At 42.4% G+C, this 144179-nt stretch overlaps 1 protein-coding gene across 1 annotated transcript; it reads right to left on the reverse strand.

Annotated features, from left to right (window-relative positions):
* Nucleotides 1-4170: 4170 nt before the first annotated feature.
* On the reverse strand, nucleotides 4171-78392 carry ELOVL6 (ELOVL fatty acid elongase 6; the record flags this gene model as incomplete). Its single annotated transcript, XM_080344068.1, has 4 exons — nucleotides 78229-78392; nucleotides 27043-27174; nucleotides 6577-6728; nucleotides 4171-4595 (listed from the first exon to the last, which is right to left on the reverse strand). Exons 1-4 carry the CDS (start codon nucleotides 78315-78317, stop codon nucleotides 4171-4173), a joined length of 798 nt encoding a protein of 265 aa, XP_080200194.1. The 5' UTR covers nucleotides 78318-78392.
* Nucleotides 78393-144179: the final 65787 nt, after the last annotated feature.

Here is a 144179-nt window from a genome sequence, read left to right on the forward strand (position 1 = left end):
TCCTCCCCAGCTCGGCTCTGTCAAGTTGATTCCTTTGGCATGCTTTGGCCCTTATCTGGTAAGTAAAAGCTTGTATCCGTCTGCAGTGAGATTCTGGTGAGAGGTCTCTTTTGGAGCCAACTGCTCTTAGTTGGGTGTTATCAGTGAGCCCAGACATAAATCATTCGTGACTCTGAGTTACACAAGGTCTGGAAGCATGAGGGGTTTCCTTCTCATCACAGGCACAATCTAAAGAGTCTGCAGAATTACCCACATTTTTTTCTTGCACTAACTAGTTGAAAATATTTTCCTCAGAGCATTCAGTACACAACAGTAGTGTTCAGGAGGAACCAAATTCTGCTCACAGCTGCCTAAGCATAAATCTACACCAACATTTCTGGTTTTATTTCACTACATTGGATTAATGTATCAAAACACAAAACACAGACTTTGACCCTAGCAGACTGACCTTATCACCAGTGTAACTTTCCTGACTTTAATAGCGAGTCCCATAACAGCATTTCCAGCATCTGTGGTGGTTGTTACAGGTCCTATAGTGCTTGGTAAGTTACATGAAGTTTGAGTTCCCTATGACATGTGAGAATGCAACAAAATTACAGCTTTATTTAAAATAATTGGGGAAAAAAAGGGGGGTGGTAGTGGATAGAAAAATTTGAAAGTGTGACCACAAGGCTGAAACCAGGGAAAATACATAGAATCCAATTAGCTGTGTTTGTATCTTGTGGCTCATAGGTTGGAACAGCTGGAATATTGTGAGGTGTCATTATGTTAGGGTTAACCAGCTCAGTGTTTAAATACATGTGAGTGGGTTAAATGTGATGTCTATCATGCATTAGTTTTTTCATGGAAAAAAAAAGAACAGTGCATATGTTGGTTTTGGCCTTATCCTCTATTTCTTTAATGCCAGTTACCACATTTGACTCCTGTGGAAAACCTCAGAGGAAAAGTCCAGTGGTACAGCAGGAGAGGGCTATAGGACCTGTGTAAATGCATGTGTGATGTGTCATCTCCTGAAGCAAATGGCAGCGTGACAGCCAATTCCCAGGGTGATGGCAGATGTACCCTAATTTACCACCGTCCCTTATGTGTCTGATCTTGCTGCCCCTTCCCCACACATACACTTGCCTGCATCCTAGTCATCCGCCAGGATGCCCAATGAATTGGATGCTGGTTCCCCTGCATGCCCCGGGTATCCCTGCACTGCTCAGGCAGGTTCCTGCCCTGGAGCCACCTCCGGGTGGTCAGAACGGTGTCCCTTGCTGGTGAGGCGGTGGGCACGGTGGGGACTGGGCACTGGGAATGGGGAAGGGGCACCTGTGAGGGCTTTGGGAGGATTGGGTCAGAGTGGGTGAAATTCTTGCTCTGCTGAAGTCAGTGTCGGCATTGCCAGCGTTGCCATCCAGCACGCACAGCTGTGGGTTTTTTTCTCTTCTGTAACTGAGCAAAACAGTGTATGGAACACAGAAGGGTGTTTGCAACCCACCCTGTTTTCTGCCTGTGTTATAACCTAGGCTGCGAGTCCTTGTCCTGCTGTGGCGTCACTTCTTATCGATAAATTTTATGGAGCTTTTTTAGCGATAAGCCCCAAATTAGCAGGAGATGTGTGCGGCTCCTGCCCCTCTGCTCAGACAAAAGGCTGGCACACTGAGTCTGTCCTACGCACAGAAAAGCCTCCACTGACTTCACAGGGTCCAAGATTTCTGCTCCAGCTTCAGCTCCAGACACCAGACCATGTCCACCCCCTCTTGCTTTATTTGAACAGGACTGAGGGTCTAAATGGCACCATGGTGGCTTCTACCAAAGCTTTCATCTAATCACAGTCGACTCTAATTTTGCCTTTTCCATTCTTAACTGGTCTTCTGAACCTGCTTCTTAGCCAGGGCAAAATTATGCATGAGGAAAAAGGCTTATTCAGCATTATAATTATCTGCTCCCAAGCTGTATAACAAAATGGTTTACACATTTAATTGGTTTTGTCTAATATTTCCACGTATACAGTAGTCCTATTAATGAGTATCATAGCTTCATTACTGCATATCACATTTTGCTATTTGTTGTGTACCATAAAATGTCAGCACATCAATAACTTAAATAACACAAATGTAAACTCATTTTCTGCTTGTTATAATTATGATTTTAGCCTGCAAAGGCTTTTTGATTTGTAAGACCATTCACATAACATGGAATGTAACTTTATTTGTTTTTCTTTTGTATATAATGAGACACCAAAAGCCCTTGTCATCTCTTAACAGGATACTAAAGCAGCTCTGTTTCATGAATGACAGCACAATTAAAGCTAAAAATAATCATTAAAAAAAATCCTTTGTACTGTACAATCTCAAATTAAAGCAAGAAAGTTAATGACAATCTTTTGCATTAGCCAGGAAACGTGATTCTCTGCCACTGGGCTTTTTTTTTCTTGTTGACAATTCACAGAATGTGTATATGGGTGTAGTTATAGGTGTGTGTATATCCTATGCAGAACAGCAGTCCCTATTTTGTTGATCTAGTTCTTCTAATTGATTAGTTAAACTACCTAACTGATACAATTTAGAATACTACATTAACACATTTAACATCAAGTTTACATACTTGCGTCTTTGAAATACTAGGAACTCTTACACATTTTATTTGGCTTCGTAAGGACTGGAATAGCACAGATAATGCGATCTACTTGTCTTTGAAAGAATATGGCTGTTCTCAACTAACTCTCTAAGGTTCAGAGTGAAATACATTTCTCCTTATATCTGTAGCTGACTTCAGAGAAGAAAGAGTGTCTTCCTAAGTGGTCAGTCTGATGTTACAGTACAGATTCTGCAGAGAGAGAGAGAGAGATAGGTATTTAATGAAGGATAAATCTCTCTGGACTTTAGAGTTAAGCTGTTGCAGCAAAATTACTCCTTTTAGACTACTTTTTTTTTTCTACACAAATCCCAAGAAAAACCTATTCCAAGTATGTTTTGTAGTAGTATCTCCACATGACCAGAGGAGGGCACTTTGAACATCATTGCACTGCCCGGGGGCAGATGCAGAAGCACAGTGTTACCCAATGTGGTGCAGTCCTGCCACCTCTTCCCACCCAGGCGGGTAACCCTGGGTGCACAAAAATACAGAATACGTGTAGTATCATAGGGCTCTGTTCTGAAAACAGTGGGCAGATACATCACCCTCTTCTCACTAACTAGGATGTCTTCCGATTTCCCCTATTTAATTCAGTCTTGCTGTGGGTTAAATTAACAGATAATTTCCTAAAAATCACGTGAGGGGAGTTGTCTCCCTCTCCTTCATGAACATCCCTCTGCTATTAGCCCCTGGTAATTTAGCAAATATTGATTGATGACTTATCCTGCTGCAGAAATTCCTTGCCTTTAACTGAAAAATGCACTTGGAAAACGCACTCTCTGAGATATGTATTGCAACAGTGCATCTTTTCACATTAAGCTCTTGTAAAAGTCCTGCTCCTTCCTGCCTTCTGAGGGAGGTGACTGCGTCCCAGATCTGCTTCCCCGGCAGAGCACACAGCAGAGAAATCAGCTCTTCTCTTTTCCATTCATGACCACAGTGTGGAGTTCAGCTACTTTCCATGCAGGAAACATCCTTTTGGGTTTCATTTTGGCTAAAGGTATGAACCTTTTATGGAAAATAATTTAATTTTGCAATCTTATGGTTATCATAGATTGTTTTCTTTGTCACCTCTCTGCTTTGTTTTGTTCAAGTTTAACACTGAAAATTATTAGAAAGGATTTAAGAAACTTTGTTGTTGTTGTTGTTGTTTAAATAGAAGTCTTTCCTCCACCCTGGGGAAACACACTGCTTATTTAATGTACTTTGTATCCCCCTCAATATTATTCCTTTTATCTCCTCTTCTCCTTCTTCTCTTTTTCTTTCTTTTCTTTTTTCTCTTCTTTCTTTTCTCCTTTCTTTTCTAGAGCAGACAGGTACAAGAAGGAAGTTGTCTTTCATCAGCAGTCCTTTGAGATAGAGTAGAATTCAGTGAGTCCTCACCATGATAGGATCATAAACTTACTGGGTTAAACCAAGCTAACTTTCCCTAAGCTGCCAAGTTTTAGCTGCACCATACATATATGTTTTTCCTTGTGCCATTTTCTTTTCTTATAATTTTGTTTTTCTTGATGACCCTGAGCTATGGCTTCTGTCTCGTTTCTACCACTAGTCAACCTTCTTTTCTTTTCTGGTTTTGCCGATATAGGCCTCAAAGAAAAAATGGCAGAAGAGCACAAAGTAGCTGAGGTACATGAGAGAGGACCAGATGATGTTCTGCACGTGGGAATGGCACTGGCCCTGCTGCATCCAGGAGAAGACCAGGTAATTGATCACGCAACCGATCAACATCTGAGTGATCTGCGACAAGGTGATGAACATGGCAAACTTGCGTGAGACTCTGAAGCCAGCAGCCCGCAAGGCATAGTAAGAGTACATAACGGCGTGTACTCCGTAGTTCATGGTCATGAACCAGCCACCGCCAGCCACCATGTCCTTGTAGGAATACCACGAATAAAGTAACACAGTAATGTGGTGGTACCAGTGTAAGAAGATGAGCTTCTGTTTCCTAAGAATAATGAATATTGTATCACCTGTAACAAAACAAAACAAAAAGGAAAAAAAATGGAGGGAGGGGAATGAGAAACATATTGAACAATTCCATAATTATTGCGGCGCTCTCTTCCCTTTGCTGCTGCTGCAGTATACACTGGTTTGGAACATGAAAAACCACTCTACATTTGAGAGCCTGTCTGATCCGAGAGCCAGCTTGGCTTCTAATCTCTATGCAATCTTTGGAAAACCAATGTATCCACATTTTCCTGTGTGGATAACCTGAAAATTCCATGGGTTTACTTGGTAGCCCTTTGCTGTAAACATAATCCATTAAAGCCTGAGGTGAGGTAGGTGGATGTATGTGCATCATTTCTGACTGTGAGCCTGTCCATTATATTCTGGGACTAGAAGAGAAATGCAGCTCAATAGAGAGCAGAAAACCCAAAGAGGAAGAAACACGGTGTCATCCAATTCAAATGCCTACCTGGAAACTGAACCTAGTTAAACTCAGCAGAGCCTTTTAAACCACTATGCATAAAGCTTTTGCATATGCAGCCTGCAATACTGAAAGGTTTGTAATTGCCAGAAAAAAATGGTTTCTAGAAAGAAATTTTGTTTACATTGAAATGCACATCCATTCCTGCAAATTCATGTTGCTATTGTAGAGAAGTAAATTTAACTCGTCTTTCATATTTTTTTCTTCCTTCTGCTTCTCATGATTGCACTCAACATCTAAATGAGATATATGCATATATGTATGCTACTTGTTTTCTACTGTTATAGACACAGTGTTTCTGTTTCCAAAAAGCACCTCAATATTTGAATCTGGGGACTTATTTCCATGTATATGTACCCCAGGAAATCCAAATCATGAATATTAGTGATGAGCGGAACTAAAATTGCACTGTCTGCCCAAGGTTTGTAGTGAGCCATAACGCTAATGTTTACTTCATTAGCTGCAAGATGTTGACTCACATTTTCATAAGTAATCATATGTCCAATTTATTGCTGCTGTGCAGTTCTAGCTGATATTTTCCAGATTCAACAACTAAATTTCTGTGGTTTTGCAGTAATTTTAGCAGCAGGAAACCAAGGGATCCTGACAAAGCAAGGCAACTGGTGTCTGTCTCTTTCCAGTTTTTATGGTGATGAATTGCTGTCCTGTAATTTGCTGAATCAAATTCTTTGCTGAAAGGTAAAGACTTATTTTTGCTCTACACCCAAACACAGTCAGTGCTGCAGCCCTTTGAGGTTTAGTAAGAGCATTCTCTGAAATGAAAGCTGGAGGGCTGTTAAATCACTGCCTCCTCTTTCCCATTAAAACAACCCTTTCTTACACTAATAAACCACGGGATGAGAACACATGCAGACTGGCTATTAAGTTGGCTTTGGAACGTATATCCTAAGTACACTTACCAAAAAAATTGCTGGAGAGACAGGCATTTATAAGAATCAGGACTGGAAAAGCTAGGGATATTATGGGAAATTGGTTTCTATTTAGAGGAAGCAGACAGCCACAGCTTTCAATGTTTAGGGAGGAAGCACGTTACTGTTCGTAATCGTACGCCTACACGTGTATTTAAAGAGGAATGCTGCAGAATGCAGGCAGAACCTGCCTCAAAGCTTCTTGCTGACACAGCTGCTGTAGCCCACCCTTCACTTCTGTACCCGCGGGGTGAGCGACTGTCAATTACACTACTCGTATTTGCCTATGAGTAGCTAAGGAAGAGTTGTGGACCAGATTGCTCTTACCTCTTGACTGCCCTGCTATGTATAATCATTACTGTTTACTCCTGGGCTGGGAATGGTCTTATTCAACTGCACATGGCTCTAACTTCAGCCGAGCTGGACTTAATCTCTAGAGACTAAAACATGGAGAGTTTGTGGCTGGTTTTGTTTTCCCACTTTTTCTAAGGCTAAAATGAGGTTTCAACTGCACTGAGACTCTTCTTGTGCTTCCTACACAGACATTTTTACTGTAAATATGCATAGGGAGAGAAAGGGACAGAGGGTACTCACCTAGTTCAGGTGCTTTGCTTAGCACAAATGCATATGCCCAGAATTTGCTGACAGGTCCAATGTAAAAACTCTGGTCACACACTGACTGCTTCAGGCCTTTGGTCATCAAAATGTACAGCATATAAGCACCAGTTCGAACAGCACCGAATATACTTTAAAACAAAAAGAGAAAATGAAGAATGTTGAGTGGACACTTCAAATCTACATGCCATCACTTCAAATCATTGTGAGGAAAAAAAGCCATAAATCTGCCAAAATAATAACTTTGAGAGAGCCTTAGAGCTGGAACAACTCTGCTGGCTTCTAGGAAGTCATTCTGAACTCAGATTTGTAATGCGGACTTCAGCCATATCACCTGGTAAAAGCCTGGAATGGTAACATCAGTGTTTCTTATTTCATTACTACAGGAATGATCCTTCAGTTTTCAGGAGCAGTGGGAGACATCTACTTCAGCTGTAAACAACACGCAGACTTTCGATGGTGATGGCTAGAAGACTACAATAAATTAGTTGATAAAGAGCTGTCATCAACATAATCAGGACCAATTCCCTCTTCTGATTTCCTCAGAGTTTTCTCTTGTCTCTCCCTGTGCTTGTTACACCCACGGGAGCTCTGAGCAGAGAGAAACCCAGGTAGGGCACACAGATTTTGGTGGGGGGTCTCAGACAGGGCTGGTGTTTTGGTGCTCATGCTGACTTCATACTTCATCTCTTAACAGGTCATTGCTAACAGAGGAATCAACTAGTGGATTTGAGTCATATACAGCAAATTCACCCTCACCTCATAAAGGTGAGATGCAAGGTAACAGTGTTCTGTAAAGAACAAACATCAAGAGAGAGATTTGCAATGGTATTACGTAGTGTAGTTACAGAGGAGATAGGCTCAGATAACAAAAGACAAGCAGCTGATGTAAGGAGCAAAGGCTTCTCTCTCAGCAGTGAGGAGCTCTGCAGAAGGAATTGCCTCACTGTTCTACAGCAAGAAAATGCTTGCCCGTTGTCTACTGTTTGCAGCTTGTTGGCCCTTCAAAAGCTTTGATAAATACTGGGTGAAACAAGCAGCTTTCAGAAAAATGGACCAAAGGAAAACCCAGTCTCCTCTGGATCTGAGTGTATCTTACTTTATGCCTATATCTTATGTCCCTGTGCCTCTATGCAGCTACATCTTATCTCACCCCAGCTCCTCTGTGCTTTTCTTACTCATGAATCATCTGGGTCCTGCTCTGCCTTGGCGTCTTTCGTGACTATTGCATGGCAGCAAGCAAACCAAGCCACCTAAAACTGATGTGTAGACACCTGTGGGCAATGCAAGCACCTTTTAGGTAAAGTATGTGGAAGAAGGAACAGTTAATCTGAAATTGTAGATTCTCAGTTACTTGTCCTTGTCTTGTGAAGCCAGTATTCTTTAGAAACATTGTTTTAAAATCATCAAGGCAGACTGAAAAGTTGAGGTCTATGGTAGTTCTTACTGCACTTGGCCACACTGCATATTTCAAGTAAGCCTGTTAAGACAAAAATTGTTGATCAAAGTTCTTCATTTTTTGCACACAGTACTTAGATTGCCAGATTACCCAGTCAAACCTGGCTGCTGCTAAGAAGCAAGGCACTTGCTGTGCATTGTGTGCACCCTGCGGCTGAGGGGAGCACCACACTGCCTGCTGCTCTCAGGGCTCTGTCAGCAGGATCAGAGATGGGGCTCATGCCCGGAGAGAAGTGTTACATCCTGGCTCCTGTGTCCTTACATTTTGATGCAAGGTTTGACTCTCCCATCAGGAAATTCAGATGACAGTGAGCACTTAAGAAGCTATTGTTATAATCTGCTAGTTGTACGGTGGTATTTGCTCATGGGCTCTACTGCCAGATGAGTCTTCTTGTGTGCTATGTGCAAATAGAAAGCCATCCTTCTGTGGTGCAGGTTTGCTGAAGGAGTTTAGCTGACCCTGGGATTCCCATTAGCACTGCCCAAAGCAGTGCACATATTCCCGGGCTCAAGGCAGAGCTGCTGCAGTCTCCCACGTTCATCCACCCCTGCCTGCAAAGAGACAGTGCAATATCCTTAGCATCTACACAGCCCGTAGTGCATCCTCTCTGTGGAGGGTTGTTCCCTCCCAGACACGCTCTCTCAGTGTGCTTTTCTCATGGCTTTTGGGGATCAGTCTTTTTAATTCAGCAGAGAGTGCCAAAACCTGCAGGAGGAGTTTTGAAATGAGGTGCAACTCGTTCTGTGTATTCTCTGGCATTTATAATATCTTTTTTTTTTTTTCTCAGGAGTTGCATTTCTCATTCCCAAGAAGATAGAGATCCTTACTGAGATGCCATCTGATCACTTCCCAAGGCACTGAACTCCACAAGCCATCCAGGGCAGGCTGCTGCTTGCCCCTGTTTTGAGTGGTGGCAAAACTGGGTGGAGGAAGATCAGGTAGAATATCTAATGACATACTGCTTCTCCCATTAGCAAATACCTCAATGCTGACATTAAAATGGGGAAAAAATGAAACTTTAAATTAAGAAATCAAACAGCTGCAAGCAATATGCCCTTCCTTGTACAGAAGCTGTATTGCTTTTCTAAAATATCATTTATTATTAACGTTTTAAAACCAAAGAGAATTCTGTGTCATGAAAACAAGCTCAGATGAGAAGGGCACTTTTTCAAGCAACAGGCAAATGTTGACTTAACTGTAAGTGATGAGTACGGACACCTAGGGATTTAATCTGGACGAGTAACAGCCAAAGAGCAGTTGCCCTGTGGGGATGACAGTGTCACTTTGCTGTCCTTGAGATTATAACAATGTGATTTTTCCTGTTTTCCAGCTGCTCCAGAGCTCTCCTTGGAGTGCAGCGTGTGCACATGCACACACACACTCACACACTGTTCTATAATTTCACAGCACAGTGGCTTCCTCTAGTTCTGTTACTCCAGCTACTGCTCATGGTGTGAGTCAGACTAACCTGATTTCTTTTTTCCAGTAAAAAACGTTACATTTTTCACATAATTCACAAGGGAAGGCTTTATAAATAAGGAGGACAGCAAACTGGAAGTAACTGATTCAATTACCTAAACACATGCCATGAGCAGGTAGCTGTTTAGAAGATGTACCGCATGCCAAAATACTCTCTTGCCAACAAGCACACGCCACCAGAGACAGGAAAAGATCTAATGCACATCTGCAAATGTGCCTTGGACCCAGAGAGCTGGGACTGCTTTTTGTGTCTCTGCCACTTAATCTTGTTTGTTCTGTAAGATAAGACCAACCAACAAATTTCTATCTATCCTGCAAAGACATGATGTGCAGCAGAGTGATAACATTGCTTGCTCAGTAAATCACTTCTGCTTCATTTCGTCCTCGCCCTGCTCTCTGTTGTAGCTTTTGTGAGTTAGTGAAATGAACTGCTTACCAAAGCAGTCTGTCTGGTGGGAATCATCAGCAGGGATTTTAGAAATAAGGTACCAGTGAATTACTGTACGATTACAGCCTTTTGCAACTAGAGAGACTGATCAGAAACAAACTGTACCACCTAATGCAGCCTTCTCATCTATTCAGACTCAAAACATCCTACGTTCTACTCTCTTCAGGCAGTGACTTCTCTGGTAGATTAACAAATGCCCAATTGATATTTTACTGTCCATAATATGATCAAAATATATCCATGAGTAAAATAAAAACCTGATACTTTTTCCTCACAAACTTGTTTTCAAACAAGGGCCTCAAAACACATCCCATGCATGGGTTAGGCGCAGCATTAAGAAGCAGGGAAACTGAGGGCTGGGGAGGTAGAGGATGGGAAGAGAAAGCAGGTGTTAGTGGCCAAAGCCTACAACTGCTTTCTGTTCCCACCAGCCAGAAGGGAGTGAAGTATTTGTTTCTCAAAAGCCTGAAAGGGCTTACACATAAAGAAAAGTTATAAGTTGTACATAAAAAAAGTTAAAAGTTCAGCACAGAATATAGCAACATTTCCTAAAGGATTTAAGTGCTGTGATATTCACAGAGCAGAATTTCTCTGCCCTGGTTTGCGTCTTAAAAAAACCTGTAAACTAACCAAAGATAGCATGCAAACTGTATCTGCAGAATGAGGTAAAGATAGCATTAAGGGGAACAGTAATCTTGACTATGGCTAAGGTGAATGTAAAATACATCAGCTAAGCTACATGTCAAAAGCGGAGTATCTTATTTTCAAAAGCATGCCATCCTGTGTTCACAGCACCAGCAGAGAGCAGCAGGGAGCCTGAAGACAGCAAGATCCAGCTGTGCGGCACAAAATTAAGGTCTGGTAGAGCCTTCCTTACCCAGGCACACAGACAGTTCAACACAGCCCTAAACCACTGGTGCCCAGCTGGTTTAACCAGTCTTCGAGGTGTGGGGCTGCCTGCTGCTTCAGGTGTGCTGGGCAGGTCCAGCAGCGAGCCGGCTGGGCTCTCACAGGTCTGGCTCCAGTCTCCAGCCTGGGGCTCAGCTAGAGGAGAGAAGGACTCTTAAATTCTGCCCTGACCTGTTTACATGGAGACTCACAGACTCCAAGCAAGTGTCTGTGCGCCGGGAGCACAGGGAGGTGCAGAGCGTGTGGTCCTCCTCAGTGAAACCACATGGAACAACAGAGGGTGCTCCTGGGAGAACAGCTGAGATCACTTTATGTGCAGAGCCACAGCCCTCAGACTGCAGCCTGCTTGTACCATAGCAATGGGAAAACAGGGAAGCAGGTTGTTTTATTTTTATATATTTTTTTTTTCATTTCAGCATGCAAAATATTTGCAGAAGCACTCTGAGTTCAAAACAGATGTTTAAAGGTCAGCAGGTGAAGAATGCGGAGCTTCCTACACGTTCCTTCATGAGAAATCAAACCACGTTCACCTTTCTGTTCTCTTCAGGAGTATTTCAGCGGTCATATCAAGTTTCCCTTCTCCTGCTGAAGACCTGGTCTCTTAACACAGTGAAATGGCCTTTCTATGCCCTTCTGATTTAAAACCTGAGGTCCTCAGAGAAGAGGAAGGAGTTGTGGTTCTAATGATGGGGCACAGCAGCACGGGATGCACACCAAGCCCTTGGTCTGACAGGGCAGAGCAGCAGGGCAGTCCCAGAGCACACCTGGAGAAAGCAGGTACTGTGAAAGAGCAACCCAATATTTCTGTGCTTAGCCAAGTAACAGAAAAGGTAAAATATGAACTGATACTGGGAAAATGCATGGGGAAGGATCTGTAAGAGAAACAGCTCTCTGAACCAGGTTTCTTGAAAAGAAATGCAGCTGAAGCCACTTTCATCAGATAGCTCTGAGGTTCCCAACAGGGCAGTTACCCCCAAATCAGTAAAGAAACTGAAACTCCTGATTATCAAGCAGGTGGTGTCTCTTGATGTGAAGGAACGCCTCATATCTTTCAGCCATTTGCTTGCTGTGCCCTTTGATTAATTCCTAAAATAAGCTTGCAACAAAGCAATGTTGCAACATGACTGACAGGTTTGTTTTGTAGTTCTTTGAAAGTATGGAGCTTTTCTTCTCCACCTGGTAAGGGCGAGCTTCTTTACAATCACTCTTGCCTTCTGCAGTCTCATGAGACGTGGTCCCAGAGTACCAGCCCACCACTGATGTGCACCAAGCAGCTGGGGCAGCAGGGACAGGGCTGGGTGACAGCTTTCTTACAAAACTGATGGATTTTGGAGCTAGAAATGAAACTATTTGCAGGAGATTTCTATCTGTCCGCCTCAAAACTCTGCTTTGGCCATATGAGAAGGAACAGTAGTTTTTGCTAACTAAAAAGACAGAGACACATCTCTGGAGGATGCAAGCATTGAAGGGGCTGCTTGCCTTGCAAACCAGCCAAGTTGCCTTTTTCTAAGCTTGCCACAGGTTTTTCTAAGGTTTTTCTAAGCTTGCCACAGAATTTTTACTAGGTAGTTTCAGATAAAGTTGGCAGGTCAGTGTTGGGAAATGGCCCTTTCCAGGGAGGAAGCACATGAGGATAACTCCTACCTAGCAATCATGGCAGGAGTTCTGGGAACATCCATTTGTAGAGTGACCACACACACTGTATATACAGCTGTATTGTAAGAAGATACACCTAAACTGTTGTCTGTGCAGACAGGTGAGGTAGTCAGATCACAGGGTGCTTGCTGTTTTGCTGTTGCTGTGGTGATCATACTATCAGACCAGAGGGAAAGATGGAAGATTTAATGAACCGTTGGACTGCTCCCAACCTAAAATCTGTGTGTACGTTTTGTGGTGGCTTCAGGTCCCACAGGAGCAGACCGCTCTGGGAAACTGCTAAGCTTTGTGTCAAAAAGAAAAGACCATCAAACATTTTTTTCCGGTTCTCCAAGGATATTGCTGTAGTGAGGGTAGTTTCTTTTTACAGTTGAGCCAAAAAGAAAGGGAATGTCCAGGTTAAAGTGGTTATCCGGGTGGTTTCAAATGCAGAAAGGATATTAAGGTCTGGCTTGGACTGACCAGAATTAGAGACCAACAGACTTTTACTGGTGCCTGGGTGCTTATTTAAAGCCAATTGTTCCTAAATAATTGTGTGGGTAGATGTGCCAGACAGTTTTGAGGCTGGGAAAGGAATTAAAACCATAAGAGTGGCCTCTCCAAGAGCCTGCATTACAGAGCCGGCATTCACTCCACCGTAGGGAGGGGACCGGCGAGACTGACCGCCACACACTGACCTCCCAGCGTATGGATGCAAAGGGTGAGTGAAAAATATGCTTCCTGGCTAATTAAGTTTCCTCAAACTCAATTATGTGTCCACAGGCATGTGTTCACACGGTATCACAGAGAGTAAATGTGGGTCCTGCAGGCCCCCCTTCCTAGGGAGTGGATGTGTGCAGGAACGTAGCAAAGGAGCAGCACAACCCACCAGAATTTGCAATTGCTTTGCTCTGCTTTCTGACACCCAAGCTGCTCTTGGGTGTTTGTGGACTGGTGAGATTTCACTGCAGCTGTTCCTCCCTTCCTTCTATTTTAAATTGATCACCTCTTCACTTTTTTTTTTGGTCCAAATGATGTGCACATTCATCCATATCTGACTTGGGAAGCTTTGCAGACTAAAGGGAGGAGCAGTACTACCTTCCCTGGGCATTGTGCAACACGTGATGGTGAAATATTAAAAACAAAACAAAACAAAACAAAAGGTTGGATTTTACAGATGGAATAAAAGAAGAGCGTAGGAATTAATAAACCCTCTGACAATTTTAATATATAGTTTCACTAAAGGGTTGTCGGACTACCTAAATGTTATCTCAGATGTGACTCCCGTCTTAGTTTGCCTTGGTTGTATTCAAATGCAGTTCCATAAAATCCTGGATCTTCTCGTTTTTAAACACATGTAGAAACCACAAGGTTGCTTTAGGCATATCTTTGATTGCAAAATCATTATATTCTTACTGTACGTTGAGAAACCATGCGCTTGGAAACCAGCCATTAAGTACAAATGAAATGTGGGCAAACACTAAAAGATACTATTTGGCTGTTGTTCAGTGACCTACATGGAATTAATGGCTCTTATTTTGATCTCAAGGAGTTAATGAGAGCTGTGGCTAAGTCAGTGCAATATGACATGTCCTCTAATCTCACAGAAAAGCAGCCTAGAAAAGGATCTGGTACCCAACGTCCTAAATGGTCAATGTGACACAAGGACAGCCTATATGAAGTATTCATACATATAACTGACTAGAAAAACCAGCTTTGTAAGTCTGTACCTGGTTATTAAAAATATTTTGCTAGGTTTGTGGAACTAAGGGCTATATTTTCCAAATTAAATAAATCAGTCTCTTGGTCACTGAAGGATACACAGTGATATGGTATTCTAAGTCATAAACTTTAAAAAGAGTAGTACTGACTATGGATTTGGTCTCTCTTAACTCTAAATGTAACATTTATGAGGCATTTTATAAGCATTTAAAAGAGAAGACTTCTTAATAGTGAATTACTTTGAAATCCTAGGGAGACACTTGTTCAAATTACAGCTGATGAATTTAGCACAACTATTAATTTAAAAATAAATAGCAAAGAAAATCAATGTAATTAGGCTGTTGTTTCCTCACCCTTAGACATTTCTGAAGTGCTTTCAAGCAATGCCAAGGTTAGTGATGAAGAAAGGGAGACCTAATCCTGCAGAAGGACTGTTTTTATAAAACACTTGTAAAGCATTTCCCTGTTTTACCTCCTAGAACTGATTCAGGTACCTCCCTGGAAGACTCCATCTCCTCATCGAATCCATCTGTGATGGAAAGGACATCTCTATTCTCTCCACAGAGAATTTTGGATTTTGGATTTTGGTCTTGTCTGCTTTTTAACAGCCAAGAGACCTACCAGCTCCAGCTTGGGCTCATCCAAAATTACCAATGGCTCAACCATATTCAGGACAGCAAAGGCTTTAGCTCAGGCGTCCCTATATGAAGAACTGCCAAGTACAAAGCTGCTTGTAAGATGGGGCTTCTTCACATTCAGACCTCACCTCCTTCAGACTTCTGTATGTGTTGGCGTCTTTAAGGCCCTTAGCACTGTATTTGTGAGTATTTCACAGTTCTTAATGGCCTTTACTCTTGTGACAGCCTTGTCTAAGCATTAAGACCCATTTCAAAGACAGAGAGGTGAGGCAAACTGAAATTTAAGTGTCCTGTCAAAAATCTCTGTCTGAGCCAGGATAAGAAATTATGTGCAACATCACGAGTTGTGGTTCAGTGCCCTGCCCAAGAGGCCTGTTTGATGTAAGCAGGAAGAGCTTTGACCTCACTCTGCATCAGTGAAAACAGTATTATTGAATTAAGAGTAAACATGCTCCAGTAGGAGGAATTTTCTTCATAGAGTCCTTTGACCTACTATAGATTTTCTTCTCACTTTTTAAAGTTACTCTCTAAACCTTCAAGTCCCAAACCCTCCATCTTAATTACCCGAGGTACACCTATATCTTCAAAGATAAATAGTTTAAAGACATAAAAGCCGCCGTTACACCTCTTAATATCACATTTTCATTGTCTGCACGTCTGATATTTTGGCAGCATGCTTTCAGGACTTAAAAATACAGAGTGATGTGCAGAGAGATACAAAGTTGTGCTGTCCTAGAAGCACAAAGAGCTGAAAACTTCCTGAATTAGCTGGAAGATCAGATAAGAGTAACACATGTCTTCTACAGACTCGGTCAGACTCTTGCTTCCCCTCTGTTTTCTCTGGATTTATTAGGCAAATACCAGTGTGGATTTGGCCTGATAGAGATGAACACAAGCCACAGAGAATGTGAACCTACAGAGTGACTTTTAAGAGCATCCCTGCCTCTACCTCCCCATCACTGGAGATATAACCAGTGAGTCAGCCATAGACAAAGCCAGAAAACTAAACTCTTGTTGTAAAAAGGAAAAAAAATCTCATTATTTCAAAGTCAGCCTTGCACAGGACTGCAATGCTCACTTTTTATATGTCTGGGATTTAGGACTATCATGATGCTACTGTGCATCTAAGTTGAACTCCTTTCCGCTCTATATGGTTTGTGTTTCACTGGGGGAAAAAAAAAAATCAGTCACACACTGGGTATCATTTTCCTGTATTTTCCTTTAACAAAACTAACTTTGTGCACAGATATGAAAACGTTACCGAGTCTTCCCCGGTGCTGATGAGCTATGGCAACTATTTACGTGCTTATTCTGTCTATGGCAATTTTAGCGCAAAACTGTATTTTAGCGTAAAATTGTAATATTAGAGAAGGAGGTTAATGCTACCATATTTTACCCATTTGTAACTGTGTTTAGATAACCACATGCTCAGTTACCACAATTCAGTTGCTAGCAGACAACTGAAAGCACAGTAACTCCCTTGTGCACCTGTGTCCTCCAAGGCCTAGGCTATTGATAAAATTATTTGGGATCATTATTTATTCTCTTAAAATGGGCAGGAACAAAAAAAACCTATGGAAAAAGCACCTTGGTCCCAGGAAGTACCTTTTCCCTATGGTAACTGAACACATATAAAAGCACGTTTTCTAAAGTTAACAGAACAGTCTTTTAAGAGCACTTATGTTAATCTCATTCTTTAAAAAGAACACACAACTCATCCTTTTCAGCCCAATCGTCTGAAAGGCCATAAGGTAACTATATTCTTCACAATGACTAAACTATTGCAATTAAGAGCACAATTTTCAAAAAGGTTTTAGACTAAGAAATGTTTTTAGCTTCCCAGAAAGCTTGAAATGACTAACTTTTTTGTTCCCACTTGCAATTTTACCTCTCTAGCTGAGGCAACATGTTATTTGAAAAAACGCTCATTTTCTTCGAGGAGGCACATGTGACAACCAGCGATGGGCATCTCCTGTGGCTCCTCTGCTTTGAGCTCCGGTACCCATGTATTCCCCAGCAGTTTTGCAGCTTCTCTGGCGCTCCAGCCCTGGTTCCATGGGCAGGCTGTGCTGTTTAATCAGACTGGTGAATGCAGCTAAAATAGCCATCCCTCCACCTAAGAGAAGTTAATTGCTCTCGGTCCCCATGGGGAAATTGAAGACCAGGGAATGCAGGAGTCTTTCCAGCCAGGCTTGGCACTACACAGTTCAGAATGTGGCACCGTGCTCTGAGCAGATACTCACTCTGCTCTGCAAAACCATTCAAAAGGCGTTAAAGATGCTGGTTTGCAGCACTCGGCTGGATTTTGTTTCAAATAGGGTTCCTTTAGAGGGTGACAGAAAATCCCAAGACTGACTCAAAGCTTGGAAATATATTTAGGATATGGTTGAGAATGGAGCAGAAACAGTACCAATGCTGCATTAAGTACCATTCCCATTATATATGCTTGGTACATATTCTATATATATAATCCACTGCCCTGAATAACAGAATTGGAGGCCTCCAACACATACTTACTCTAACAGTTACCATCTCTGCAAGAGCACAAGAACACCAAGAATTTAACAAGCCCCAACAGCAAAATCTTCCTTCTACCGTCTTGCTACCCAAATGCTCCTCAACTTCTCCCCCTGCCCATCTCCTGACCAGGAAGCAGAAGAGCTGGGTCTGGTAGCTCAGTCCTCCCTCGCCCTCCTTGAAGGTGAGGGAGTCCCATTCAGGGTGAAGTCTAAGCCACAGTATTGTTAAGGGAAAGGAAAGGGGAAGATGAGGAATAACATATGCTTTTCTCAGTGTGGTGCTCACCTAAAACCTGCTGGTCAGCAGTAGTGAAGTATTTTATAATGGGGCGCTCTATGTCTCAATACCACGTGTGTGAGCAAAACTTGTGCTGATCTCTGCAGTTTTCATCATTCTTTTTGGCAAAAGGCTTCTCTTTGCATAGATTTATGCATACTTTGAGGTTTGGGTTCAGTCCTATCAAAATCCCAAAGCAAAATTTGAGATAATTCCCCTTCCATCTCTCAAAGAACCCTCCCATCACTGAACCAAGCACACAAGCCCTGCTTTTCAGACCTTTCTACAGTATCTGATCCAGATGTCTCTTTAGCAAGCTTTTCAATGCAAATCATTTGAGTTTTCAGTTGGGACCAGAACCTGAAGCCAGGCCAGCTCTGAGCAATTTAAAAACTGTGCAAATATTTTACATGGCCCTAAGAAATAATATATCATTTGTGCAGGTTTGTATACCCATAAGCATATGAATACATGTCTGGGTGGTTATTACTTTCCCATGTGATAAATTTTGGGGAGGGAAATGAGGTATATTAAAGTGACAGCTCACTCTGTGGTTTTCAAGTGAGGGCAGATCCTGTGCTCCTTGCATCAGTCTTTTTTGTCCTCCTTGGCAATAAATCGCTCCACATGGGGCCACTCCCTCCAGTCCTTCCCTCTCGTCAGCAGATTTCCTGGTCACAACTCACCTGGCTCCCGAAACTATTTCTTTGTTCCTTTTATTGACAAAACTGAGAAGAAAACCAGGCTTAACTATTTCCTTCCCTCTGCTGGGACCTCATTAAGCATACCCAAACAGCGACATCTCTGCAGGGCTCCGGATCAATGGACACTGTCATCTGGAGATTTTAATCACATTAACACCACAGCAGAGCAAAGTCCATCTGATTCTCCCGTGCTAAAGTGGCAGGCTCAACACTTCTGCCAATTGCTGCATCAACTACTTGGAAGGCTTATTTATACGTGTGGACAAAAATCAATCTGCCACAGCTACTGCCTTCCAGTCTCTCCTCACAGAGCTGAATTCCCTCTCCAGGAAATGCAATTTGATTCCCCGGACCTGCCTTCTTTATGATGGGGATTAGCTATATTCAGACAATCCTGAGGAGCAGAGTACAAAAATAATCAATAAAACAACGCTTTGTGAGCTGGTGGAATAACCTGCACCACTTACAAAGCACAGCAGAAAAACAAATGCCAGGGCTAGATTGCTGCCAGCAGTCTTTGCAGCAGAGGAGATGGTAATTGGTGGTGGTAAAAAGGATTATACTTGCATGGAGAGTCGTGCACAAAGCACTCAGTGGCTATACAAGGCCCACTGGGTTTTGGTGGAGATAAACAAGGAGGAACGGTCAGGCTGAAGGGCAGTTGCACTCAATCATTACCCCAGGAACATGAGAGAATAGCAGAGGTTGCTTACAGGGACACCCATGTAACCACACACTGCTGAAAAATGGAACTGTTTTTCTTTTGGCGAATGAAAAATAATTTTTCAGCTGTACCCACGCATCCCTGAGTCTCATCCGACTTCCCAAGAGTCAGTTACAAGCTAATCAATAGTAATTACCTATCATCCGGTCTTGCTGCTGTCCTCAATGTGCTGTTACCTGATGCTGCTCCCTGATTATCCAGCACATGGAAGGCAGGAACAATATTTCTTGATGAAAGCTATTGTTTCTTGAGCAGTAACTCACTCTTCCATCACTAAATAATAATTGGACTTTCGTTGCAGTTAAAGATCCCTGGCACCCTGTGAAGGCTGTATACTTGAGATATTTTTCTGTCCGGAAACATTTCCTAGTTTTTAGATATTTATCTCAGCAAGTTTGGAATGTGGCTGAATTACTAAAAAGACAAAAAAACCCCAACCAAACACAATTTTCAATTTAAGCCCTGTGTTTGGTGCGAAATCTCATAAGAATTAAAGAATCCATCTAAGGATTTCTAAAGTAGCCCATAAGGATTCATAAGCACAGTGTAACTCTTAAGCAATCCTCAAAGAATGCTTCAGGGGCATTTGCACTTATTCCTGTGTCGTTACTGAAATTATTCTCAGCATCCAACATTATCTCAAGAAAATTTTAGAATAACTGTAATATTGCAGTGATTTAAAAGATAATCCAAAAAAAGTGGCTTAGCTATTTCTGCAGGATAAGTTAAAGATACTTAAAGGATCAAACGTATCACGTTCATGGAGTAACTGTCATGTATAGCATTGAAATATATGTATGTATCAGGAATTTGAAATTATCCTCGGCAAATAAAGCTAAAAAGTAATAAAGCAAAAGATTTAGCAGAGAATCCAGCTAGCCAATGGAGCTAGCCACCACTAAAGCTGTAAAACAGGCAGATAACAAAGCAAGCAAAATCTAAGTTACAGGGAACGCCTAGCATTTGACAGAACAAAGAAGGCTTAAAGAAGCTAAAAGTTATAATACAGCTGTAATGAGCTGCTCAGATCCATAAATTTAATGGCATTTACAGGCCCAGAACACTGACCTTCCTTTTTCACTCTGTCCTCCCTGGGCAGCACTCCTGCAAGTGTCTGGAGAAGTTCAGATCTCAGGGACTCGCCAACAGTTGATAAATAATAAGTATATTTTATTTATTCAGCAACCTAGGTAAGATGCCGAATGGTACAGGCACGAGGATGCTCATTCGTTTGGAAGTTGTTAAACTCCTCACGTACTTTGCTAAACCCCGGCTCGACACCCGTGTGTGACCCTGTGTGTGCGCAGCGCTCGGTTCCGCAGTGTTTATCTGCTCGTCCGCAGATGCAATGTTGGATTTGACAGGTCCTGCAAGTTAACACCTCTCAGTGTTCTATTTCCCGCTGTCTCCAACAAGCACAAGCTGTTGAGGACTTACTCAGGAGAAAATACACAGAGATTCCTGTTCCCCAGGGATTTCTGCACAGGGAAGGATCTTTTACCAGGCACACAAACCAAGTACTGAGGATGAGTAAATTGCAGAAGTGCCACCACATGGGGACAGATGGGAGGCTTGATTTCTTCCGAATGCATTATCTACTTTCTCTCTAGTACAGTTCCCTTCTTAAGCCAGCAGACAGATGTTGTTTATTCCTAAAATACACTTTTCAGTCTGTTCCCTGTTTAAAATGGAGAGGAAAAGTCTCACTCCTGGGGGGCTCTGCTTTGAGCCTGCGAGGGCTCCCGTGGGCTGGGGCAGGGTGATCTCGGGAGGAAGATGTAATTCCAGGTGACAAACTGACTGTCGACACTCAATGATTACCAGAGTGGGGAGGGAATAGGGGCAAAATGAGCACAACAGCTGCTTCCTAAAAAATTCACTGAATTCACTTTGCTAAGATGTTCGGTTTTCCAGTAATAAAGACAAACAAGCAAACAAACAGCCAGAGGAAAAAAACACAAAGTTTCTAAAGAATGGAGGCCCGTTTTAGCACTGAAACAAGATTTTCACAGGAATTTATAGCCAGTCCTATCCACTTCTTCTGCAAAGTAGCATTGGCCAGGTCACATAGTGAATCCTTGTTTACTTTTGATTAGGCCTTATTAGGTAAAAACAGTAAAACCAGTTTACATTCAAAATTATATTGATGGACACAACAGAATCCACAGCAGTACCAGCAAAGTGAGGTGAGATTTCAGAAGGTGGGCACAGCATTTTGTCATGTGGCATCAATTACAATTCTTGGAATAAAGATATTTTTCATGGCACGTTCTTACTTGGAATAAATAAGGTATATATTGAGATACCTCTTCTTAATGGTATTTTATTCCTCTTAGTCTACATGTTTTTATCACCTCTACGCTGTTTTTTTAATGGCAACTAGCATTTGTTTTGCTATGTATAAATTCACTCTACATGGCACTGTTTGTATTTCCCTATTGGGATTACAGTTCAGCTTACAGAAAAGAATTTTTTCTTCTTAAACTGTTAAATCTCATCCAAGGGATTTTTTTTGTCTTCTCTCTAATCAGTTTGAATTCCCACTGTTCACTCAACTTTCAGCTTTTGCTCGAAAATGGTAACTAAAAACATGTTTCTGATATCTGTTACAATCAGGTAAGTACATAAAGATGAACATGGTCCTACAGACATAAATTACTGAGTATGTATACATTAAGCATTTCACTAATTAGGGTTCTGAGAAATGTCCTACTGAGAATATGCACTAATGCTATACAAATATAGGGAATGTTTCACATGGAATTCACTTGCTTTTAAGTTTATAAACCAGAAGATTATTAGTTCACCTTAACGTCTGCTTATTAATTTTAATGTTAATTGGCAAATATTGCTCTTTTCAGTAATTAATTTTCTCTTTGAATGGCTTGTCAGGTTCTTGATAAATTTTTGGAGTATTTTAAGATTTTGATGGGTTGCTCAGCAACATATGAAATTAAGTTGTGTTTTAATCTCCCTGGCAAATATCAGTGAATGGCAGATCTTTAGGTAGGACGTAAATTTGAATCATTTTTCATCAATTTTCCTACTCATAAGCATGGTAACTAGAATACATTTCACAGTCACAAATCCAAGCAATTGAAATCCTTTCTTTAAACTTACGTTCAGTCTTTTCTGCTCAGTTCAGCTCAGGACTGAGCTCCTCACCTAAAGCCGTGTTTCAGGCTGCCTTGTCAGGAGCTCTCTGCAGAACAAGTCCAAACCCTCCTACAAAATGCTGCTGTGCTTGCAGGAACAAACCCATTACACCAGTTTCATTAAAGCAAAGTGAGTCAACTTCTTCCAGTGAGCCTTTTTGTTTTGTCTTTCATATATAAGATCTGTTGCTGTTGGGATACTTCACTTTTGATGCTTTGGTTAGCTTTGTGGTGAGCAGCTAGTGACCTTTCAGCTACCTTCGATACTATTGCCACTACTTCGAGAGAAAGCATTTCGCAGGAAGAAAAACATTTGGAAAACGTGTATTGACATCAACTGATTTCCACCACTGCTACAAAGCACAGCTGATTTGGATTCGAATCCAAGCGATCTCAGGTGATGATAATTGCGTTATGGTTGCATGGTTTGGTTGGACAAAGAGCAGTCCCCCCTCACACTGCACCAGTCACGATCAGGCTCAGCCTCTGCCCACAATGACCGCATCACGTTGGATGTTTTAGCTTCTTCATCTGCTGTATTGACGTGACGGTATTTCCTAGGGAAGACAACCTTTTACTATTATTAGTTAGTGCCTTGACCCTGAGACTTCTGTTGGCAGCCCCCTAAGGATGGAGAGCAAGTGGAAACGGTGTCACGCTGCTGTCTTGTGTGAGGATGAGGCGATCAAATACATGTTTAAGCTCCTTGGTAGCGATGCTACCCATACACAGACTCCGCAGCCCATAAAAGGAACCAAAAAATCCAGCTGAGATGTAATGAAAAAATGAATTAATGACTTCAAATCCTTCTGTATGAGTCCTGATCTCAGCTTTGCTGATTCCTAGAGATGCCAGCACGACACTTTTTAATATACTCCAAGTAAAAATTTCAACGGATGACTCTAACTTCGTGTTCTAAGGGGCATGAATATAAAACTGGCAACACAGGTTTTATGTCGTTTTGCAGATTTTTAACCCCAGGAAATATTCAGAAATGCAGGGCTGACTGTCACTTGCACATATAGGTGAACCAGCAACAGTTTCCTTGGGGTCTTATGAGACTGAAAAATGAACTTTTGTGTCAGCTTCCTAAGAGCAGGTTCCCATTGATGAGGAACAGCGCAGAGCTGCTCCCCCAGGACTCCAGTACATAACCAGGCTGGGTGAGAACACTTAATTGAAGTGTAGAAAACACAACACAACAAAAGACTGAAAAAAATTTCAGACAACAATAATTCTTCAGTGCTTGAAACAAGTCAACAGACCTCCTAGGGAGAAAAAACAAAACAAAACAAAAACCCAATAACAATGAAAAAAACCCAACCCAACAACCTAAGAAAAATATCCCAAACTAATTTCTCAGCAGAAGATTTCGGAAGATCATGTTTTCACAGTGGTTTCCAAATGAAAAGCAAGATTTACTGTCATTGCTCCTACAGAAGTTTTCACTGAGAAGTGGTAACCTTATCCCAGAGATGCTTTGAAAGGAAAATAAAGCTGCTTTTCTGCCTCAGAAAACCTGCTGGCTGCCAGTGTTGACATAAAACTCACTCTTGACCAAGCTACTAAATGCTCAGCAAGCCCAGTAGGGTGGTGTAGTTGTTTTGTTTATTTATAAGCGTGGCAAGTTTCCTGCTGTAGCCGCTACCACATTTAAATTATCTTGGCAAAAGCGAGGCATACGGGATACTTTCTGAAGAAAGACCATGTCAGTGCCTGATAGGCAATTTCCTTTTCTATTTTTTTTAGGCCCAAACCACATCTTTACAGCCTCTGCTAAATGTTACTATTCCTGAGGATACCTGAAGCAGATAAAATAGTAGGAGTGCTAGAAGGGAGAAAAACAAGGACTCCAAAAAAAGCCTGACACTGACCTTGAGGCAGAACACTGAGGGCTCTCTAAGCAGGTTTTTCTTCCTCACTACAACACTCACAGCAGACAAATACATTACTTCAAATTTCTATGAGGTATCTTAAAAGTCACAGCATTTTAGCATCCCAGAAAGCCAAAGAGGAAGTCTGTTTAAAGTTTAAGAACATTTTTCGTCAATCCATACTAAGTCTACAGGTAGAACACTGGCATCTAAATCTACTTGAATTGACATTCAGAGGAAGCAGAAATATCTTTCAGGACAAGCATATGTAAATGAAACACCTACTCATCCAAGAAGCCACAAAAAGAATAAAAAATGATCCAAGTTACTTGGAAAGTTTACAGCATTCAAGGTCTAGTGCAGCTTGCTAATAGAGTCAATAAGGCTGGGAGTGACCAACACCCCTAGAAAGGACAGTGGTGGTGAAACATCACAAAATGTATGTTCCAATTAACATTTTTTATAAGAAGTCTTCATCTCAGGTTTTAATGAATATTCTGCATTTCCTCTGTTTTCCAGGCAAGAAATGTGTTTGAGTTAGTTTTGTATGGGATTGCATGTTACTATGGAAGTGCAGAGGTTTCACGCTGTCTTACCACAAACATTTTGGGTCGTTTTTCCCCTTCTCTACTTGACCCTTCTGCATATAACTCAGCCCCTCAGAATAGCAAATCTTTCTAAGCACAGTCGCATAATTTTCGTAAGGAACTGGTCTCCATTGGCAAATCCAGCAGCTTAAATACTCAAGAGCCTCTGTGTAGTCCAAACCCCTCACGCTCCTGTTCATCCCCCCCTCCACCCTGCTGTCTCATTTCCTGATGTGCAGAGGAAAGCGTGAGTTCTGCAGTGCCGGGGGAACACTTGTCCCTGTACGCTGCTATCTGAACTGATGGAGGAAGCAAACCTCGCCATGGTGAACCCCTCTCAACTCGCACCCTTCTGGCCACTACTTCCCATCTGCACAACTAGAGCTCACCCAAGTGGGGCACAGCAAGAGGTGGCCGCTGTGGCAGGTTCATCCTGGCAACGTGAATCTTCAAAAAAACCAAGTCCATGTTTTAAATTTCACCCAGCAGCTCATTCTGGCCATGCGTTAGCTATTTCATATGATTATGATGGGAAACTCCAACCAGCAAGTAATGAAGGCGTTGATTTTAAAGTCCATCTAGACAGCACTTTCACAGTGCAGTGCATATTCTTGCTATTTGTCGATCAGTGTATCGCTTATGATTTTGGGAGGAAATTAATTAGTGAAATTGCTTAAAAACCCCACACTGTGAATGTCGGCCACAGACCCATCTCAAAAGAATATGATTTTTAAATACATCCTAGACACCTGTAAAGGACAGTTCTGAAATTATGCTTCTCCCCCTCAAATTGGGAATTAAACTACAAATGCTTTGCGTACGTCAGCTAGTTGCTAGTGACTACATTCAATAAGAAAGTGTAATTGGAATATGCATTTTGGGATCCTGCTGGCTACAAATCACTTTACAAACTGATCCACAAATGACATGCCATTTAGGAACCAATTCAACAGCTGCCGAAATTCAGCTGTTTCTGGAACAAATGAAGGCAATTGCTTACAGGGCCCTAACAGCAAAACTTTATTAGACACACAGCCATAAGTATAGCATCACATGCAACCAGATGGAAATAATACATTTTCACAGTGTTACAACTGGCTCTTTTAGTTATCCAGACTGCTCAGAGTTTTGTCTGCACTAGGATATCTATTTTAAAGTACTGATGGACTATTAAAATCAAGTCAACATAAAGTTCTTCTGTTAGCATGTCCTAGTTGGATGAGACAATACAGAAACACAATTTATTTTTCCCTGCTAGAGTTTTAGAAAGTGTCAATATGATAGAATGATTTTGGAGGAAAAAATCAAAAGCCACAAAAACAAGCAAACTTCTCCATTCGTGCTTTATTTTACTCTGTAGAAACTCAGCTCAAACTATTCCCATCCTGTGAAAAATCATGAACCCTTCACAGCTGCTCAGTAAGCAAACCTGTTCTATGTACTTGTGAACTAATATAATCAGTAATTATTATATTGATATTAGAAAAAGTTTCAGTTATCAGTGTTTGATAATGGCTTGCAAATGGTTTCTATGCTATGAACTATAACTCCCAATAGGCACTAAAATGAAGGATAATCTTCAGGTCTTCTGTGTACTGTTATTAGTAAATTGTATGAAATGTTCAATTGTAAGGGCTATTTTTATAAGCAGTTTTTCATTTATCTTCAGCCCCATTAAAAATTAGTATATCAAGCAGATAAAGTAGAATTTAGGTTGCTCAGTTCTACTGACTTCAGCAACTATTAAGAATCTGACTTCGGCTTTCCCCACACTTGATGATACAGTGTCAAAACACAGCTAGAGAGATGTGCATCACTAAAATATAGCCTTCCCTTTTGCTACATTCACAAGCTCTTTGTGATGGAATAACCAGAAGTGAGATCCTGATTTCCATTACAGTGACCTAATTTACCTGTCATTAAAGCAGTGACTTGTTTACCTCACTGTAATGGAAATCAGTGTCTTGACTAAATATTCCATATAGGCACCCATATAAATGTAGTACTAACTAGTAAGGGAGAACAAGACTATCATCTTAATGTACTTTTTCTCATCCCCCCTCTTTATTTTCACCTTTGCTCTTCAAGAAGGTTATTTATTTCCCTCCTTCTCAACCAACGCATGATCTGTCAAGTCAAAGGGAATAATTTTGATGGTGAGAAGTGGATCAGGACATAACCCCGAATAGAAGAGCTAAAGAAATGCCATTTCTGGGTGAGCTTATTGTCACATTAGCAGTGCTGTTATATGTAAAGAACCCCAAACCCTCTTCATAGACTACAGTCAAAGGCAGTTGGTGTGAAGAAACGCCTACCTGAAGACGGCAAGGCTCAGGGACCAGAGCACTAGTGGTTTCCTCAGTTCAAATTTTGCTCGTTTGTTCATTAGGTGCCGACCACCAAATATAAAGGCAGCATACAGAGCTGAAAATAGGAATGATTTTTTCCTGCAAAACAAAACCAGAAAACACTTGTCAAGGGTTTAATTAGTATTAGATACACAGCAGAGTCACATAACTGCCAAGGGCTTGTGTGTTTCCTTGAAGGGAAACTCTTTTGAAGACACTCCTGCAGCCCATCTGAGATTATTGATAGTATACGAACATATATGTGGGCACACAGGGCCAGGTGCAGGCAAAACTTACCTGGGGCATTTCTGGAAAAGGACAGCCAAATTTGGCTCCCTTTCTTCCCCAATGTCCAAAGACTGAACTTAGAGGAAGAGAATAGATATTGCAGAGCCCAGACACACTTCTTGAAGCGCAACACAGTTGATTCGTAAACGAGCTGATCACGTTTTGTAGTTCATTTATATTTTTCACATCAATTTTTGTTTCCTGCAGGCTCCTTGCTACCTGGCAATTTAGTTTCCCATTGTTTTGTCCAAGAAGACACTTAAAGATCTTGAGCACTGCAACACATCATGAAGAGCCTCTTGAAAAGCGGAGAACCAGCAAGGAGAGGTCAATAGTACCATTAAGCAGCGACCATACCTGGGTGGCATTGCCCTGTTGCACAAACCCTGCCTGCAAGAGCCAGTTCAGGAAAACCAGGGACTTTGCTGAAAGGTCAAGCAGGGCCTTGTTAAGGAGCTTCAATGATACTCTTACAATTGCAAGTTTTATTTTTAAAACTGCTGGATAGTAGTCCAGCTCAGCAATAATCGGCAAATATTTGAACTCTTCAATTATAACTAATTGTAAATCAGCCATCCGAGGTCAAAAATAGATTCAGCCTGGAATTCCTTTCCAAACAGCACAATATTACACTGACTAAAACTTAATGATGTACAGCATTAACGATGGTGTAACTGATGGGCATATACTTAGAAACTGTTTTTTCTCTAAAAAATCTATAATTACTTCCACAAACATCAGTGGGACTATGACTTTGTAGCAAGAGATGCTGGTTCTTTTTTGACCCCAGGAAGAACAACAAACACTCTCAAGAAAGGTAACTGCTTCATTAACATCCCAGAAAAGGCAGCAGCAAGTTACAAGATCTTACATTCCTTCTGACGCTGGAATCCCCAGACAACGCAGCGCCACACAGACCTGTGACCAGGACACGGCACCCTGCCTGGGCTTCCCATCAGGTGAGGTTCACCCGCATTGTGATCTTTAGAGCTTTTATAGAATTTTCAATTGGATGTTTATATCAAAGTATGTTGCTTCACCTCAATATAAAGACAACAATGTGCTTATGGTGTCACTATTGATGCCAAGTAGGTGCCACCTCCAGGCTCTTCCACTGCAATTAGATGGCTGAGAGTACCCCATGGCAAGGAATATGTGCACCACAGCACAGCACATCTGTGCCTGCTGAAGGCAACCAGTACATGGATCACAAGCTCCTCAATGGACAAGGGTCTTCTCACGAGGTCCACGAAAACTAAAAAGAGCTGTAGCAGCACATCTGATCGGAAGTAAAAAGAAAGCACACATAGCCTTCACTGGTGATGAGTTTTATGTGCATTTGAAAGCTAAGTAAAAGGGAAGTCCAGAGAGACAGAGGCGTATCAGTCTGCATGCAGCAGCACGCCATTTTCTGCCCACTTAGAAACTCCTCTGTTTCTATTGACATGTTTATAGCTGTGTTGCAAAACACAGGTAACTGCATGAAATTCTGACTGGTGCTCTGCGCTGAGAAGGGTGGACCTGGTGCCCATGGTCCCCTGGGTGAGCTTTAGCATCAGCACTGGCACCCAGCCCTAGGAAGATGAAGATGACCACAGAACTAGCGCCCTCTCACCTTGTGCATTGAGATTCTCTAATTGCCATGGTAATGTTTATCACAACTCGGTTTTGAAAACCACAAAGCTTCAGCCCTTATTCATCTCATAATAAAGAAAAAAGCATTCATTTTCATTTCTGTGGTCTTAAATTTTACAGTCAGGGAAGGGAATATCATGATTGCAGTTTAGCTTGGCTGGGGGCCAGTAAATATTTGTTAACCAGTTTGGGTAGTGATGAACCAACCCATGCTTGCTCATACTGAACCACCTAACATTTAAGCCAAGATTTATGGGTTATGGGACAGAAGCAGACTCTCAGTGTGAGGTTGGAGCATGTTCCCATTTCATTCCCTCTTCAGTAGCGATGTGCAGAGCAGCCCACGGCCAACCTGGGTGAGGGAAGGCAGAGGGAGCGTGATGGGCTGTACCACAGTCAGTGGTGCTCTTCCATCTGCCCCAGAGCATGGGGAGAGATATCTGCTCTGAGTGCTTCGGCCCCTTCAATGTCAAACATCTGGGCTACACTCAGTGCAGACAGACAGCAATGCACACAACAGGGCATGGAGATATGCACACAACAAGGTGTGGAGACCAGCACACATGTGGCTGCTCAAGCCAGGTGATGTGCAGGGGCCCCAGAGGAGGCAGCCCCGTGCCAACCCCCAACCTCTGTGGGGGGTGCAAACCCCCACGCTCCTGTGAACAGCCCTCATACCACAGGCAGGAAAGGTCTGTCTTGCACTGGTCCATGCGTGGAGCTCCAAAGCAATGGAGGGCAGCACAGGACGACATCTCAAGCAGCGCAGGACAACAGACATCTCAGAGCAGGGGAAGAGACAGCAACACAGCGTTGCCATGCGGCTGCCAACAGGACGTGGGCTACGCAGGCTGGCATGGGAGAAGGTCAGGATTTTAGAGCAATAGGTAGAGATATTGTGTGGGAGGGCAGGCAGGCAGGTAGCAGTTCAGCTCTGGATCAACTACAGCCAAGATGTCAAAGTAATGGTTTGACTCCAGGTCCCAACCAAGAAAACAAGACCAGTCAAAATGAACTGCTAGTTCAGGTCTGTGCTCTGCTGGACTCCCTGGGCAAGATGCTCTACATATGTATACAAAGTAACATTTCATCTTGCTTCTTACTACAGAAACTATCTTTTGTGCGTGCAGTCAGTCTAATTAGGTCAATAGTTACGTTGTATTCATTAGAGCAGATACATTTTAGGTCATTTTCAACAGCTTTGTAATGAAGTCATCATTATTTGCAATGATGGTAACTGGTATTCCCACAGTACACAGCTTTGTATTGGCAGACATGAGAAGATTTGACTATATGAACGATGTGAACTGCAGTGAGAAGCTGCAAGTGGTTTCAGACAAGGAGGAATGCAGTTGCATTATCTCCTATCAGAGGTAAGCACAATACTGAATAACTAAGGCTGATTTTGAAATCATCACTCTGTTTCAACACCTTCTGACAACTTTTGATAACTTTTACTTTTTGCATCTAAAGGACTTCGGATTTTCCCCTCTTTGAAGCATAATAATGGCTAAAAGAACTGGGTAGTCTAGGTGATATAGTTATAAACGGGTTGCAGAGGTATGTACTCTTAAGATAATCTGTTTAACTGTATTAGACTGCTATTAACCAGTTTCCTACCAGTGTTTTTATGATGGATTTTCCTGAACGGTTAATGACTACAATCTGGTTCCTGGGCTGGTAACACAAAGCAATGGCAATCTGATAGCATTCAATTATATCTGATAAAGGTTTTAGCCAAAGGAGGCAAATATCAAACGAGCACTTTTAAAGACATAGTTTTGCAGTTGTTCTGGAGTGCTGTAACTTTTCATTACTCTTATCTGAAAAGAAACTAAATAGAGCAGAATGATGACAAAAAAATCAACCTTGAAACTAAAAAAATCCCCCAAAGTAATTCAGTAGCAGACTTGTATCCAATAACTTCAATGTTAGCACATTCATATGTTTGTCTTCAATTCTGTTCTGCAGAGTAACACAGTAGACATAAAGACAGGGCTGCCAAATCCTCCACATTTTTCTGCCATTTCTGTTTCTCACAGTTGTCTCCCACCTTCCTACATTTTCAGAATTCAGGGACTAAGTACTGTTTCTACTGAATACAACTCCATGTTTCCCTGTCAGAAGTTGCCAGCTCTTTCCCTCAAAAGGGAGGGAGAGGAATTTTCTGGAGAAGGTATAAAATGCTCTGCTCAGGCTGGAGGTTACTACAAGAAACTAAGGCAAGAGTTTGGGGCTACAGGCTGAAGATGTGAGGCAGATCTTCCAGGACGTGAGCACAGAGGTGGCTGCATCACGAGCCAAGGGGACAGGTGGAAGCAGCTGACACGATGGGAGAAACAGAAGCGAAAGGATGAAAGGTGAGTGTGGCAGCAAATTAGGGGAGCTGGTTGTCAAGAGATGGACGTGAAGCTGGGAAAGCGTGGAAGGGGAAGAGGCTTGAAATCCTTTCCCTGCTTAAGCTTCTGGAGAGATGCTTCTTGCACCCATGGGCACAGAGCTTTGGTCACTCTCCTGTAAAAATCCTATACTAGGACTGTCATTATTATCATCCCCTGGACCACAGCCCATGTGTTCTGCTTGTCCATCTGCACTGGGTAAACCAAAGAGAGGTGATGGGTTTTATCGAGGATGGATGAAGGTTTGTGCACTGATGTGCTTTTTAGAAGCTGAAATCCTTTATTAGGTCTGGCATAGGGCAGAGGAATGGCCATAGGAAAGAAGAAAAGGAGTATAACTGAGAAGAGGGAGGCAGAAACTGGGGCTGACGAAGGAAGGCAGAAGAAATTCATCCCACCAGAAGCAAAGCTCCTCCTGGTTCACAGCCAGGGAGTCCCACCCAGGAAAGCCCACTGGGGCAGCAGGGAGAGATCAGCCATCCAGCCCCACATGGGGAAACACAGCAGGGAAAGGGGCAGCAAACAAACCGAAGAGCAAAGCAATGGCAAACAGACAGCTAAGGAGTAATAAATCCTGACTCCCACAGAAGTACATTGTTTATAAAATACTGTAAGTGTAGAAATAACCACAGCAATCTAAAATAAGGGGCCAAAGCCTGAGGGTAAGCCTCACGCACAGCAGCGTGAGACATCCCAGTGTCTGTGATGCAAAGTGAAATAGCCCTGAACGTTGCAGAGCTGCTCAAGGAAGTGGGTTCAGCCCAGATCCACTGTTGCCATTTTTTCCCCTGAAAATAGCAGCCTGAGTCATTATTGTAGCGCTCTCTGATGTTAATGAGTAAACTGAAACAGACACAGATATAGGCTGTGAAATCTAATATTTCCATAGCATTTTCTTTAAAGAAAATCCTTACAGGAATGCACAGAGGACAACCTTGCCATAGATCTTTTAACTATTGTCTAACAGGTAACAGAGGATTATCCCCATAACAGCACTCACTAGGGGAATAGTGAAGTGAAGCAATGTTATCACCCTCTATGTACATTCTGTAGAGTTTTAGAAACTTCTTTTATCAAGATCTATTTACTTTGCATAATCAGAGTCTTAAACTCATTAACACTTCTGCATATGCTGTCAAGGGAGTACAACAGGTTAAAAAAACCCCCAAAAAACAACCACACCAAAACACTGCAGTTGCCAGAGCAGAATGCTTCTGGCAAGTAAACAGGCAATTTCAGGCTTCCAATGTTTTTCTTTTGGCCTTCTTCCTCACCATTTTATTGACTATAAAAGATTTTACTGAAGAAAAATATAAAACAAAGCCAAGGATGAGAGATAGGGTACTTCTCTTACCAGTTTCTCCCAGCTTTCAAGAGAAAACAACAACCAATTGTGTTCATATTTTTAACTCCTAACTTGAGAGTTTAATTAAAGTGCTTTAACCCGATGCAGTGTAAATCACACAGCACACTCATGTCCACGGTTCATAAGCAGTGGCTGGTAGCCTTGGCAAAGTTACTTTCTTTCTGGTGCTTATTTAAAAATCACACATTCTGCATGTATAAAAAAAGGTGTGAAAACTCTTCTCAGTCTCTCAGTGTTTCTACATCAGAAATACTGTCAAAGCAAACCTTTCTCTCTGTCTTCCCAGACGCAAATTTGACAGAACCAGCAAGAAAAGATCCAAAGTGTGGATATGCCAGATCTGCATATGAAAATATAACCTGTAGTCCTGGCTTTGTGTTGGATTTCTGCAGCTGTTTCGCGTTCACCATACCAGCCTTAGTAACAGTGAGAGAAGGACATGTAGAAGGGGAAGAGCTGTCCGATACAGACAGGCCAACACAGTCTGATTTATTCCTACAGCTCAATATGCTTTGACATTTATATTTAGAGCAGCAATGACGACAGTCACACACACATGGGTAGGTGACTCACTGATGATGGTCTTTGATGTAACAAGCTATCAGAGAGTAAACAGGGATGTATCTCACACAGATCATCCGATCCCTTGATTTCTAAAGCCTGCCTCTCAAAAGACCATTTCAGCCTCCTCATGACAGGTCCTGTGGGACACTCAGGTGTGCGCTCCTCCCCGGGGCCAGGGCGGCTCCCCATGCACCCCTCTCCCTGCTGCGGGAAGATGAGAGCAGCCAGCGTCCCGGGAACAACACCCAGCCCGGCACTGCTATACCCCACATCTGCCTTTTCTCTGAGGTCCTGTTCCAATCACCCAATTTATGTCCCTACTGTATCATTAACCCAGCTCCTTGATCCCTGGAACGGAAGAAAACGCGGCGCTGGGAGGTTGCCAGAGGGACTGCTGCAGGAACTGTCCCAAGCTCAACTTAGCCAAAAAGGATGGAGAAGGACTTGTGTGCGCACTCCTTGCTCCATTAGTGCTAACAACCGAGCCGAGGCACAGCCTGAAGCCCAGGGGTTCCCCTATTGCCCAGATCGGAGCAGGAAGGGTCAAAGCTGCTGGCCCAGCTACCTCTGAAGAGTAGAGCAACTATTTTTTTGTGGTGAATCACAAAGTCACAGCCCACTATGGTCCAGCTGGAGGTCTGGCTGGACATGGCCCCAGTTGCCCATCAGCCACTATGCCTGGGCATCCTCCCTGGGGAGCAAGGGGAGCAAGGGGCTGTGCCCACTCGAGCCTCCCCTCACATTGCATTCAATCCAACCCAGGAGCAGGAAAGTGCTCCCAGCAGATCGTGCCATTGGCAGGGCAGGCAACAGCCCTAACATTACACAAAGAGACGAGGGCACAGCAATGTGGAGGCAGCAGGGGAGGTGGCTCATGTCCTGCATCTCCCTGATGGTTGCATTAGTTTTGTTAAAATGTGTTTGCCAGCACTTTGTCAGACTCATGCTTGTAGAATAAACGTGTTACAAGGTATTAGCCATAAAGTGTGTGCAGCTAGGGACAAAAACAGCAGCAGCAAATTTTTCTTGCTTTCCTTTTGTAGTGGGAAAATGTAAGAGAAGTGTAAAGGTGAGAAAATGAAGTTAAAATTCAGGGACTTTTTTTTTTTCAGATAGAAGAGGCAAACTCAGCTCCCAAGTATATGAAGTCCCTTCTTCTTTATAAACCTCATATAGGCTTAGTGGAACAAATCATAAACCCTTAAAAACCCATAAGCTACAATGTCAAACATAAGCAACATAACAAGATAAAATTACCCTTCAAATGGGAAGTGCTTCAGAAAATAACAAACAAACAAAAAAACCCAACAACCAACTAACCAATAAAAGCTCCAAAATTTTGGGTTTTGAAACCAGCTTGCTGAATTTTGTTATCAGTGAAGGCAAATCAGCTTCGTCTCTGGCTCTGTCCTAGGTTTCCTCTGCTTTTAAATCATGCTTTGAATGGGGACCCATCCAGTGGAGATGGCAGGTGGGACTGAGCTTGCAGTGACAACAGTCATCCCGCAGTCTCCACCCTGCACAGGCAGCAGTGGAAGTTGCAGCCAATGGGCAGGATGGCCAGGGTGAGCCCCATCGCACCCTCCTACCCAGCTGGCACCCCGGTGACACTGCCCAGCCTGTGCAGAAGCCTTTGACACCCCATCTCCAGTGCTACCACTCCACCCCAGGGATGGGCCACCATCTGTTTTCACTGTTCCTGACACTGATCATAACTAAACAACTATTTTTGCACAAACCCCCCCAGATCTATGTCAACAGAACCACAAGAACTCAATCTAGCCCCTAAAGACTCATAGCAGCCTACTGGCAAAATGATGACCATCTCTGTCCCTGTTAATAGTCTTCACAGCAGATCAAGCATAGTAGGAGAAACTCCTTCTCTGCAGGAAGCCTCTGCTAATTCCATCTGTATCGCTCTGACAACGTACCTAGTTCTTGATCAAAGATTTGGGGTTGTAACAGGTGACAAAGTGGGGTGTCGCAGTGTCCCCTGGGATCCACCATGGGTTTCTCCAGGCTTTGCTGGGGCTTTCAGGCAGTCGGTGGAGAGATGGCAGAGAGCACAGAAACTAATGTAGGTCACGGGCACTGTAGTTCTGATGAAAAGCTACAGTACTTTCACTTTTCATTTCATCAATGTAAATTTAAACCTCTGGCCTCCACAGTAAAAACCCGGAGCAAGTAAACACAACAGCAACTGAACTTAGGGACTACTAACCCGCATCTTACTCAGTTGAAGTTATTTTGTTTGTACCCACATCTCACCTGGAAAAGGTTGATGAAGTGGAGGTATGACATCTAGACATAACATAACATAACTAGATCTCCATACTGCCTTACTCATTTGATCTGCTTTATCTGATCAAACCAATCAACAGATATGGCATTTAATAAGCTTATACTTAAAGGAGTACATCAATGTTACATTGAGCCTTCAGATCCAGCAAGATCCCTGAAGCAACTCACAAATGTTATTTATATAGACAAGTGCTGCTTTTTTTCACTGCTTTGGGGGTAGATATTTATTTAATACGACACAAGACAATGCTACAAGTAACACATCAATAAGAACATTTTACTTAAGCTACCTTTGCCCCTGCGTCCACAGGAAAGCCTGTGCACCACAGTGGCATGGTCAGGTCTCTGTACCATTGCAAATGCAACTCGTAAACAGACTTGGAAATAATGTCTGTTTGATCTCAAAAAATGTTTAACTAGTAAAAAAGCAGTCATTCAAAATGAAATACGGAAAATGCAGGGATTGCAAGCAGTGTGTTGTTTTTCTATCTATCCACCCCAGAAGACATTACAGCAGACGTTGCTCCCTTCCAGCCTTCTGCAATACAACCTCAGAAAATGATGTTGCTACAACTGCCAGTGGATTGCAAAACACAAACAAACAAAAACCGTTCCGATTTTCTGAGAGCGTTCCCAGCCAAAAAAGACATGCCAGATTCTCCCGTGGAGCAGAGCGCAACCTTAGAAACAAGGCAGCCAAAAGTCATGTACAAGTGAGCACTTACAGCCAGGGCTTGGTGACCAGCTTGTGGAAAGGATCATATCTTCATAACCCTTTCAGTGCCGGAAAACATTAAATCATCCCGGAGGAAATCAAACTGAGAGGATGCCTGAAAAGCACAATAAATTATAATATACACTTACCACCCTTCTCCTCCCTATCTAAAGGCCTAAAACCACACAGACAGATCAGAGCAAGCCAGCAAAGCCATTTTGTGGCCTACGACTAATTAAATACTGGATACTGGTACCAGTGACATTGTGGTAATGGAACTGTGGAATAAAATGTCTTGCTTTCAAACCCCATAAATGTTCACATGCCCTTTGGAAGAGAAGGGAGAGAATAGAGCTCAAAAAAAAGGACATTTTGGTAGAGAAGCAAATGGAAGAATATTTTCCGGCACCTCTCAGTGAAGAAAAATCAGGTCATCTGGAGAACAGCTGCCTGCTCTGACTGGTCCCACAGTACTTTCTGATACATGATGTCAAGGACTGCTTGATGTATCTAATAAAATCTTCAAGGACATCTGACCTTTGTCTGGTACTGAGATATCAAGTGAGAAAGGATGCTGATAGAAACACTGCGGCAAACCTGCACCTAACTCTTGACTGATAGGAAAGTAGCGAAACCCAGAAAAAAAAATAATATGGGGCAATCTTGCCATAATCTTTCCAACCACCTCTCTAAAACAAAGAGCCCTGCCAAACAGCCACTTTCCTCCCTAATCAACTGAGAAGCAGGTCAGGACAAATACAAAGGTGTTTCAGAACAGCTTGAAACTTGCACCAGGGAGCAGCTGGGGACAGGTGTGCATACAACACGGTGCTCTGCAGCTCGCCCACCGCAGCCACCAGCAGGGAAGGTGTGACAGCTCTGTGCATTAGCTGGCTGTGTTATCATTATCAAATGGCATTTTCATGAACCAAACCTCACCACTACTTATGTGAGAATTTTACGCTTTTTATTCCCAGTGGCAGCTTCAGTCCCCAGACTAATCTGGTAATGAATTTCCCAGTACTTTCAATTCCTCATGATTCCCATGTCACTGACTGTGACCTATAGCTTCTTTGTTAAATCCAGAATCACTCTACTCAAAATCAGTCAAGGCAGTAACTTTAAAGCAGAACCTTTCAAAGATAAACGATGAGGCAAACTGGTTTGAATCCAGCTAAAATTATCTGAGGAGAGAACATAAAACACTGTGAGAAATACTGTGAGCAATAAAACAGTAGAAATAATTTTCTAATTACTGTCAGAGTTTTCAGGATCCAATGCAGATAAAATTTAAGAGGCAGGATGACACTCCTAAACCTGTAGTGGAAATGAAGATGGTTCAGAGGAATGCAGCAAACAATCACCAGCATCCGTTCCTCAACTAAATATCATAGCCTGGCCGTTTTTTGAGCATTCCTACAGACATCCCACTTGCAATCCTGAACAAGCCCAAAACAATAGGAATAAAGCAGCGGGCGTGGCAGAAGGCAGTGCAAAGTACATGGCAGTAATGTAGCTTATCTCTGTCCCGCCAGCAATATGTTTGTGACAGCTTGTTCTGGCTTTCCACCTTTGCTGACAGCTCCGTGCTTGGCACAGGCCCCTTCGCCTCTCTTGAGAGGAGGCAGGACTCACCAGGTCTCCCAAATGAAAGAATCTGGGTCTTTCTTTTTGCTTCCAGCTGCAAGGGCTCGGCTGACTGCATCCTGCCCTTAGCCACCCCCTCACCTAATTAGATGGGATACTAAACTGCTTAGCAGTATTTCACTTTCCACTGCAGTATAAAGAGTCCAGGTTACTAAAGGATTAGCAAGTACAACATTAAAGCGTTATACATACACAGAGAGTTGCCTGTCCTAGTCTCTGCTAAACCTTGGTCACAGGGGACTGTTACAAGATAGGAGACACCAAAAGGAAAGAAGCCACAGACAAACGAGGTGATGACTCCAGAATGGACTGGAAGTGGCTGCACACGTGATACCACAAGAAGGAAAAGGAGCACTACCATGAGTAATTGCCATTCAGCTCTTCTGGACAGGCAAAGGGAGCAATAGAAGGAAATAAATATGTTTTTAAACAATTCAAATACAGCAACAGTCAGTATTTAATGGCCATGGTCATTAAGGTGTGAAAGGGAGAACCAGATTACTGCAAATGAACAGGAAAGCCTGTTAGCATATCAGTGATACCATTTCAGATTTTTTTTAAACAGAAAGTAGCCTCCCATGAAGGCAAAGAAATTAAATAAATGATGTGACCTTTGGTCTTCTCCCAAAGGTCACATAACCAAAGTTTGTTTTCCACCTCCAAACGTATTCCTTTTGCTATTCTTTTTCTTAATTAGATTATCTACCATTGATACTTTTGTAACTTGTAGATTTTGCTCAAACTTCTCTCGGTGGCAGGATTGCTAATTTGTGGCTGGCCTATTCAGAGGTGAAAAAAAAACCAAAAACGTTCTAGTAAACAGAATACTACTTTTATCTCATGTGGCTGTTGTAAGAGCACCAATAAATCTGCCTCTTGCATCTACCCACTGTTTGTATCATGTTATGACCAGATGTCGCAACTACACACAAACCCATTGACATCAGTACCTCATTCAAGGATGCCCCATTGCTCTGTTGCCTCCTTCATTTGCAAAGGGAATATAAAAGTCACTTGGCACCTGTGTGTAGGATCTAGCAGGCAACAGAGAGGTGGAAGAAAGTGATCTTCCCAAAGATACTATTTTCACAGAGGGTGCTCTGAAGGCTGCAGCTCTTTGCAGCACTCCCACCACAGCCCAGACTCCAGTTTCAGTGCATTATGTTCACATTAACAACAACTTGCTTTTACAGGCTTCTCTCCTTGGGGAAAGTAAGTGCTGTTTCTTTGAGGCTGGTAATAATCAATGCAACTGCATATTTACCACCCAACTAAATTAAGCGCCCAGAGAAAAAGTTGTAGCACTGTATTGAATAAGTTCTCCCACTTTCAAGACACCCTAGAGCAAATGGTAGCTTGTTGGTGTTTATTGCTTTCAGAGTTTTGTTTTGGTTTTGTTGGTTTTGCTTTTTGTTGTTGTTTGTTTGGGTTCTTTTTGTTCGTTTGTTTGGTGTTTTTTGGTTGGTTGTTTTGGTTTGGTTGGTTTGTTTTGGTTTTGTTTGTTTCTTTTGGTGGTTTTGTTGTTGTTGTTTTGGTTTTGGATTTTGTTTGGTTATTTTTGTTGTTGTTGTTTTTCCTTTAGCTGCAGCTCTGAGATTCAGGAGTGCAAGTGCACTATAAATGCATATCAGAGAGTTTCACAATTATTCTACAACTGGACTGAGATTTCATTCCAGCATGTTTTCCAAAAGGCAGCCAGTCTCGGAATTCAAAACGCCAAGGGGAAAGAGTCTACTCACATTTTAGGGACCTATGCCAGTGATTCCCCTCCCATGCCATTATAAGGTTTCTTTAATTTCTCTGGCTCACTGGGACTCCGGCCCACTGAAAACAAAAATATTTTAGAGACAGACAGGTGTCCCTGTGTCCACCTGCACCCCAGCCACAGCAGTGCTGCCCTGGGGCCAGTCCATTCCTGTGCTGAGAGCAGCGGCAATGGCCTTGGGCAAGACCTCTGCTTTGCTGTTCTCCACACAATCAGCACAGGGCAGGAGTGACCAGCTCACATGCAAATGTCCAATGCAGCCCTTCCTTCTGCTCCTTCTTGCTGGCCCAAATCACCGAGGTGACTGCATGGGCAGAGGGGGCAGTGGCAGAGAAAGGTCGCTGATGAAAAATATTCCTCTGTGCAACACCGGCACAGCTCCTGTGTCCTCGCCCCAGCAGAGGCCAGCAAGCACGGCAAGTTGGGCCAAGCAAAAACACATTCAGTTTTGCAACACATTGCAAATAATTTGTTTTCAGCCCATGGTTTATGTTTTAGTCCCTCTAGCTACCTGGCATATCAGCAAAAAGAATCAGCAGCTCCCTGCCTTAGATGTTTAGCAATCTCACAAGACATTGGTGACTTGTTCAAAGGCGCATCAAACCTGTTGTTGCAGAAGTTTGATCTTTTGGGGATTGAATTCTTATAATACAGCTTTGAGCTTCTCATCCACATTTCTGAAAAACGCTGAATCTCTGCTATAGCCACCACTCCACCCATCCTGCCCCACCCCACCCCAGCAGCTTTTGTCCTAAATAAAACAAGGGTGTTACATGGCTACAAAACAGATGATGGACATAACTAGACTTCAGTCACAACAGTACCAGCTCTTATGACTTAAATCAGCTTGTGGTGCTTCTTTCTTCTTCTGTCTGTATATTTAAATATTGTACTGATATACACCAAACTCCCTATAGCACTGTAACGTTTTATTCATGTCTCCATTTTATTCATGCCTTGTTTCTTTGGATGATGAGAAGAATAAATCTCACTTCTAATTCCCACTCCATCCTGTTAAATAATACCAATAGTACTGAAAAAAAAAAACCAAATAATACTGATAATACTACTGCTGGTAACATGCTAAATGATCCCATTAAATAATAATTAAAGAAAATGGGTTCACTCACAAAACAGGTGAGTACAGAAGAATGAGGCCCCACATAAGCCCCAAGAGCACTGCTACATTTGCATTCACAGAAAGACTGTAAATTTCAAATAAAACTATATTCAAATGATTTGGCTAAACTGGCTGCTCACAGCCTTTGCCAGGCTGCCACCTTCCTGAGAAGGCTCAAGAAAATGAATTGGTTCCATCAGACCTCCTAAAACCTACAGGTGACAGGAGCTGTTCATAAGTAAGAGTTTGGGAGCTCCTTGGGATCAAGAAAAAGTTGCTAATGATTGGCCTGAGTTTAGTGGCTGAAGTTATCCAGCAGAGCAGTGGAGAAATGTTCTCATGTAGCTGCTTCTCTTTCTCAATGTGGTATCCTGAAGCATTTTAAACCATGGAGTGGTTTAAACCATAAGGGTGGCATATTAGGCAGCCTTCTGGAGTACATCCTGCAGCCAAAATGAAAATGTGAAAGTCCTGTTATGAAACTTCATAATCTTGCAGCTAATATAACTGAAAAGTGCCAGAATATACGCTTGATGTCCTGAGAGAAGCTGGCATGGTTTATTTTTGTATGCTAGTCCATTTTGGATAGAGTGAACAGTCCTGGAAAACCCTCCACATCCAGGGCTCCTCGAAACCAACAGGACCAAGGCTCCTTCACACAAGGAAGGCTCCTTCCCTCTTTAGCTGGTTCCCCAACAAAACTCAGGAGCTCTTCAAATGGCCTCTCTGGGGCACAATTTTGGACCAAGAGCTATAGTCAAAGCTCCGTGTGAGATGTTTCAGTGGCTTCATGAGGTCAGCCTCCTGCAAGGGCAGCTCATCCAGCACTGCTCAAATGCTGCAGCCCACACTGACTCTTAGCGTGTCTGGAAAGCAAAAAAATCTCCGTTTCCCCCAAATTAAACACTTTACAAAGAGGTAAACCGGGCTGGAGAAATATTTTGTTCTGACAGGTCTGACGAAGAGGATGACAGACAGGCAGCGAGAAGGTTGGGACATGAAAGTCCCCTCAGCTGTCTGCCAGTGAGGGCACCCACTGGGCACCCATCGCTGCTCCTGGGGCTCCCTGAGCTACAAGTGTGTGTCATGTGAAATAACCACATACCTGATGTTTAAGTTACTAAATTGTTTTCACAGAGTGCCCAAGGGCAAAACACAGGGTTCTGCTAGAGATGTCAGGACTGGACTGAAAAATGGAGGAAAAACAGGGAACCAAAAATCTGAAGGAAACTAAATTCATGGCTGGGAGTCAGCTATAGACTGAAGGTAGGTTCTTTTCTTCTTCTTCTTCTTTCTCTTTTCTTCCTTTCTCTTTCTTTCTCTCTTCCTCTCTTTCTTTCTTTTTTTCTCTTTCCTTCTTTCTTTCCTCCTTTCCTTCTTTTTCTCTCTCTCTCTCCTTCCTTCCTTGACTTGCTTAATGAGACTCTCCTTGGTGAATCTTCTTTTATAATTAACAAATGAAATGGAAACACACTTCTGTGCATTAAAAAATTAAAAAAATACCGCAGCTGCCTTACGCAGGCCATTTCCATTTTTAAGACCAGGAAAAGGTTTTGCTGCCTCTGCTTAAATACAGTCGTACTTTTCAGCCTTGTTTAATTTGAGAAGGAGAAAGGGAATAAGCAGGTGTCTTAAATGACCAAGAATTTCTGCATTCATATTAAATGATAAACAATAACAAAATAACAGTGAGAAATAGTCTCTAGTACGCAGGCTGGGGCAAATCTATCACAACAAACACAGCAGGTGGCAAATATCGCAAGGTCTGAAAGACTATCTTGATCCTCAGTGTGTGCTAACCACGTATGTTTTAAATTAAAAAAAAAACAAATAAAAAAACAAAACCAAACAAAAAAAATCTCTACATGCCTTATATAGGTTCACACAACTCTTCCCTGCTACATGCCTATTAAAAAAAACCTGGAAGTCTGGCTGAGTTTGCTGTCATGCAAGGGGGAAGGTGAGGAAGGTAGATAACCTCTCCACTTTTCTTGGCACCAGAACAAACCCACAGAGACCAGCCATGACTACACGTTGGCAGGAAAATGACTCTGAGCCATGAGGACATCCGAACTCTGAGACACTCTGCTTTCCAAGCGCAAAAAGGTTTGCCTGCTTCAAACATGGGTCTTGGAAAGTTTGGGGAAAAAAAATTAAAGACCAAGTGAGGGGCTGCATGACTCTGCAGGTCCTTTACAAAATAAAACTGGGCTTGGGCACTCCTGCCTGCACCCCATCCCTTCCAGGGTGACACTGAAAGTGGTCACTAGGAGCACAGACCCTGGAGGAGAAAGGCTCGATGGTGTTTGATACGGCTGGATGTGATGCACAGAGATGGCAGAGAAGTCTCACCTCTACCCTACCACAGAGCAGAGCAAGTGTGCAAACCTGGCACCTTTAATTTGCAAAAGCTTCTCCCTTGCTTTCTGGCACTTGCCCTGCCAACACAAACCCCCCCAGGCTGCAAGGCTGGGATTTGTTGAGCAAGACGTATACAGTGAAATTCTGATTGAGGCTCCTATGCAGCATTACAGCATAGAAACAACAATACAGAGCCAATCCTCTGCACAGGGACCTTCCTGCACACTGTGTCCTGAGAAGACCTGCAGAGTTATCAGCAAGGAAGAGAAATTCAGAGAAGGAATGGGGACAGGAAAAGTAAGTTTGCAAGCATATCTATATCTATCTATCTATCTATATCTATATCATCTATCTATATATAACAGACATATAGTGACTGTCCACCCAGCCCAGCTGCTATATCCTCTTCTGCAGCCCTGCAGCCCCAGCAGCAAGGCTGGTCTCTGTCCTCAGGACTCCTGAAGACCAGAGCTGTCTAAACCAGCCTGACATGGTGCCGAGGAGCTGGGAGAAGCAGGCCTGGGACACGCACCATTGCTCTGCACCCTGAGACAGGCTGCAGGAGGGATCCCAAAGCAGTCCCTGGCAAGATACTGAACCTGCCTCTGGCACAGTGCTCTGCAGCCCCAGAGGATTTGGCTGCGCCAGTAAATGCTGGTAGCTCAACCTGAAACAAATAAATTAAAATTAACATTCCTTTGGGGTTGACTCATAGCAGAAGTGTAATCAGTTTGCTGGACTGCACTTCCTGTCCCACACGTGCTCCTCGCCCCACCAGCAGAAGGACCAAGCACTGCAGTTTACCTAAGACCAGGCTACTACATCACCCCCAGCCAAGCCTGGCTTTGCTCAGCACACTGCATCCCTGAAGCTACACAAATGGTTTAAAGGGCTTTGTTTCAGAAGGCAACTCAGAGGAAAACGTTGAAACCCATCACTTGGAAAAACTCACCAAGCTGTGCCTGTGTGCAGATTCCTCTTTCTTTTCATTTATTTTGCTGAAATGATTTGCTGCTTCAGTGCATTGATTTGGCTGACAACAGTGTATTTCTGGATATTAAACAGTAAACTATTTGCTAGCCCATTTCTGGTAAATATGTCACTTGTAATAAGAGCACATTTTTGTTTGGCTTGGTTTGGATCAGTGGCATTTGTTATGCATCACCACAGTAGAAAGTAAACATTTCAGGGTTTGGTCCTACACCGCCTGTGCAGAAAAGAGAGAGAAAGAGAGCCTGGTTCTTAGAGATAACAGTATTTATCCGAGCTGGAGGTCTTGGCAACTAGAAGTTTTTACCAGCTGATGCTGACAAGTCTTCGGTAATCTCAACCCCTGTCCCAAGGGACCTACTAAAAGGACAGCACTGCACTGATGGCACTTGGCAACCTCAGCCATCGCTGCAGCGGCTGCCAAAAGGGCTGAAGAGGAATTAACTGAGTCACTCTCTCACTCCAGGTCAGGTCAGCTTAGGTCACGGCTGAGGTGGTGCGGAGAGACCTGCACCGATCAGGTGGAAGAAGCACAGTCTGCTTTTCCACATGATTGTCTACCTGTGACTGTACATGTATCAAGAAAAAATAGCAGTAGTATAGGTTACTGCAACTTATTGGGCAGGGAGGGGAGAGAACAACCCTTGCTTAGGGCATAACTGGGCAGAAAGCATCTATTTCCACAGCTGGGAAATATAGCTCAGCAACTGCAAGCCAAACATAAATGCTGCAGGCAAAGCTGCTCTACTGCCTGTCAAATAACAAACATATTTGTATCCTGTCCTCTTTATCTGCACAGGCCCAGTGGGAAATAACAGAGCGAGGCGGCCAAACACTGCCAAGTAAGTGGTGAAACTGCACAGAAGCCGGAAGGGACTGCACCTCTCTCTTGCTGCCAGAGAAGCGCTAAGGTCTGGTCCGGAGCTCAGGGGCATTAATGGAAAATCCCCTGCAATTTCAGAGCACTTTGGAAAAGTTGCTTGTTAGTTGGTAGATACTGTTGTTGTCATTTGCCATCCCTAACTTAGCAAAACTTGACAGCTTTAACAATCTTATTTTATTTCTTACTCTCTCAAGTCCCTCTGCCAATATTTTCTCCTGATTAAGAAACCTTTCTTACAGGACAGATCAGTTTTCAGTGATTTCTCCTCCTGTGTGACCTCCTGATGGGCAGAGGAGGGTTGAACAAGTCTGTTCTGCACCCCTGGGGCTCCTTGTGGTATCTCTGAAGTGCTCAACACTGTTCTTTGCTCACTTGGTTGGTAAGACTGCCAGTCCTCATGTGGTATGTTGACTATATATTGCTTACTAAGTGAAAAAGAAACATTTGAAAAAGCTGTTCCTCATCTAAAAAATTCACATGGCCCAGTTTCCAAGAGTGAGTTAAACAAAGGCATCTGAAGAGAGGAACTACACACCTGACCAAGTTCCTGCTCGGGTCAACTGCAGGAGTAAAGTCAAGCCAGTTACAAACTCTGCATGCTTACAAGAGTCATTAGCAGGGAACAGGACAGAGGTCACTGCAGGAAAGGGACAGAGATCACTGCGGGCTTCCCTTCCTGCAGATCATGCTTGTGTGACTCCCACTCGCTGAACGTGGGTGGTGTCACCCCTGGTCCCACTATGACTTAGGTTCCTCTTGAGACAAGCTGAGGAGAGCCCAGCCTGCTGGGGAACGTTCCACAGGAGGTAAAAGCAAGGCACCCTCTACTAAAGAAAAAACCCAGTTTGTCTTTTTCTATTAATTTTTGGCCTGCCCAACACATCTGAGCCTATTATAGTTCATTTCATTGGCATTCTTGACTACTACAAGACCATAATTGCACTGGTGCCAGGTTGTCTGCGTTGTGAATCTGCATTGTGTAACTCCTTCATTATAGTTACTCCAGTGCAGGTTTCTCTTGCAACAAGACTCTAGAGTAAGTCTGAAGAACACAGGTGAAACCAGGACTTACTAGGAGCAAAAGTAAACAAGCTGGATCTTTGTTTTACAATGGCTTGTTGGATACAGTATGTAAATACCACCTCATTAACTTCATTGTAGGCCACTTGAAGCATCTCACTTTTCCTGCCCAGATGTAAAACAAACATACAATGTTTTTTTCAAGATCTGCTTTGTCTTCTTAAACTTTAGAAACAGCATTTCCTGAAATGTGTCTGCAACACAACTGTCTTTGCTAGAGCCTGTTAACAACACAAATATAATTGCAAAGCCAAGAGGGAAAACTATCTTTTTCCCTAACTTCTCATACCAGTGTGGAATGCCATAGCATCATGAGACACATAAAGACATCTTAATATGGATAGATTCACAGTCATAACTAGCAGTTACTTTTACTATATGCTTATATACAGTACTTTTCCTGTTTGTAAATGCAGCTGACTTCAGCCCATAATTACTATACAAACTGGTTCATCTACCTTAAATACCTGTATAACCTTGTTACTGCTCACACTCTTTAATGTTTCCACTTCTCTCCAGAAAAGAACAGTCCCGTTTTACAGACAGGAGACTGTGGTACAAAAATAGAGCTGGCCGCATTCCCATCTTTGCTTTTGAGTCCCTTCTGTAGGGGAATGCTGCCCAATGGCAAGAATTAGCAGAAGCTGATTGATGGCTTTTCACCTTTCTTCCTCCACTCACTCACAGATAAATATGTCTTACACTATATAGCAATTTCTCATTGGGTCTAGGATTATAAATACGGTGCTCATGGATGATTCTTTGAACTAAGAACTCTCTCTTTGGGGTCAATCCAGCCAACTCTCAACCTGTGGCTAGAGGGGAACAGCTTAGTGGTTTGGAAATCCTTGAGACTTGTCTACAAACCACCTTTAGCCCACATCTGTTCCTGGGTCTCACATGGAGCTGCTCACCCATCTACACGCACACAAGCAGAGGAAAAGGCTGTTTCACCAGCCCTACTAAACACCTCTTGGACCATAAATGATCATATGACAAGAACAACTTTGTTTTCCGTTCTTAAAGGTAGTAGGCACCTTGAAGTGTGTGCCTCCACGGTGTCCTGTGGAGCACATGCAGGTTCAGGAAGACATGGGAAAGGAGGGATGACAGCAACATTAACAGTTCTTACCGCAGCAGTGGGACCAGACCTGACCCGACATGCCCATACTGGGCACGGGAGTGATGTGGTGGACGAACTGACAGACTCTCAGGAAACGAGTCATTGCAGTGTTGGGCTGACAGATAACTGCTCAGGAAACTAGAGCTGCTGCATCACAAGCTCTTCTGTGATCTCAAGCAAAGAAAACTTGACCACGTCCCTAGTCATAATCAGCTTCCAAATGCTTACAAAAATCACTTGAACAGATACCTTGTGGGCTCTGGTCAGGTCTCCTCAGTATACTCATGTCTATTTTCTACATAGCCACACTAATCTTGACACTGGGTAGAATTTGATTCTATGAAAGTCAATGACAACTCTCCTGTCCCCCTACCTTTCTTATCCTGCAGACATTTCAGTGATTGAGGAAGGAAATAAGGTACAAAATATTGCCCAAGACCCCTCCTCTACTCAAACACACTTCTGATTATTCATTTAATTAATTGATTGCATTAGGGAATGGCATCATCAAGCACATCACATTTAGGACACATCTGCATTCTCCTTTTTAATACCTCTTCATGATTTGCAATGTATTTCTCTCATTGAGAGGCAGAATAACATTTCCTAATACAGAGTGAATTTATTCAGAAGCACAGAAGTCAGTTGCCTTTACTACTGACAGATGCATTTCAATGTAATTAGTTTCATGACTATTAATGAAATAACTCATTTGAACTTTTGCCACTAAAATGTTAATGAGTAAGACCGGATAGTGGTTTAGTAATGGGATATAGATCCTTTTACAGTTTGTTAGCTCAGATCTGGCCCATGTGCACCATGACCAAAGGTCATTACTACCTGAAGACGATTTGATAATCTGTGTGAGACGAGTTGGTAGCATTAAGCCCATGCTTAGCAAGGAACAGCCTTACAATTTGCTCTCAGCAGAAAAGCAAAGCGGAGAAAGGTCACTGCAGTGTGCTACTTCCACATAGCTGTGGTCAGAAAATATCAGTCGTTAGGACTGTTCACCCAGCACCTCTCACCAGCAACGAATTCAGTGAAAGCAGAAGAGAAATAATTAGAGTTGAAAAAGCTTGTGGATCTTTTGTGCGAGATACAATTAGCCTCTCTGACTCACTGCTGCAGATTGTTTGCTTTTAACACACTTCTAAAGAGAACCGGAAAAATAAATAAATACCAGACCCCGCAAAAGGTCGTACTTGGTGTTTCTAAGTTTTAGCCAGTCACTCATTAGGTTCAGAAAAGCATTTCAGAGGTGAGCCATATTATTCCTGGTATATTTTTCACTACCGCCACTCCAGCAAACCAAAAGGTTACACATGACCTTCAACAGTGGCCAACACATACTGCATCCACTCTTCTAAAAAATGATGCTCTTCTGTTAAGGTAGTGTTATAATTCAGCCCATAAATAAGCACATCCCAAACGTAATAAATTCACCCTGACAGCCCACCAGTGCAAGCCTTAAAAATTAATGCTACCTCTTCCCAGACAGTAAAATGGAACATGCAACAAAATTATTTGCTCAAGGACTTAGAAGAACTGGGACCAATTAAGTTTTCATGGGGAACTTTAGGAAAGGTAGGCACAACATAATTACTCAAACAGAAATTCAAACACTGCACTCAAGCTGGCAACCCTTCTCTTATGACTGCACATGGGCTTGACCGAGGTTACATGTCTCACTAACAGGATGATACCTTCAGCACCATACTCCTTCACATTGTCATCTAACTCCTGCCTTTACATTGATTGAGTCATAACACAGCCATGTAAATGAATGCTGAGCAAGCCCCCTCCTGAAGCACTGATATTGAAACAATAGGCAATATATGCAATAAATGCAATGAATATAGGCAATATATGCAATAAATGCAATTCCCTAGCTAACCTTAGCTTTCCCCTTCTTCAGTCTTCTAAGAATATAATTTTATTTGGACTAGATTATCTTCTGCAAGAGATCTCCCAGGCCTTCACCATTCTTCTTGGCCATGGAAAATGAAATTAAAACTGCTCAGTGGCACCCAGGCTTGTGTGGATATGACACTACAATGGGAGCACTTACAAATGTAGGTATGAGCTACGGTCTTCAAACATCTGTGTGTGCAAATGCAGAATAAATGAAATGCTTGTAGGGAACTGGTATTCCATTAAACTTTTAAAATAACAATCAAGACTTAGGTTTCAGTTTTGAGCTGATTTTTTTGAAAGTCACATCATATAAGATAGTAATTCTAGTTTGTTTTTCAAAGCGCTGCAGCTTAGATAAAAATCAGTCACTCATTTAACTGGGCAGCTGCCACATATTTATGTATACATACACACATAGATAGATACATATATATAAATATGACAGGGCTTGCATGAGCAATTGACAATACATGAAAGAGCCAAGAAGAACTTATCGAGCAGCATTGCCTTAGATTTCACAGGGGACAGTGACTGTACACACCTGCATTTTTCAGATGCCAAGATCTTTGCAGCGAGTCCGATGTCTAGAGTGGAGCTGGTCAGTATCTTTTGCAAACCAGACTCTCATCAGGTGTTTCTGACTAGGAACCTACTGGGGAGGTATTATAACCATTAGTCACTTTGGAAACCTTGAGACAGCAGTAGACATGCAAGGTTAAGCATTTCACTTCATGCACGTTTCGAAGGGAAACTTTCACATCACATCCTGTAGCCTTAACACCAGTGATCTGCCCACTCACAAACCGCCTCTTTCCTCCACAGAGGAAACACAACACAGGCAGCAGAGTTATAAACATCGCGCATAAGACCCAAACAAACCACTAATTAGTTAAGAACCCTCCAAACTTCACATCAACATAAACAAATGTGGTTTTACCCATGTTAAGGGTGCAGCCTTCAGTAAAATCCCAACTGCTCTGTGCTTTCACTTGCCCATCTCCAGGTGGGATTCGGAGTCACCCCTGTGGTCCATAGGTGAAGCCCTCATGGTACCCAGTCCAAAAAGGCACTCGATGCCAAAAAACACTCAAAGCACAAAACCTTTAACTACTGCATCTTGATATGTGGCTAGTGCTTTTCTCTAGTAAGCCACGCTGTCAGACAGTGTTGTGATATCAAGTACAATTGAGTACGATGGCATTCAAATCATGTATGAACTTTAATACTTAATCCAAACTGACTATATGGCAGCTTCTGAAACAGATTGACATTACAAGGCAAAGGTGACAGAAGGATCCCCTCCATGTAGCAAAACTGAATGTGTCTGAATTCAGAGACTCAACGAGAAAAAAAGCGCACTTTTAATAGCACTGCTTGAATACAGCACTTTGATTCTCTAGAAATAGGGCAGTTTATTCCGTGTTTATATTTTTCCTCAAACAGCAAGCTATGGCACTGTTTTCATATTGACAGATCCTTTTGCTGTTTACAGTGATAATTTCTTTCATTTTTTTTTGGTTTAGTGTTTGGGATTCTTCTAAAGCTTCACAATGACGTTCCTGAAATAACTTTGAAGAAGAAATAATGAGCCTCCCCTTACTTTACAGGTTCTCTAATACAATGTAAGCAGCTTTACAAGGCTTAGCTAGTCTCTGCTGACCTAACTGCATATTTTACTCCTACAATAAACTAAAATAAGCAGCCTGCTTCCACAACAATTGACTAATTAACATGGTGATCTTGTTAGTTGCTTATTAAAAAAAAAAAAATCCTAGCCTTTCAAAAATCAGACATACCAAATAACAGTGGATGAGATTACTAGAAAGAGAGACAGAGACAGACATCTCAATAAGAAAATCAATGTTGCGCTAAGGTTGTTGTGTGGGTTTGATTTGTGTTTTATTTTAATTTCCAGCAATTTAGGCTTTTTGTTTCTTTGCCTCTGATTCATTTTCTCAAGAGCAGCTGCTGTGTCCAGATCCCTGCCGGCTGCCGTGCCTGACCGCTCGCCAATCAGTGCTATTGGTGTTCGTATTGGATCTGTCTGCTCCTGAGTCACCGCGTCCCTGCCGAGAGCACCAGGTCACCGAGCGCCCGCAGGGACGGGCTCGAGTGGACTGGGACGCGTCTCTGACGTGAAATGAGAGGCAGGTTCGTCTCTTCTGTCTGCTGTCTGCTGCCTTGCCTTTGCTCCGCAAGAGGAAAAATAATGGACGATTTTATTAACAGATGTATTTAGGAAAGATAAGCTCACAGAATTTACTATCTGGACCATCTATGTCTCTTGCACTGTGCAAAACAGATGCACTGTATATACACGCTATATATATGCTGATATTCGGGAGTACTGGGAGGAGAGTGCATTTAATTGGAAAAAACCCTATTTTCTCAGACTCAGCTTATCACTCCTGTGACGGCAGACAGCATTCAGACGTGACGCCCCCAGCCTACTTCTTTTGTTTGCCCACAAAGGAACCAGCAAAGATGCCTTTAAATTGCTATCATTAAACTTCAGAACTGGGACCTTATGGAAAAGAAACTCGGGAGCACTCAATTCAGTTCAAGCTATCAGGCAGAAAATTGCATGTTGATGCAAACTTCACAAGGGTTTAATCATTTTCTTTTCAAGGATTTAAGTTCTATCTTATCTGAAAATTTGGTTTCTGAAACCCAAATGGCAGCTCTGAGGAGCAGCATTTGATCAAAAACATGCCATCCTTTGGCTTTACCCACTGACAACAATTTTTGCTTACAAACAAAAAAAGACAAAAGAGCAAAAAAGAAGCAGTTTGCCGTCCATAATCAAAGCTCAGTAGTCACAGTATTTTTCAAATCCTCATTTTCAGAACTTCATCATCTGGCTGATTAATTTGAGCAAAGGCATAAGTAAATGAACATGAAAATCTGGTGGGAACTGCAAGGCAATGGTATCTATAAGTGTATTTATTGCTACATCCATTATAGTAATACAACCATGTAGGTAACAGATTAAACATACACTTAAGTTGATACCATGAATGACAGTGAGCAAGAGCAAAGAAAGAGATGCAGCTTGTCTCCAGCAGCTGTTTATGTGGCAATGAGCCGTATCTCCCACCAGAGATGTCACCATCAATGCTGATAATGCATGACAAGCTAAGATTGAAAAACTGTATATGGCAGTTAGATTAATATGATTGGTTTTGCCTTGTTTCACTCAAGAAATTCCAGAATTCAACATCAAAAGCTTCTAGGCAGGGACTTTAAAGAATATATGCTTTTTCTAAAGATATGACCATCTCAAGAAGAACTGACAGGAAACAATTCTGAAAAGGACAAAACCTTCCAAGGTGACAAAACATTTTACAGTGCTCTCATTATGTAGCTTTCCATGTGTTTACTGAACTGACTGGTGTGTGTTTACATTAGAGTGAGCAAGATTCAAAACCAGCCATTTATTCACAGCTTAAAGGCCAGAAGGGACTATCATCTCATCCGACCTTCTGAGTATCTCAAGTCCTCACACTTAATCTAGGAACTCTGACACTGAGCTCAAGAAGGTGGGTTTGATTAAGGTATATCTTTTAGCGTGATGTCTGTTCTTGAAGAAATCCACTGATACAAATGCACTGATTCCTTTACTAATTTGCTGCAATGCATAATCAGACTTATTATCAGTCACAATTGCTGTGCATAGGACTCTACCTCTCAGGCATGGACCTTGCTCAGCCTCCCTTTTCAAGATGGAAGAGCTCTATAGTGCTCAGTATTTGTTTTCCTTTCTGGTGCTAACATACAGATTTTGGATAAAATCAGCAGATAAACACTTAAATTTCTCCTCGGAGGGCATCTTCAGTGTTCCTTGAATATCTGCGAGCTCTTTCACAACTTCTTCAATTTTTCCAATAACACTGTCAATGCTGGAAAAATACACAATGTTTTTTTCAATATCCAAAACAATCTTTCACTTTTCTTCCTTGTTTGACTCTTTGCACATTGACTCGAGCATGTTCTGTGGAAGGAAAAGCCTGATCCACCTAAAATAGTAACATCCATTGCACAGGTACATTCTCAAAAAAAATCACATAACCTCCAAGCACCCCTCTACATACCATTAAGGCCCATAAACACTGGCTGTGTGTGCTTGTTTTCTCTACAAGGCACTTTACCAAAGACTAAAAACATCAAGAAAAGCTGGGATTTCTTCCTTCTTGGCTACAGAAACCAAATACCAAACCGCTCACGGGCTGAGCGGCACAAGACAAACTGAAAAAAGGTTGAGCTACGTACAATGGTTTGACTGGAGGTCACACTCAGAGCTCGGGAAGAAATAGCAAAGAAGAAAAACTTCGGATGGCTACAACTAAAAGCACAGCCTAAGACCTTGGGCACTGCCTCATCAGAAGTAAGCACCAAGGCCCAGAAGGGCTTCAAACATACTGCAGCTCAGCACCTGCTTAACACACCTTTTATGTGTTCGTCTCAGGATAAGATAGCTGAAGAATCAAAGGAAATGCTGTGCAAACAACTCACTACGCAATTCTGAGGGGAAATTTTAATTGCACAAAAATACAGGTCTTTGGCTTTATCGTTACAAAACCAATTTTATCTTTGCCCTCTTGCATGTTTGAATTGCTCTTGATTGTGCAAGTGAACGCATCACCTGGTTGTGCAAGCTCCAGCAAGGTGACATTTATTCAGCAAATATATGTAAGAACCTGAACTTCTAAAATGTTAGACATGTTAATGTAATTGTTTGCTTTCCTGTAATTATTGTAAGCTGTAATTTAAATACCATTCCTCCAATACAACTATGTAAAATGATGAATTCTGCACCATGCACATAGATTCAAAAGGAAATATTTCCTGTAGCTGTAGATATATTATCAGTCCAATCTCAGGTTTCATGTTGGATGATTATCACTTTTTAATGAAAATATATGGGGTAGAAGCAAAGTGACACATCACACAGAAACTTCTAAGCCCAACCACAGTATCTTCAGACACATATCCTCAATAGTACTGAGAAGAATCACCTTGCCAAAGAGTTCATGTATCACCAACCAAACAAGAAGGAAATAAGATATTTTGAGTTGGAACATGGTATTTGTTCTTTCCCTTTCTGTGGCTTACCAAGCGTTTTTGGCAGTAACCCCCTTGGCAATTGTTTCTCCATAAAAATTGCCTTTCAGAAGTTTACATGTATGCATCCATTCACACATCACAGCTACATATAATTAATAATTTAGATGAATAATTCAACAAGTATTACAAAAACCTAGAGTTTTTACTTGCAGATTTATAGGAGAACCATTGCCTGTGTCTTGCTCTGAATTAGCATTACACAGTTCTAGAAAGATCTTAGCCCTCTTGGGCAATTCCAGAAGCTTTCTGGCTTATGTATATACAGTCAAATTCCTCTATTGGATGCCTCATCTCTGAGGCCAAATGACAGTATGCTACAATTCTGAGATCTTCACGAGAGATAAAACTTACCAGTGACATCTTGAGTAGAGTTTGATAGTATTTAAATCTCCCTCTGGTCTTGCTTCTCCTCAGTCAAGAAAATAGACATAACAAGCAGTTGCCAAAAGAAAGCCGAGACTGATGTTCACCTGCTGCTCTGCTTTGGTTACTGCTATTAATTATGCACAAATTCCTTGAACTTTCAAGGGTTTAGGGATATCTTGATGTCCTAGTTTCATTTCACTGGCACTATTGAACTCCCAAAGGATTTGCCTGCCTCAGGTGGTCTTTTCTTCTTCCGATTTGGAGCTACATCATTACTACTGCAACACGACAACAAGTAGGGAGCCCCAAGGCAAGCAGAGCAGCTCATCCTGTGGAGCTCAGAGGATTAGACATGATACTGGTTATTTGTGCAACACACACAACATCCTGTGTGACCAAAGGGCTGGGGTGGGCAGCTCAGGTTCCCCAGCCACACAGCGTGACTACCTGCAGCCAGCACGAGCTGTAATCACACCAGTCCTTCTCTGGGAATGCCTGCAAGGGGGACAATCCTTCTCTGGGAATGCCTGGATCCTCCTCTGGGAATGCCTGCAAGGAAGAAGATGCCAAACCCATACGGTCCCACCTCCCTCCCGAGGCTGGCAAGATGAGCACAATCTCTCTGCAACTCCTCTTGCATAACCGAGGAGTGAATCCAGCTCTCAGTATTTTTAGACGGCAAACTGAGCTGAAATACCTTTCATTACACGAGACATGTTGCCTGAATCAGTTCCAAGCAGGTGTGTGTGGGGGCATCACGTAAAGTCAATCAACACACCTCTCACAACCAAGGGTGCAATTAAGGGGAAAATTCCCAGGTGGCTCAGCCCACAGTTCTGCACAGGAAATACAATGGAAAGAGCACCACATTTCTTCCTTAATTGTTTCCTGTTTACATGAAACCCAGCATGGAAGGGACCCTATAAAGGCAAACACCATAATTGCTTAGTGCTACCCAGGTTGATCAGGTCTGCAAAGAGAGGTCCAGACTGTGCCTCAAAGACTCTCCTTCTCTTTCAAATTCTCTCTGATCTGGACTCAGAAGAAGAGGTTTCAATATACAAGGCCCTTTTCTACTGACCATTAAGCACATTTTGGTTTAGTCATCTTTACAGCTGGGAGACATGAGGAGTGATCCAAAAAGATTAGACAGAATACAGCAAATTCCTCCTGGCCTTGCAGGAAATTGAAGCCTGAAGTCCCTTGCAAAGAAACCAATTTCTAAGCCTTTGAGATGTTGATGAGAAAGTTTTGGTGATTTTTTTTTTCCTGGAGTAATTTTCCATTCTTCCTGCTTATTTCCCAGTAACTTTAACTACCTAAACTATACTGAATTGAACTAAATCTAATATAGAAATATGTAATCATGCTAACAACAATTAAAAATTACAGAGCCATCCAATTAATTAATTGTAATCTTCTAAAATTACTTCAAAATGTACCTTTTGTAAAAACTGTGACTGACCCTAAAACCATCACAAACCTGTGATTTTCCTCCCCCCACATAGACACTGAAGCGCAGAGAAGAACAGATGGATCTCTGTCCAGTTCTGCAGGCAGGGGACAGTGGAAAGAGCACCCAGTGTCTACATGAGTTTGCTGTTGGGGTTGTCCATCGTTCTTCTACTAATAGGTAGTAAAGAACAGCATTATTGCAATCCTCTATTGGGTATTCCAGTCTGGCCACACCAACCTGTGTTACTGCATCACTTGTTGTTATCGAGGAATAGCTTATATAAAAGCTAAGATATGATTTTATCATCCCCTTCTAAAAGGTTACCATTTAAATACAGACCTAAGTCTGTCTCTACATGTGACTCTCATGCAAAATTCTACACAGAGCATCCAGAATCCCACACCATGTGTTGAAGTTTCAATGCTCTCAGAGACTTGGCTATCTGATTTTGCCTTATCCGATCTGTAGGAAAACCTTTGCTTTGGGAAAAGACTACTCCACCTATATTGGATCTGCTATGTGTACTGTATGGTTAGGACAGCTCTTCTGGTGCCATTCATGGAGAGCAAAAAGTAGTAGTATTAAATAAGAGAAGCAAGCCTTGGTGTTTCAAGTAAAAGTATTATTTTATAACTGAACAGTAATAGAGATAAGCTGTTAGTAGAAAAAGTATGACTCTACCCACAGAATAACCTAAAGACAATGGTGATGTTGCTTTGGAAAGCTCCTTCTGCCAGGTGAAAACATTTCACATTTAATTAAAGCCCAAAATGGTCTTGTGGTTTTTTGCTTTTACGTGTCTGCACTTTACGCTTCACTTCCTACTTATTTGACTTAAAACTTGGTCCTAACTTCAGAGTCTATGTGCAGAAAAGCATTACCAGGAAATACTGAAAACTTTGCTACCATATTCCAGCCCACACTGCTACAGTGGCACAAGTTTAATAATGGTTTTAGGTCTTCCAAATTAACCGCTTATCAGACTTAGGATGGTTACCCAAGTGACACCAAAAATGTACTGTCCTAACGCACCACTGGAGAAATTATAGAATAAAATTATATAAAAAAGAACAGTGGCAGTGGTTGTTCTACATCCCACTTGAAAAGAAGTAACCCTGAAAGGTTTGAAACCTTCTCTGAATTCAGTGAAATGAACTTACCTGAACTTTAAAATGTACAGCACATTGGGATTTTAGATCTAATTCACATTCACTGTAAGAATGAGTAAGAACCAAAATCAATCATTTTCAGTATTAAAAAACTCAAATGTAGTTGAAACCTGGGCCTGAATCGTTCACTTCGTGCCTGTAGATTTGCTGGATCTTCACCCTGAGGGGGGGTGGAAGCAGCCAAAGGTACCAGCTCACGCAGGACCATAGTCCAAGCTGGTATCGAAAAAATGCAACGCTGTAAAACACAGAGTACACAGAACCCATAGCGAAGTGGTAACGGGGGTTTATCCCCACGTATCAGTGACTGTGAGTGCAGGAACCCTCTCCAAAGCAATGCTTGTTAATTTGCTTTTGAGCAGTGTCATAGAATTGACACACCACATGGCGTTACTCAAGGACAGGACTATTTTCTACTCGAGGGTGATAAAACAATGTTTGTCATTAGTGTTACTGCCAGCCTACTGGATAATGCACTAACCTTTGGAGAGCAGTCCAAATACTATCATCGTTATTTACCTAACCTGGGTTAGAAATAGGATTACCAGTTAAATACATTTTGATGTCTACTGGGATAAGCTATTTCACAAAACAGTTGCCTAATGGTGCAACTGGACACCTCTCTTCACAAAGCCCCGGACACTTACAGAAGTGTTTATTGCTTTGTTATACAAGCCAAAGATCAAAAGATACTTTAAGCTAAACAGATCATAACTGGAAAAAGGCCAGGAGCAAGCCAAGGAAGTAATACAAATGGAGCATCAACACCAGGAATCAGAGACTCCAGCTCTGGTTAGACAGGTTTTATCATATATGCCTTAACCACTCAATTTAACCAGTGAAAATGCTGTAGCCCTTCATGAACTAATAAACTGTCAGGAAAAACGTAGAGGCATACTAATTACAGTATACTTATAAAAAAACGAAATTGTGTTAATATTTGGAGAAGAACAGGTTTAGTACAACTTCTGCAAAAACTGTGCAGATCTGATACCCGAACAGGTGCTTCTACTTAGTGCAAAAGTATTTTGTCATAGTTGGGGAGGAGTTAATGAATGAAATCCGTCATGTGAGAGTAACTGCAGTATGACTGCAATACACCTGCGGGGTACCCACATCAACATCTCTTTAAATGCAAGCAGATTTAAACAGAGACTGAGAGGTATTCACTCGTAAATCAGCCAAATATGTAAATCCCAGGATTTGCACACATTACCTCAAGTTATTAGACAATGAAACTGATCCAAGGAAGGTCAGCAAGCATTTAGTGCCAACATACTCTTAAGAAAACAAGAGACAGAAAACCTGATAAAGTATTTAGGGAAATCACACAAGGATTATCGCTGTAAGAGAATAAAGTGTGAAACTCTTCTCTTTTTAAGTTAGCATTCTTTTATGGCTGCTCATGGTAAAGAAGAAGAGTTGTCCTATGGCATTAGTGGAAGCTGTGCCTCAGCAAAACATGTGGGGCTGGGTTTGCTTCCTGAAACACAACAGCAAAAACACTGGAGCCACAGGCTGAGACTTAAAAGCTCATTTTGTACATATTTCTGACACCAACCACAAAAGGTATCCCTTCAAAGAGACGAACAGTCAATTGGAAGATGTTCTCTGATTGTTTAGCTGCAGTGGTACACCTGCAATTCTGAATAAACCAGGAAATCATGAACAATCTTTACTTTAAAGACGAAATACTGATTCATTTTTTTAAATAAAGCAGAGGTACATGTAATGTGCATTTAGTTTAAAAACTGACTTACAAGATCAAAATGCCTGAATCCTGGAGTACCACCAAATCCTAGCTAGATTAATTTTTAATCACTGCAAATCGGGATAGAAATTGCCAGCTAGTAGAGGGCAGATTAAACATTAATGTAGTCGAGAAACTTTGAAACTTAGAATTGAATTGCTGGTGAAGCACTTTTATGCCAAAAGAAAAGATGTTCAAACAACATGGGAAAAAAGTGGTGGCTGATATTTATTCTGTTGTGCTGTAACCAGCAGAATGTTTCTTCCAGGGCATCTGCAGAGGGCTGGAAACATCATGCACTAAGCTTCATTTCAGTGAACAAGGTCGTACGGTCTGCTGGGCAGCTCCTCAGACCTTCTTGGCTGGTACAATGTTTTATGCCTCATTTGAACCAAACCAAATGTGTTTCTTTCTCTCTCTCCATCAGCCTTCCACCCTATACCTCTGCCTGACAGATACACACAAGCACACTTTCCAAAGCCAGCTAGGGATGCTGCTTACAGCTACAGCATCAGGCTCCCTTCCGCAGATGGTTTTAAATTTTAGTCCAAATGCAGAGCTGAAGTGTATGCTGGTTAACAACAACGGAAAGAAATTAATCCAAGTATCTGGGAAATACAAGTACGCTCTCAGAAAGCTGCCAAGTCTGAAGCTTTAAAAAGTATCAACATACCATGTAGGCCAATAAGTAGTAGTGGATTAAACATGAATGCTGAAGGTCTATTGAAGTCATTAAAAATAACTTAGCAACTTAGACTTAATAACCTCTAACTGCATTGAGATGTCTCAACATGCCTGTAAAATAAACAGCTGGAAAATCTGGTCTAACTATCCATTTAACTAATATATGGATATTTCCTTGACTCAGCCCACAGCGCAAAGTATCTTCCAGAGGTACAAATCTCTTCCCTTATCGTAAACAAAAAGCCAAGTGACCAGCTTTGGGCCAGAGAGGGGGTATGGCACGAAGCTGTAAGGCCAGTAGTTTGAGGGCCAGCCAGGTTGGGAGCACACATAGGGTTTCCAGCCTGCAAAGGAGCTCAGTTCTCTAAAAGAGGGGATTTGAAAGCTCGGTGGTAAAGTCCTGGTTTTCATTTTAAACTCTGCACTGAAGCAGCTATTCATCCCAGAAATTCATTGTGCAGCTGCACAAGGGGACATAAAAATGTCACCGGGAGCAGGTGCTGCAGTCTGGAGGTGGAGGAGAGTTCATCTGGTCCAGTACCACTGCTCACCCCATCCTGCGACAGAGCTGCGCTGAAGAAAAAGCTTATTGCTCACCTCAGGCAACAGAAATGAACAAATATTTCAGTAAAGCAGATCTCAACATGGTATGTGCCACCCCTTTGTGATAAGTCATCTTTTTTACAGTTCTCATACTATTGTCTTTTCTGGGACTGGTAAAATAAATTTATTTTACTTGGGTAAAATAAATCTAAATTTATGGTTTATAAATAGGTGATGTCAGATGCTCTTTGCCATTAAATAGTATACAAATTCAGAGGAAGCTGGGATAGAGAAGACGGACTACAGCTCTGTGCACCATTTAGCCCTCGCTACATGGGTCCAAGGTGCCAGGAACTGCTTTTGAGAATCAGTACAAGTAAGTAGGGAGAGAGTGCAAGCACACACCCTCCTGATGTCATTTGCATATATACTTGGTTCAATATATATTCAGAATCAAGGACAAGAATGTAAATCCGAAATTGAGTGAAGTTGGTCACAAGTCCTTAGCATTGCCACTGAAATGCCTGGATGGCCTTCAGAGCTTGGTTCAAGAAGCTGACAGTCATTTCCACCATGAAGAAAGAGCTAATAGGAGAAGACACCAGAGAAACTGCATGTTTAATGCCCTCCAGCACTTATAAAAGTCACAATCAAAAATGCCAAGATTTTCAAACCTAGAATTTGTTTGTAAATGCTAAATATCTCACTGACCTTGGAATACTGCAACCTGCAATAAGAAATGCCATAAATACTGTTCAGCTTGAGAAAAGTAATCATGCTTAAAAAGAAGCAAAACCGCAGCCCTTTCCAGGTTGAAGTTCCTTAAAGCAAAGCTACTGTGCCTGAGAACTCAGAAGGGTGCCTCTGGTCAGCTGCCAATGTGCAGAACTGGCACACAAGGGTTGTAGATTCAATGCAGTGAGGGTTTTAAAGGCACCATCGGTGCTGGATACCAGTTGGTGACGTTGGGGACTGCCGTCTGTCTGCTCCCAGTCTGACACAAAATTGATGAACAGGAAAAGGCGCAGAGGGAAAAAGCAGGCTTCATTCACAGCAATGCTGCTGCAAGGTGACACTGTGCGGTACAATCTCTTGGGTATGTGTACGTAACACTCTTTGAACCGTGAGAGAAGAAGTTGTCTGCTAATTAGTTTCCTAGTAATTGGCCATGCAAAGTCATTCCTGGCATTAGGATTGCTGGGAAAACATTGGACATCATCTGATTAAGAAAAAAAAAGAAGAGAGTGTTATGTGATGGCAACTTTATGAGATGGGCTTCAAACTAGCCCTAAGCAAGCTGGACAAGAAAAATAAATCATGACCTGTTCAGATGACATTGAGAAGATCAGATAGTTACAACCATTTGGGATACCCATAGACAAAATTTAGGAGCCTGGGCTGTAAAGGGAAAAAATCTGAAGACATAATTGTCTTTGCATACCAAACCAGATCCTCAGCGATTTCAAGAGCATCACTTAAGACCAGAGTATCACCGGTGTTTAGGAAGACAGACAGGAAATGAGCCATACCTCCAGATGTACATGAGCATTGCAAATCAAGGACAGATACTCTTTGAAGTGGCAAGAGACAGGGACACTTAATGGCTCTAGGTGAGAGATCAAAGTGGGAAAGCAAGCAGGGCTAGGACAGCACAGGGCTGCTGCAGCTCACCCAAAGAGGAGGAGCTGGATGAAGCCCTTCCAGGACCACCTCACAACCAGGGCAGGTGGCCAGCAGGGCCTTTGATCACCCACATGCCTCTTGGACAAGCAGGACAGCAGGGACCTGGCAGCTCAGCCGTGCTTTTCAGCCATGCCCATGTGCAGCTCCCACACTGAAAGCGCTTTCATACACAGGCTGCATGTCTTGGTGTCTTCTACAGCCAAAAGCATGAGGCTGAATTTAAATTTATCAGTCAAACTAGCATTGGGGAGCAGCACCTGAAGAGACAGTAGGACCAAATGCAGCTGGTGGTGCGAAGTCAGGGGCAGTGATGCTGGGGATTGGCCCTGCCCCAAGAGCAGTGTTTCACAGCCTTCCCTCCCACGTAGAGGGATTCAGGCCTCGGTATTTTATTACTATTATTCACTTGTGGGTGAATTATATTAACGTTTGCATCCAAATGCAGATACCTCCCACCGCCATGGGAGCCAAACGCAAACAGACTGATTATACAGTGTCTGGGGCACAGCCCTAGTAACAGAGATAAAAATCAACACATGCAGGCAACAAGAAAGAAAAAGGCAGTGCAAGAGTGAGTCAGCAAATGTAAGCAATACATTAGTCAGACGAGCATTTCTGAATGCACCGCAAGGCTGTTTGTGCTGCAAAGTCACATCCCCGGTCAGCTGGACAACACACCACCCCAGTGTGAGGGTCTCCTCCGCTTTCAGGAGGAACTCTGCATTTTCATGCTGTTTTGAGGAAGGCTTTACTGCAGATTTCTTGCATCGCCCTCCCCCACACCTTACGTCTGGGAAAGGAAAAAATCTGTAACATGTTTAGAAAGACAGAGACATGAGCCTGGAAAGCTGGTAAAGCAGAGGCGGCCGGCCGTGCTGCTGTGTCGGGTGTCACGGCAAAGGCTGCAGGTTTCCAGGATTAGCCTGATCACTCTGCAGACCACAAAATGCTCCACCGAGCCTAGTTACAAATTAGCCCGTGGTCTGGCTCATCCTCCTGCCAGCCCACATGTCTCTACAGAACAAGTGCCTCAGAGGACCACCAAAATGTGTCCCCATCAGAGGGGGGACCCATCCTGCTGCAAGTAGCCATCGGTGGGCAGGTCTGAATCTCTCCTCTCTCGGGTCACACAAATCACAAATGACTACAGCGAGTTCAATGGACACAGCTGCAGTGAGTGGGAAGAAAATGCAAGATATGAGGCCAGGAATCTTCACAAAAGTGACGGGATTTCAAGTCACCAGCAAACTTATTTGCAGATTTTTTCTGATCTAAATCCTGCTCTTCTGCTACTTTAAAAATGCACTCTAATTAACTCATATTCTTATACGCTCTGGTACTCTGAAGAGCATACTTGCTTTTGTAAATGATGTTTGTGAAGCAAGTGCTATTTAACACCTGCTTAACATATCCATAACCTTCAAAATGCCTCCTATGAGTCAACACACCATGACTGGAACTGGGATTTCTTTCCCCTTTCTGTTGTGTAAGGCTTTCTCCAGCATATGGCCACCATCCCAGAGCATGGCAGAAGGCAGCCTAAGCCCCTGCCTACATTAACTGGTTCAACACTGGAGACGGGTAGTTTTATTCTGGAAGAGAGGCACCTGCACAGGGAGGATTGCATGTAAGCCATTCTCTGGGAAACAAGCCATTTTCAGTTTCATCTTCATGCTTTCTAGTGATCCCCCACATACTACCACTTACTCCATAGCCACATCCTGCATTTACATCCTCTTAATCAGTATTTTTGCAGTAAGCCTGGGGGACAGCAGCTTATTACAACGCCAGCAGCACTCTCATCTCTGTCTGAATCAAAGCTACAGCAACGCTAGAGCTGCCTCATGTACCTGTGCACAAAAATTTACATCTGCTTCCAACTCAAGTCACAAGTATGTCTTCCACTGACTTGGATGTACCCCAGATGCCATCTTTAATTGTGAAGGTCCTTGAGAGCCTGTAGTTCTCTAGATGGATGCCTTACCCACTCTTTGAATGAAACTGGTTGAGCAGAAGAGTCTGGGGACCAGGCTGCAGGGTGTTATTATCATAGCACACCACGAGATCCAGCTAGAGAAGGCTGTTTATTTAATTCACAACTTGGAGTGGTCATCCCTGTTCATGCAGCTAGAAGAAAACTGCTCAGACTGCATGGGTGCAACATTTTGGGCACATGAGCCACCACATGTCCTCATGAGTACTTAATGCCAAAGGACACATCACCTCCACGTCATGCTGTCTCCAGGACTATGCTCCGGAAGGCCACGCAGGCAGCCTCTGGGCAAGGCAGTTTGATGATTTACTGCCCCTGTTGGTCCTTTCTGCTCCACTGCGGGAGTTCATGGCCCTGGCAGAAGTCACGTTAGGCGGCCCTGGCACAGGTGGCTGTTTCACCTAACTGTAGCGGTGGTGGTTGCATCTGCATGGCACAAGGCAAAAGTACAGCTCTGGGAAGCTACTCTAGCACCAGCAAACCCAAGGCAACCCACCTTGACATCACTCCCTTGTGCAATCTGGGTCACCGGGAGGTTGTCCCTGTTGCTTCACACACTGGCTAACATTCAGGGGGCAGAATCTTATCCAGTGCGAGGGAAAATGCATGACAGTACCAAGTGCATGTCTGATGTGCTCTGGTTTGTTGTATGTGCAATGGGAGGCTCTCAAAAGTACCAAGAATCTTTTGCTTCCTTTTAATGTCATACAAGACTTGGGAGCTAAGAAGAGAAACCCCAGCCGACAGTCAGTGGAACTGGTCATCCTAACCCAGTGAGACCTCCAGTTGCAATGGTTTTGAGCAGCTCTCACAGCAGCCCCACTAGCTGTGCAGAATGACCATTTTCAAGACATCCCTCCTGTTGTTAGAAACGCGACATGATCGAGCTTTCTGTCATTATAGCTGCTAACTCAACAAGAATGTGCCTGTGGGATTTGCCCTTAGCAAAAGGCAAAAAGATACTAAAATCTGAACTCTCCATAATAATACAATGAACCCAAGTGGCTCTCTTTAAAGATATATAGCTATTTTAACAACACAAGAGCTACTTGAAATTCCACCAACTCAAGACTCATTCTTGAAAATTTAAACAAGGCAAACAGGTTAAAGATCTCTGAGGCCAAATTCATGTCCCCCGTAAAAAGATAAAACATGATCTAGTTTAATGGAAAGGGGCCTACTCTTTGCCAGTAATAAATACAGATTGTAACCAAGGTCATCAGGACACGGCCTTATGAAGACAAAATGTGGGTACATAATCATAAAAAAAAGTGTAGGCAAGATACTTGTGGTGTGTCAAAAGCCTCCCTCAATTGTATACGCCATTTTAATTGATGCAATTCAAAATTGCTTACCATTCTCACAAGAGTTCATAGAGATAAACCAAAGGACCACCCTCAGTATCTTATGTACTTTGCACGCCTACCTTGAAGCCACCAGCGTTTCATTAGGGAAGATGCTCCATGATACCACAATGGCGAAGTCATAGGGACAGCTAAGGCAAGAAGAGCATTTGCAAAGCCTGAGGTCAAAATCTGCATTTCCAGCTTTAACACCAATACATAACAGAGGCTAACAGATCCTTTTTTGTTATCTTAGTCCAGTTTTTTTCTCAATCAAGAGCATGCTACTATAGAAAGCACAGAGAGGAGCTCTGCTCATTCCCCACACAGTAAAAAGCTGTGGTAACTCTTATAATTACTATTTCTCCCTAACTGCTGGATTGCCCATATTATCAGCCTGGTGTGTATTTTTTCCTAAATGTAGACATCATCTCTTTTCTCTTCATATTCTTCTGGCATCTTTTCCAATTATTCCATTTACAGTAATGACCATTTCAAAATATGTGAATTGTCATAACCGTTTTACATACCAGATGCTACATTGCATTTAGCCAACGCATTCAAGTGTAGGAACTAAATCTCTTCTTACGCTGAAGCCAACAGAAGTTCTACTGTAGACTTTGTTTAGGATTTTTCCAGCTAATGACTGGAAAGCAGCTTTTAAAAGAGAGGCCCCTTTTATACACAGATATGATGGGGTTGAGGAAAGCTACAGGCAAGCACTCCTCTTGTGTTGTTATAGCCCTATTCCAGAAATCAAGGACCAAGCAGCTCCATCAGAAGGTGGCAGCGGGACTACCTCAATGCAGTACTGTTTCTGTTCATCTGCGGACAGCCCAGCACCGAAATACATGCCAGTGTGTTCCCACCACGCAGGCTGTTTAACCCAAGCACACCGGGCTTTTCCAGCCACCCCCACTGCTGGCTCCTCTGTTCCTAAATGGGAAAACAATATACAGAGAATGAAAGGGGTGATGAAAAGGAAGAATCAAGTACATATCTGGCAAAAGAAGAAAATGCATGGTGGTGGGAGAAAGGAAGAAGGATGGCTGGAAAAAACTATGGTCCAATTAGCTCCCTGGAGTGTCTCTATATTCAGTGCGGAGAAGGGAGTGGTTTTAGGATGCAACTTCTCTCTCTCAGATCCCAGTTTCAGGATGATATGACTCAGACACCTTACAGAGCAGGCATCTATGTGTGGTCAGACAAATCCCATCACCAGTGCCTGCAGGGTATTCAAAGCACTTGATGAGTGAACAGTAATATACATCATCTGTAATCAGCAAATGCCAGGATCTCAAACATGCAAACCTCCCAAGCAGGATCAAAAGACATATGTGGAGTTACTTGGGAAAGGAATGCACTGTAACTACCATCTTCATACAGAGGTACCATTACACAGGGACCATCTTCTCATGAACACCTACAGCCAGGTTTTCAAAATGTTTCTTTCAGCAAAAAGTTTTATTTCATTTCCTAACAAGCATGAGCATCCTGGATGCAACAGCATTCTGATGGCCTGGCTCTAAGTGTTGCAATAGGAACACCTAGTGTTGATCCTATCTTTGAAAGCAAATTTTGAAATCTGTCCATGATGTAAGCACTGATGTAGGAGGGCAGCTCTTGGAAAATGCTGGAAAGGTTATGTGAAATTGTTAAAAATAAAAAAAAAAATACATTTCAGATGTGATATTAGAAGTCAGTGAACAAGGACACATTAACTGAGGATTCCTTTCAGTGCTATAACATTATTTTTACCTGTGGTGTTTGGCTGTCTGGAGCCATCCTCCCTCCACCGGGACAGAAGCAAAATTCCCCACTGGGTCACAGGGATTGTGGCACTATAGCTGCACAGATCTAGGTGGCACAGTCCAAGCAATAAATTATCTAAATCTTTTCAAAAATAAGTATAAGTTTTGTCTGCCTGGGGTACTCCTAGTATTAACCTAAACCCACAAGCTGCTAGGGGCGAGACAGAGTTTTTCACAGCATCCACAGACAGTGCCTTGCACAGGAGGAATCTCACCTACCATCAAACCCCCAGAAATACCAGAGTATGTAGGATTGCTGGGTATTTTCAGTACAAACTGCCAATCCAAGTAAAATTTCAAAATAATGGATATGACACCACAATATTTACAGAGTTCTCAGACAACAAATAACGCTTGCACAAAATAAACTGACGGTCTGTTTACACACAGAGCCATTGCAAGAGAGAATGTTGCTCCTAGACAGTTCAGGCATGACTGGTACAAAAACCAGTATTTTCTTTATTGGGCATATGATCAATGAATGATACTTCAGCATGCAGAAGCGATCGGGTCAGAATCTTGTTTCAGACAGCAGCCAACAGCAATGTCTTATGGAAAAATATAACAGGAAAATGCCCTCACAAAATAATATAAAGCCAACATTGTGCATCTAGAAAAATTTCTACTAAACAACCTGCTTCAAAAGGCAATCAATGCTGTGCACTCTCATCAGCAGTTCTACTTAGCATATCTTCACAGCTTCGACTTTTACCATGGAAACACAGTGAAATCACCAGCAGTTTCTGCTGGTTTTGGGTCGGTTGCCCATGAGCTTGGAGATGCTGGTGCACAAGGGTCAGGTGCCCATCCACACCCAAAAAGGAGGAACCAGCAAGTCTCGCTGATGATGAGACCTTGAGGTCTAATGTGGGCTGGGGCAGCCATCAGTCCCAGAGCTACTTTGTTAATGGAGCAAAAGTCTTCGCAAAAGTGAAGGCAGCTAATCAAGGCAAGAGGATCTAAACATCATCATGGAGTACAAAACAGCTTGTCATGTCAAGGAGGATGAAGAAACTAGTAAGGAATTGAAATGTAAGATGTGCATGGAATTTCCTGCTAATAACCAACGCCTGTCTTGGTTGTGACCTGCAAGGATATGGAAAAGGAGTTGGATAGCCAGCCCCTCTGAGGGGAGCAAAAAGGCAGAAAACTCGGGACTTTCAACTGCCTGGAGATTTCATATGTTGGAAACCACAAAATTCCCATTACTGTTTACAGAGCACCTGCATTCAGCAGATGCACATCGGGAGATCTAAAGGGAAAATTCCCAATTAAAACTGAAAGGAAAATTACATCAGGAAAAAGCCAGATTTTGACAAGATTTGTTAATAAATGCACTATCTCAACAGGGCAGTACAACAATTTTGGCATCCTGTTTTTGTTTATACTCCGGGCGTTTTACTATCAGCTCAAGTACCACTTAATGGTTCTAAATAAAAACTAAAAGAATGGAAAAAAACAAAAAAACAAAAACAAAAACAAAACCAGAATTTTGTTAGCCAGAAGATCAGACTCCAATAATGTCATTCTGGTGTTTTTACTGAAATGGACTTGGCCCATTGTTCCTTCCCCTTCAAACGTTAATTGGCACTCCCTGGCATTGCTGATTCCAGGCGTATTTATACAACTGACCACTCAAGATATACAGGGCAGATATTTGTCCTTAATAATGCTCCTGACTGATCTTAAGTTTTATGTCTGGGGTAACCAAGGCCATCGGATATCAAAACCAACACATTCAATTTGAGGAGCTCACAATCACAGATTGTGCCCAATTCATTTCCCACTCAGTTTGCAGGCTTCATATGCTGAAACTAATTACCAACAAATTTTTAAAATTCTATTTAAAAGCTATTGTCAGAAGATGCTGAATACTCTGAAGTTCTATTGGACTATTTGAAGGACACTTCCTTCCACAAATTTGCAACTAAGAATGGGCTGGACCTTTGCAGTTTAATCCCATGATACCCACAATAAACTGCCTCGCCTCTGATATTATAGCAGCTCCTCTTACTCCTCAGTTACCACAATCAAGGAGACAAACTTTGCCCCACAACCTTGGCAAGAATATTCTTCAGTGCTAGTACAAGTGTAAAGCTGCATAGTAACACTGTAAGACATGTTTTCTGTACTGTTTTAATGTAGCTACTCATACCAGTCTTACTACCACCTCAGGATCACCTTTGTGGCATGGTAAAAAAACCAACTTTCTTCCCAGAAAGGAATTGTTACCCATTTTACAGCTAAGGAACTGAGGAAATGAGCAGTTTTCAGAGATGACACAGGTCCCTGTTTTCCATTGAAATCGTGGGACTTGTGCACTTTCCAAAGAACTGTGCTTGACTAACTGATGCCTGACTTGTCCGAGGTGGCTATGGCTGCATTCGGTTTCAAGTCAGGCTCCCCACATCCTCAGAGATGTATTGATCATCATTCACCTGCATGTCAGGTAATGCATAAACTACTACATGTACTCTGAAAAGCTCAAAGTCCCTGGCATGGAATAAACCATTGGCTTGCATCATCCCCTCTGCTTCCCCACCCAAAATACATACTCATCCCACAGGAGGTCAAGAGCTGCTCAGCAGATACAAGATCTGCCCATCATTTCACCATTTCATGGCACGTCTGATCTTCTGATCTGCAGGATCTGGGTCCCTTCTCTAGCCAAAGCAAGGTCATGTTGTTTTTGGAGTCCCTCCACCTTGGTCCTGGTCCATACACAAGACTCGTGGCAATCAAAGGGTAAGATGCCCTCACAAAAGTCGACAAGACATGCAACTGAAGGTTTGCAATGATGCACGAAGTATAAGGTATACAGTGCAAGGCAATATCAGGTACCACTGCTACTTTAGATCTGAGAGCAATAATAACCACATTGGCAAAATATGCACATGAAGTGATGCAATTTTCTTCTTGCCTGGGTGTAGTCACAGCTCCTCCGTTTCCTGTTCTGCTGCCGGTCTGCACAAAACTAACCGGGGTGTCCCTGCAGAGAACCTACCAGGTTGCACCAGGCTCCCCCAGCAACCCCAGCCCCAGGGGACACGATGCTGTGACACAAAAAGGAACAACACAGCTTGTAGTAGCAGCAGCTCTGGGACTTCAGAGACAGGGCACCACTGTGCCAGCTGCTGTGTAGACACAGAGTAAGACAAAACCCTTCTACTCCAACTCAGGATAAGGCTCAAGTGGGCTGATAAAATGGTTGGCAATACAAGAAGTTATCGGGTAGCAGTATGTGGGTAAAGTGGTTACACAAATAGCTCACATGTTGATACAGTCTGAGTTAGTGAGAAGTTTATTTTATATTCTATCTGATGCTAATTTACATTTAGAAATAATAATATGTCTTAACCTCTGCCCATTTCCATTAAAAGAAAAAGCATGTAACTATCTACTGATTAAGCTTTCCAAAATGTGTCTTACATTACCTTGTCTCGTGCAGGCTCAGTGGACCCTGTACTACAAAAATCATTCAGCTTTGAGCTGCAGAAAGCTCCATAAACACTTCTAAAAGTTTATACTTGAAACAAAAAACAGAAACCCCAGCTCTGTACCAACAATACCTTTGCAGAGAAGAGTCTCTGCATTCCTCATCAGTCTGTCCCCTCTCCCCAGATCCTCAACACACCAGGGGTACCAGCCTACCAGTGCTAACACAGTCACAAAGACAGAAACACTACAACCTTTCCCTTACAAATCTTCCCCCTTTTTATCTCTATACTTATCATTAAGAGTCATCAGATCAAAGTCAGCTGAAAAGAGCTTGGGATATACTCCTGAGCAAGGGGCAAAGAGTGCATAATGACATAAAGGAAGAAAAAAAGTACAAAACATCCTTTTATTCCCAGTACCACTCTAGATGGCTGCACAGAAGAGACCGATGGCAAACGTAGTGCATAAATTTGAGAGTTAAATACTCAGCCAGACCTTTCTCTGCTGAGACCAATGCGAATGTGATCTCATTTGACATTTTAAGGAGCAGCAGATGTACTGGTCATGAATGTTCACCATGTTTTCAGCATGGGGGTCAGGGAGAAGGCCAGTTATGTTAGGGGTTGCAGAAAATGAAGTAATCGAGACCCCTAATCATGCAATGGGATAGATGGAGAGATTTCCTGCTAACCCCGAGCCCCATTAAAAGGCAACAGCTACCAGCATGGAGTTCATTAAAAGACTGGGATCTAACAAATTATTGTAGCCTGCCTACAGTGCTTCTCTTACCAGATCACAGACAACCAAACTGCACCCATTTAAGGGGGGAGGAGGAGAATATGGAAGCTGTCCCCACATAAATTTTATTCATTACTTTTAAAGAAGACTTTTCTTAAGATTTCTAGGCTGCAAGGGACACACACACTTAGTGTCCTCTTCAAAAAACACAGAAGGAAAAAATGCAACAACCTAAATAACAGTGGCTCATCATCAAGGTATGATCAAAAATTGGCAATCAGGAAAGGAATGCTGCTGCAGTGCCTAGAAAGAACCCAGAAGCGCAGGCAACCTGACAGCAAAACAGCCAACGGCAATTCAAGTGCCATCACACAAACTGCTGTTCTCTCAACGCACAGCAATGACCTTGGCCAAAGATGCGCTTTGAGCTCCAGCTGCCTTCGCCTGGGGTGCAGAAGAGCCCGTGGAAGTTGATTACAGGTTGTGCTTTTGCCAGGATTGTTCAAGTAGAGATGCTACCACGTAATCAAAAGGATATCCACTCATGCCGCCCCAAGAGCCCACACACGACGTCCTTGGGAAGCTATGGCTTGGCAGATGGGACAGTTGGACCAGCGTGCACGGTGCCTCCTTCACTAACCCTGTGTGGATTTAACCAGTGATGGATAAACATCTGTCTGCCTCTGCATAGGTGCCTGTATCCACAAGCTAGCAGAAATAGCCACAGAGATGAAAATACTGTCTTCCAGCAGAAAGATTTCCTGCAATTCAACACGGCCGAGGTGTTTAGAGAAGGAAGAAGACAGCTGGGCACCCTGCACCCCAACCCCAGAGGAAATCGGCTTCTTCCCATCACTCCTTTGCGCACCCACAAAAAGCACCCTGACTCCAAGGGTTCAGGCCACCATTTGCTACTCAGTCTGTGCTTGCACAAACACCCCTCTGCTTTCACAACGTATACCTACTTGAGGATACAAGCTGCTTTTTCAAAAGTGCCAAAATAATTTGGTGTCTAACATCTCATCCCAAAACAAAATGCTCTTGAATGCCCATATTCACTTGCAAAAATGACAGCAAGCTCCTAACTTACTTCTTGCTACATTCTTACAAGTTTATTATTCCCACAAGCAAATGGTGTTTCACAAAGCAGGAGAGATGTCTTCACTCTCAGAGGCTTAAAAATTAATGAAGCAACATGATAAGAGATGTGTTCATGCTCTCAGGATAGGGTGAGCAAAAGGCCAATGCCTATGTTTCAGTGGTAGGCTGAATCCAGAAGACACCAATGTATTTATCTTCAGGATGACATATTTGTGCCACCATCGGGTTTGTTTGTTTGTTTTTTTCCAAGTACACAAAGAGACAGAAAATACCTGAACCCTGAAAGGTTGTGAACTGTTATTTCCCATAGACCCCAGCCTTACAGTTTAAAGGAGCCAAAGTTCTGTGATGCTCCAATACACTGGCTTTTGCTCAGAAAGGCCTGTGAGATGGAGCAAAGGCAAAGAAGCAGGTGTCCTCTAATCTCTGTAGCACCAAGGCTGCTGGGCATCAGCAGCCCTGTCAGCTTTATGGCCAGTTTGCACAAGAGAGCAGCAAAAAGCCCCTCTAGGGGATGAAATGTGAAGGTAAGCTAAGTTCTTGGGATGCCTGAATTTTGCTCAAGTAAAACAGTCTCTCTGTGGTAAAGAACAACTTGTACATCTTCCCTCGGAGTCCTTGCCGTGGCACAGAGAGAAGGACAGTGTGACTCCACATCCTTCATTGACATTTAGCAGGAGCTCAGGGGAAAAAAAAGCAAAGTAATTTACATCAGTTTTTGGCTGCCATGCACGGATGCCTGGAGAGGTTCGTGCACAGCCTCTCATTCCTGATTTCTGCATGATGTAAAAGTAGCTTAAGTGGATGAGGGAAGCTTGTTCTGCATTTAGGAAACAAACCTGTCTAGGATGACGGTGCTTGTGTGAATTATTAAAAGGGAAGCACATTTTCAAATCCAAATTAGCTGACCCTCTGCTCTTCCACATCTATCTCCAAGAAAAAGAATCACGCCAAAGGATATATTTCTCTCAGCACTGGCTACGCTTTCTGTCTGTTGCCATGTAAAAGTTTTGATAACTAAAGGTTAAAAATAACATTCTACACCAGGATGTTTTTTTTCAAATATGGAAATATTTATACTCATCTAAGGCTCAAAAAGTTAATTTCAGAGTTCAATTTGTGTTGACAATGTCCTTTAAAGCCAAAACATGCCCAGCTGCCCCTATGCAGCGCCTCACTATTTACTGAAAGCTCATTAATTAAAACAGCCACTTCCTGCAGCAGAGCCCCACAGCCTCTTCGGGGAATAACCAGCTCCACTTTCCTCCTGCTCATCCTCCTGTGCTCCGACTCAGTTCCCGCTATCACCTGCGAGCACGCTGCCGGTTGCCACGGGTTAACCCTGGGCTTTTTGGGGGAGAAAAAACAGGAGAGGGAAAAGCCAGGAGAGGCAGAAGAGACAGGGGAGGCTGCCCGAGGGCAGCAGCCCGCCGGAGGGCAGGGTGCTTGGGGCAGGGATGGCGGCAGCTCTGCAGCAGAGGAAAAGTTTCTGTGATTTTAGGCAAGCCCTCGCGTGACGTCATCTCGCCCAGATAATCTCGGCGCAGTCAGCACAGGCCTCCTGCCTCCCCATTGGCGAGCCCCTCGTCAGCAGACATCTGAAGATAATTATTATTGGCCAGATAATTATAACAGGAACAACTGTCACTTTGTGCTGATGCCCGAACCTGGCGCTCTGCAGCGCGATGGAGAAGGACCCCGGCGGTCACCGCTCCGTCCATGCCTTGCTGGCACTTTTGCTTTCCTAAGCACCGGCTGGTTTTTGCTGCCTCACTGGCTGCGGCTGAGAACCGGGATCTCAGCGCTGCAACTCTTTCTGCTGTGTGTCTGACTGAACCGTAAATTTTCTGAAAAGACAGTAATGTGTTTATTCATAGGAAATAAAAGACTAGAGCTGCATTAACTCTCATGCAGCAGTTTAAGGGAAAAAATAATCCTCTGCAGATTACTTACTTTATCCTTCTATGAAGAAGTTTGGGAGGAGGTGCTGGGAGAGTTTGATTTGAGAAATTATTTTAAGCAATTTTTTAAAAAAAAAACATTTGACTTAATCCTGATCTTACTGAAATCAAACCTCCCACAGCCTGAGCATGATAAGATCAAAGTGATACTGTATCTTATATCAAAAGCTACCTACTTGATGGCACTATATGTAAATGTACATCAACAACAGCTTTCCCGCAACATTAAATGTAAGGAGTTTCATGAGAGTAAACGGACCTGTTAGTTCTTTAACCTCCTCAAAACCTGAAATCACTTGTTTAGGGAAGACAACTAATTGTTGGCTCTTGCCCTCAGAGACCAGCAGGCTGCAGGTCTTCTTTGCAGCCTGCAACTCTCTGCTGTTCCTGCCTCGCTGCAGGAGAACCAGGCAGTCTGGGGGCTATACCATAAGGGTGTGCATACACATAGAGCCAAGCATGCAGGGAGGCACAAAACTCACCAGCTTGTGAGTATCAGGAACCAGATCATTCATTTTTCCTGTGAAAAAGCAGTAACCTCTTTACAGCACTGCTAATCTAGGCCCAGACTCTACAGAGGTCCCAGCACAATGCACATTGCAGGATGAAGGCCTCTCTACAGCGAAGAAGGAACATCTGGACTGAAGCAAGGACGACCTTGTTCACTGCCATTAGAGCAATTCACCAGCAGATCTGCTCCATTCATGCCAGCCTCAGAGAGATGCTTTCCAGTGGAAGACAGGAGAGAGGAAACAAAACCTAGAATGGGGTTTGCTGAAGAAACGTCTAAGCGTTGGTGATGGGTGAGTGCAGAGGACATGCACTTACCCCAGGGAGTGATGGACCTTGGAGCACAGAGGCAAAGGAGGGGTGAGCCTTGTCAAACAGAACCAGCCGCTTCATTCCTTTGCACTGTGATCCATCCACATCAACCACACTGCTACCCTAGGCTTTCTGTTCAAGCTTTTCCAGCTTTAGCCTTACGCAGTTATAATTAAAAGGGCTTGCCAGTGCTTTAACCAGCTCAGAACCCAGAAGGTATGTAAAGGGATTCATGTCCTGCCTCAAATTATATTTTGTCTTCATATACAACCTAGTCAGGCTCCAAAGATGCTTCTCAAAATTCAAAAGATAGGTCCAACTCCTTAGAGCCACTGCATCCCCCTAACACCCTACAGCCTTTTGGTTTTCCACCTTGTAAGGTATCAAGAAATATTTCTAAGATGGAAGTAAAATAACAAACATCTCATCTGTGGAGTTTGTTTACCTCCATGTTAGGCACCATAATAGTATTGCATCCTAATTTAAATGGGGATTACAGTATAAAATCCTGTCCCAGTCTTTTCCTGAAGGAAGTCCACTTCCGAAAAAACAACAGTGTTTATCCCTCCAAACTACTACTTAACAACCTCATATTAGGATGGTCTTATGTTAATGATGCGTACATTAAGGCTAAGTCAAGAAGCCATATACTGCCATTGGTGTCTGCATAAGCAAACCTATCTTGTCATCCTGATATGAAGCAGAAAAGCCTTCTTGTATGGCCCTTAGCTGCTGTGTTTTATCAGTAAAGGTCCCCTGCAAAATTCAAGTGAATTAAGCAAGTGAATTTCCTGAAGATAAAACCACATGATTTAACCGGAAACTTGGAGGAATCTTCAGCACCATTTTCAGGAAAAGCCTGACATGGCACAGACCTCGGCAGGCACAGCTCTGTTTCATTTCCAGAAATGTTCCCTGGCCACAAGCACATCGCTCTCCTCCTTTACTTTCATGTGAATCAAAGGTATTAAGTCATCAGTTCCCTTAGAGAAGATGAAACCAGACCAAAAAACATGTGCACACAGATCATGATGTCTCTTTAGCTGTATGGCAGCAGCATAAAACTGACGGTCTCCTCCTCTGAACCTGGGAAGTGGGAGCCTGGCCTTACAGAAGTCACAGCTGGCAACCTCTGCAGCACATTAGATTGCCAGGGAGATTTTAATAAAACTGCTTAGCATTTATATAGTACCTGACATCTTCAATGCACGCAGCAAACATTAGCTAAGTCATCAAAGCACCTCATGAGGGCATTTCAGCATTATTGCCCCCCCACTTCCCTGGTCTTTCCCTGCTGGGGAAACTGAGGCCTAGAAAAGGTTATGTAATGTTCCCAAGGTCATGTCATGAAGCACAAGAGAGCAAAGAAGATGCAGGAATCCTGGTTCCTAGTCACATTCTTTAATCTAAACTGCATTTCACCTGGGTTATTTGGGTATTATATACACTCAGGTAATACCTCCTCCATCCTCTTTTACCAGTTTGCCCTATTCTGATGCCAATTTTCTTCTGGAACATGGACAAAATGGGAAGTATCCAATGCTCTCTGCCCAAGGATATCTATGTAGTCTTTCTCCTGAAACATGGATGACACTAGGTACCCCTCAAGAGCTAATGAGCTCACCTGCAGAAGAACAGAGGTAGACATACACACACTTAAATAGTCATTTTAATTATACTGCCCTTAAAACCCCACAGACTAGTCACTGGACAATCCTAAGCAAGTCCCTGGCTGAGAGCCACCTAGAATCTGGGAACATGCTGCCTTGCAAACATAGGCACCAAAGCCTGGACCCAGAGACAGTCCTATCCTGCCATCGTCACATGAAGGTGGTATGCAGGAGTCCTCACTTTGGAGATACTGGGATGACGGAACCTGAGAGGGCAGGCAGCACCACCAAGGGAGGGTGCGTGGGCAACGGGAAAGTTGAGGGCAGGTGGAGAGAGGGACCATGGGTGCAGCAGAAAGGGCAAGACTGGGCAGCAGGTGAGGGTGACCAGGGACAGTGCAGCAGCAAGGCGTGGGTGAGGACAGGCAAGGTGTGAACAGAAGATCCGTGCAGGTGGATGAAGCCAGGATGAGGACTGGGAGGAAGGTGTGGGTGGGAGTGATGGAGAGGATGAGGCCTGAGAGGATGGTGTGGGTGGGAGTGATGGAGAGGGGGATCCCCACCCTGAGGGTGGCCTGGAACACCCCTCAGGAGGGGACAGGGGCAACTAGGGTGTTCCCTCCAGCCCTGCCTCCACACTGCTGGCCAAGGCCCGGGAAGCATCATGGACCGTGCCCAGGACGAAGGACCGGGGATGCCCCCGGGGAAGTGCGTGGCATCGAACAGGGTCCTGGCACAGCACTGTCCTTCGGCGGGCAAGGCTATGTGCGTGCGTGTGTCCGTGTGCGTGTCCGTGAGGCTCCGTCTCGCAACGGCCCGGGAAGCCCCGCCGGGTCTCTGCGCAGCCCCACGGCACGGCCGCTCCCGCCGCACCTCGGCTCGCCCCGGCTCCCCGGCCGCACGCACACGCCGGGAAAGTTAATAGGCGCATGGCTGCAAATGAAGTTTTATTAGGAGCTGGGGGAGGGGAGGAGGGAAGGAAAAGGAAATCCGCGGGGAACGCAGGCACAAGCGCAACTTGTTTTGCCGGGTGTGCTGCGCGGGGAGCGGGAAGGACGGGCAGAGATGGAGGCAGGGGAGGCTGCGGGCAGAGCCGGGGCACGTGTGCGGCTCCGCGCTGCCGGGCCGGCCGGAGGGCCGGGGCACGGCGGGAGGGGGCGGCAGCGGGGCTCGGGGCCCGCACCGCGCGGCCGGTGGGATGCCTCGGCCTTGCGTAACCCGGCGGGCGGGCGGCGGGGCGGCCCCCGCCCAGGCGCGCAGGTAGCGCCGGCGGCAGCGCCCGTGTGCCCGCGCACGGCAGCGCAGAGCCGCGCCGCACCGTGCCGGCTGGGCGCACACAGCGCGCACCCGGATGGGCTCAGCGCCTCCCCGCCGATGCGGACGGCGGGGCCCGGGGGCGGCACTCACCAGTTCTCCTGCATCCACTGGATGGCCGCATGCTCGTTGAACTGCTTCTCGAATTCGTATTCCTGCAAAGTCAACACTGACATGTTCATTGGCGCGGTGGCTGCGGAGCCGCTCCGCGCGCCGAAATGCTGCCTGCCGCCGCCTCGGGAGCCGGGCCCCTGCGCGCCCGCCGCCGGAGAGCCCCCGCCTTTGGCCTGGCCCGCCCCGCCTCAGCGGTACCCCGGGTTTAGCATAGCTCCGCTCCCCTCCGCGCCTCTCCTCCCGGGCCCGCCGGTCTCCTCCTCTTCTGCGGCCGCCGCGCAGCGCCCGAGGGCGGCGCGGTCTTAGTGCCCGCCCGCCGCCGCCGCGCCGCCGCCCGGGACACCCGCCCCCCCGCCGCCGCCCCTCGCACACCCCCCCGCCGCTCCGCACCGGGGCTGCGTTCCGGCCTGGCACGGAGGAAAGCCCCCCCCCCCCCCCCGCCAAGGCTGCCTAAAATAGCTACAAAAATAGGAAGCCCCCACTCCTGTGTTGAGTTGCTACCGCAGCGCCCTGCGCGCCCTCCTTGGCCACCCGGGAAATGAAGGAGCAAAAGCTGAGGTTTGGCCAGAAAAGCAAACGCGTACACCTTAACTCCCCCAAATCTCTACCTCCCCTCGTCCTTTTTGTATTAAAGTCGATATGCACCTGCTGTGACTGACACCTCACTCCCATTTCACACCCCGCATCCCCACTGTCCAGCTGTGCCCGGCCATGCCCGGCGTGCTGCAGGGCCACAGGGCTGCACCTCGGTGTCCCCACGGGGGACACACTGTCCTGCAGACATGCAGCCCCAGACTCCCCACTGTGCACGAAAACACTTGCGTGTTATCACATGGATGGGGCTGGTGGAGCATGGGGCAGAGACCCTGAGTGAAACCATCACCTGCTCAGCTTCTCACACAGCTGGGGCACACGGTGTTTACGTATCCTTAATTTTGTCTTCCTGTGTCATCTGCCACATGCCGATGCCTCCAGCTGAGCTCCTGTGATTCCGACAGCACCCTGCATGTGCTTTACAGTACAAGCTGGGCTAAAATAGCGGTCCCAGTCCCCACTGAGCTTGCAGTCTGAAGGCAGGAGGAGAACAGCCATCATGTCAAGAAAGCAAGCCATAAGTGAGAAGGTGCAGCTCAGGTCAGCGTGCTCTTGACTCTCATGGACTTCAGCTCTCTTTGACATGGAATTGTGTAATGTCATTAAACTCAGGCACTGAGGGGGAAAAAAAAAAGAGTTCTGAAACATCAAGAGCTAACCAGTCTGATGTACCTGTCTGCATTTTGAGTATCATGCTCTTTAGAGTCATGTTTTTCAGCCTTTTTCTTTTTTTTCCCCTGACAATTAGAACTTTTCCCTTTTCGTAATGAGGCCTGAGTTTCTCACACTGTCATCTGACTGAGGGTTTTAAGCAAAACACTGAACGTCACACTGCTCACACTGAAGATGCAAGACAGTGCTAAATTATTATTTATATTACTATTATACCCAGAGGCCCTCAACAGACCAAGGTTCCATAGTCCTTTTCTCAAAGAGATTACTGTTTAGATAGATAAGACAAAGGGGAAGAGAAACAGTCCTAGCCTTCCTTTCCAGATGGAGAAGCACAAAGAGCTGCAGGGGTTTTCTAAACTGCTTCACATCAGCTTTCCACGGCCACTGAACGGGCCAGTGGGGTGATGTTTGGTCAAAGCTGACTGCATTTGCACTCCCGCTCCAAAGATCTGACCCTAAAGGCGCATGTTAGTTTACCAAATCTCCACCGGCAGGCAGTTTCAGTCGATGGGGACCTGAAGGTAGATGGGGGATGATGAATGTAGAAGTCTCCTGCACATACAGCCAGGCTGGATGCAGCACGGGGTGAAGGGCTCCTCACAGCTGCAATGCTTGGGCTTTGAGCCAGGAGGCTGCTCCTTGCCATCATGCAGGAGGATAATGCTGCCCCATGGCAGATACTGGCCTGTGGCCCCTGCTCCTCTGCCAGTCACCTCCTGCAGGATTATATAGGGATGTGCCACCTCCAGCTGCAATGTCTCCTGGCGGTGCCCTCACCACAGTGTGTGTCCATCCTTGGTCCATTGCTCCACTTGCTTCAGGTGATGCCACTCATCCACCTGAACAATATCTTCAACACATATAGATGTGGAGAAATTCATTTGGAACACAACAAATGCTGGTGTATGTCAAATCTCTTTGGCTGAAAATTACTAGGAAATAAATAGAAACCTGGGCCCCAATTTTGAGAGAGTATTTGTGTATCTTGTACATTTCCTCCCCTGAATGACAAAATATTTTTTCTGTCTTAAAAGTGCTGTTGTTACAGAGAGGAATCTACCAGAAATTTTATTTTTTTGGAAAAAAAAATAACACCCCTTTTTCTGCAGCTCCAAACTGTTTCCTGCTATAAACTTGAGTGACTTAATGACTTATTCCATCTGAATATTTCTTCAGTATCTGGTGGGTTGAAGTTTATGGCTTGTGGGTTTCTTTCTCCCAGAAAATGGTTGTCCAGAACAGAAGTCCCCAAATGTGAAGTTTCCAGAATGCATGGATAGATTTTAGAAACTCCAAAGTGGCAGATTAGCCAGAAGGTTCAAGACCTGCTCCCTTACACCGGCGGCTTCCTAAAGTCAGTGCCAGAGCTGGTGGGGTGCACAGGATGAAGCTGAAGGTTATAAAATACTATGGCAAGGGTTTATCTAAGGTTAAGACAGCCACAGGGCTTCAGATGAGGTTGAGTATTCCTCCCAGGGTTTCTGTCTGGAAATATGTACCTTGGGAGCTCAGCTGCTCTACCGACCCACAGAACATCCATGTGGTGTTAGGCACTTGTTCAGGAGTGCTGGCCATGCAAGGCATCATGTAGAATATAAGTCCCAGCAATGCCTGAAAAACAGCTGTTACTGTTTCAGAAAATACAGTAACAGCCTCAAAACGCTAAATCCTAGTGGGATTTGCATGAGTCCTAAAAGCTCACCAGGGATTTCTGCAGGTTTTCTATAGCTCACAGGACTTCTGCATAGGTTAAACAATCTGCAATGAATCTTTCTTTCCTTCCTGTCCCAGTCTCATGGGGGCTGCCTGAAAATTCTCCCTGGTATGTGACTATCTGCAAGTTAATCCCAAAGCTCAAGGTCACTTAGAAAATCTGCATCGACAATGGGAGAACATATAAAATCTTCTTGGCCTTGAGGAGGTTGTAAGCCCTGCTTCTATTTGCTTATATCAATTGCAGTCAAAAACAGTAAACAAAAATATACAGTCTGTTTTAAGGGGACATAACTTTTAGGTAACTGTTTTCAAAGTAATTCAATTAATTCTCACATAAAAGCAGGAACTTGAAGTCGAAGTTGTAAATACCTTTCAGGAGGAAGGATGTAGGAGAATGATGCAGTCTCAGGAGACAGGGAATACAACCTTAGCCCCTCTGTGCACATGCATGTGCGTACCTTTGTATTTTTTCGTATGGGATGCTCATCGCTTTCAGTAAGTGGATAGTTATTAAGCATTACTTTTTATTTCCCTTATTTAGCACATCTCCTAAAGCTGTATAGAAGGCATAGCAGCTAAATGCTGCATTTTATACCAGATAGATGTTAATGCCATTTCCATTTTAACTAAGACCCTTTGGTTGAATAATGCAAGCGTATTCATTCAGGATTTACAAAGAACTGTCTAATCAGGTTGAGCACCTTATCATTATCATTCCTGTTACTAAGCAAATACGTTTTCCTCCCTGTCACAGTGTGAATTTATTACAAAAACTATTATGCTTCTATTGCTGTAAGGAGTAATTTTCAATAGTTTGTCGTACTGATGTATAGCTAAGTCTCATCTAAACTCTTAGCAGCTGCTGGGAAATCAGATGCTATATTGCTGACAAGTCAACATAAGGTACAGTAAGTGGCAATGAGAGTTGACATTGTGATTTAAACACAGCATCAATTACTAAAGCAAACAAAATCTTGAAGAAGGCCTGTGTGCTTGAAAGCTTTTTTCCAGCTGTATCAATTAGTGCATTAAAGGATTTAATCTTTCTGTCTGTGATTTTGCCATACCTGAGAGCAAAGTGGGATACAAACAATTGAAGTCATGGGAAACTGGGTTCTCCTATATACTCCGTAATCTAGAAATAAGTAGGTGGATAAGATAATGGGAGTTAGTATCAAGAATGAATAAAGGACCTCCCTAGGACTACTAGCTGGTCCTGACTGGTCCTAACAAAAATAAAGGTTTCATCAAGTGCCAGGGAATAAACAAAAATGGCCAAGGGATGTTTATGGGCAGCCTAAGTCTGCCTTGCAAGTCAGGCCTGTAAATCAGGTTAGTCTGTGCCGCTGTGTGACGCCTACAGTCCAGCATGGACAGCTGGGAAGCTGCTTGGATGGATACCATGGAAAGCCTAAGCAAACACTATGAATACGTTGTTGTAGTCAGGAAGTGTCAGCTCATAGTAAATCAATAGTAAACACTAATCAGAATTAAAATATTATTTAAATTTAAAGCAGAAATATTGTGTCATATTTCAGGTCTATAAAATAAACTATGTCTCAGATGTAAATCCATTGTCGTGCTACAGTCCCAAGGGACTCCAGCTTGATCATGCAGTTAAAAATCACCTGTGTGCTCTGAAACCACCTAGATCCAAGCTCTTCTGTCATGTTTTTGATGCAGCTCATGCCAGTTGCCACAGAAATGATGATGGGCAGGAGCAAGCAAGGTGCAGAGGGTACGGCAGGGGCCAGGTCCTGGCTGTAGCCCTTGTGGGGAGCTTGGGGTAAATCTGCCCCTCCGCATTGTCAGGACCATGGCTTAGATTGGCTTGATAAAAGCTCTCTGTGGTTGTAAGTGTTGTAATGATTTCTTTGTCTTCACATAGTTCCACTCCTTAGCCTCTCTCAGTATTTTCTTCACAGCCATAAGCAGCAGAAGTATTTTTCAATTCGTGCTGAAGATCTAGGCCGTGGTTTGTGGCAAGAAATGGAAAATCTCTGTGGTTTTGAAGCACACGAAGCCTTGTGCATGAAAGGCAATCCACCATCAAGACCTGTCTCATTATAGCCATTTCCATATAAATCACAGAATATGAATTTCCCATCTTCGCATACACTAGTAGCAGTTCTGAGCATATCACAGCTGGTATTCATTCATAGGCAAAAGACATGAGAGTTTTTTTACATTATCTGCCAGTACCTCTGCAGACCTGTGGAGTGCTTCATCCTTACAAGTTGGGGTGAGCATGACACCAACAGCACACTTCCTTCCCTACTACATTAGGTTGGATGATATCAGTAAATCTGAGAGAAAATAAATTTACTTTCATTGCTAAGAGGCTTACAAAATAATCTGTTTTTCAAGGGAAGGAGGTGAGATGGAGAAGCAAAAGGCAAAGTGCTCAGACATGGGCTCTTCAGTTTGTAGTGCGAGACCTACACTGAACTGCCTAAGTTTACATGCTGAGGACAGGCTAAATAAAGGTCTATGGCAGAGGTTGGAATAAGAATCGACTCCTATGGTGCTTGTTGTCAATCAATTTATTTGCTTGACATTATTACATATTACTTTTTATGAATTAAGTTAAAAATGAAAAAGGTGGTTGAAATAATGGTGTCTGTGCAATCACATTCTAAAGACTAATATAATCTTACATTGCAGTACAAAAGAGCCACAGAAACAGAGAGCACTTGCTTCAAGTGATTAGTGATGTTATTACAGGTGCCTATGAGTAGGTATGTGTGTATTTGGGGTGATGAGTGGAGAGATACAAAGATAACAAGTGTGTGTACTTCAAGCTTAACTTTCTGTACTTTTTTTACTTGGAATTTCTTGAAAGCCTGTTTCTGCGTATTTCATTATGTTGGAAAGCAAGCGAAATGCTGACAGGCGCTTTGATGAAGTGTCCGCAGAGCAAATACTGGGCACCCTGAAAATCTTGTGGTTGGATTTTGCTCTTCACAGTTTCAGCCTCCAGCACAGAGCTTGCCTGCCAACTGTGATTAGGAAAGTGTCATCAAGCAGGTCTGCCTGGACTCTTCTCCTGCTTCTGCTCTGTGCAGGTTTAGCTGCTTTCAGAGCCAGCACAACTGAGGTTGCTATCTCTCCTGAACAAATTAGTTCACTTCCTTCTTTAAAATAAACTTGGTACTGCAACAGTGGTATTGCCAAATGGCTCACAGCCTCTACCCCAACTGTCACAGCTTGCAGTACATACAGATCGTGATTTTGCTGCAGGGTTTTGTCCTGTATCTTGCAGTGGCTCTGGAAAGTCCTGCTGACCTCAGCAGGGACCAGATTTGGTGGCACAGTTGCTGTGTGAAGCAAAGGAAGCAGCGGCGGGATTTAGAAATGGTGCTCAGCCCACTCTCTGCCACTCACGGCCACTCTGAGGATGGCAGCCGTCATTTGGGCTCCTTCAGCAGGAAGGCAATAACAGGATTAATTCCTGTTAATTATTGCTTATCTATTATGGTTAAGATTATTATTACTTACAACTGTCATTAAATCAAAAGTGAATGTGCTACTCAAATCCCATGCAGAGGCTATTAAAATGAAGGACAGGACTCAGTCATCAGTTATGCTGCGTAATCTCCCTGGTGCTGACGAGTTCATACAGGTGTGCACAAAGGCTCCCTGATTAGAACAGGGAAAAAGAAGGTCTCGCTGTTCCAGGTAACAATGTGTCATTTAACCAGACAAATATTGATTGTATTCTATTTTAGGGATTTACCAAGAAAAAAACCCCAAATGATGCCTAGGCTTGTTCTTCAAAACTGAAAATGGGAAGAGATTACTGAGCTTTCCTCTTATTCTTTCCCTTCATCAGTTGGACTAGTGCTGCAGTCAGTGATGAAGGAGGTACAATAGCTGAATAAATCTTTATAGTCACCTCTTCTAAAATCTTTGGCTTTACATAGCAAAGTCACTTCCTCTGTGCCATCTGGAATCTGTACAAAAATAGTCTATAAAAGAACTTTACTTTGCAATTTAGAGTTGCATGCACTTTAGAGTACAAGGAAGACAAGTCGTACAGAATAGTTGCACAGTTGCACAGAGAATCTGTTTTTAAAGGGCTGTCTTTAATTTTTAAACACATCTTTGAACATCTCCTGGACTGCACAGGTATTTTTTGTCCTTGGAAGCACGGGTTAGCATTAGATTGAATATATGAAGAAATAAGAACAAATTAAGATGATAATAAAACTTCCAGGATTTTTGTAGGAAGTCAGTAGGGTCAAGGAGAAGCTTTTGTGCACAGCTGTACACTCAATCTGCTGTTACTATCTCAGAGGTATGGCGAAGTCTGTGGGTAGGCTCTGCCACTGCTACTCAAGCCCAGGAGGACCCAGTCTCCCAGGCGGTTTTATCAGTGTAGCTGGAGCAATGTTGTATCAACCTTAGTCACTTCAGTTTCAACCCATTTTCAGAGAGATGGGTGCCTGGTACTGCCATTTGAGATGCCCTCCAGTTTTCTACAGCAGCTCTTCCCCTAAATCCTGTGTCCTACCTGCTGGCCCCAGGGATGTGCTGGGTACCCTAGCCCACCTACCCATGGAAGCAAACACCTGCAGTCGGGGACATGACCATGCCTGTGTGCCAGGAGCTGTTTGTGTTCCAACAGAGGAGCCAGAGGAATGACTCTTCTGGAGACTGCCAGTCTTTTGGAGGATGAATGCTATTTAGGGAGTGTTCCAGAATAACAGGTCATTCTGCTCTCTGCGCTCCAACTGATTGCCACACCAGCAGGCAGAGGCTGCCTGGGTGGAAGGGCTGAGCCAGTCTGGTTGCCACAGAAGGGAAGGGGAGTTTCTGCTCTCCTACTGGTCATGCACTCCCCCTGCCTACCCACCCCTGGCACTCCCCTGACCCTTCCATCAGCTAATTCAGCTCACTACAGTGAGTGGGTAAGTTATCTAGAAAGCAAACAAACAAAGTAAATAGCTTGTGTGGTGATAGTGAATTGCACTGGCTCCCTGAAGGGTCAGGTCTGGCTGCTGAAGGGGGTGAGTAACGTGGCTGGTAGTAGAGCTGGTGCTGGGCTGCCCCTTGTGCTCTCTTAAAAGGGCCAAGCCAGCCAGGGGTTTGCACTGGGTGGCTCTTGCCACAGTGTCCTTGGCCCAGTGGCTGCAGGATGGGCAGGGGAAGAAAGACCACCTGCTAAGTATGGCAAGGGTGTTAAAATTTGAAGTGTTAATTCTCTTTGGGTTTCATATATTCCTGAGCAGACAGGTGATTTCTCAGTTTCAGCTATCTGCTTGGGTTTTTTTTCTTGTTTTACTGCTTCAGTGGTGATCTATCTACCAATCTGTAAGCTGGGAAATGCATATTGCTACAAACAGGTTTTGTCCAAGGATAAGCCTGCAGCAGTGCAAGCTTACGGCAGAAACAACTTCTCACTAACAGGAGCAGAGAGCTTGAAACAGATTAGCCCTGGGCCAGCTATTCTGGCCAGAAAGAGGCAAGTTTAAGTTTGCTTGGCTTGGGTGACTTGCACGCAATGTGGGAGAGGACTCCCTTGTAAGTGATCCTGGTTTGGAAATCAGACATTTCAGAGTTCTGGTACTAGAGGTTAAGCCATAATTTATCACTTGGATGTATGGCAGGATGTGAATATATCTGTTTAAGTATTATTCAATATGAAAAAAAAGGTGGTGAAATCTGGAACTATGATTTTTTTCAGCATTTTAAATTGTGCAGATGTTGGGAAAGGGATAAGAATTGCCTTCCCATAGGAAGATACAGAAATATACCGCTGTCTCTGATCCTATACTCCTTTACCCAGTCATTTCCCTGTCCATTTTCAAGGACAACCCAAAGAAGAGAGGTGATTTTTCCTGCATGCTTATATAATTATTGAATTAATGTTTGAATACGCAGAGATAAAATTTGACCACTGATCATCATGAGGACCTGATCAAAAGAAGATTCTTTGCATTTCTATCCAGGGCTTTTCATTTAGCTTCCATAGCAAGAACAGTGAATCAATGCATTTGTTATCTGAGCACCTCATCTGTTCAAACCATCATCCAGGAGACAGAAGATTTCATCACTTGCTTCATATGTGTATAACTTGTGTCACCAGAAACTCGTGGCTTGGGCTCCACAGGTCAAATTGCTTATTTTAATTACAGGAATCAACAGAATATTTGTTGGACTTCGGTCAGGCCCCAGAAACAGACACACACAAACATAGTTTATGGTTATAGCACTGTGAACTTAAAAGATATTTATTCATTGAGCCTAAACGGGTCACTGACAGAGTTTCCAAGATGCTGCTGACAAGTCACTTCTCTGCTTCAGTTTTTCTCTGAAGAGCAAAACTAACATCTCTTCCATCACAGCAGATACCGCAAGACTAAATTCATTATTGAGAGTTAAAAGTTTGGAGAGCCTTAGAATAAAATTTTATTTCACATAAAAAGCATAATTATTGTTTTGCTTATCTGCTACATACGTTGTCCACAAAATTAAAATGTGTCATATTCATACTGTTAATAATATAAATGCTTGCCTGTGATTTGTGGTCATCAGTGAAGAAAGATCTAGATGCCATAGCTTTGTAGCTAGGTGTTAATTACTGTCATGTTATATAATACGAGGATTGCACTTGCCATGACGGTCTACTGAGACAAATAGAGAAAACTCAAGTGTGCTTTTAATTATGCCGCAGAGGGAGAGCCCTGACTGAGGAGAATGCAGAGCTAAAAGGAGCAATGGGAGGCATCATAGGAAGAAGGGCTCCCTGAGCTCTCCCTCGCACAAGAAGGGCACATATACTGATTTGTACCTCCCTGAAGAGTGTATATTGGTTCTCCCTGCACATGCTGGCTCAAAAGGAGCCTCTGTTTTGGCCCCTTTTAAGTGCTGCACAGGCTGATAGAAAGGAAAGGGACCAGATCAGTCCCATATCAGAGGAGAAAGATCCCAGTGCCTTCCCTCTCAGTCCCACAGCTCACAGGGGTATTAGGTGTAACATCTACAAAAAACCATCATTTTACAAGTTAGAGCTGCCTGGCCAGCAGGCAGCCTCAAAATTAGCAGAAGTGTTTTGTAAATAAGGAACAAGAGCACCATATAGGTGGGAAGTAATTGTACCCCTCACTTGTTGCCTCAAGAAAACCTGCCTGATGCACATATCTAGCATAAGATCAAATGTAATGCTGCAAAAAAAAGCCTTGTTCTGGCTGTGCTAGCTTCCTCTCACCTGCCCAGGCCATGAGAACACGTGCTCAGGTGCCAAAAGCAGATGCTATACTTCTTTTGAAAGTGGCAGGGGCCCATGTGTTTTTAAAGGAGAACCTCAGCTACTTTTAGGAGGCAGCTGGGGTCGGCAGGAGCCAGCTCTGCTACCTGCTGGGGGACCCCTGCTCCCTAGAGCATCCACCTGCTCCTGCCCCTGCTCCCCACTTCTGCTGGGTAGCTGTGCCCTCTGGTGGAGCCGGCGTTTTGGGCATTTCAGGGTAAGGAGCAGATCCAAAACCAGGCTTGGGCAAAGGTGCCAGTCAGTGCTAAAGTCCAAGTGAGCCATCCACAGCCCTGCTCCCCTCCCTCCGGCATCTGCTCCTTTGGGCTGGGGAGGCTGTGCTTCCCCAGGCTGCTGCGTCAGGGACAGGGATGGTGGCGGTTCTGCCACAGGTGACTAAGTGACTTGGTTATGATGGTGTCACTGCTGGATGCGGGACAGTCACTGTATAAAAAGCCCAGCAGCCGCAGGGGCAAGCACCTGAGCTCCCGCACCCTGCTCCCAGGTGAGTTTTAGGCACAGAGTGCAGAAACACTCCTCGTTGGTCCCTCTCTGCTCCACCGGGGGTCTAATTTGTTCCTGCAGTCCGTACAGCAATTTCCAGCCTGCTAACAGGCTTTCTTCCCCAGTGTCCACTCCACCTCCCTCCTGAGCTGAACAAAGGGAAGGCAAGCACCACTTTTGGAAGTGGGAAACCCCGATATGTGGGTCCTACTGCTGAACTAGCTTGTAGTGTTGCTTCCTCCTTGATTTGGCAGAGACAATCAAGACTGTTGCACCAAAAGGTAACTGGAGTTTGGCACTGTAAGACAGGGACTGTGGGAGGCTTTTGTCAAGGCTTCCCTGGATGTCTGAGCTGTGCTGAGTTCATTTCTCAGTACCATCTTTTGTACTCTCCTGAGTATTGTTGGGCACTTGCAAGCTATTTCCTTCTGTGAAGGGAAACTCAGCTCATACAGAGTTAAACAAAGCAGATACGGCAAATATGATGCTCTGCCTATGCGGCTTATTATTGATAAACCTTAGGGGAATGAACCTAGTGAAATGTATTCTACTGAAGCATGTCCTGCACTGGAAAATGCTTAGGTAGGAAGGGGGGCACAAGATGGATGAAGGTACTTAATTTGCTAATAAGAGACAGATTTGGTTAAGGGCCAGAATTACTGGGGCAGGTTTTAACTGAGGGTCAGCCGCTTGAGCTGTGTGGCGGCCAATGCAGGTGGGGCAGTTGGCAGCAGCTGGTCTAAGTCTGCTATGAACTCTGTCACAGCTTGTTCCTCTCCTGACAGCAAAGTAGGGAAAGACTCTATTTCACCTTTTGCAAACATCTCAACTCATGTTTTCATTAAATGCTTTTGCAAAGCCTTCCTAGAGACCAAAATAAATAGTAAAACATGTTACTGGCTTGTTCTCTCTGAGATGCCTTTATTGATGCACATGATCTGCATTTTGGGAATAGTTTCTGCGCTCGCATACAAGAAGGGGTGTGGGATCACCTTGGATTTGCCTTAGAATAGCTAAGCATTTTCAAGGGGAGACTCTTTGGTAGGAAAATTGTGCTCCATGAGAGTTAATATTAATTCACACACACAGTTACCATGGTCTACACATAGTGATGGGAGAGATTTTGATCCAATTGCAGAATGATACTGGAAATTCTTCCCATATTAATAGCATTCTGTCAACTATAAATGAAAGCTTCTAGACTGACTTGACGTGGACAGTCTAAAGTGTCCCCTCAGAAGCCCTGAAGCTGGTGCTACATGTATCTGTGCTGCAGTTGGTGCCCAGATAAATGGACCTTGCAGCATATCAGACCCACAGCTTATGTGGGTCACAGTCACTGCTTCACTCAAATGCATGGGAAACACAAAGATATTTTTTCCACATTTGTTCTTCAGTCCCCTGATAACAGCACTCTTTTAGGATTTTTTCCTAGTGGTTTTCTTCTACAGACTTTCTAGTTTTCATTTCATTTCTCAATTTAGTGACCTGAAGTCTGTCACCTCTCAATACACCCAAAACTAGTAAGCCTTGATTTTGGAATAGTTGAGGGAATAAAGATGACAAACAGCACTGCACACTGCACAGAATAAATTATTACTCCAAAAATTTAATAAAATAAAATACCAAACAGAGCATAAAGAAATCACATCTTTCTACCCATCTGCACACACATGCCCCAGAACCTTTCAACAGCACTTGGCATTTTGTACTTCTACACCACAAATTTTTCTAAGCATATTGGCCTAAATACATCCTTGGTGTAACTCCAGTGACATTAATGACTGGCTTTCATGAGGGCTGCACTTAACCTCAAAGGCTCGATGCACTTGTTGGGATCAGCACTGCTTGGAGGAAATCCTTATCATTTTCAAATCTTGGGCAAGGCGGTCAGACTGGCTGTGAGACTGTACTTTTGATTTGTATCGCCTGGCTGGATGCTTGGAAATTTCATGTGAAACGCTGCACCCAAGTGCATTTAGAATAAAGGTCTGAATTTCCATAAAAGCTCCTAGACTTTATCTGTTGGCCCTTACTCTTGTGATGGCCAGGGAGACAATCTGGAGTCAAATCAAGCTGCTTTTGAAATCAATGGCAAAACTCGTCTCATCTGTGTTTTCTCTACAGGAGACCATGTGCTCTGAACTAGAAGGCAAAGATCAGGGACAAAAATACTCTTCGTGAAGAGAGAAAGGAAACCAAAGGAAAAGAGGAATTGTTCTTGGGAGAGTGTTAAACGACTATATACATTCAACTTTGTTACCATTAATTTTGTGTATAGAAACACTTAATGAAAGACTAATTTTCTGTTCTATGCCTGTGTTTTAAACAACCATGCCCCTTACTTTACCACACACCTCATTAAAAGTAAACAAAATTTACCTTTAATGCAAAAGAACTCCTGGAAGGTCACCACCCTCTCTTTCTAACAGGACAAACCCTCTCTACAAAAAGCTGTGCAGTAGCTCAAACTGTAGAGAAGACTGAGTCAAAGTACAGTATGATGACAGAAATGCAGGTTTTAGACTTTTATGGTGTATCTGTAGCTCCGGTCATCCTGCTGACCATAATAACCATTGCCTTGCTCCAGCATCTGTCTTCTAGCTCTCTTCACATTTTCAGAACCTGACTGACAAATGGTGACCTCAGTCAGATGTTAAAGAACTGAAGCCATCATCTGCTGATTGATATCTCATTTATTTCAATAATTCATAAATAGAAGTGGCGTAAAGACCTTAACTGCATAAGATACTTCAAGAACAAACCCTGCTTTATCAACTTTAAGCAACCCCCACCACTTAGGTAGAAATATTTCATGGCTCTTCTGCTGAGATTTGTCTAATTTGACAAAAGCAAATGCTAACACTTTTTATACCCATCTGTCTTCACTGAAATCAGATCTTCAAACATGCAATATGTCATTTTTATAACACCTTTTCTTCAACATCTAAAACTATTTCCGATGAGAAATAATTTTCATTTAAATAGAAAGAAATAAAAAATAAAAAAGGAGTGCAAATTTATGAGAAGTAGCCTGGTATAGACAAGTGAGATCTACCTAGACTACAGCATGAGCACAATTGTACCATGAACTTGAATTATTAAACAAACAAACAAAAAAGCTAAGGTGGATTTTTTTTGTTGTTTTTTCTTTGTAGCAAATGCCGTTCAGTGTAACAGTGAATTTGGTCTCAGGTGATCATACATGAATCCGGGTGATCACACATGAGTTCAGCTGAATTAAGTTGGATCCTGTGCTCCCCTCTGCCTCCAATAACGTATTTTAGGACAATCCGAAATTTAATCTCAACACCTTTGGAACCTAGAGGTTCATCTTTTCATTCTGAAAAGGTTTTTCTTTTTGCCCTTCAGCTCAAGAGTAAAATTTAACACGCCAGTTACCAGAAAACCAGAGAAATATTCATTTGCCATTCCATTCTTTTATTTTGCAAAAAAAAAAAAACAAAACACCACAAACAAAACAAAAAAAAAACCCAACAGCAAAAAAACCCCAAATGACATTACAGACCCACTTCAGGTTCATTGCTTCTGTTCCTGACCCCTCTCTGGCCATGGGTTCCTGACGGTGCCACCAGCACCCCTCTCCTGCCTCCTTCATCACCTGTGCATGTCCCAGGCCCCTGGTACTACCCTGGATCTTCCAGCCTGCATTGTAGATATTATATTGGGAAGCACTGACCAGCTTTAACCATAGATTTCCTTTCTGGCTCCTCTGCTTTCTCTTGTGTAAAGGAATCCTATTACTCTTTCTTTCCACATCAGAGTGCTGGGAATATGTACTGGCAGAGCCAGCACCGAAATGTTTCAGCTCCCCTGTACACGAATGTACCTGATTAAACCCTTGCGCAGGTACAGCTATAATTTGCGAGGTGTGCGCTGAAGCGTGCAGGCAATGATCCCGGCATTGGATCTGACAAGCAGAACAATGAGGTGCTCTCCTGTGCAGCTCGGCTGCTGCCAACTTCCTCAGCTCTGCTGGAAAAACAGCAACCCAGATTTTACAAAGGAGGGTTTTGCTGCTGAAGGTGCTGGGCTTTTAAGAGCTACATGAAAGCACCTGGGAAATGGCAGAACTGAGGTACCGGTACGTTCCTACTGCATTATTATGGGGTACTCAGTCTGGGGGGGTCATAAGGAGCTGCAGAGTGAAGAGGTCGTGGAGAAAACCATGTTTTTCTCCACTAAATGTAGGAGCTGAAGCAAGCAATAGCATCAACGGGCACATAAATTCCTCTTAGGTGCCGAGGGAAGAAAATACATTTTCCATTTCATTTAGTGGTAGCTGGACCCTGTTGGAATTGGTCAGTATTTCCTGCATACCATCTTTTAAGACAAAATGTTCGCTGGCATTTGAATTTTGACCAAAAAAAAAAAAGTGTGGTTTTATTCATTCTGCAAAGGTTTGTGGTTATTATGTTTTATATCAGGCTTCTTCCACACTTGCAAGTGAAATGGACTCCTTCCTCTCACTCCCTTTGCACCAGCAATTCCCCTTTAGTGAGACAGCAAGGTGCCCTTGAGAGCCTCAGACTTCAGGACCAAAGACAAATCATTTGCTTCCAGAAAAGACACAGCAAAAGCAGTGTGCATGACAATACTGGCCTCCAGAAGTGGAAAGGCAGACCAGTTTTCAGCTACAACCCTTCCTTGAAAGTGCAAGTAAAGCCAGTCATGGTGATCTCCAGGAACTGGACGTTCCTCTCACCAGATGCTAGCATTATATTTTAACCAACAACCTATAATGGAAAGATCTTCCCTTCTACCATCCCCTAAAATGACCTGAGAAACCTGACGTTTCATGAGTTACTTCACTGACATTATCAAGGCTCATCAATGGTGAAGCTGAGGTAAATACCTTCATTCCTGTAATGGAAGCTGGTCAATGTTGTAAGTCCTCCTGCTTCCTATACATTGCACTGTGCACTGTTTGCTGTGCGTGACTTTGTAAGGGATGATCAGTGTGTTACTGAAATGCTTGTTTTGTTTATAATTTAATTATGGTATTCTGGGAACATTTCCAATTCATTTTCTGTATCTGTTATCTTTGCATTCCCAGATAATATAGTTAGTCACAGCAATGTCATGAAGAAGAACATCTCAGTTTCTTTTATTGTTTTCTTGCTATCCTACCTCCAAGCACAAATGGTAGCAATTAAAGGCCTTGGTAGAAATCACAGTCCAAATACCCTCTGTTCCACTTTCTGCTCAATGTGGAGATGGGAGGTCTACACACCCCAGCTGCTATTTCAGTACAAATCACACTATTATATACTGGTTTTAGCAACAGCAACAAAACAAAAAGCATAGTATTCTTATTATACAAATACAGTATCCACACAACTTCAGTGATAAGGTGATCAAGCCTAACATGTACTAACTAGCATGCTAACTATGGCTGATCCCTGATAAATAATCAAAGTTCAAAGCTGCTGCCTCATAGGTGTAGGATATTATTCTTCCGAGGGAGAATTTTGTATTTTTTAATGTATCTAAGTCTCAACATTGGAGTGACTACTTCATCTACATGACTGTGCAACCAAGAAACTGGGTTTGCACTCTAAGGCAAAACCAGGATTTTGCTTCTTCCTAATTTCAGTCTGTCCCAGGTCCTAGTAAACATGGACATGTTTACTGAATGGAAATGATTGGCAAAGGAGGATATTTGCCAAGAAATGTGAAGGATGGCAGCACTGCTAAGATTTTAAAAGTCCATGTTCTAGTTTCAGTATCTCTGAATTTTGCACAATCCTCACTTATGCCTTTAATTATTACACTTCAAAAGCAAGCTAGCAAAATGCACAGTGCTTCTCCAGGAGCAATGGGAGCTGTAATCGTGCAGACACAATTTATGCACTTATGCATTTGCAAAAACCTTTCAGTGACTCTGACAGGAGACAGGCACTTGGATTCCATAATGAGGCAGAGGCTGATGAATATGTTTTTCCTTTGGTACCTATCTTGTCTGCTTTATTTGGCTGCTTGGGAATGCACTTGGAAACCTGGTGGCAGAGCACTAACATGCCGTCTCCTTCATTGCGGTGGTGGATGCCACCAAAACCATTTGCTTTTTGAACTCTAGTGGCAGTGAGGGAAAGTTGGAAGAGGACTCGTAAGGACCGATAAGGTTCATACGCATGATCCTGTGCAAGAACTTCGATTTCTCTTCCTCCCATTTCTCTGCTCTTGTCTGCTTGGGATCTGCCTTCTTTGAGGTGGGGGGTATTTTTAATTACTCTTATATTACCCAGCATAGTGGGACTGCCATACAGAACTAAGAGAAATAACAACAACAACAATAATGACATGATGCTGTCCTAGAAAAAAATCACTGATTTCCCATGCACCTGAATTCTCCTGCAACAAATACAGTTACTTCCTCCAGAGCTGAATTTGGCCTATTTTGAAAGATACTGAAACAGCAAAGTAACCTAATTTCTTGGGGTATGAGCATTCCAGTGGGAAAGTTTGCAGTCATTACCTTTTAAAAATTAGGCTATGAATTTTTCTCTTTGACATTTTCTAATGAAAGTTCATAATTAGTAATTTTAGCCATCTTCTGGTAAGACTAGAACCAATGAGGGGAGGGCAGAGCAGAGCAAACTCTCTTTTTCCACTACAAGTTGCTGAATTAACTGAACTTGAAATGCTTTGCAAATTAGTATCCATGCCAGTGAAATTTAGAAAGCAAGCAATCTTCATATTTTCAGCAGGTTTCTTGCCTGTCCCACTTGCCAGTCACTTGGCAGCTCTCTTCCCTGGGGAGAAGGCGCCAGGGAAGCTGGTCTGCCTGGCACACAGATCCCTGGCAGGCAAAATTTTGGGGATTTCCAGGACTGAAGGCTCTCACAGAGTCTGCTCTGCAGGCAACATTAAGTCAAGGGGGAGGATGCCTTCAGTGCTGACATAGGGGGCTCAGGATGTTTTGGTTTTCCACCACACTGTGAAATCTCCAAATCCTCAAAGGCACAGAATTGCATTTCTCTGCATAGATTTCTAGTTTTGGACAAGTCACTAATTACATTAATAAGAGGTTTCTGAATGGTGGTCAGAAAGGCAGTTAGAAATATTCTCCAGTGGTGAAAGCTTGGCTTTCACTATGAAAGGTTCCCCTGCTTGTGAACAAAGCCTTACATTCAGCATATTGTATTTAAAAACGTAAAGTGCTTGTATAAGCCTGATTTTTACCTCATTTAAAGGTTAATCAACCACAGCAAAACAGATTTCACCTCCATAACAATGACAACAAGATGACGAAATCATTTTATTTTCTCTTGTTTTTTTCTTCTAGTTGCAAAGCTGTTAGCACTGCCTGGACAATAACATACCAGGATTTATTAAATTAATACTAACAAAACCCAATAATTACAGGGAAGTTGATGAATGAGTAGCAAGACCATGCAAATATTCCTGCTCGTGGAATATTCTAGCTGGAATAGAATTTCAGAAAAAAAGAGGTATGATGACTTTATCCTGCCGCTGGGCAACTGCTAATTGCATGCTGTAGTTACGAGCGTGTTTCCTTAGCTAATCTGGAGGGTAGGTACGTAGTGAGAGTGAACTGGAATGTTAACTCAGCGCAACAAGTCTGCCACATCTTTTGGTTCCAAGGACACTTGCATCTTGCAGGTGTGCAGTCAATGGCTGCATAAGCCATCCTGCACCAGTGCAGGTGCATCCATCTGCTTCAGCAGCTGCAAACCAACCAGCACAGTGGCCCATGGAGCTGTGAACATGACTGTGCTACAGCGGAATCTGTGAATAATGGGTATCATAACTGTCTGTGGCAAATCTGAAAACTGATGAAATTGTGAGTGATGATGCGGTAGAAGTTACTGCTATGGAGGGAGCACTGTGGTCCCATGACAAACTTGTGGCCTTACCAGTATGTAGGGCAAAGCAGCTACTGTAATCACAAATGACTGCTTGGGGCTGCTGGGCTTCTGAGGCCTCTGAGAAGACTTGGAATTCACAGGCTGGCCTAGTTTCCCCATCTACCAGCAAGGTGGAGCTCATAATCCAATGCTTGTCTCAGCAATGGGGGGGAATGTCAATCCTGAAGCCCCTGAAGTGATGAGGAAAGTCCTCCCAATCACTGCTCGCCCCAACCAGGAGATTTCAGGGTGATACATCAGTGATGCTCAACAAGGTGAGGAAGAGCCTGAGCCACGCACTGTGCTGCTAGGGGTCACATTTGTACCAAACCAGCAAAAGAAGGCTGTCTGCAGCCTTGTACAGGAGGAAACCATGCTTCTCCATGCAATTAACATCAACCTCATCTCACACGTTCTCCTGCTTTTCCCTCCCTGAAATCAGTTGATGTATCATATCATTTTTTTTTTAACTATTGAACATTGTGGGTAGCTTGAAAATATCTACTTCATTTGTTTTTCAGAGCATCTGCTGCATTTTCTCACATATATTAGACAGGCATTAGGTGGCAGTATGGACTGGAGACTTCAGCATGGGGCAATGGGAAAGATATTCATACTCCTGATTCCAGTTGCAACACAAAAAGATTCTCTACACTTTCTTTTCTGTCTGAAAAATGGAGGTGTAAGTCATGATCCACTGACATCCTATGAGGATTAATTAGCTAATGTCTTGACAGAGCTCTGTGCATGAAAAATGAACTCCACGAGGAGAGAAATAGTCAAGTAGAAAATTTTTCTTTGACATCAGTTTAATGTCACACATTTCGTCCTTGGTTCCTGCAGTGACACATTTGATCCATAATTCAACCCATACATTCTCAACTATTCTATTTTTAGATTTCAGAGAGACTCAGGAATTTATAGCTAAATCTAACTTCCCAAACCATAGTCTGACAGGACTGATCAGAGCTAAGCACACAGTAGTTAGTGAAGAGCTGACAAAGTGCTTTCATAAAATCATCACACGTTAAAGAAGGAAAAAGCCTAGTGGGTCATCTAATCCATCTCCCTGCCTCTGAAAAGTTCTTCTTTATTGCACAGTTTTGCTAGTGCCGTACCTAAGATGGCGAAAATGTCATTAGAAGATTTATAGGGAAATCCCTTACCTGACAAACAAGGAAGGCCCAGATTTTCAGATCATTTTTAGCCTCATTTTCCCCCAGTTTCAGCCCATAACTTCCAGCAATGTGCCTCATTCAAATCCACATCACTTTTCAATGTGCAAAGGGGAGTTGGGCTAAAGCCAGTCAAGTACCAAAATATGCCAAACATACTTTGACACAAGTCCTGCTCGAACTCATTTCAAATACTCTGAAATTTCCTTGTATTACTGATATTTCAACTTGCAGTGGGGTATTTCTCTTCCCAGGACAGCAGAACATTATCAGGGCAACTTCACCTGATGCTGTGCCTGGGAAACGGCAGCAAATCTGCCTACAGGTAAAGCCTAGACTCTGAACTTGTGTTTTTACCTCTGAAATCCAGAACTAATGCCATCTTTTATGCCACCACGTCACATGGCAGACTCATTTCACTGGCTCTGTGCTCCCATTTTTGCATATTTATCTTTCAACATAGCTGGTCTGAATGAGTTTTCCTTCTTTTGGATTATTTTCATCTTTTCCTCTGCCTCAATGAGTTAATTTACATATTTTCACTGCATATCTCATACTGTTATTCTATACCCATCTTGTTAGCCTCTACAGCTTGTCTCTTCTATTTCCTCCAGGGCAGTTACTTCTACTTTCACATCATCTGCAGTTTCCCTTACTCTCACACAAATGAGGACACCTGCATTAAAAGTGAGCCTAAGACAAACCCCTACCTCATCCATTTTCCTTTTAGGATTCATTTCACCTTCATGTGTTTCTGCAAACCCCTACTCTTCTCAGACCTCCATGCATGGTAGGAAGTTATTTGGCTTATCTTCTACTCTCTTTGCTCCATGCCTTCCCGTGTTATTTGCCCAACCAACCCTTTTCACTTCCAACATTGGATTCCTTTTTCATTTTAGCCCCAAACATTGGAAACTTCTTGTACCTCTCATGTCAGCGGGTGTGCTGCAAGGTGCCTATTCTCTATGTGCATGTGAGCAGTCTAGAACAATTTTCTCAACATTCAAAGCAGGGTAAAGAATTAATTTTAGGTAAGACCCTAACCCCACGCAAGTATTTGAGTAGTGTGCATGATCATGCAATTTTAACTCACGTATTGTTTGAGATAGTCTCAGTAGTTTTCTCAGATTCACAGCTCCTGAGGCCAACAGGGACGACTCGTGAGCAGCACTCCCCCATGTTAACTCTCATTTAAGTGTAACTGTAAGAAAAACAAAATAAAACAAAAAAAGTTTTACAAATTGCTACCATAAATTCTAATGAGAGCCTCACTGTTAGATCCCATGTCCTATTTCTAGTCCCATTTTTCTGGCTTCAAGACTGCAGAGAGCCACCACCAAAGCTTTCCTCCCCTGTAAGCTCTTATGGACTGCAAATAAGTCACCCTTTCACTTTATTTTTCTAAAATAGATGCCAGCTCCTACATCCAGGATTTTCTGCCCATAATAAATATTTTTCAACTTCTTAATTGTTCTCATAGCTCTTTTCTGAACGCATTTTAGTTTGCCAATATCCTTCTTGAACTGCGGAGGACAGCACGGGACATAGTATTCCATTAGTGCCCTCTCCGGTGCCAAACACAATCATCACTCCATTGCTATTTGAGCCACCTCTGTTTATACATCCAAGGACTGCATTAGCACCACCCTGTCAAGGAGAAGCTTATTACCCAAGCAGCTCAAATTACTTTTCCAGTCTTTTACAGAGTTGCTGCTTTCTGGGACATAGGAAGCTTTCCTCCCCTCATTTTTATTCTAAATTGCACCCAGATAATTTCTTCGTGTAATAAACTTCAGGTGAAGACCTACATTGTTTAGCTTATTCTCAGTTTATCCAGAGAACCAGATTGTTCTCTATGGCATTTAAGCCCAACATTGCTGTCATCGTAAACCTTATTGATTTCTGTCAGTTAGTCAATGGCCAAGAAGCATTTACCAGCTGACCAGAAGCACATTTGCTTGCTCATGGCTACCTGCTTACAGCCACAACTGAAGATCTATCTTACTTTTAAGACATACTATAGCAATTTGGTGGCATTCTTATTCATTATTCAAATTATTATGTAAGATCTAGTCAAATTCTTACCAAATTTTTAAATACATTATATCCCAAATATTATTGAAATTTATCCTGACTTTATGTAGAAATCTATTTCAAATATCAAAGTATCAATTTAAGCTCTTTGAAAAATAACAATAAGAAGTAATTATAAACCCATTAATTCTCCCAACCATTATATCTATTGTATCCAATTTAAAATATTTTACCCAGAAAGAATATCAGAATGAGAAGTAGCAGTTGAAAGTATCTGGGTCATGACATCTTCTGATTGTAAACACAGGCATAGCACTGGAGATTTCTCTTTGTGTAAAGAGTTATTTAACATGCATCCTAGAAATACTGAGGTCCACAACCAGCTCATTTAAAGCTCCTGGGTGTTGAGAAAGCAAAATTATTTCTCTCTCTCATTTTAATGGAGATTTTTAACAAAGCTTATGTCAAAGATGTCTCAGGCCTGTCTGGGAACAGAGTGAGACCATCTAACAAAGCTGTCCATGATGGGTCTGTGCTTCAGATAGGTACCCTCAAGAGTCCTCTTGGCTGCCACCTACCCCTGGAAGCAGTAGTATCCCTATTGCATCGGTATTTTGGGGACGAATTCCCTCTGAACAACCGACCTGGCACTTTTGCTGGTGTTTCATACTTGCAAAACCAGGTCTCACAGGTGTCCTCTGAACAAACACGCCAGACATCTCCCAATAACCCTTTTATTCTGGGTCTTGCACAGAGCTCAGTGGGGGCTCTGAGCCCCTCATGCCCCCTTTGCAGGGAGGTGACCTGCTGTGAGAAAGGCAAAGGCTTTTCCTTGGGGCTCTTCAGTTTGATTCAGTGGGACAAGACCTAGTTGTTGTCCCTATCTCCAGGGGACATTCCTGCTTGAAATATTCTAAGTGATTTCCCACCAGCCTGGATTTAAAATAAGATGATGGCTTCAAGCCACGATACCTAAAGCATCTGTCCCCACAGCTGTGGCCAAAACATAGCAAGAACCCTCTTTCCACTCCTTACAGCCCAGCTCTCCACATGGCCAAGGATGCAGAGGACCTCAGTGTCAGTGTGCTCCAGCACAGCCCATAAAACCCTCCTGGGAGTTCAGCCTCAGGGAGGGCATGTTTCCCCACCTGAACTACCCCATTTACTGCATGTTTCCTGGTGGGAAGCACAAGCAAAGGATATAAGAGAGTTATAGTCTTTTAAGTCTACAGTTCCAGATAAAAAACCCCTAAAACTGATCCAGATTCCATTTCATACGTGACCTGGCCTCTGACCTTATCCAGAGACTTCTGTGCTAAGAAAGTGTTCAGCAGGCAGGCGATGGAGAAAAGAGGGTGAGGAACTTAAAGTTGTTTTGCTGCTACAGAAAGGCTGGGTGAGACTAGATTATATAAAAATAATCCACCTAAAAAAATAAGTAGAAAAATAATGCTAATCCTATTTAGACGTGATAATTCTCACTCTCTCTCTCTATATATATATATATTAATGAAACTGTAATCCTAGAACAGAAAGTAGTGCTATTTTTACCCTCTCATGAAGGTAATGGGATAGAAAGAAAAGTATGTAGCGTGCAAAAAAAAAGCACACACTAAAGGAAGAAATTGATCATGTAATTAAAAGAGATGGGTCTTAAGAATCTTTTAAAACAGCCTTACATAATGGAGATTTGTAAGGGACTGCTTTCACAAAATGTATAATACAATAAAAATGATGAAGAAATTACATAAACATGTTACGTTTCAACTATTTGACATTGCACAAACAGCCTTTGTTAACTAGTATAAACCAGACACTTTCAGCTGAGACTTGTTAGCTATTGCAACTGAGAACAGCCTTGTGTAAATCTGTATGAAAACAAACCACACAAACTCCTCATTTTCTCCTCATTTCTTCTTTCTACATTAGTTCCCAAGGATTTAGCAGTCCGGGTCATCCAGCGATGTGCCGTGTTTTCCACACTGAGCTAAATGCTGTCATGTGGGCCCAAGTCTCTGAAACTTGGCCTGGACAAGGAAAACAAATGAGGAAAACTGTGGCTAGGTCAGAAACCAAAAGTGTAATTTCTTGGCTGGCCTAAGATCTGAATGAGATATGTCCTGATTTGGTGCCAAAACAGGATTCTGAGTTGAGCTGAAAAACCATAAACACCTCCCATGGTTTTGATTTGTCACCTAGCAAAAAGCATGGTTATTTTGTAAAAGTAAAGACCCTGTTCTTGACTTTATTCACCCAAAGCTTGATTGCACCCTACGAGGCAACAATTAGTAATGGCACAGAATTAACAGATTTGACTGGTGAATCCAGCCATTGCAATAGCTCCTTTTCAGGACTCCCACTCTCATTGATTTAATAGTCATGATTTGGGTTTGACATCTCAACCTGTGTGATAAGGTATACTGTAAAAACACCTCCTCTCATGAGATACACCATGACTCTTTCCTTTGCTGTGATGGTGGTATTCTGGAAGTGGGATGCACAGATTTCTTACTCTCTTCCAGGTTCTGCAGGTGACCACTGGCTGCTCTCCCATAGCCCTCTGCCCCCACTTGCTTTAGGGGGTATATCCAATAAGACAACCACCCATGACGGCCTTGCTAGAGCCTGACCTGTACCTTTCTGTGTGCATATAAACTCCACTGCTCACTGGGTCTACAAGTCTATGGGGTTCTGTGACAAATGTATAATGCTTTAACCTATTCCTGCACCTATGAAATTGAAACTCCTCCCTCACATGGAAGAGCAAACCTTCCCCAGAAAGGATGCTCTGAGACACAGCTCTGCCTCAGCTTGGTTCATACAGCTTGATACTTTTTCTGAATCATGAGTAGTTTCCACAACTATCAAACTGCCAACTAATTCTGAATGAACACTTAGTGCTTTTGTTATTAATTTTGTAAAATGTTTTAAGGGATTGAGTAAAGCAATATTTAATTTGGAAAACAACATTTTTAAAGTCTATAAAGATTGACAATAGAGGACTGAAAAGTGTATAGCAATACAGTAACCATTGATGTAAGTACAGTAAGCATTGATGTAAATATATGCATATGTATATATTCAAAGTAGTGCTACTCATTCATGCTTTGTGTAAAGCAGCATGTTTCTGGCAATGGCAAGAAACTGATGGTGATTTACTTCAGTGAAAGATATGACCATGGTTATAGGATATACATGAGCATTTCTCAAGTCTCTATTGATGGTGAAAGGCAAAATGCATCGGTATTTTGGTCCAACTTTTCCTTGAACCTGGAAGAGAAGCTGAAGACTATTTCTGCCCTCTAACTTGAAGCTGACAATTGGGTACAAGTTCAGCAATGTGTTTTCAAGTTCACCCTTCTCTGTGAATCTCTGAAGGTTTTAAGGTAGCTGCTAACCCACTGGCACTAAGGGAAAAGACAGCCAAAGATAATTCCAGGTATCCCAAGCATCCTCCTCTTTTCACCATGTCTGCTGAATGAGCATAACCAGAAATACCCACATCTCTCTCCCAGCAGTGCGGTCAGACATGAACACAGTCACAAGTGTCTTTTTCCTCACCTGAGGTGAGGAAGAAATAAATGACCTTTGAGCAAAGTGAATGATGAAATAGCACACCTGTTCAGCCAGGGTACCTGGCAGAGGTGGCACTGCTGTGGGAGGCAGCACTGCTCACATACACATGCGCATTCAGACTGATGGCCTTGAGCTGCAGTGGTGACAAAGGTGACATGGGAATGGAGAAAGCTTTGGGATTCCCCAGACCCAAGGGCATCGCTGGGAGAAGGAGTGGGAGCCTTGGGCCTGTCTGTCACAGGAAGGACAACTTCTAACCTGGGCTGCAACCACCTGGAAATGCTTTTCAACATCCAGTTCCCCAAAACCAGATACAATTCCTTCCAGTGCTCTTATTTTCCACAGCAGGAGTAAATGTTGAAGTGTAGCATCATTATCATTACCCCTGCTGAAGGTTGCTCAGTGATTAGTTTCCTGCCAGTGACTTAGACGACCTGAGTTATATACCTGCCCCTGACATTTGGGCAAGCACCACCACCACAACAAATGCATAGTGCAGATGTACCTAAAAGTTAGAAACTTTTTAGGTTAGCTACTGCTGCAGCAGTTTTACCACTGCAGCACTAAATTCAGTGTTGTCGAAGTAACCACTCTGCTACTCATTCCGATTCTCCAACCCGTTTTGCAGCACATTCTGCACTCCGTGATATTGTGGGTACAACACACAGATGTTACCCGCTCTGTTGCAAACTGAGCCCTCCTGAGCCAGCTGGAGACACCCCTACCCTGCAGTGCCTGCTGGGAGTGAATGGAGAACCTCTGTGATTAACCATTCATGTCTCTATTCTGCCTCTATACAAGAAGGATACTGAGGCTTGCTGCTTACCTTTGTAGTGCTCTGAGGATAATAACGTAAGCAATTTTCTACTCATCAATTACATTAGGCCTCAGGAAATCAGCTGGTGTACAGAGAATCTGATTATGCAGGACTGGAAACAGTGTCTACCCACAAATCGGAAATAAAGATCTTGACCTTATCTTCTGGCTTCTGCAAAGGCCATCTGGTGGTCAATTGGGCATTGGTTATGCAAGCGATGATGTGCACACACTATGGAGAGGCTTTGCGGAAGAGCACAGCCCTGCAGCAGAGCTCCTCCAGCCCCTGCTTCACAGCTTCCAAAAGAGCAGAGAAGAGGTCTGTGCTCCAGACAGCATTCAAGTGGACACTGGCACTATTTCCAAACTGGCAATATCTGCTCAGTGCCTCCACACACATACATGGGATCTTCTGCCAGCCTTTTTCTAAAATTATCCATTCTATTACTTTAAAAATCCGTACTTCAATGGAGGCCAAAATACTGCCAGCAGTCACTAGAAGGACTGCAAGCAGAAAAGGAAGGGACTGTGCTTTGCTCCTAGTCTGGTCTGGGCATACATGTTACTTGATGAAGAGAGAGGGCTGTCCAAATTAAAAAAAGAAAACCTTGGGTTTTTTTAAGAATATAATTGAAATAACCCGTGTGCTTGAATTCTAAGCAATCCAAGTTTCCATGCAATTTTTGTGCTATTGCAACTAGCTATTCATATGCAGTGTAACGATTTGCAAATGGCACTAAGCTATCAGGTAAGATTTGAGACTCCTGAGCAACGTATAAAAACCATTAGGCTGCTGTTCAGTTTTCAGTCTGAAAAAAACAGCATGCCACCCTACACTAGAGAAATTTGGATTGCATGAGACACGTACGTGCTGGCTACTCTTGAACTACACACATTTCAGTGAAGAGGTCCCATCAGCACTTTATAGTTGTCAATGGGATGGCTAACTAAGAATTAATTCCTGAATTAGATTGCTCTCTTCCATATGACTATATGGCAATCAGCTCTCTGCTCGTGGTCAGTGACAACACCTGTATCAGTCCCTGTCAAAAAAACATCTTCCTATTCTGTATGTTTGGGCTGTAGCTCCTGCCTGGAATTCTGCACTGAAGAAAAGACATTAAAAATAATTTTGCTGGAAAGAGGGTGGCTCAGAGAAATGTTGACGCCTTTGCTTTTTGAGCACTAGTAATACTCCAGCTGGTCCGTTCATCTCCTGGTTAGAGGCAACTGAAAGCAGCTACCATCTGCCTGCACACTGTTTCTGAAGACTTGTTTCTGAAGACCAGTCAGTCACAAATGCCTGTGTCCATCCAGACTACGTATTTCATTTTCAGTAAGCAGTTTTAGCAGCTGAAGAGGCACAAAGACCCCCGAGTTACAGTTTTAGTCTATGGATAAGTAGCAATTTTGCCTTGGCAGTAGCTGTACAGGAAAATGTGGTGCCGGTTATACAACATAATGCTGACAGCACTCTGGCTACTGTGTGAGCAGGTAGAGAGAGAGGACCGTGGTCTGGGCAGCAGCTTTCATGTCCCACCACACTGAAGTGGTCTTCGGAGCCATTTAGGCATAGGAAGAATAATGCTTTGGATCTACCAAGAATTTGTCCTATTTTTCCAGCAGAACAAGGAAGCTGAGTCATGGAGTCTGTTCCCCACCAAGAGCAGCAAACCAAGGGAGATCCCAGCCCCTTCTTTACTCCTCTTGAGACAGTATCTTACAGGCACACTTCATTAGCTATTTATAAATGTATATGCCCAGCACTTTACACCTCTGTTTACAGCAACTTCTTAAGCAAAAAGCTGATTTTTGCTGTTATTGGCCCAGCTCCACTTTCATTTCCAGAAAAAAGAAAATGTAAAGTATCACTGGGTGGATATTCTGCTCCAACTTATACTCGAAAAGAAGGGATTTCACAGTTAAAGCAGACAGCTGAATTTAACAAAGTCAGAACTGGGACTGAATTAGCTGCTCTTGCAGGACATTGCCCATAGCTGTCCCTGAGAGCGCTAGTACTGATTATCCCTGAGTGATCCCAAATAAATGGTGGCTGGTGCTCAACATTGCTACTACTTACAGATAGGCATTTTGGAGCTGATCCAAATACTTGCTTGTGTGCTTAAGACAGAACAGAATGCTAACTGAAGAAAAAAATATATTAAAAGATTGAGCAATGAAAGGGATATTATATTACTGGAAGCGTTGCCCACTTTTCTTCTCCCAAATTGCACTGTGAAATTTAAAATATCCCAACATACAGCTGGATATTGTATACAGTGGAAGGATATTATACTAGAGCACTGTATACAGCTAAATGCTGTTATCCTCCAATGCCTCCTTCAGTGTTTTAAGTGGAATGTAATTAACCATTAACTATTGGTTAGTTAGACATTTTATTTGAAATGAAATCTCAATTTACTTCTTTTCACGGAGTGAACATTCTCTGCAGAATGAGCAAGTATTTTCTCTGCTTTAGGTAGCTGGATATTTACATCTTGCTTTAAGTATGCAAAGAGCCCTTTTGCTGCCGTTAACTCCTACTCCACTGTCCTGGCAAAACCACGTCCTGACTCGTATTATATAGTCCCAGTGGGAAAGGTGGATTTAGCCAATGTGCATGGTAATGTCAATTAAGGAATAAAGTAGTAATACTTCAGAAATGATAGTATCTCCTACTTCCATTACAGAACTTGGCATCAAAGCTGATCTGACTCAGCAAGCTCTTTCCATTTAAAAGTTGGCTATCAATCTTATTCCTCAAAAAAAAAAAAAAACAACACAAAAGTCCAGAGATGCTTATCATAACATTTTATCCATAATCAGTAAGAAGGTGCGTTTACTTTTTCCATAAAGATATTTGTGGCTAAGCAACTTCCAGGTTTCATTAAAAAGAAAAAAAAGCCCACAAAGCATGATGGAAAGTTGAACCAGGGTTAATTCCTTGCACACTTCCATTGGTGTGAATGATGGGGAGCCTGAGAGGTCAATGGCCTCAAACCAATGCAAGCTCCTCATGTTTTCTTCTTGGTATGACTGCTTGTTTCAAAAGCTTATCTGAGAAACAAACATTTCTGCAGTGGCAGAAATGAATGGGGTTAAAAAATAAAGGCAAATTAATTTTGTGTTCAAAGGTACTTGACCAACAGTCTGAGAGAATCACTCGAAATGCACAAACTTACTCCCACACTTTCCCATAAATATGCCTCAACACTTGACAGACTGCATAAGTAAATGGTGGATTTGTGACCTTGAATATCTCAGCTTTAAATCAGTGTCTAGCAGTACTACCAAGCTTGTTTTATATAATCAGATAACAATAGGTGGCAAATTCTATTTACTATCAGACAACTAAGTGCAAAAGGTATGAAGAGTTACATCTGGTCTATTCTGTTTTCTTGAACAGGTTTATAGCACTGGCTAAATGCATGGGTGATTCCAGCACCTGTACTATATCAAATCTATAGAGACCTAATAAAAAGGCAATGGGAAATTGCATGGTAAAATATTTGGCTTTGCTTCTTTCTGCCTTGCTTGCATCTCTGCTACCACAAACCCACAGCCCTCCCTTGAGACCAAAATTGTGCTGCTATCTGGATGGAAGCACAATCTAAATTGGAAGATCGTTTTCTGATCAAAACTGCAGGGCTGTGTTTTGAATATTTAGATTGTGGGGATTACATTTCTACAGAGCAGCATCTCCTGACTACTAACCAACTTACTGCTATTTCAGCTTGTTGAAGCATCTCATGAGATTGTTTCCCACTTAAAAACCCAACTCAGCTGCTAAAAATGGACGTAGACAGGTAGCAAACACACTCTGTACAATCACTGGGCACAGTAAGCAGGAGCAGACTAAAATGCACAAATTTATTTGATAGAAGCAGGAAGGGATGTGTGGAAGCATTGCCATTCCACATTCTGCAATCTTGCTGAACATTTAAAAACCATCTTAGCAATTTCTTCTATTGTTCCTGCCCAAGAGACACGCTGCCTTTCTGCTAATTCAGTGGAAGGAGGAGGATGGCATTTACAACCGCCACTGTCTGCCTGCCATTCTGTCATCCAAGAGACAGAGAAAAGATGGAATGACCTAAATAAACCCTTTTCTCCAGTAAAGCAACTTAATAAAAAAGTGCCTAGTAATAGGCTGTCTTTAGCTTTTTTTTTTGCCTGTATTTCTTCAGATTTTATCCTACAGCCTGCCTATAAACTTTGCCAGAATATCTGGACTCCCTTTTTATTTGGCAGCAGATAAGGCAGAGAGGCCCTTAGATTTAATATAGCTTAGAGATAAGAGGTGATAATGCACCTAAATGAAAGTGCTGTAGCTGAAGTTTACTTACCTGCCCTGACTCCCTCCAAAAATCCAGATGTAGCAGAGATGCATCTCTAACAGTCCTGTGGTGCAGGACACGGGGAGCATGCAGTGAGGGACAACCAGGGACAGGCAGTGCCCCAAAGCGGGCAGGACAGGGGTGGGTGGAGGAGGAGCTGCCTGACCTGCTTGACGAAGGCTCCTCTGGTCAACTCCACATCCACTGGTGTCTGTCACTGCTTCGCCTGCCTTTGCAAAGCCTACAAAAGACCCTGGTATGTGTTTTGATTATCTGCTTTCTGGCACTTGCCTTGAATCTTTCATGCTAACACTTGAAAAGTAGCTGCAAGTCTGCTAAAAAAAGTCATGTTTTGACAGTGCTGAAATTCAAACCATACGCTGAACATTAGCTTCTACTACTGCTTTGTAAATAAGTTTATCAAAGATGCGGATAAGAAGAAAGCTCTGACGATGACAAAGCTGATCACATACTGCAGCACCAGCTCTTCTATCAGCTGCTTTTTGAAAACTCTGAGAGTTTTGGTATCCAGAAATAACATCTCAGGAGTTGACACAATAGCTGTTTACTGTAATGACCTATTTTCATCCTAAGCTTAAAAATAAATAGATAAATAAATAAATACATACATACATACACACATACATACATAAATAAATACATAAAGTAGCAAACCCTACATGAGCCAGGTGAACCTTAGGAGAAAGTAACTTTGCACTGCAGGAAAGGGAAGCACCTCGGTCCAATGCAGCCAAGGCTGCACAGCTCTGGTGGCAACACGGTTCCTTCTCCATCCCAGAGGGGAAACAGCCCCAAACACATGGCAGCACAACCCTGCCAGCCAGGCAGCTGCTGCTGTGCCCCTGCCAGCTGGGCTGTCCCCAGCAGCAGGTGTCAGTCCCTGCGGCAAGGGGTGATGTGCATGCCAGCTCTTCTGCTTTTTCCCACGTGTCTTTAAAGGCCACTGGTGATGCCAATAGCCAGCTGCCTTTTGCAGCTTGAACATTTGTTTTCAAGCTGCTGTAGAGTCAGCTGGGTTGGTGGCGGCCTCCTTTCCTCCGTCTCAGCTCTGCTACTGCCTAACTTGCTTCCCTTTCCTCTTTCCTTTCACCTCTACTGTTTTTTCCTTCAGCTTTCTGCTTCTGCGTCACTTCTCTTTACCTTGCTGAGCCCTCTCTATAATGAAATGGCACTTTAGATAGTTGTAAATTACAAAGATACTCCAGAATATTATGTATCCTTGTCAGATGCATTCCTAATTTAATGTTGTATATTACTGTTAGCAATTCCTTCTCTGTTTTATTTAACGTTTAATTCCCACTAGTAGTAAAAAATATTATTTTTCTAACTCAGCTTCTGTTCTTGCACTAAAATATATTTTCAGGCACAGTTTTATTCTATTTGCAGAAATCTCGAATCTCTTTACGTTTGCCCAAAAGAATTCAGTTAGAATGCAGCTTAAGTTCCTTTTGCTAATATACATTATATAACCATATTTTAAGAGGAAGAGAACTGTTCTTTATGGACAAAAGTATGATCAATATGTTTGGGGTACTCTAATGAGATCTAGTCCCAGCTGAATAAACTAAGATTCAAAACTGTGTAGAATGGATTTTTTTCTTATTTTTCTTGAAAAAAAAAAGACATACTTTAAAAGTTAGAGATTTAAGAAATGGGTTAAAATGATCACATGCTAAAATAATCCTTTTCCACCTACTATCACGTTAAAAACACAACAAAAGATCTCAGGCTTTCCCACTCCATGGTGCCAACAAAAGAATAAATCTCAAGGAAGCTGTAGGAAAGGGAGTCAACTGAATAAGCACAAGAGCTGCTCCCTGGAACTCCTTGAAGCTCTGGATGTGCTTGAAGTTTGTTGCCTTTGGGACAGCGTGTCTTGACTCTATTAAGAAGCAGCTATTCCCAACCAGGGAAACACATGTGGCTAAATAAAGTAGTTTGAACTCCTGCCCCAATACTGCACATAGAAAATGACTATGAGGTTGTAATAATGGTGACAGCACCATTTGGGAGTTACTGTTTTAGCAAACAAGTAGTATTGCTGAAAGAAAGAGATCTGTGCCCCAAGATACTATAGTGGAAGTGGCAATTAACAGTAGATAGCACGTTGCCCTCTTTATGATAAACATAATTATATAACATTATTATTCAGTGATATTTTTTGCAGCCTGCTTTTGCATATATGTAATTTTAGAAACAAAACGAATAACTGGAAGTGTTCTTCCCGATAGACTGGACTGCCTGAAGCTATCCACATATGAGAGATTCAATGCTCAGAAAGCTTTAAATAAACAGCCCGAAGTACGGAAGAGAAATGAACGCACCATTAGAGAAATAGAAGAGGATTTATTTTCTCAAGACAATAGTCTATAGGAGTTGTGCATTAATGCAGGTATAAGTACAAAATGAAAACAGTGGCTTCCAAGCTAAAGGGTTCTGCAAAATGAGAATTTCTGACAGTGGGATGGATGCACGTTGCTTCTCACTCACTTCTCCTTCCTTAACCAAGCAAAAGGGGACACCTTCCTTCTCAGTTCCTCTCAATCTCACAATCCTTTTCCTTTTCCATGCTAAGGACAGAAACAAGGATAATGGAAAGAAAGACATATTTGCCTGCACTGATTTTTTTTCCCTCAGCGCTGTTGTGCTGCCTGATCGCAGGAAAAGGGTGGATGGTAGACTGATAAAGGAGATTGATTAGTTTTCACATGGGAATCAGAAGAAAAATGCTGGCAAGTATTAATGAAAGTTTCCTGATTGATTTGTAAACTAGGGAAAGGATGAAGGTTCATGAAAATCTTGCAAGAGAACCCAGAGTGCGTTTGTCTAGTCAGCCGTACTAAATCAAAACAAGTGTAGGTCTTCACACAGGAAAATATGAGTAGTGCCTTCAAAATAGACATTTACAATCAAGATATTTCAGGTGAATCCAGAGGATTTATTTTTTAGCCTACTTCAATAAATTCACAGTTAACATTAGATTCTTTGTCTGTATGAGTCTATTCTGAGACTTCAAGTTTAGACTGCGAACACTTCATCAGTTTTCAGGAAACTGAGTGTCATTTTCCACACAAACTCTAAAGCAGTATTCCCTAAACCTTTTGCAAATGCATCTCTTCTGCAGTGCCTTCCTTTGTAAGTGTTTACACAAGCCAGGAGAAAAGCTACTTTTAACTGCTGACAGGACATCAGTCACACCAAGGTGGGTATTAGACTCAATTGTAAAGACCCTGGACTCCTCCTCTTTGATCCCTGTGATCACAACCCACTCTCTGAGACACAGTGTCTTGGAGTATAAGAAATAAGAGGGTTATTAGTGCAGTTGCTGGGGTTTTTTTCTACCATTCATAGAATAATATTGTCCACATGAATTCCATCATTTCAAGATAGCTATGAAGAAGACATAAATCATAACTATAACCCTCCAGAAAGTCAAATATTTCTGGGAGCACTATAAACAAACCTGAACTCTCAAACTGTTCTGCTGTTTGAAGAATTCTGTGAGAATTTGTGGTGCCTCATTAGCAGGCAACAATTATCTTCGGTACCAACACTAGCACGGACATGATTGTGTTCAGCAGGAAAGCAGGAGAGCTGATGAAACGTATTAGAGAAAACAGTCCCAGCCCTTGCAGAAGTTTAAACCAGAGAACCAAACCAGAGCAATGGTGTTGAAAGACACTGCAGTGTTTAAACAGTGTTATTGTACAGTTCACCTTAGACCGTAGATTAGATCTGCAATTAGAAACATTATAAATGAGAATTTTTAAAGCAAGAAGTGAATGTTTAGAAATGGGAAAAAAAAAGTGTCACTGGACTACTCTTCAATATGGAGTATTTTTTAATGAACTGAGTGAAGGGATTTTCACGTGTATACAAGACATTTCTATAGCCACGCTATGTTTGTTAAACTCGCATTAAATTACTCAGCTGGTGTAATTCCAGTGACATCAGGCTTGGGAATGCGGCCATTGGTTGGGGCCATCCAGTTACTACAACTTCAGTTACACCAGTTTCCTCACCCTTAGTCTAATCAAGGAAGCACACAGACCCAGGTCTCAAAGAGGGACAAAAATCATATTAAGATGAGGGAAGAGTGTCATTTACATGCCTACACCCAAAATTAAAGCCCTGAATTTGTAGTTAGTTACAAGGCACATTTTGTCTGTAGATATTTCACTGTTTCCCCAGTCTTGACACATCTGAGCAACACAGTTCTAGTCAGGACCCACGTGAAATCAAGGTCCAGAAATAAGCAGTTTTCTGGCTAAAATTCTCTGCAGACAGTGCAGCAGATATTTCTAGACCACTATAGAAATCCTGAAATCAGCCTCCACAATAGAATCTGACTGAAGAATACATATATATTCCATACTTTTAAACAGAAAGACAAAAGCAGATCAATCATGTAGATGTGTGATAGGGTTTGAACATCTATGGACAATCTTCAGATCTCTTATGGATGAGAGAAAATACTGTTTTGTAGAGCCATTCTTGGGCATCACACCGACATGTAAATAAGTGTTATCTATGGAATCCAAATAATGGGTACTATATAAACACTTTATATAAAACAAGAATGACATCCAATGATCAGTTTACTGGCCTCCATTCACATTTGCCTATTTATCTTGATTTCACTTGTGTTCAGTCTCTTGATTGTGTCTACCTTTTACCTAGAGGGTTAGCACATTAAATGTATCATGCCATTCCTTCATATGGTATTTAAAAAGCAAGCTTTTCAATTAAAAATATATGCTTTATGACAAAAAACACTGACCATATGAAGGTCACCTGAGGTTAATGGATACTCAGCTGGGAGAAAACAGACAGGTGGGGTTTTTTTTCCAGCTTAGGTGGCTCAAGAAAATTCATTGTCAAGCCAAATCTTAACATTTCTATTTGCTTGTATGAACACAAACAATTTTGTAAACTAGGTGCAATGATGTTAAGAGATCTGTTCTTATTTATTTTCCATATGTAATATAAAATCCCCATTCTGGCATCAAATTCTGATTTCGTCACTTTAATAGAGCTTCAGTAACTTAAATGACTTCAACATAACCTTAAATTGCCTTCACAAGTCTCTCTCAGTTTTTTTAATCACGTTTCAGTCATTTATATTATGAGAACTGCTGAGGTATGTTTCATGTAAATTCAGACTTGGCCTTTTGTACAGATTTATAATTGGAGATGAACATTCAGGAGAGATATAAATAGTCATTGTAACCTAATTGAGGACAGCTTCAATGTAAAGAACTGAAAGATAAGAATGAGACTACACAGAGATCCTTAAACTTCTGTTTTAAAAACTAATTAATACGATTTATTTTTGAAAGAAAGAAGAGAGTGATAAGAATCAAAAAGCTCTTCTGAAACAATTTCAAGGATTGCAGCTAAGAGAACTCTGTCACCCAGAACAAATGGGGTTTTACAGTCAGGAAAGGAACTCAGTAAACATGAGGAGGGTGTCACTTGGCCAATTAGATCAGCCAAAACTGCAAAATCTCAAAGGTCATGCGAATTATAATGACAATGCTGGGAGAATTAATTAAAAACTTGAGAATTGATTTCCTCAAAGAAGAAAAAAGTGAAGAAAAGACAAGAAAGAAATTACCATCAGCAGACAAAGATGTGCAAAGTTTTAGGGAAGACAAAAAAAGGGCACACGTTAAATGTAGAATGCACACATTAATTGACAGAAATTAAGGAAAACCCAGTGAGTTCTCTTGCAAGAGATTCATGACTTACTGCTTTGACATCAAAGCCTTATCTGTCCTGAAGATGATACACTTGAGAAGTTAATCTTAGACTAAATGAAAACTAAGTTATTTCAAAAGACAGAACACTTAGTGGATGAAAATTTCATCCCAGCTCCTTGCAAGTAAAGTTTAGACTCAGAAAGGAAGAAATTCCTCATAACCATTAAGGATTACACACTTGGTGGTTGCTATTGATATGGAAAGCGATAAGACACTAAGGTGAAATGTTGCAGTGCAAAAGCATGAAACTGATGGATTTGCTCCAACACATTTGCAAAGGGGCTTTTTAAAAAATAACATTATTTTTAAAATTAAAAACAAGGTTGGTATTTTTAGAGACTTTTAAAACAGTTTACGATTCTAAGACATTTGTACTTGTGAGGATGAGGAAAAGATACAGGGTGATTTCTATAAGGGTTCACTAGTTCTATGTACAAACACCAATTTGGCACAGCTCACCAGAATCTTTGGGTGTTGAACTCTGCCAGCAACCAGTGGATGAACTGTGGAGATCTACATCACTGGTGGCCTTTTAAAAATCTGGTAAGTAGACTTTTAGATATTTGAAAGAGATTTTTATGGCAATCAAAGTGACCTCAGAAAAAATCCACATGCTTCGGAGAGCACTCTGAGGTTACGGGCCAAATTCATCCCTGGGAGGCCCAGCAGAAGCCAGTACTTTTATTGCCTGTAGAGAACTCCAGCTAAGCCTTAGGAGGTGACACTGAGAAGGTTAAGCACAACAACGAGGAGCTATAAAAACAGAGTAGTCCAAAGATAACTGTAACACATCGTCCATGTCTCAATGAAAAAACTCTCACCAGTTTCAGTGGGTTATGATCAAAATTTACTGGAAGAAACACTCCAGGACAAGGTTTGTAAGGAGTGATAAGAGACCTTGACTGTGGGTATAAACGGAAATACTACCATTATTTACTACAGCTACTCTTAGATTTTGTAGAATCTCCTAGAATTTCCCATTAAAATAAATTGTACATAGTGCAGGTTGAAGCCATTGCTACTGAAGGTGTCATATATTTGTAAGACATATAACTCCAACATGAGGATATTTGCCAGATGAAGCAAAGAACTGAGCGGTATCACTGCTCCGAAGTAATTTTGGATTCTTAATTACATCAATTCCATTGAGTCAATATGATTGTAATGGGTCTATAAAGGAAACAGCAACCTGGCAAATGAGATAACATTTTTCTCAGTTTTATGATTTTCAACATTTCTGTCAGAACAAACAAAAGACAAATTATCCCCAGCCAGATAGAAATGCAGGAGAATCTCTCATCATATTTGCCTATACCTCACCTATATACTATCTTACATTTTTCTAAAGTTAAGCAGCAAACACTGGTACTCCAGAACTTTTCTTTCAGGCAACATTCCCAACAATCAGCAGATGAACCAAACTGGCATCACTGGGAGGCGGAGTTCTGTAGTATGGTCTCCGATTAAAACTTACCAGTGAGGTATGAGCCTGAGCTTCACTGAGTGATTTTATGCCAGTGAAGATAAAAAATACCTGTTTCTTGTAGAAAATGAGCTAAACTTAAAGGCCTCTAACAAAGACAGCCGGTTGTCACACTCCATAAACTCACCAGTAAACCTATTGACTGAAGGTGCAGAAATCCAAGATTTTGCATCCATTTTCATGGAAGAAAAATCGACTGTGGGTTCTTTTTAATTTTTCAAGAACAGTAGGTGCCTCTGGACTTTTTTTTTTCTCCCTTAATAAACCTTACAAAGGAAGAAGAAAAGGTTAGAAGCACTGGCACAGAAGGGACTATTGCAGCAGGCTGAAAAAAGAGCACTGAAGAATGGGTGTGATAGCAGAATCTGAGTATGGAAATGCTCTTCATCTGCTCCCAATTCCACAGCAGCTGCACAAAATGCACTGGGCTTACACTGATTTAGGAGGATGGACTAGATAACCTCTCAACCCTCAGCCCTATTATTTTCTATGAATCAGCAGAAAGAGAAACTCCCTTCTTGTACAAATCTCAGCTCTTCAGGCTCCAAATTCCCATTTTTCTTTTCAGGTGTCTAAATTATATAAACACAGGAATCTTATCATTAGACATAAACCAGACCAAACATAATTACAACACAGATCAGTTATCAGTAGATTCTTAGTCCTGCCCTTATTGACTTTCTTAGAAGTGCAAACATATAAAATACACATGATGCAAACCTTGTCACACAAACACACAAATCTGCTTGTTAGATTTGATCATGTATAATTTGGCAAATTTTTGTCATCAAGGGAAGTCCATATTGTTCATTATCAATGTGAGGTAGGAAACTTGCAAGGTGTTTGACAGTTACTGCAATCCCAAAGTGTCTAAAAGAGCACTTACTTCTTGCCCAACTTCATCCTTATTCATCACACAGTACCCTATAATTATACGCATTCAGAGATTTTAATAAACAGATTTTTACTGCCACAGCCATCTTCAGCATATAAAAGATGTCTAGTCAGGCTGGCAAGCTTCCTTTCCCTTATAACTCTTTTTATTGCATACAGAAAATGAGATTGTAGGACAGCAAAACCAAGTGAAACAGGCTCCTGCTGAACACATAGTGAACATAGAGGTTTGCTCCATCTTTCTGATATTACCAGCTTTCCTCAGTCTGCATAATGTGACCATTTATGAAAAGCATTTTGCGATCGTTTGTGGTGGTCCCAAATTAGCCTCCGCTGGTTTGTGCTGGAAGACAACCTGCCAGTTCCTTGGAGATGCAAAACAACAGCACCACAACCAATAAGCTCTCCGAAGTCAGTCATATACATGTTTCTTGTTTCAGTCTTGTCAGACAAGCTACAGAGATCTTTATCTTCAATTATTTGTAACTGCCTGGAAATCAGCATAAACTGTCCATATGGGAAACTTGACAAAGTTGTCAATAATGCCTGTTTCACTGTAGATCTCTGCCAAAGAACCTTCTGCTCATACAAAATTAGATGAAGATTTTAAATTTTCATTTCTGTTCCCTTCTAAGTATTTTAGGAATAAAGAAATGAGCCTACAGTTAGGTAAAAATATAAGTCAAGGATGTAAGCAGGAGGAAGGTAAAGACAACAACAAACTAGCAAGCATAACATCATATCCATTACTGAGCCCCTGGGCACATATTTGACTGAAGTTACTTTTGACAGCTTGCACATTTTGCACGCAATTTATAATTGAATTGTGTGCCACTAGTTCTGGAGTTTAGGCAGATTAAGTTTGGTGTCTGATTTTCAATAATATATAGGAAACACCAGAATAATTTAGGTTCCCACAGCACTACTATAAACCCAGAATGCTGCTGTTTCAACCGGCAAAGTGTATGAGTTTGCATCTGGGATGTTGAATTCATTTATTGCATAGCGCTGCAGTTTATTTCTGAAGTAAAACCCAGGCTATGTTGAAGTCAATAGGCACTTTACCACCTGCTTCAGCACGGCCCAGATTTTAGCATTATGATGTGTGCTTGCACAGCAGAGGGAAAGAAACAAAAAAGACATCAATAGGATTTTTTTTGTTTGTTCCATGCTCTTGGCCGAAAGGGTCAGAGCTTGGAGAGAGAGACTCTTTTTAGACACTGCTCATTTTTAAATTTGGTCAGGAGGTCTAACTCATTGCCCTGTGGCTGTGGCTGTGCAGGGAGATCCCCTGCAGCCCAGGAGGCTCCAGCAGCCCAGAAAAAGCATCACCCTCCCGGGACCAGCTGCTGCGAGGGCTCCTTCAGGCAGGGAAGAGCTGAGCACACACCACCAGAAGAAAGCCAGGAGGCACTGCCAGCCCCGGCCACTCGCCTGGGGAATCTGCAGCCAGGAGGTGTCGGGCTGTGGTGCTCTCCAAGTAGACAGAGGCCGGTTCTCACAGCCCGGCTTTGGCACTGGCTGACAGCTCTGTTCTTTGGCAGTGTCCGTACTGATTAAGATCACTGAAGCAAACAGGGAAAAGAAAGTGTCTTCTCTTCCCTGATGTCAGGGAGGAGTTGCTTAACCCTAGCACTGCAGAGAAGCTGGATCTGGTATGCTGTCTATTGAGAATTATCAACACGGCTACCTAAGTCCTGTGTCCATTTGTGACTTCTCAGCAACACACAACTAGTGTAAAAGATGTGGAAATACTCCCTCCCACACAATTACAGCTCTTTTAATAACTACAATACAAATGCTTCTACATAGAAAGCACTGGAAAATCTGGTATTAACCAGAACATTCTTTACGAAAAAGCCAGCCATGAAAGTTAAGCCATTTACAAGTTTTGTCCAGAACTGGAGGTGTTTTCCTTCTGGGACATCTCACATTCAGTTAGGACTGCAGAACATATGTAGTTGTCCTAACTGGACTTTCGTGCATGGAGGAGGTTGTGATCCAAGCACTGGTTGCCCTCAGTAGGTGCAAACACGTGCTGTGCTGTGCCATACTGTCCTGCATGTGTTGCTTGGCCTTCCGGACCATGCTGTGCTGCCCATATTCCCTTAAACATAAACTTAACTGGTTAATTGTAATGGAAAAGCCTGGATGTCGCTCTCTCCTGGCACCAGTGATGACACCACCAGCATGTCTTTGTCTTTATCTTGAAAGGAAGCAGCATATTTTATTTCTAGGAAAGTCATATAAAAACTTTGAAGACTGCAATGCTGGTGAATCTTGTCCCTGACGGGAAGCCTGCACAGCATGCCATGCCGTGAACGTCAGGTCAGTCTGATGCTGCATCCATCTCAGGGTTCCCAACATCAGAAGGGACACATGATTTTGTAACTTGCTGTCACTTTCAGTGCTGAACCAGCAGTCCTGGTGCAAAACAACACAAGGAGTGATTTTGACATCCCTATTTTCTCCTTCTACCCAAACACTCCCCGGTGTGCTCCAGGGAAGTTAATTATTGCTATTCAGCAGAAGTAAGGACAGGAGGATCTACCCCTACACACTGCAAAATAGCTGAGTTTCCAAACTGTTTTCGCCCGCTCTTTACATCATGTTTTCATCTGCTTCTTTGAAAACCCACGTGCTTATATCCAACCAGGCAATAATCCCACCCCGTGCTTGCACAGCCAAAGTTACTGAGTTAGACACTCAGGTGAGCTCATAGTTACTGAGTTAGACACTCAGGTGAACTCGTACTTCGCTGAGATCAGGTTTGATACAGAGCTTTTCACCAAGTTACATTGCAGGCTGCAGCTGGGAGAGCTATCCTCTTCTGAAATATATCCCACTGCACTCAGCAGTGATACAGAAATACAAACAGGCCTTTGCTTGCTGAGGAGCACAAACAGGATCTGCTCTGTTTGTCACTTGCAATGTGTGGGAGAAAGGGCTGCGAGATCATAAGAAGAAAGGGAAAGTCAGAGAAAAATACGTCAGCACATGCAAAATTGACAGCAGATATATGCATGTAGCAAACTCACATCTTCCTTGACTTCTTGGAAATGTGATGTCACCCCTAGTTGCAGAACACTTTAGTCTGCTGCATTTAAAATGCTTCTCTTGTGTTTGGAAAGGTTCTCTTGAGTTCCCAGTTCAGAAAAGACACTGAAATACCACGAGATGAGAAATTCTTGATTCCTCAGCCCGGTAGCTGAAATGTGGAAATCCATGCACTTGTGAATGAGTTTCTGTGTTGTGCCATCCCCCCAGCCCCTGCAAGCTGTGATCGGGGAGCTGGCGGAGCTCCTGCTCCCTGAGCAGGCGAGCGAGCAAGGCACAGGCTGGCAGCTTCAGCACCTGCTCCCTGGGAGCTGGGCTCACTGCACCAGGCAGTATCCAGCCACTTGCAAAAATACTTGCATCTATATTCATCATAAAGCTAAAGTCTTGGGGTTTTTTTAGAGGGTTTTCTCGTGGCAGCTAATGCTGCTTGTCATCCCTGTGCACTTCAGGCCCTAAAAGTTCCCCAGACAGCAGGGCATGTAAACTGCAAATTCTCGACTGATAATGCACTGTGAATATCTTGCTGAAGACCTTATTAAATAGTATTACCTGTGGTGAAAGCGGTACCAATTGGGAGAAATCTGCTTTGCCATAACGAATTCTCAGAAGTGCTTTAAAGCAGAATCTAAGACTATTACTTTAAATCATGCAGAGTTAATTTCTTACTGCCTGTTGTTTGTTTATTCTTTTTTGCAGGGAAGGGATATTGCACAAAGTGTAAGGAATCCTATTTTTGTCAAAAAGAGCCTGAGCAACAGTTAACATTTCTCAGCAAATAGGCCACCGTTCCTGGTTGTAAAACCAGCCATGAACAGCAAGCAGCTGGCCTTCGTTTATTGCTCTTCGATAGAGTGTATCTTGGAACAAATGGCTTTTCAGAAAGCAGGAGTTTCAGGAAGCTCGAAAAGTCTTTAAAAGCAGGCTTTTCTATCTTCCATATTAAACACAGCTCTGCATTCCTGCTCAAAAAACTTGTTAGCACAGCTGAGAAAAAGTGCTTGATAGAAAGGCAAAAGCCATCAACTCTAAAGATGGGATCAGCTCTAAGCATATGGAACTGAATTAAGAAAAAAAAGCTTCCAAAAATATTTGCAGGAGACACTGACTTTCTGTTCCTGCTCTTCTTTAAAGGCTTATAATGAATCTTTCTTTTCTTGTTTGTTTGCATGTCTTTCTGTCAGTAATTAGCTCTTTCCATAATTTGTCTGCTAAGTTCCATATTGTTTGACATATTTTCCCATTTTTATTAATTTAGTTTTTCTACTTTCCACTTTGTCCTTGCATTTTGAAATGTCCCTAAGAATCCTTGAGGCTTTATTCTTGCAGGCTGCTCACACCCTGAAATGCCAGACCTGACAGTTCAATGTGCCTGTGATCATCCTTCTCTGGGAGAAGATGGCTTTTCTTTTCTTATCCTCCCACATGCCCTATGCATGCAAACCATAGAGACTGTTCTCTTATTCACCTCCAGAGTAGGAGCAAGACAGGTTTGGTGTGGGGTTTTTTTGTTTGATTGTTTTGTTTTGCTTTGTTTTTGAGAGAACACTATCAGGCACTTCTTGTTTTTCTTCAGATACCACTGCTTCTCCAGTGGTGAGCAACCCAGCAGCACCACGTCCTTCAGCCATTTCTCTTGTGGTCTCCACTGCCTGGGAAATCCTCTCTTAATTCAGTGCTGAGGGAAGGAAGAAAGACTTCTGTTCACAGATGGTCAGAGCAGAAAAACAAACCACAGTGGGATTAAAACTACTTTTTCTTTCTTAATTATTTTAAGTTTTGAGCAGTTGGTTCTGCAACATGACCTGTTGCCTTTTGTTTTCCAAAAAGGTTTCCACTTGAGTGCTGAGCAAAACAATCCTGTCATCAAGCAGGAGTCCAAATTATCAGGTTTCAGTTGAAAAAAAAGTACTTTCAAAGTCTATTTTCTGTCTCGTAGTCTGTCAGGTAAACACCTTGCAGACGTAGGTGCAGAAGCAAGCAGACAAGGAATAGCTTTGCACTCCGCTATTGTGTGACAACAGACGGCTCTTTTAGACTTTCTCATCTCAGTTTCTCGCCACACACATGAGAAATACCTGTAGGCTAACATCACTCCTGATAACACAAGGCAAATGCTTTTATGCACCGACTGTTGAACAGTGTGTGTTATGCAACGTGACACCACACACATGCCTGAGAGAAGAGGTCAGAGTAAGAAACATTTTGCAAATGAGACTTGTTTCAGTTGATGTGGCAGAGCAGTGGGATCAGCAGAGCAGTGAGATCACAGGGCAGTGCCACTGAACAGAGATTGCTCGTGACCCCTGCGACTGGCCAGTTGGGCAAACCCCCCCGGTACTTCTCACTGAGGGGCAGGCCCCACATCTCATGCAGCATATAGCAAGAAGCTTTTTCTTATGGCAACAGTGCAACTCTTTGGTTGTGACATCGTCCTCATCCGCTTTGACCACAGGCAGCACTGCTGCTTTACGTAGAAATACATGTTCCCTCCCACCTTGACTTCTACTTCATTTCCCCACTAACATCACCTTGGAGACTTCCTCTTCATAGGGACATATATTCTGTGTCCAGAAGAAGTCTTAATGCTAAAACATTGTTATGTCCAAGATTAGGACACCGAAGAGATAAGGCTGAGATAAAAGTAACCAGTCCAAAAGTCCTACATAGCGTCTTGAACCAAACTTTCAAGTTAGTAAGAAACTGTGCATAGGGCCAGGATTTAACAATATTATTGTGGTGGTAAATGGACAGAAAATGTTAAAAGTGGAAGAAGATCTCAGGGCACAAGTCAGTAAACACAGATTCTTATTTTAAAGCTATTCCCATCTTAGGCATACTGAGATATATGTTACTAAATATAGTTTCATGCAGCTGGATGCATACCTAACTCCTTCCAGGATGTGTTAACATCCTGTTGTGAACTGGTTACTTATCATTAAAGGCAAACAACATACATGAACAGTATTTGCAATGCAATGCAGTCATGATGTATCCAGTCAGGCAGGGTTCTGGGCTGTTCTGCTGGCTTTGCAGCTGTCACAGCGCTACCCCTGACCTGTCACTGTGCCTTTCATAATGTCTTCTATGTCCCCAAAACTGTCTGATTGCAGTTGCAGAGCAGTGAGAAAAAGGATGATCCAGGACTTTGTCTTGCACCAGCTGCTCCCTATCTAGCACCATGTAGCCTTGCTCTTATTTGAGAACTCCTGACATTCCTGAAGAAAATTGAACCAGAAATACTCGTAATTCTGAACATCTGCAAACTTCAGGACTGTCCTTGCTGGGTTCAGAGCACTGAGGACTAGGCAGATATAGCACAGGAATGAAACCATCAGAATACTGACTGGAGAACATGTTTTACATCATCTCTGAAACTGAGGATCACAAAACTGACAGGAGATGGTGACCCATGGTGTTAAAAATAGGATATTCATGGGTGCTTTGAAGAGTTCAGATATAAATTTGAAAAGCCTAAAAAACCCATGAGCTCATTATTTCCTTCTTCATCTGTAATTCCTATTGTTCATGGAGTATTTAAATTTATTTTTTTAAATCTTTCTACCTTGTGAACATAGCTGAATCCAAAGTTAAGCTTTGGAAACTTTACTAATGTCTAAACGTTTCCAAATCTCAGAGATTTTCAGATGAAACACTTCATCATTGTCACTATGGTTTTATTTTCCTGAAAGTGGGGCTGATTTTTTTTTCCCCTATGTGATAAATACCAACAAATACCTTTGAGAGAAAGGTTGTTTTGCAGTTAAAAGTGTGGCCCAGGCCTCTGGAAATCTGCATTTCTACTCTGCTCTACTACAGATGATCTTTACGATGTTGGGCAATTAATTTGATCTTTCCTTCGCCCATTTTCCCTTCTCTATAACTGAAGAAAATAATAATTCCATACTTCATAGAAGAGTTAGGAACATAAATTAATTCATATTTATGAGGTACTAAAGGGATTCTGATGCGTACCATAAAAAGGCTGACTTACAAATAAAACCCTCTCTGTTCTGGTTTTCCACTGATATAGCTGTTTTTCTCTACTTCTTAAAGCAAGGACTTTTTTCAGAGTAATATTTTTCACTTGTGACACTTCTTGTTTTTACCTCAGAACAATAAGTACTTGTACATTGCAGTTGTAGCAATTATTTTTATGCATGATGTGCTATATACGAAACTTTCAGTGTCCTTTATAGCCAAACAGAACAGAATCATTTCTTTTAAGATTTATTTTTAAAGCCTGTGCAAAAGCACCAGACTTGCAGCTGACAAGGCTGAAGCACAGCACTGTTACAGAGAAAGCAAGAGGAGGATGGGAAGCAGAGAAAAGAGCACACTTACAATTGCATTCAGTCCTAGGGGCGTTTGACTCACAGGTGAGACAACAGAATCAAAAACAGAGGCTTGCAGGGCGTCACTCAAGTGATTTTCAAACTTTTGGTGACAACCAACAAGTAAACAAACCAGGCTGAGGTCTCTCAGAAGAAAGCAGAGACTATTCTGTTCTTGACCTTTTACAGGTAAACTTGAACCACTTTGATGGTGCAAGAAACAGGAAACCCTTAGCAGAAGCTATCACACAAACATTAATTCCTGCTGGCAATTTGGACCATCATCTACTCCTGCCCTACCTGAGGGTGGAGCTGCCCTTATGGGGAATGAGGAGTCTTGGTGTCCCTGCCTCCTCCAGCTGAAAAAACCTGTGTGGTCCTTGGATTGATCCATTTTTCCCCATGCTCCATCTCAGAGGTATGAGATGTCAGTCTCACCTGGGAGCTACTTCAGCAATTCCTTATGGAAGAGTGGCCGCAGATCATGGTCAACAAGATTTAAAAAATAGGGAGCAATGTCATATGTTTATACTCAGTGCATTGCCATCTAAAAAACCCTAAACATAAACCCTAAACCTGAACTTTATAACAGTCACAATGAGTCAGCAGAAAGGCTTGGAAAGAGTTGTAGCAATGCAGAAAGTTTATCCTGCTACCAAAAAAAAACCCAAAACAAAACAAAAAAGGAATTTTAACACCAGCTTTTCAAAGGAAATCATGTGCACAAACTAAGTTTCTTCTGTTGCCTGAATGTACCTATTTCTCTATGTATATTTATGATGACATCCAAGCATTATTTAGAAATTAGCTACACATCGCTGTTTCAAAATTCGCGTAGAAAATGAAAGCCTTCAAAATATGCAGGGAAGGAAATATTTTTACTATAAAAAGCAGCTTTAGAACAATTTGAGAAACAAAAACAATTCAAAATCTTTTCTTCTGCTTGATCAGTATTAGGAATAATAGGGAGCTGTGTGACACCATTCAGACAAGAAGATTGTTTAAGTAAACCCCTAGTCAGGGGAATTCAGTCAGCCCTCCGATTATCCTTCCCTCCGCATGTCATTGAGCTGGATGAGAGCGAGCCGTGGAAGAAGGAAGCATTTTAAGCCATATACTGCCACTTGCAGGTCAAACTAAGTCCATGTCAGCTCCATAAGGCAAGGAGAGAAGCACACAAATCCACAGATGTGTAATGTAGGGCTTTAGTGAGAGATTCGGTAGATGCGCTCAGGAAGAAATTATTCGTCACCCTCAAGAAAGAGCAAGTTTGAACAAAGCCTCGAGGCAGTGCTTAGCAGCAAGCACATCTCTTAGAGTAACTGGCATCACGTCTTGGGGTGACTGACGGCACAGAAGGTTGTCCCAGTTTTCACAGCCCAGATACGAGTGCACGGAAACACCAGCATGTTGAGAAAATGCTCCTGGACAACAGAAACAACCACTGACACAGCATGTGGTCAGCTCGGGACTGCGCCAGAGTGAGTCCTGGGCTTGGGGAAAGGAACACGTGTTTTTAAGGCATCTCATTCTCTCCTCAGGGCAGTCTTGATGCCAGTGTCCTCTTGGTGCCAGTGCATGCTGCCTCAGGATGGGTCTACATTGCTCTGAGAGCAGTGTTCCCTGCAGGCTGGCTCTGCGGACTCAGGCTGGTGCCCCATTCCTCCGCTCTTCCCAGGGGAACATATCTGCTATTAGGAAACGTTTCTTTATAGAAAGGGTTGTGAAGCAGTGGAACTGGCTGCCCAGGGAAGTGGTTGACACACCATTCCTGCAGGAGTTTAAAAGACTTATAGATGAGGCTCTTAGGGACATGGTTTAGTGCTAGAGCTAGGTTATGGTTGGACTCCATCTTAAGACTCTCTTCCAACCAAAATGATACTATGTTTCTGTGATTCTGTGAAAAGCCTTCATAGATTTGGCTATTGTACATTTGTGCTCTGAACTACTTTTCTGTAAAAAAGGTGTCGGTGAGTCTACCCATGCAGAGGACTTGTCCCTTTGCCCAGAGGAAAAGCAGCAGTTGAGACTGTGGAAATCTCCTCTAGGTACCACATTCAGAGGAAGCAAGAGGACCAGCAGTCAGGAGGGGAGGGAGGGCAGCAGACCTGCAGTTCCCAGCCCACAGCAATGCCTGGAGCCTCGGGAGCAGGCAGAAGGGCTGGGAGGTGGCAGAGCCAGGGTGACACCAGTTCAGTGTGTCCCACTTGGCACAATCCCTAGGCTGAGGTCCAGCAGGGTTTCGCCTCAGGCAGCACTTTGAAGCTGCTGGCTGCATTTGAGCAGCCCCATGGGGCTCCTGTGCTCTCCTGGGCTTCACAAGCAAAATACAGCAATGTTGGCCTCCAGGTCTTCATCACAGTGAAGGGAATTCACAGACTTTCTACTGGTTTGGAGGAGGCAGGGAGAGAAGAAAAGAGAGTTTAACACGTATGTAAGAGGTGTCTTCATCTCGCAGCAGGGGTGCATTCCTGCTGACATTTTAAATTAATAACTGGTTGATGGAATCTGAATTACACTGTAAATATCATAGCACTGCACATCCATATTATGCCTGTGTGATTTCATCACAATAATATTCTAGCCATAAGTGTGAGATTCTGAAAATATTAATTGCTTTCCAGTCAGTAGGGTGACCATGAACTGTACCCCTTCAGCAAGGGAAGTCAGCCCAGGATCTGTGCTCTGGCTCATATGCTGCTGTACTCTGACCCAAACAGACAAGTGGGAAAGAGAATGTTTTTATCCTGTTGAAAGGGTGTCTGAACCTTCTTGTCTTTGGTTTTTGGGTGCAAGGCAAGCTTATTGCATTATAGGGAAGAAATAGCTGTGTCTACTGTTTCCATGAAGTATTTTGAATAACTGAGAAGCTAGGGAGCTTAAATAATGGTATTCACTGATTTAAGCAGAAGTGAGAAAAATTCTGTAAAATTAATTGACAATGGTAACTGAACATGCTCCTTGATGTAAAACTTAATTGCTCCATTTTAGTAGTAGATTATAGATTATACACATTCACTTATTGAAGGAGAGAAAATAATTATTCAACTTAAGCTCAAAGTCATCACTCACTATTTTCAGATCCTTTCATTCTTGCAGTTTTTGGAATTAGGGATTTTGTCTTAAGCATCCTAAACCAGTTATAAATGGTTTACATTTGTATAGGATTCTCACTGACAACTTTTTGTAGAAATTTGCTGATTTATGTAATGAATTAGAATCTTGCTGAAAAGGATTGAACTTAAACTATTAAGAAAAACAACTGTGCAATATGCACATGCATACAACATTAGCTTGGGAACTCAAAGTATTGTGTATTTCCAAATTTACTTTGTTTATTATGACTGTAGTATAGAATTTATATTTCTAAATAATTTAGCAAGTCTATGTTAGCACAAGTACATAATCATCTTAGGCAAACTGTCAGTGTATTAATATTCTAAATTTGAGTTCTTTGTAATTTTCCACATTTAACATTTCTAGAAAAATATAAACTTCATGTCTACTTAGAATAAATATATTCAATTGTTTGTTTTTGTTTGTTTGTTTTAGTATTTCAAGACCAGATGGAAAGGATATTTGAATTTAAAATTCGTATGTTTTCAAGCTAGACCTTACATTTCTGTGTCAGTCAGTGCCTCAAAGGTATAGACACCCGTCACTCCAGCAGCTAATGAAGAGACAAGACCATCCTCATCATCTCTCCCAAAAAGTGCTGTAGGCAGCCTGGTTGTTTGGAATTTTCTACTTAAGGAGGACATAAGCAGTATAAACATACTTGTGCTGCACACCACAGGGTTCCATCAGTGAGCTTTGGTTGCTCTCAGGCACCTCAGACCATGTCTGGTTTGATGCCGCAGGAATCAGAGAACTGCATTTGATTTCCGTGACTAAAGGGTGTGAGAAAATTACAATACGGTCAATTAAACCAAATCTTGTTCTGTAACCTGGGCATAAATTTGCTCCATGGAGCATAGCTGAGCAATTTAATTCTCTAGAACCCAGACTTGTCGAAATTGCTTTCCACTTTCCTCATTTTATAATTTAGTTACTTCCCATATCTTCTGTTTTGGGGTCTGCGTATGAGATGGCATTAATATTGACCCTAAGGATGAACCAAAAGAAACATTTTCCAAGTAAAAAAAAAAATCAAGGATTTTGACAACTGCAATGGAAAGTTATTGAGGAAATTTTAGGATAATAAGAAAAGCCCCAAACACCTGGAATTCTTCTGTTAGGTCCTTAGGTTGCTAATATAAATCAAGCACAACTGAATCAGAGGAGGCTTACTTCTAAGGTTTCAGACAGTGATTGCCACGTTTTTGAAAAGTGTACCGTGTGCATATAAGTCTGGGCCCAGTTCCATTTTGTAAGTCCTCAGGTCACACTGTGACCTCCCACCTCAACAAAGAGTTGACTGTCAGCCTTCACAGACACATCATGGTCCACTGTGCAGAGCTCACCATCACACTTTCTTCTCTTTTCGTGCCATTCATTCTTCATCTCTAGCTTCATATGCTGCATAGAAATTTATATATGTAGATATTCTGCCTCAGTGACCCAACATCATGTGAGCCAGAGAAGACAGAGTTCCTTTTTGTGAGTTTAAATTTCACAGGATTTTTGTGCCATGAGGGGAAAGCCTGCTATTGACTAAAGATTTTGAAGTAAATGCGCTTAGCAAAAAGCAATTTACTTATTGGGCAGATTTTGGCAGAAGCCTTCCCTGAAGCCCTAATACACACACTGCTGTAAAACTAAGGTGAACTCCCAGAAACACACGTTGATGTTTCTTCATCCATGTTCAAGTCACAGCCATCATATAGCCTTTTGGAGGGTTATGGGAATACTGATCTAAAAGCCTCAGCTGATCAACATATTCCACTTGTCTGGAATGTGAAAGAGATGGACCCGGGATTCCTCCATCACAGGGAAATCTTGGAGTTGTCAGCCACATCCAGTGAGAAGAAGATTTTGTAGAATAAATGTCAGAGGGCTTACAGCAAAGTAGGAAATTAAATTTGAAATTTGGACACTTTGTAGAAGGAATGGAAAAAAATTTTCATCTTACTCCACTACCCCTGTTGCAGGAGACAGACCTTGTGCTTTCAGGTTGGACATTTCTACCATTACATCTTTTCCTCCCTAGTGGAGATTGTCTCTGGCCCCAGCTCAGGACTGAGACAACATTCCAGTTTATTATACAGTTGAGTAAAAGCTGAATTAAAAAAAAAAAATAAAAAAATAAAAAAATTAGGAAATTAAGAGAAGACCTAACACCATGAAGTTTCAGTCATAACTACAGAGGACACAAACCAAAAGACAATATCCCTCTTCAAAACTTTCTGAAACTCAGACTGATTTTAAAGGTTAAGTCAATTTTCCAGCTTAAACGCATGTCCAAATTACATAAACCCTAGGCCACTGGCAAATACAGATGCAAACAACACCTGTATTTAAAACCAAATTCAGTTCCAAAGGAAGATATAAAAACATCAAGAAAACAGGCTTCTAGTGTGAATATGCCCACAAATGAGAAATGTATTAACCCTAGAGAAATGTTTCAGAGGCAATTCTTGTGAATGATATGTGATTTCATGGGCATCATTTAAAGATAAAAATATAGTGGTGTAGTGTGCAAGTGACAAGAGCACATTAAAGCCCTGTTACCCAAGAGAGGAAGAAACAAATTTTCGGATTTTCCACAGGCAATAGAAAAAAACAATTTAAGAAAAATATAATATATTCTTGTATAGAAAATAACTCATGATTCACTTAGACTTTTAATGGCTAGAATAAGGTAGCTGCATTTATTAAAGGAGAGAATCATGGAAGGAAGGAACTTAGTAAGAGTTTGGGGCCAAGCAGCAGCTTCATCATTATGTGAATTTAATAGATGTTTTTCACAGTTCAGTTACTCATTTCTTGGACATTTTGAGTGAATTGTTAGTTTGAAGACCACTATTGTGAATGAGAAAAATACTTACTTTTAAATGATGGAGTGTTAAAATAAAATTATCAAGTATCTCAGTTTAGCATGGATGTTGGTACAAAATAAAATCCTATATCTAAATAAGAATATTTTTCTTAAGTAGCTTAATGACAAAGAACAATTTCTGATTCTGACACACCTCCTGTATTAACAGAGCAAGGTATTTTGATAACTATCTTTGACCTATCCAGTTAAAGACCTCACATAAATGTTTCAAGGCAATCAGCAGAGCAAGAAGTCTGGGACTACATAGGGTCATCAGTTCTGAAGGATGTGGTATTTCAAATTTCACAGATACTCCTGCATTACTTAGTGCTCCTGTTCCTGCTAACAGGAATGTCAAGTCCAGTTGTATGACAAGAAAACCTGCAGCCTTTCTAATTCGATTGACAGGTCTGGAATTTCATCAAGTACATCTGGAAGTTTCCAAAGACAAAGAGAACCTAACATATCTCAGAACACAAGTCTTTTCTAAGCCAGACCTACACTGGTTGGAACCTGAACCCTTACATTTGAACATTTGCCTCTTCAGGATAATTCTTGTAATTCAGTTTCTTTTTACAATGCAGAAGATCATTACAGAGTGCATCATTTTCCTTCTGCATCCGGCAGGAGAAGAAGACAGGGATGCATCCAGCACTCCACTCTTTGGACTAAAAGGGAGCCAAGTCCTCTGATTTCTTATCCTGTGCAGTTAATGCAAGAGCACAGGAGGCCAAAGACACTGAATCACTCTGCATGAAACCAGCTGAGAGCTTGCATGGCCAGCTCCGATTGCAACATTCAACCCAGCTCCATCATGTTCACCCAGGTTTGAGGTTATGATCCCTCAAAGCCAGCTTTGGGCCAGTGTTGTTGCATTTGATCTCTATTGGGGCTAAGCTAATAAACCTAACTGGACCTGAGCTGCTTTGCACAGCATCTGAGTGTAGGTTTGCATCCAGGTTAACAGCCACGGATTTAACAGCTGCAATGGAGAGCTGAGTGTCATGGTGCGAAATCCTGTCAGGTACTCAGCACTTCCTCTCTCAGAGACTGTTTTTAAGGCCTTGAATGTTCAGACCTTTAAATAACAGGACAATGTCCCATTTATTTTGTTCTTCCAGCTTTAAATTCTGTATTAATGCTGTATTTGTTTACTTGGCCAGCCAAATGAGACTGTGGCTATTGTAAGTCAACGGCTCAGAAGTCTGGGGTTTAATACTTCATATAAATTCTGGCACCACTCAATGTCCTCAACAACATGTTCTCACAGTTGACTGGAATTCCAGGGGGGAAAGAAATGCATCCATACATTAATGGGATAAGGGAAATGCCAGCTCTGCCTCTGACAAAGTTTCTTTAACCAGATGTATAATTTTTCTCATTAGCAAACCGAAGGGGTATGCATTTTCTGTTACAGATGCAAATGCAACATTTGTACGGATCAGTAAATACTTTTCCACTGCAATGTAAACAGGCTTGACAGTTTGAATCTGCCACGAATTTCAGTGATAATTATGCAAATGCCATACAGTACCAAAGGAAAGCAGTTTCTTAAATATTCATGTGGGAATATTTATGTTACAATTATTATAGCAAGTTACATACAATTCAAAGTGCACTGACTATAAAATGTCTATGACAGCTCTATTCTGCATGAGCAGTAAGGAAAAACTCAGTGCCGCCCTTCATAGTTGTGGCCACAATAATTATTCTAAATCATTCTTATTAATCTGTCTCCAGGGGTATGGAGGCAGATCCACAAGAGCTCCAACAACTAAGTGTGTACTGCCATGTAGACTGCCAGAATATGTCACTACCACTGTAGAGTAAATAGGGTTGCTTGAGGACATGCTTGCTGTCAAAATCTGAATAAAAAGGTGTCATCTGTGATAACCACATCTTGTTTTTTCTGGGTCTTTCAGAGTTCTCAGAAAAATGCTCATCTCATTGGTATTGCTGCAGATTAACAGCTCTTCTTGTCTTCAAAGTAATTTAATATCTAAAGGCCAGTTCATTGTGGAGGGGGATGAACTCCACACAGTCTGAGTGTTAAAAATGTAACATTTCTGATATTTTAATAGTAGACCTGTTAGACTCATTCTTTTATTTGGTCATATCTTATAGGACCACTAGGTATAGGTTGGTATTGGGTACAGCATTAACCACTTCTGCCTCTGCACTGTTGGGAAACTCAGTGTCAGACCATCTTCTACTGGCAACATCTGGGGCTATACAAGAACTCCGCTCAGCACCTTGCGACAAGGGAGTCCTGGCAGAATGAAGGATTCCTGGCATTTCAACATTAAAAAAAATAGCTTCTGGACTGGTCACATTTCTTGTTTCGAAGAAGCCCTCATGTCACAACCAGAAATCAAAGACATGGACAGAGACACCTCCACTACCCTGAGATGGTGCTCTGAGGTAGCGATGAGCCCCTTTCTTCTCAAGTAACTGAACTGGGTCATCATTATTACAACAGGAAGAATGTGAAGAATTATGGGTCCTGGCCCAAATCTGAAGGCCAGAGCTTAGGAGATATAATAAAAGACCTCACTAATTCATTGGAATCACAGAAGGTGATGAAACAAGGTAAAAAAGGAGGGATGGGGCTAAAGTAGTCCCTTCATCCCAGATTGGAGAGAATTTATGGAGCTTTAAAGACAAATATAGTTTCTTGTCCAGACCTTTCTCTGTTCCAGTCCTGTGAGGAGACACTAGGGCAATATTAGATCTTGTTTACCATCATCTCTTTCCATATACATGAGAAGAAGAATCCTTATGTTGTGGCTGAATTTGACTGGTGACATGAGGAAAGGAATCGTGTTTTAAAATGGTGTTAAAATTCTTCTTTGTGGGGTGAACATGCAAGTTTCAGACACACAAGGCTCCCTCAGTTGAAGTAGCTTTAGTACTTGTGATACAGACCTCTCTGAACATGAGTTTCTTGACTCTTAAAGTCAAAGGGACTGTTGCCACTGAATACTTAGCAATTCAGAAAAAAAAATCAGTGACAATACACCATTAACTGTTGACTCTTCTTCAATATTTAGAGGACTTGGTACTTTTCTAGCAAGGTCACAGCACTGCTCATTTCAGTGAGATCCCGCTATGAGTCCACTACATCTTGGATACCTACTGAAGATGTGGAAGCTGAGGAGCCACTAATAACACCTTTGAACATATGGAGCATGTATTTCACTGAGGTTCCTGGAAACACAAACCAGAATATTTACCTGTAATTTGTTCTCTGTTCCTTTCATACCACTGTGATCAGGCTTCCAACTTTTTAGATTAACCCACAATGGATAATAAGAAGCCTTGTCTCTGCACCAAGCTGTAATCACAGGGAAGTGGCTGTTTACCATGAGCGATGTGAATGCAGCTCCTGCAAGCTCTTAAACTGCAAAATGAGGCAGAAGAAAGTGGATTGACCAAGAAATAAGCCCAGGCCTGAGAATACTTCTTGCAATTCTCCTCTTTTATCTAGATTAGTCTTCATCGAGGAAAGTTGGTTAAAGGTTGTCATGCCAGAGGAATAGTAAAAAAAAAAAATCACATAGATGGTATAATCTTTATTGCGTTAATCCTGTTAATTATTAGCTCTCTGACAACTGAAGTCAGCAGCAAATTACAGAACAGATTAAACTTCTAATTTTGGATGTGATCTCACCATGCCCTCTGTATTTCTTAGCATTGTAATTGTAGAGGCTATTCCTGAGCAGAACTCCCTGAACTGATGTTGAAGTTTTTATGACTGCCTGTAAGTTTTGTGGGACTAACCTGTATTAGCAATAATGCTGACCTTTAGTACAAGGATATCCAAGGAGCAGGACATACTCTGACTAAGTTAAACATCTTACATCCTTTAAACCTAGATTACATCTCTTTAAAGTATGAGAGAAGTAAACAGAATTTTCTGATATAAATATGTATTATATGAAAGTCACTTGGTTTAGACAGAACAGAAAAAAACCTATTTGATGCTATGGGTATATATTGTGCTTGGCAACATGTAGGAAGCATCCTTCTGCATCTGCAAATATCTCTGTGTTTATTGTGCTGTAAGATCATCTAAAGAATCTAACAAGCATCAGAGCTTTAGTGTGGCAACAACTGTCCAAATTAAAAACTCTGCCTGCAGAAGATTTTGTACCCTTGCATTTGGAATCAGAGTTAACCTGTCCCTCAGCTCCTCAGCTAGTTGACGGTATAGGAGAACAGGTAGAAAAGGAACATAAAAGACAGAGAAGGGCAGTGGGGTGCTTTGATAAGTTGACCAACCCCCTCTTTTGCCTTTTACAAAGGAACACATCCAATGCTAGTACTAATTATCAACAACTGTCAATGCTGTTAGAAAGCAAACAGCCCCAGTACTTCTCTGGTATTCACCTCTGCTCAGACCTTCCTCCCCTTTGGACAGTGACCTAGGCCACCAAGGAGTCTGTCCCAGCCCCGTACCAGCTATACAAGAACATGGCACCCAGTGCTCATCTTCCGCCTCAAGCTCAGATTGCCAGCTGCAGCACATCAAGCCATATCATCCCACCATAGCTAAGTCCTCCAGCCAACGGAGAGCTGACAGCTGAATTAGAAGGGAAGATTTCTTGCCATTCAGCTGCATTACACTATGACACTTTGGAACCGAGAACAGGAAGGCACTGCAGTTAAATGGGTAATTAAGAATTTAAATAATAATGAGCATTATATGAAAAGTGATATTGTAAATACACAGATATCTACCTTGGAACTTCCTATTTCAAAATCCAAGAATTGAAAGGTGAGGGTTAGGCAAAGCTAAGATAACTTTTCATTAGATATGGACCAGGAAGGACACTGTTGCAATAATTTTCCCAAAGACTGAGATACAATTGTTATATCCCAGCACAATTCCAAGGTAGCTGAGCACAAATAACAGTTATCGAGACTTCCTGTAAAACACATTGCAAAAAGAGGACCTGATAATAAGTTAGCAGAGCAGTTTAAAAGAAAATAAATGTTCTTATGCATACAGAAGCTCGTGTGTGCTAATGTGGAATAAAAAGCATTTTCCTTGCTCAAACAAACTTGCATACACAATGCAGTTAGCTGCAATCATTTGCTACCAAAAAAGTAGTATAGAAAGAGCAATATCATAACCAATGGCCTGTCGTATCAGCCTGATCACTGATATACGAGCCACAAAGCCACAATGCAGTAAAACATCACATTACTTGTAGTCACATCTGTAGGTCCCAGTCCAGTTTCTCCACGTATGTTCGTCTGACAGATTTCCATGGAAACTTCAAACATTGTTGAAGCCCTAAAAGGGTGAGATGTTCTGCAATTTGCCCAAGCTCAAAAGAGATCTACAACTGAGCAGCTCATATTAGGGAGACCTTCTGTGGGCTCATCCATCACTTTAGCCTTAAGAATGGACAATGTTTCCTCTAACCATCTGATTTTACTGGTCACTGGGTATTTATGTAAGTTCAGCAATAGAAAGGATCAATTAAATGTTAAGTTGCATAGAGCTGACAGCCTAAATACTGAGGCCATTGAGATATGGCCATTTATTAGGTAAAGACAAACCTTAGTTGTTATTTTGAAGATAGGTGTGCCTAGTATAGTGCTGCTGTAACAGATTTGTCACTGCAGTATCAAAGAGGCTAAGATGGCAGTCATTAAGTTTGCATGGTTACATATTATAACTTCTACGCGGAACTAAGTAACCTATAAACATTCTTTCAGGTGAAGTGAGGTAAACTTGATATATATTCGGATGTAAGAGCTGCTGCTTCCAGAGGGGAAATGGTAACCCAAACTTTCTGTTGGAGGCAGATGAGGGTTCCATTGATCCCTAACATTAAATCCAACCAGTGTCAGTGAAAAACCTACACCTCTTCTTTTGAAATCAAGTATCTATGTTAGCTTCTGTTCTTGACAGTTCTGCACTTTAAGAGGAACTTCAGACTTAGTGTTTACGTCAGTTTTCTACTTTCTTGGTATCTCAAGTGGCATAACAGTGACATGATCTGACCCATCTTTACTGCAGTCATGAGACAGAGAAACTGCTCATCTGTGAAGTAAACATGTGCACTTTATACAGGTGCCTTTCGATCAAAAATAATTAGCTTTGTAGATTTTATGGCATATTACACATTTATCTATTTTTCAGTGCTGCTATGCTTTAGAAGAAAGAAAATTAGTCTCAGGGAAGATCATTAAAATCTTGCAGATAAGTAATTAAACTGAAGCTTCATTTTCTTTCCTGCAAACATCTTCAAGGTTACAATGAAAGGAAGATACAGGTAGAAAATGAAGGCTTCTGTCCACACTGTAAAAAATTGACTTTTCCTCCAGGAACACCTGACAAGCATCCCCTGATACCAACACTTTTAGAATAGCAAATTCTGCTCTCACAGACATGGCAGAACCCCACTATTGTTTAAACTGTTCGCTCAGAAGCCCTGAAACCAAAGCAGAGCATCCATATTTGTCTTCCAGTGCATCCCTGCCCTTTCAGTACGAGAGGTACAGGTGCTGAAACAAAAACACTGCTTGCAGACTTAATGAAGCTGGGCTTGATTATTCTAGCTTATAAAATAGTTCTGATGAGGAAAATAAAAAGCAAGAAAGAAGAGAGAAAAAACTCTAATGACTTTAGAAGAAAGGACTGTGTAAACATTTGATTGTGCAGACTGAGTACAACCCAAAAAACACTTTGAAAGTTTGGATTCCTGTGCTGGAACAAGGAAAATTTTAGTGACATGAATAATAAAATTGGGAGGAAAGAGCCTGAAGAATGAAAAAAGTCAAGGAAGTCTAGTGTCCTTGGAAACCAGCTATTGCACTTCATTTATTGATGGGGGTAATGAAGTGAGCAGCTCTTTGGAAGAGCTATCTAACATTGTAAAACACGTCCAATCTCTTTGTCAAGGGTAGAACTGACCTAGCTTGTATTCATGATGACTGCAAGTACTAGTTATGCCTTTCCTTTCTGTCTATTAAGTAGCAGACCAACATCAAAGGCCAAGATATTCCCAGCTGCCACATGAGTAGGCAAGTGAGGGCATGTAGGAAGACTCTTCCCTCCCTTGCTACTTCTGTTTCAATGCCCATTTAGCTAGTCCCAGCACTGAGCTTTAGGAAGAACCAGTCCTACATCCAAGGTGGAAATGAAGCACCCAATTCAACTTTTAGGCAGGCAGCAGGGGTTAAATTAGCATGCTTTGGAATATGCAATATCCAAATATGCAATATCTGCTCTTCTCTGAAGCTGCTGCATTTTGGTGTCAGAAACAGTCCCCACAAAACTCCTTTGAGAGGAATGATCTGTGCGGTCCTTGCTTCCTGCAGGTACCAAGAGCTAAACAATTCCCTCTTCTGCAGGCCACGTTACTCACACTGTGTGTGCCACACAGATTCCACCCAAAGGTTAGTCCCGCACATAGAATTTAACAGCTATATGGCCCTAATGCACTTGTGCACATTTTCCTACTATGGCCGTGAAGTCTTAACACACTCTAGAGATTAAAAAGATTTTTCTCCCCCAGAACAGATGTCATAAATCACTATTTATATGGTGCAGTCACAGAAGCTCTGTTTTGCCAGTGTCTTCCACATGCTTTCCACATCCTTGCAACTTCCAAGGCTGCCCAATGAAGCATACCCTGCGAGCAGATATACTTTGAGCCAACCCAACTCTTCTGCAGCACAACAGACACTGTAACATGCATCCAAACACTCTTTCAGCTCCGCTGACAGTCCTGATTTCTCAGCTGTTGTACCAAACTGTTTCTCCTTATCCCGCAGTATCAAAGCAAAAACACACTTTATGTTGAATTCTAGATCTTCAAAGATTGCAGGGCTACAAAGAAGGAATCCTGAATTCCTATTCCCACACTGACACATCTCTCCTGGCTGCATTGTTGTGCCACACTGGTGGATAATCAGGGTAGTTCATTTGAAACAGGAACAATACAGCATATTAGGTAGTTGACTCTGCCTGCCAGGCCATTCAGCACTGACTTGAATGTCCCTATGCAGCTCTGTGCAAGGTTCTATGATTCAACCAACCAAAAGTTATCACTAAAGAGGGAACACTAGGTTCTCAATTTGCTGTGTCATTATGGAGTTGAACCCTTTTGTAACATTGTTCCACATATACAATAACCATGCTGAAATTACTGCAACTATCATACATTTTTCAAATAGCTATCAAAGTCATTTGCACATAACGTCTTCCACTAACCTTGCTTTTTCTTATCTCTGGTGCTTGTCTCATCTGTAATTTAGATCTTGGCAGGTGCTGCCTAGCTAAAGGTACTATGAATTTCTTAAGGGAGCCTCCTGCTAAGCACGTTCCTATTACTTGCTGAACAAGCGACTTTGTTTTTTCCTTCCTTGTTTTGAAGTCACGGCTGCTGATAATGATAATCAGCACTTTGGCAAAGCTTCCCTTTTTATTTTCATCAAAAAAAGTCATCACCAAAGTCATTGTTCAAGATCCCTTGGCACTGTTAGAAACATTGAATTTTTCCCCCTGCCCTGACAAACACTAGCCATTTCAATGCTTTACAAGTAATATAAGCTGTTTTTTAACATATATTAGGCCTTGAGTGCACTAACAAGTCTTTATGGCCCTGATCAACCTCACCTGGGATCCACACCCTTATGTATTGGGGCCCTATTTAGCATCAGGTTGGGCTTTTACTCTCTTCAAGCTGTATTGCAGTCTGTACCTGGCCAAGGACTCTTATATTACGAACTGGCCGCCCAGCTGTACCCCAGCCCTTTCTCATCATTGTAGGCACCCCTGTGGCATGGTGGTGGAAATCTGACTTTTACGGATTAGGACGTTCTTTAAGGGATGCCAAGTTTTTGGTTCTATGACTGGGAAGTCTGTGGCTTTCCATTTGAGGAAAGACGGATTCTTCTTTAACACCAAAAAGCAGTCTAATTTGAAGCCCAAAATTGGATCCAAGGAAATTATTAAGGTTTGAGGAAAAACTGCCAGTCCTGAACCATGCCAGATATCTGTTTTGTAGCCATGCAAAGTTTCATAAACCTTCTATTAGAAATGAAGTGGGGACGGAGTATTTAAATTTTAAATCTAGGATGCTTCCAGGTTGAAGAAATGTTTTCAGCAATACTTACCTGTAGTCAAACTTCAAGGCTATGCTCTTATATTCTGTTTTATTGTACAACATAACATTTTATTGCTTTGTCTTCAATTAAAACTACCTTACAATTTGAAGTTGTCACTGGTTTGCTTGATTTTAAGTACCTTGTGTAAGAATACCTAACCTCAGCAGAAGCCTTCATGTACTGTAACTTACTTCATGCAAGTTGTCAGTAACGGGTGTGACGTCTCATGATGCTGCCACACATACACTGTGGAAAGAAGTATTAATTCAAAAGTCACATCTTTGTAACAATCCTTACAAGTGGCTCAAAGGATGTTGGCTCCTCTGTTTACAATGTTAGTGGAAGCTCTTGTACACTTCCTTCTGACAGAAAGGTAAGCAGTGAAGGGGTTAGACAGAGGTTAAATACTAGTCCACAACCTTTCTGATCATGGAAACTTAAGTCTTGAAACCCAGCTTGGAGCCCAGCATTTCATAGCAGGATAAGCTGTACTACTTGCTGTGTAGTTTAATATGAAAAGCCTGCAGGCTTTTCTTGTTAACTCCTCCCTAAAGAATATAAGTTTATCATTTTACCGTATGCCATACAGGAACTGCCACTAAAGACAGTCCTTTAGCCCTGTGCATGGAGAAAGGCTTCTAAGCACCTCCACTAAACATCTCCCTTCTGCAAGTGCTCCCTCCTGAAAGATCTTTGAAAGAAACATTAACAGTGCCTACTGGAAAGTACCAAGAAAGACAAAATTAAGACTTTGACAAAAAGTACTGGACAGGCATATTGTTGATGAGGACTCAAAGACTGAACAAAGACAGTCATGGCACAATGGAGTTGAGGAGAACAACTTAAGAAAAGATGAGAAAGCAACTGATGTGAGTGTACATATCTCACTGCTTTGGAAGAATGACCGCAACAGGAATAGTGTCAAAGTGTGAACTGAGACCGCACTGTCAGATTCTGGATAGTACAACACTTCTCTTGGAATGCAACAGAATAAGTATGAAGGATCTGAACAGCTAAACTTTTGCATGTATATTGTCTGGTAAATGAATCCTGTGTATGTCAGCACTTTGAGTATTTTAATGGAGTAGATTCTTTTTTCATTCCAGAAAAGTAACTTACAGCTGTCAGGTACAAGCAAAAACACAGTTTCAGTTGTGTAGTAACAAAATGTTGGAGTCTGGTTCTAAAAACAGCTAGGCTGTAAAAACAAGTAGCACAGTTCACTTCATAAAAGCACATTTCAGAACCAGAATGACCAAGCACACTATCAATATTAGCAATATTAAACAACTAACTTCACAATGAGATGGCAGGGGAACATCATTCTACTGTTTACCTAAGTAGAGGGAAGTCATACAGATTCAGTAAGATTCTGTCCTTTTAGCCTGTTCATTTATTTTTAACAAAAACAATCAGTGAATGATGCAACTAAAGCACAGAAGTTATCAGTCATGTGCTGGTTAATCTCCCAAACAAAATAGCATTTGGAAGTTAGGGTCTTGTTCACACAACTTTGAGGTTATTTTGCCAAAGGTCACTTTGTAAAATCTTTCTGTGATAATAAATATTCATATCAGTCTATTTTTTTTTTTTTACTTGCTCCACTTTTCGTAGGTGAGAACATGAATACTATTCCTATGTAATTTGACAATCATTAAAGCCACTCTTGATGAAAGAATAAAGTCCAACAACATGCAATAAGCTAGAGCTATGTGCAGCATTTCAAAACATACTGGTGAATCCTGAGTAAACTATTAACAGGATTAACAACAAGACTAATTGCAGCACTACAGCACAGGAATCCCTCTGAAAGTGAATACCTAGTTTCCATTTAAGCAACAGGCAGCTCTTAGAGCAACCGCTGCAGCTACCTAAATTCATAACACTGCAAATCTATCAGCACAAGTCTAAAACAAGACAGCATCTTGATGCCATTTGCATAATCATGCATATTGATTAACACTCCCTCACTGCCACGTTCATACAGCTGCAAAATGCAATCTGTTTTGTACCTCTGGGCATTGAAGTGTTAAATCCAGCTGTTCCTGGGGCAGAATGCACAGGGGAGAGCACAGAGGCTCTTCCACTCCAACCTGAGTGACTGGCTAACAGGGGAGTGGGTTGTCTTCACAGAGAAGCTGGTGTGAAGAAAGGGAAACAATACTAAATTGGGAGTAAATAATCTTATTCTCCACACCTGTTCTCCATTGGTATGTGAGTAAAACATCTGTTCCTATTTATAAATGATCAATGAAATTGCCACAGAGTAAGATAATGGAAGTTTGTCCTCATGAGATCTGCAAAACTACCTTTTCAAGATATGCAACACAGGAGAGCAGTCCAGGTTTCCTGTTGCTGGAATAGGAAAGTAAATCATAGCCTGATACAAAAAAAATCTCTCAGAGCCACATTTCTGCCACTTCCAGGTCACTTAGCTTACAGCTTTTGGAATTCAACTACCTTAAATATGGAAATAATCTCCCAGCTTTGGGAAGAGCATAAATATAGGTCCTGGCTGCACTTACATTGGTGGGAGATGGACATGAGAGGCTGCATGTGTAACATTAGCGAAAGGAAATGATCTGTCATTGAGTCACACAGCTGTCAAAAATAAACCACCAAAAACCAATCAGGTTACCTCATTAACCACCCATCCAGGGAAATATTTCTACATATATCCATCTTCCATAGTGGTTACACAGAAATCTCACTCAGTCATCAGGCCTCACCTTAGAAAGCAAGTTCTTTTAGCCACTGCCTCCTTTGGCCACTCTCTTCCCAGCCCTTTTATTCAGAGCAGTTGAGGCCATTTCCTCTGCTCCCTGGTCATTGCCTGACTTCACCCCCTGTATTCTGGGTGAGGTTGTAAATCTCCGCAGATCAAGGGATTTGGAATTGTATTTAAGAGACTAGCTCATGATGCTCTCAGGGGGAAGTGGCTTTAGTGATTTGCTGTATAAAAGCACTTTTTACAATGATTTCTGATACTCCTACAGCTGCAATCGTGTGCTGAAAAAAACACCTGAGAAACTGAATTTCAGAATTTTCCCCTGGCAAAAGGCATTGATGGGTGAGTGTTTTTACTGACCCCAAAAAAGGAATACAAAGGCTTTGAGGATACACTGTATTTAGTGCTGCAGAGACAGTAGAAATGATGGTCTGTCTAAATTGAGCTAGTTCCCAAGGACTAGGTTAGCAGAGTACAGTCAGACAGTAGCCTTTGATGGGACTTACAGTATCACACTTGGCTACTCAGAGAGGCTGTGATACAGGGCTAAATGTGGGATCAACACTGCTCGGTAGAATTGCTCTAATCCTGGCTACACTGGGTGCTCTGTCCCGGGAGAGGCTGCGGGATTAGTGCTGAATTTTATTTCCTGGTGGAATGACAAAGCCAGATAGCAGATTCCTCCTCCAAGCCCTGTACTCGCGGTCACCGGATGAAAGGCACTAATAGGCCATAGAGAGAATTCGCTTGGACGCTGCTGCTGATGTGCGTGACCTGAAGCAACATAACTTTCTTCTCTGGCAGCACTTTTTCAGTGTATTACAGGAGACAGAAAGTCCTGAGTCTTGCTACACTGCAGGGAGGGCCTGGCATGACATGAGTGCAGACACCCAGCTCAATGAGGCCATGGCAATAGTCCAAGTGATCAGCCAAGCATAATCAGAAGTCACCTTTTTATTAAACAGGCTGTATTTCTTTCTGCAAGTCTAGATGTAGTCAGGGGTATGACATTGTTTCTGATAGAATTCTAGGAGGGCAGATCTGCAGCAAATAATACATGCAAGCTTTGAGGATAACCTTGGAAAGCAAGTGTGTTTTGGAGTTTTTTACTATCTATCTTCTTTCTTGCTTTTACTTCACAAAAATATTAAATTGAATTACAATTTCAGTCTTTTTTTTTTTCCTGAAGAATCAAAGTTAAAGTGGATGGTTAAGTTCACTAGAAAGCACTTGAAAAACTGGGCCACCTGTCTAAATGTTTCATGTGAATCTGGGAGTCTCAGCTGAGTGTGTACCAAAATATTGCCACAGGACAATAAGGAACATCTTGTGCAGCATGCTAAACTGTAGTGAGTTTACCTGGAGGCAAGGCTGTGCAAATGAGCTTTCTTTACAGCACCAAGTGAACAGCTACCTCTTAGAGAAACATAAGCGTTCAGAAAACCCAGACGCACCTTGACAAAACAGAAAAAGCCTTTTCTATTTCTCTATCTAGAACATTTAGGGTTTTTTACCTGGTATTGTTTAAATAGCACCACTGAAATGTTCCACGTGGTCAGAAGCATTCCTTTGCAATCTAGACAAAATATCCCCAGAATATCAGCCATTCAGATATCTGTCCTGGTCTGGGAAAATGGACTGGAAGGACTGAGAGGTGGAAATAGGTTTCAGTGTCCTTTTACATTAACAATTTTTTAGTTGACTACAAAGACAGTTATGTTTTGAGTCTCTTGAGTTTTCCAATTTATTTTCCCTCCTACTAGCCCTGTCTGAAGATTTGAACATCTCTGTCAATAATATATTTCAGACCAAGATAGATTGAAGGAAAAGGGTGGCACATCTTCAAGAAAAACAAACAGAAAACCACCACCACCACCAAACAACACAAAACCCCAACAACAACTAAACCCCCAAAACCAAACCAAACAAACAAGAAAACAAACCAGCTGGAGCAAACAGAATCCAACTGGAGCAAACAGA

Source organism: Nesoenas mayeri, assembly GCF_963082525.1.
Source record: "Nesoenas mayeri genome assembly, chromosome: 4".
NCBI lineage: Eukaryota > Metazoa > Chordata > Aves > Columbiformes > Columbidae > Nesoenas > Nesoenas mayeri.